General features: G+C 44.6%; 1 pseudogene; it reads right to left on the minus strand.

The window, feature by feature from the left end:
• Positions 1-17,222: 17,222 nt before the first annotated feature.
• Positions 17,223-65,878, minus strand: LOC142775309 (eukaryotic translation initiation factor 4E-1A-like; annotated as a pseudogene).
• Between the last annotated feature and the right edge of the window lie 73,289 nt (positions 65,879-139,167).

Raw genomic sequence — 139,167 nt, forward strand, 5'->3', positions numbered from 1 at the left:
GATATGGCGAAATACATTGTGTCCACAAACCCTTTTACGAAAAACTGCCCCATTTTCATCGCCATCGACGAGTTGCCGGAGCTTCGCGGATGACAGGCTCTGACAGTTTTTGCAACCATATGAGAGGAGGCGCTTCTTATAGGCGTAGGACCACCGCGATATACTAACAAGTGGTTCAGCCGCACAGCAAAATATTAATTGGTATGTTGATAGAGCCCATTTTTCAGAGGCCGGGAATTACCACTCGAAAGGCGTGCGCTTCCATCAGTGACATTCTGGTAATACATTCTTGCATTGATTACGAGTATACATCTGCGTATATTACGACAAGCTTTAGGATTGTTATACCAACAAAGTCCTGTGTTCAAGTATTTCAACTCCATTGGACTTGTATTTGTGTGCACCTCTCTGACAGTTAAATTGTACTCCATGTGTTCTGATGTTTCCGCCTTTACATACTACTGAATCTTATTTTGGAGCAATGTGGGAAAACTGAGAAAGTTTCTCACAACATTCGAGATTAGTAATATATAAACTGCGATGAAGTGCATACTTTCTCCGAAGAAGTAATAATAGACTCCGAAAAACACCATGCGAATCAAAAATATAAGCAACCTAAAGAACGCATATTAAGAAAAGATGCACCCCAAATGGCCATATCTTGGTAGCCCTCATAACAAATTTTCTCTTTCATGAAAAGTTGTTAGTTCATTGGGGGGTGCCTCTATGCCCCGTAGCACGGAATTGGAGCCGCTCTCATCAGTTTATCCTTCACCCAGTTCTAATATTGTATTTTTTTCTTTCTACAGACGTTGATTATTCGATTTGTTGAGCTGGTTGGAAAGAAATAGTCGTCATCCACTATACTCTCAGCAGTCACAAAAGATATGTAGAATGGTTTCTTCGTTGTCACAGTGGTCTCAGGCTGCGATATCAGCCATATCAATGCAGAAAGCGTAAGACAACTGACAATACTTTTGGAGCATAGATATATGTATATGCGCTCTTCACCAAGAAAGAGAAGAAAGAATGGAGCAAATGAAACCTATACAAAAATGTAGAAAAAATCATACAAGTCCACAAAATTTTGAAACGTAACAAAAGGGCATGACCGCAGGTTTACTTGCTCTTTCGAGCAACAACAAAAAACTTATTTGTTATGATAAAATATGTTCTATCGATGACGGTTTGTTGTTTCCTGTGACAGCACCAGTCTCTGGAACTTTCTGAAAGCTTTGATTGACATACGTCTTATCACACAGACTTATCCGATGCAGCACACAGAGTTTTACGATGGTCAAGGAAGAAGGCACGCTGGTCGTTTTCTGTTCACGCAGCGCTTTAAACATGACAACTTATGGAAACATATTCCAGTTTCACCGCGAGGGTGATGTAATGGTGGTATAGAGTGACAAATTAAGTGAGGCTAAATTTTTACGCCCACTGTTGCGTAACTCTACAAAATGCTGCTGCAACAGAACACAGCCGCTTGCGGTGGAAAAGGTGAATCCGCACAGTCGGTTCTCGTTGAGATTAAAGAACGTAGAAGGGTGTACAAGCCGTCCGCTGATGTCTGTCAATATAGCATTCACCACCGTGTCCTTAGAGTTAACGTTCACAGTCGCTGCTCGAACGCTCCTTCCCCCCCCCCCCCCCCCCCCAACCTTCACTTCCGCGTATTTTCGTGGGCCTTCACAGCGAACAGGGCGTTTACGCTTTGCTTCAGCAGCATTTGACGGCATGCTTCACCTCCGGGTTAATCCTATTGCATGCACCCTCCGATCGACAGAGATGGGCCGATATGTTTGACGAGCCGTGTTCGTCTCCGCCGTTCACGCAGTTTTACCCGCGTGTAGATCATGCGGTATACACAGGGAAATGATGCTGATGGGGACTTTTTATGGAACATGACGGTGACGGCGACGTTGACGGCAACGTCGATGGCGAGAACCTATCGATAGTATCTATATATTTGATATCGCAATAACACGCGGTTGAGATAAAACACGAAATGACAAGTTTACTGAAATGATTTTTTTGCCTTTCTGAAGAAGCCCTAACGATTGACATACGTTCCGTTGCATAGACAGGAGGCACTTTCAGTTATTTTATTTGGCATATCTCACGTAACATCGGGATTAGTGTAATGCGAAGCATGTCAAAGGAGTGTGACCTTCTTGTACTTGTTTTATTAGGCCAAACATTACAAAATCGTGCTAATTACATGTACAAATGTCGTAGTTCAGACATATTTTGGACAGTCGCGTATGCTTTATATAACCAGATGTTCACAGTTGTGCAACGATGCCAACAGCAACAAGGTCATTACCAACACAGAAGAGGTAAGCGGTTATGTAGCGCTTCTGCTTGCGAGAATGGTAACTCTGGTTAGTAATGCGTAGACCAACTTCAGCTGATGTCGATCAACTGTGTAACTGACGCTAAGCCGCCGTAAATCCTGTGTCATAGGAGAGCATATGGGATGTTTATAAATTTGACTGGCCATTCAACGCAATCTCAATTGCCATTTCGGCCGATATAGGGTATTTCCAAAGCAGTTTCAATACCTAACGCAGCGCTGCGGTACTGTAGTTGATCGCGTTGAAGAATTCTTCGTTTCAATTCTTCCTGAGACCATAATATTAAACTTTTGCATTCATTTGGTCAACGCTGGTGGTTTCAAGCTTACTTGGCGCTCTCGCACTTAAAAACAAATGTATGTTCCGGCCGCTCCAGGGTCAACAAACTGTCGATCACCTATGTTGTATACCCGCACACCCCCACACGGGGTATGTGGGTATGTGCTACATACCACACATGTGTGGAGGAAGAGGTTTGATGACGTACGTACGCATTGAGATTTGCAAGGTAATCATGTCATGACCCGTCCAACTTAAACCCTAAAAACTGTACCCCTAAATACTAATATTGGTTTACCCCAAGACAAGGAGGTGATATACGTAGCACATGGTGCGGTATATGATATACGGCTACACACTTGTTTTTACTCCTGGCTGTCCGACGTGTGAGTCCGGGTTGAAGGCCTCGTCAGGAGACGTACGAGTCTTCTTTTGCCTTGCCTCGTGGACATATTTCATGTCATGTAACTATGTCCGAAAGAAACAGAAACTGGAACTGAAACATACTACATATATCACCTCCTCACCTTGTAGACAAAAATTAATATGGGACGGCAATATATACACACGTGGGCGGCTAGATACAGACTCATAGATAGATAGATAGATAGATAGATAGATAGATAGATAGATAGATAGATAGATAGATAGATAGATAGATAGATAGATAGATAGATACTACGCAAAGAAACACTTCGCATTTAAAAAGCAACGGCAAAACGTGTAATTTTGTCATATAATATGTCTTGCTTCTCTAAGTTCGAGTTCCTTACATCGGGGAACCGTAGGGACCTGAGAAGAGCGTAACGAAATTGATTGATTGATTGATTGATTGATTGATATGTGGGGCTCAACGTCCCAAAACCACCATATGAATATGAGAGACGCCGTAGTGGAGGGCTCCGGAAATTTCACCTAGCTGGGGTTCTTTAACGTGCACCCAAATCTAAGCACACGGGCCTACAACATTCCCACTTCCGTCGTAAATGCAGTCGTAAATACAGCCGCCACAGCCGGGATTTGTTCCCACGAAGTGCGAGTCCGCAGCCGAGTACCTTAGTCACAAGACCACCACGGTAGTGCATAAGGAAATTGATAAATTGGGAATCAAGGTTACACCACAATACGCGTACCAAAAAACGAAAGAGCTCTGACCACCTAACTTGATCGAGCGTTCTTTTCTTTAGGATGCTTAAAAGAATGAAGGAAGAATTACAAATGTACATAATAAGACTGATATGCGTGCAGTATTTAAAAAATGCACTAAATAGCAATGAAAACGAAGAAAAACAAATGGCTCCACAAGATCACAGCGAGAAATCGAAACCGAAAAAACACGTGGTTGTTTTGTTTCGGTGGGGACATCTGTTAGAATATTGTAGATATAATTTATGCGACAATAAAAAATGCTCCGACGCGTGGCATTGTATGATGCTGCGCTGATGCCGTGCCTCGCATCTGCGTGATTAACGCACTCGGCCGCGAGCCCCGCCGTGGTGGTCTAGTGTCTAAGGTACTCGGCTGCTGACCCGCAGGTCGTGCGTTCGAATACCGGCTGCGGCGGGTGCATTTTCGATGGAGGCGGAAATTCTGTAGGCCCGTGTGCTCAGATATGGGTGCACGTTAAAGAACTCCAGGTGGTCAAAATTTCCGGAGCCCTCCACTACGGCGTCTCTCATAATCATATGGTGGTTTTGGGACGTTAAAGCCCACAAATCAATCAGCACACGGCCACGAATGACATAGAGCCATCCACAAAACGCAAGAGATTTTCGATATACCAGAAGCATTTGAAGGACCACGTTGCAACAAAACGTGATAAAGAACAATGTTAAGCCAACTTCGGCACGTCGAGAATGACTTCAATCGAAAGCTGAGTGTCAGGACTACATACGGTGTACTGACCAACAATATACTCTGGTTAGTTTTTCTGCACTGAACGTTTTCGTCTTTAAAAATTGGGCCACTGTTTTGCCGTTTCCATAGACACCCATTGTACGATCTTTAGCTGCTCTGGGAACAAAATTGAAGCTTACCCCAGCGTGATTGCTGCAGCCTTCTCGTCCGTTTAGGTTCCCCGACGGGCTCTGTCGTCTGCGTATTTGAATATTGATCCTCTGCAATAATTTATTCGAGAAAAATTCACTCTTTCCATTAAAAACGCGCTTGCTTTGAGCCGGGACCGCTAGGGGCGCTGGTAGTTATGTGTCCAAGAAAGCTGGTTATGTTAGCTTCTGTGTAGGTACATTCACTATTTTGATGTCTGTTGCTTGCCCTGTTACAGTGGTCTAGTGGCTAAAGTACTCAGCTTCTGACCCACAGGTCGTGGGATCGAATCCCGGCTATGGCGGCTGCATTTTCAATGGAGGCAAAAATGCTGTAGGCCAGTGTGCTTAGATTTTGGAGCACGTTAAACGAACCCCAGGTGGTCAAAATTTCCATATTACTCCACTACGGCGTCTCTCACATGCATATGGTAGTTTTGGGATGTTAAACTCTACATTTCAATCTATCAATCGATGTCTATTGCTCCCATATATCGCGCAGCAGTGTTTGCGGCTAGCTCGCCTTTCAAGTGTGGTGGTGGGTAACATCATCTAAATTTTCTGTTTCAATTTCTGGAGATGGTAATATTGAATCTGTTATTAGTTTTAGCGTTATGTCGACAGAAGAGTACACAAGCGAAGGTAACCCTCCCGCATCTGTGATAATTCTGTGGAATCAAGGGAGCTGTTGTGACCATACCGATTCCTTCTTGCCAGCACATGTTCGAATGTCATCGTTTTAAGCGTGACCCCTATCTTTCATTGCAGGCATCTGAGGACTTTGTCAAACTATGAGCGTCTGAGCTCAGAGAAATAAAACAATAAAACATCAGCATGCATGTTCTCAGCTCAAAAAAAAGAAAAAAGAGGGAAAGTACGCGGTGCGGCTCTGTTTTCGTGACGTTAGTTATTGTCGACGCATGGTGCACAGAATAGACGAGTAGTATATAGTAATTATTTTTTTTGCTGAAAAATATATATTAGAGCTGTACAATTTGGGGGGATGCAAATCAATAGTAAATACAGGAATCCAGGTCGCATCAGATGCAATCCAATCAACATCCTAAAGAGTAAAGTCAGTAAATAAAGGTCGATCTAATCCAGTCCAAACCACGCCCTAAAGGCCTTGGCTGTAACCATTATAGTGAACTAGAAAATACTCTAGTGGCTGATCCGGCCGGGCTCAGGTGTCCTCCTTTTACACAGATGCCACGAGATGGCGCCGCTTCTACATTTAATAGCAGTTTTGGTGGCGTTGTTGGAGTACTGTGAGCTCCTTCAAACTTTCAGCTGCGGTTAATTTTAACTCGCGTGTTTTCATTCTGCCAAACATCCAACTTGCTAATTCTTGGGTTCGCAGGTATCATTTAGGCCATATATACATATTTTTTTTCGTATTTACTGCGCCTGCGGAGAACATTCTTAGCATTGGCAGTACATTTATTTACTTGTTCTGTAAGATTGCCCAGGGTTTTTACCACTCGTGGGTCTGCTTCCAGCGCGCGCAGTTTTCTAAGCTGACGTACCAGTAATGGAATTTACTTTAAGTTATCACGGAAAGCCTTAGAAAGTCTGAGAATACGGTAGACACTCTGGGTGAGCATGGCAATTGCCGTAATAAAATAATTGAAGACGTTTACTCGATTACTCGTAAGGCGGAAACATTACGATTTATTGATTAACCCTGCACCTTTTTTTGCTTTCAACATCTCTATCAATCTATATCAACCCAGATATCGGAAAATCCAACGCCGGCGTAGAAAGCGCTTTCAATGTGTGAAAACTTGCGATGAGAAAAATAAACAAAATTTACGACTCAAGCGCGAATCAAAACAAATAGTTCCACACGGCATTCTATCACTCAGCCACGACAGTGCTTTGAATTTGTTGCGACAAAACCCTATACCCCAGAACAATATTTCCGTAACAACGAAATATCGCATATTTCTTCGAATACGAGTGATGTTCCGTGCGGAAGTTTTTCCCCTTTTTCGGGGAATATTCACTGGTCGTTTTGAGCCAAAGGGAAGAGTACAGTCTCTGTGATATTCAGAAATAGGTAAATTCCCCTATGTCGACCAATAATTAGTAGTCACAATGCGCCTTCAACTGCTGTAATCGTTTCTGACGCATGCACCACGCTAGCATGGCCTCTGAGATTTCTTTCTAATATTTACGTGGAGCGATTTCTAGTTCACTAGTAGTGTTAGACTTGAAGCCCACAAAGTTCAGTGTATACAGTATATGAATTAATAAAGTCATGCTTTTGATGTGTGGCAGTGGAGGTGCTAGTAATGATTTCAAAAGTTGCGTACGTGAAACACATGTAATTATAATAAGTGTGTGCATGCATGGGGGCAAGGAATCAGTACTGTTGTGCAGGGGTTTTCGCGAGGAATTTTGTCAATTTTTTCAGGCAAAAATCCTCAAAATAGGCAATTTTCATATCTCTGAATGGGAATTCATTGGTGTAGCTCGGAATATCACTGTCGAATACGCTGTTGACTGCTACTTATACTTGCAATAATACACCCCTGCGAAAATTTCTTTGCAATGAAAGTGGAGTCTGTGTTGTAATGTCAGTAACAATAACGTTCATGAGCTACCCTTTACACGCCAGTGTAGCAGACATGCTTAGCCTTGGCCCCAGGCCATATAAACAAAATTGCTCAATTTAGGCAAATACATCTATTCACCTCACAATGCTAGGTTCAAAGCATGAAATGCTGCATAGGTTGTCGCTTGCATTGCCCCTTGAATTAAATCTGCCCTTTTCTTTGTTCGGTTCTCTAGATATTCTTATCATTTTTCGACATCACGTTTATCTGGTTTTATTGTGGGTAAACATACGGCTGGCCCCATTAGTAGCCAGCCAGGGTATGGGACCAACAAAGATGTTTGTTCTGCGAGTATCTTGACAAAAAAGTTTAAAGATTGATATGGAACTGGCTTACACAAGCTTGTGTCAATCAGACGTCATTAGGAAGGGTATTTGTCCTGCAGTGGGCATCTATAAGGCTGATCATATATTACCTCCTGAACTACTCGCATAACTGAAAAACTTTGAACAACTCGCATTCCAAAACATGATAGATAGCCGGCAGCCAGCCCCGTCATCTTACATTTCCGACACTTTCAGTTTGTGATGCACAACATAAAGACGTGAAGTGAGTGAGCACCCGAACACTCGCGACAGGTTTCAGAGAGTTAGCATTGTTAAATGATTGATTGATATGTGGTGTTTAACGTCCCAAAACCCCCATATGATTATGAGAGACACCGTAGTGGAGGGCTCCGGACATTTCTACCCCCTGGGGTTCTTTAACTTGCAGGATTGTGAAATGGCTTGTTCTGCTGAAAAAAAAAGTAAAGTGACATTCTAACAGAGCCACACTTGTGCCTGAAAAAGTGTAAGGGCAATGCGTTTGCTGGCTTCTGACCGAGCTGAAAACAAAGCTATCGCTTTATCATTTTGAAGATAAATGCTAGTTATGAAACATTTTTCGAATGCGTAGTAGCATACTCAACTTCACATTTTTGTAGCGTACACTCGCTTCTGATCTTCTCTTTTTTCTACCGAATGACACTTATATGATTACAAAAGAAACATACAAATGCAAAACAGTAGAAGCTGCACATACTGCTGCAGAATTGCAATGCGCAAGTAAAAATAAATGTGCTGCAAACTTACACAACACAAACCTCAAGGCATGCACTTTTTGCTGCCTACTGGGCCTGCATTTTATAAGCAGACAGGTTGCACTTTTGCACATCGGGCAACTGAACTGTGTGTACAACCTTTATATTTTATCATCACCATCATCATCATCAGCCTGACTACGTCCCCTGAGGGGACAAAGGCGTCTTCCATGTTCTGCCAGTCAACTCTGTCCTCCCCACTCAAGTTTGTGTAGCCCTAACACGCTTGCCTTCTCTGGGAATCCAGTCAATTACCCTTAATGACCAGCGGTTATTCTGCCTATGTGCTACTTGCCAAGCCCATGTCAATTTGTTCTTCTTGATTCCAAGTATGATATCCTTAACCTTAGTTTGTTCCCTGATCCACTCCGGTTATACCTGATCCACTTCGGTTACACCTATCATTATTCTTTCCATCGCTCACTGCTTCGTCCTCAATTTAAGCTGAACCCTGGTTGTAAGCCTCCAGGTTTCTGATCCATAAGTAAGTACTGGCAAGCTGGAGCTGTAATTCACGTTCCTCTTGAGTGATAGTGGCAATCTACCAGTCCTGATTTGAGTGCTTGTCAAGTGTGCTCCACCCCATTTTTAATCTTCTAGTTACTTCAGACTTGTGGTTCAGCTTAGCGGTTACTACCTCTACCAAGTAGACATAATAATTTACCACTTCATGTGCACTATTACCTATCTCAAAGCGCTGTTCTCTTTCGAGTTTTTTGTCCATTACTTTTGATTTCCGAGGAGTAACTTTTAAGACCTACCCTTTTGCTCTCTTCATCTTATTCAGTCATCTTGAGTTGCAATTTTTATATTTTTTTAACACAAATGACAAGTCAAGAAATTGACTTCGAAGTGTTATTATAAAAACACATAACACACATACATTCTGTTTACTTTAAAAAATGAAAAAGAAACTCTTTGAACAGTCATGCTACTTGTTTTTGTCTGTAGATCGTGCAAGTTCGGCTTCATGTTGTTGTTTTAGCCCGGCACATCCACAAGTTCCCAGGAAAACATCTCGGTCCTCACCCCATTTTTTTTTCTTTTTATTTTAAGCATGGTATCTAGCTCTTTTTTTCTTTTTATTTTAAGCATGGTATCTAGCTCTTGGCGTACCACCCTGCTTTGACTGGGTGTCGGAATGGGCCTGCAACAAGGAAGAGTAAAACAATTAGCCCACCGCATACGGCGCAAAATTTTCCAAGATTTTTAGTATGTTTTTATGTACCAATCTGACACTCTCATTATAAGGCATGCCAAAGTTAAGGGCTTCTGAAATTTGGATCGCCTGGTTCTTTTATGTACACTGACATCGTACTGCTCAGAAGCCTCTAGCACTTCGCCTTCATTGAAATGCGGCCGCAGCGGCCAGAATTAAACCCGCCATCCTCGGGTCGGCAGTCTAGCACCATGACCACTCCACCATTGTAGTAGACTGCAGCCCTTTATGTTTAGCCTATTGTTGAATATTTACTATACAGATAATCGCAATGTCATTCCAAGTGACACCTAGCAGCACATCAAAAATCGATGCCACAGTTGTAAATCATCTCGAGTGCTTACCTCGAAAGATGTGTCCTCAATTTATTTGGAAACGAATATGTACTAGGTTGTCTAAAAGAGCCCCGCAAGCAATAGTTTTAGCAGAATGCCCACTCCAACTAGGTGGAGTGGGCATTCTGCTAAAAGGTGGTGCACTATCACCAGCACAAGTCTACTGAGGAGTGTTTGCATGTTTGCATAGTGCACAATAAATTATAACTAAACATTACAATGCTTACTTTGACCAGAGTACAAACATCAGTAGCATGATTTCAAAAAGTTGAGCTAGTTTTTAAAACTTCACCTCTAAAGATGTAGGCACGTTCAACACACTCTTCAGCATCCGTTCTTTTTGTGCCATTGTTTGCATGACTATCCTTTGTTTATCAGATGAATACAAGCAACACATCACAAGCCTTCATTCAACACTGCTCCTGTGCAGCCTGGTAACCACTGTGGTAATGCCACAGTGTTTAAGAGGCCCTGTTACGTTTTTTTTTTCTTTTTAAGCCTTTTGTAGAACTGAGTGCCGGTGAGAATGTCAAAAATAAACATCGTTAAAGTTCAAAAGCTTGAGCAAAAATAAAAAAATAGATGTTTTCTTTCAAACTTCTTACCTCCTTTCACAGATTGTTTGCAATCGCACTGCACCTCTTTCAAATTTACGGTAAGTCTTGCCTTGTGAAGTCTTAACACCATACCTTTCATGTGCTTGTTTTTTTACAAGATTTTTACTATGATTACAACAAACCACATGCACCAGTTAGCAGACGCTCTAGTGGTTTGTCGTGTACTAGTTCAAAACCTAAGCAACGTGGGTGGAAGACCAGGCGCGAGCTGTTGTAGACGCATATCTCTTAAGTGTGGCTTCATCATACTAGCTGCAGTTAACTGTTTTTTGCATATACATGCTTACACAATCTCTCTCGCATTTCAATTGGGCTTTCCTGCCTGTCTTGTGACGCCATGCACATACCCTGATAACACCAGTATTGGGCAAGCTGGACACGAATCTAAAAAACTGTATGTTGATCAAAATAGGTTTTTAACAGCACTTACAATAACGAGCCCCCATTTTCAGGGAACTAGATGTGTCAATTGTAACCAGCCAATACTTTTTACGTAACGCAAATTAAACACAATATTTTCCGTGCCATCACATTTTTGAGGACTTAGGATTCTTCATAACAATATTATGACAGCCAACACACCATTTGTTTAAGCACAAATATATTTTATGCAGAGCTGGAACAGAGCACATGGTTTTGAAATCAGTTCAGGGAGAGAGCGAAATTGCCTTTAGTAGCAGGTTTGAAGCATGCACAATATTTTAAATCAGCCTTGGAGCCACTAGAAATGCCTTTCCGAGCACGTTTGCAGCAGCCGGAACGTTTATATATTACGCAGCCCCATACCACAGCACTTTAAGAGCACCATTTGTACAATGCCACATTTCCAAACACCAAGCTGAATTGTGCAATAGTCTGATCATTGGCATAGCAGTTATGTGGATACAATTGACGGGTTTTGGCCTTTACCGTCATTTGCCAGAAAAAGTTGAAATTGAGAACATACCTTACCCGGATGTAAAAGCGCGAGAGCAGGGCCGACGAATGCGGTTGGAGCAAAGATTGAATAAAACTGAAATTTATTTCCGCAGAAGAAGAGGAAGTACATCTGTCCATGGGAACCGCCTAAACGCATAAAAGACTGACAAGGCACCTGCCCCCTGTAAACCTAAAACCCAATAAAATGACAATGCTCAGTGTAAAATTAACAGTAAAGAAGAAATAACAACGATCAAACAAGGTGGCCCCTTTCAATTGCTCAGAGGGCGCATACAATAACATCACCCCATTAAGAGGCCTCTTGTCGAAGCGGAGAGGAAATGCCCCGAAAGTCATGAACAAACATGGAAAGACGTTTGAGGGGGGGAGGGACATTTCTAAAGTAGCAACTGTAAACATTGCTTCTAGGGCGTGGTCGTGATCAGGGACACGTGCATTGGCTCGGCAGCTATCAGCGGGCAGCTCTAATTATCTGTGACGTGCTGTGCTCTCATCGTGAAGAGACTATGAAAAAAAAGGTTAAACCTTCCTGTGGTGGCTGTATTCTCTTACACCAGTGTTTCGTAGAGTTACGCCACATCAGATCTAAAAGAGTTCACTCTCAGCCTCATTCCGTACAAAATTACAATTTGTTGCTATCGCATTCGTTGCTGACCTCTTGTGGTGCAACTGACTTTTTTAGCCATGTACAATAAATCGTCAAGTTGATAAGTGTCGTACAAAAGAGCATGCTAGAGAAATGAACGAGAATATGCGCGTGCACTTGATGAGAAATCCTGTGCACTTGTCGTATATACTATGCTGTTACGGAAACCTGATGCCACCGTTGTCGCTTCTTTTAAACACCAATACCACTATCTTTCTTACCATTTTTGGAACGCTGCCATGAAGTTATACATATACAGTCGAACAGGGATATATCGAACCCCCATATATAGAATTTTCAGTTACATCGAACTCTTAAGTTATCCCCTTGAAATTATTTTGTAAAAGTATAGAAATTCGCACGTTTATATCAAAGGTATTTTTACCCGAATTCAGATATATCAAACGCCGCGCGAGCTGGAAGGCGCGCTTCGGCCCTCACCACGCCCCGCGATTTGCGCTGCAGTGCAGCTCTCCGCACCATGTGGAACGTGCGCTTAGGCACTCGCAGCGCCCGGCGACCTCCACGCGGCACCACGCTTGCGCAAAAAACCGAAACGCTTGAAAAAAATAATAAGGGCGAGAGGTGGCGGACTGCACAGTCTTTACCCTGCGGAACAAACTTTTTTTCTTATTTTTTATTTCTTCCTCTTTGATGCTTTCACCACGTACCGGTCGGCTTCAAGAGCAGGAACGAAAGAACCGACGCCCTTCTTTTTTGCCTTTTAATTTCTTGTTGCTGTTTTGCGAGTTTTGATCAGCCAACCACAGCTCACGTCTTTTGATGTGGCCCTTGCAGGTGGCCATCGTCTCGCGAGCACTTTGTTGCTTCCGTTGTTGCTTTGCCTACGTACCACCGCATGTGCAGCATTTCTCATTTGCGAGTGGGGTGTGCAAAGCCACTGCAGACTTTTTGAATTGTCGACTTCTCCTGTAGCTATGGCCAGCATCAAGAAGTGCAACCCCGTGACTTTGGGATGAAGTTGAAGGCGATTCGGCGTGTTGAGGTGGGCGAGAAATATTCGACCGTCGCAGACGACTTTGGTATACCACAGAGCACTCTGAGTACCTTGTTGAAGAACAGAGCAGATATCAAGGCAATGGCGGTGGAACAGCGAACGTCGAGATGCCTAGTTTTTAGAAGTGCGTGCGAAGAATATTGCGGTGAATGGCTCCGATGCTCATTGCCAAGGCCAAATGATTTGCCGCGGCACTCAATGAAACAACTTTGCCGACAACACTGGGTGGCCTCTCTAATTTAAGGAGCGCTGCAACATAGTTGACAAAACCAGTTCTGGGGAAAGCGAAGCTGTCAGCAGCCAGGACATCCAATAGTAGATGACGAAGAAGGGCCAGAAATCTCCGCTAAGTTTTCTCCCGCGGAAAAATTCAACGCCTGGCGAGACGTGAAGACGGACACAGCCGTCAGCTACTTCCACAAGGCAGTCTTGGAGACGGCGGAACTTGCATAAACCGGTGAAGACGATGACGTCGAGTGCATAAAGGACGCGTTTCGCAAGTTGTCGTCCCGCTTCTTGGCAGGAGTTCCACACGAAGTGTCTGCGGACGATTTCGAAGAAGTGGACTGCAGTGTCCAGGTCGTTGCGAGCCACACTCTCGAGGACATAGAAAGTGCTGTCGCAGAGACCCAGGATGGCCAGGCTGACAGCGCACGTGACGAGGAGGATCGTCCAGACGAGGTTCTGGCTCCACGAGGGTACTCCGCCACTGAAGTGGCGGCAGCAATCGGCGCCATTCGCCGTTTTATCAGTTACAATAAGGGAACCAGGCTTTTGCACCTGGACAGCTTCGATATGAATAAGACTAGTGTCTTCAACATTTCAAAAACAAAGAAGCAGACCAAAATAGGCAACTTCTTTCATGCAAATAAATTATTCTGTTGTGGCGCGTGTGCGGAATTCATTGTCATTCTTGAAGGCACCTATCGTAGGTGTTTATCAACTACAGGTGAGTTCTCGAGGCCTGTATTTTTTATATCGACTTTTTTATCTATCGTGTTAATTCGTTATTCCATTCGAGTTCAATATATCTGTGTTCGACTGTATACAAAACAGTTTCAGCACAAGAGCAATACAAATATAGTGCTATCAACAATATTTTATGTTATATGGCTGGAAGCTAACTCTCTTAAATTGCATATCACGTAATAATACAAATTGCACAGCCTCTTGGCATTGAGAGCGCTGTACGTAGAGGGGTTTATCGATGTGTTGCATGCAGCGATTTCACACGCACCAGCTATTGCGACCTTACAATCAAAGTTCGTAGCATTTGTTCCAGTGATCACAGTCTTGAATTTACCGTAAATATAAATGTTACGATGAAACTGAAGATGCAATGTTCCAGGAAGCATTTTGGCACGGGGTGCCTAGCGACTGAATTCGAGGTCTCTAATCCTGTAAGGTGCTGATATGAGAGTTTGGCGAGACAGGTGATTTGCCTCCACTCTTTATTTATATGTGAAGTTACCGTAAAAGTGGGAAGTAGAAGAATTGCAGAATAATTGACATTTGTATAAGTTGAATTGCTTTGGCATATTTCATAAGGGTAATGGTTGGGAAGTAGCCACTGTATGATTTTCTTTTCTCTGAAGAGTAAAGCTGAGGTGCAGCCACTATGTCGCAATTTGCTGACAGGTGAAATAATATTTTGCGTCTGTGTATAGATTGAAACAGATATGCACCACATGACACCTGAAAAATAAGTGGTCTACTTGTGTATTTCAGAATACTTGTCAACTTTCCTGACCATATTCTGCTTTGATGTGCCTTGATTCGAAATTCATCGCATCCTTGTCATGTGTAGTACTCACCTCGTGCAACAAAGGCTATGCCAAGCACAATCGGTTCCATTTTCCCCCTTAATGTTTGATGACAAATATTTCGAAATATCCACAATTTTCCCGACTTCTACTGGGTATGCCATGAATGCCGTAGTGATGGGTTATAAGAATTGGCACACATTACAACTTTCCCTTACAAAACCAATGTCCTAAAATCAATAATTTATAAGTTATTCAACAATATTGTTAATTTGTCTTGCAATGTTATAAGTGCAACAAAACGTTTACACCTCGATAGAGTATACCAGCAAAAATTACTGAGGCATTACTGTTCGTTTTTTTTTTAAATTTCCATTGCCTAATAAAAGAACATCCTTTAGAACTAGACCGTCTTGATTAACAAGAATCAAATAGGTTTTAGCGTCAACATATGAGTGACCATATACAAGGTCTCTTAGAAAATTATGTGACCTTTGGTGAAAGAAAAACACTGCCAAAAATGGAGCGTTCAAACCCTAATGCCACTCAAAGTAGTCCCCTTGGGAATCAACATACTTCTCTCAGTAGTGCTGCCATTGTTGGAAGCATTCTGAGAAGGCGTCTTTCGGAATGGAGTTTAGCTCAGATGTGATTGCCCCGTAATGACCTCCTTTGTCTGAAGTCGCTCCCCTTTCAATGTCCTCTTGAGTTCGTGCAACAACCAAGTCGCAGGGAGCGATATCAGGAGAATAAGGAGCCCATTTAAACACAGGAGTCTGCCTTTTTCCCAAAAAAGTCTAAACCAAGTGTGAGAATTGTGCAGGACTATTGTCGTGATGGTTTGTCCAACAGCAACACGTAGGCGATGAAAGACATCCACGCAGTACTTTTCTATGATTGACCCGGTGTGCGTACTCGTGGTGTATCACATCGCGGGAGTCAAAGAAAGCACTCAGCATTACTTTGACGTTGCTGTGCACTTGGTGGGCCTTCTTTGGTCTTGTTGATGTGAAATGCTTCCATTGTGATAACTGGCAATTAGTTTCCAGTTCATACGCACACACCCAAGACTCGTCCCTTGTGATTATGGTGTTAACGAAGCTTGGGTCACTGCTTGTGAAATCCAGCATGTCCTGTGAGACTTCAACACGAAGTTGCTTTTGCTCAACCGTGAGCAGTTGCGGCATCGATTTCGCATTAACTCTCTTCATGACCGAATCTACAGTCATAATGGAATGTGTAGAGAAAGTACTGATGCCCACCTCTTCTGCCATTTCCTGGATAGTCACACGATAGTCCTGCATCACCACCGTATTCCCATCGGCAGTGACCTGCAGGGCATTTCGGCATGTTGATGGCCGACCGGAGCGTGACTCGCTCTCCACCGATGTGTGGCACTCTTTAAAATGGTTGTACCACTGCTTAATCTGTGTGCGGCTCATAACGTCATCCCCAAAGCAGTCTTGATGTTACCAGTGGTTTTTGATTGGCTGTCAGCCAGTTTCTGGCAAAACTCGATGCGATAATGCCGCTGCAGTTGCTCCGTCATTTTCCTTGCAATGAAAAGCTAATGAGAGCCTTGCGCACTACCTCTCTCAAACGATGCGTCCTAGCAATTGAAACTATTGGCAGGCGGGAAGAAAATAAACGAATGCGCACGACGTTTGGCTGATGCAAGCGTGCTTGTTTCAAATACATGGGGTGCTCGCAAAAAAAATAATGTCGGATACCTTTCTAACAGACCTCGTATCAAATTTTGCAATCACAAGCCTTTTAGTGGATCCTGCTAATTTTATTTAGGAATTGCACTTAAAATAGTAAAGGAGGCAGTCCGAACCCACTTCTTTTTCAGCAAAAAGCATCCACCATCGGATTTTTACATAACTAGTGGCAGGCTGACGAAGTCCATCAGCGGACTTTCAGAATATGACTAAGTATTTTTCATTATCCTCTCAAGCAACTCAACACGTCCTTCATTATGAATGATCACAATTAGCTATGCAGAAGAAACATCGGTTGCATTGCATTACACAAAATCTGCAAGAAATTAAACGTTAAACAACTTTTTAGCAAAAAAAGCTGCTATGTTTGGGTTTTTAAAGGCTCCCAAGGATTTGCTTTAGGCTTGAAAAAGTAGCATGACCACGCACTAGTCAAAAGTGACCTCAGTGACCTTAAACATCCTACCTACAAATGATCAACGCTGTATGCTGACCCATGGCGTAACCAGTGCAGAAACAAGCAGCAGGTTTTCTTATAAATGATGCCAGAATATGCCAAATAGTATTGTGATCAGGACATACCTGGCATGGAATGATGTATCATGGGAACAAATATAACCTCTCCTTCAATGTCTTCCTGAAGAGGATCGAAAAGCACACAGAAAATTAAACACTCGTTACAATGCGCCATAACCTAAATCTAGAGTGCAGCTGAACTCATTAGGTTCAGACACAGGGTTATCACCATTACAACACTGATAGCACTGAGAAACTTGAACACTCCCCTGTAATGTTTGCGCCTCGTAGCGCACGTGGTTTGCGCATAGTACGCATTTAGGGTTCACAACTATAAAGCGGTAGGTGGCGTTGTGCTCGCGAGCGTTTATTACCACCACCATCATTATGGTTTGTGCGGTGGTGCCGGTGGTTATGTCTGGCGGCCAGCCTGGGTGGCGGCATATAAGAGGTGCGCGGTCCTTTCAGGTGTGTAGCAGTTAGCGCAAACAGTTGTCTCTTGCGGCGTGTCCGTGGTGGAACGCCACCGCGGGTCGTTTGTCGTGGGCCCTAGTGGGGAGTCGGGAGTTGGTTGCACCACCTTCACACTACTTTGTGTTCGGTATGTTATTGATTGAATGGTAATATTGTGTAAGGTTGCTTAAGGTTGTTGATCACAATTCATGTGTATTAGTTTGGCTGACGATATCGTTGATGTAAAGCATTTAAATACATCTGTTATTTCGGTTCAGTCCGACCGTGTCTACTGTGTCCGTTCACTGCTGGAGCGTGGCACTCTCCCCTTCGAGACCCCACAACATCCCAAAATTCGCCGTGGTGCGTCGTGTCAACATCTGGTTCCTAGATTTTTGTCGTCGTAAGTTGAGCTCCAGCTTAGCAGCGATCACAATCCACTGCACATGGTCACCAATGGACATCAGGTTACTTATTTATGCTCTTATTCAAGGGCACTGCCAAGGACTTCATTCGCTGCCATGACCATCGTACCGTTGTATGTTGCAGTCTTCTTATCTCTTTTGGTCTCGGCAGATCATGATCTCGTGTGAGAGCTGCCGGTAAGGCACACAACGACCGTAGTGGGTGTTCTGTAAGCGCTAAGATGTAACGTACGCATCCACTACAAGTGAAAATGCATGCATCTTTCTTAGGTTTAATGCATGTGCATTCTTTCTCCCTCTTGTGCGTTGTCTACACTAGGTCGTTGCGGGTGCTAAACAAAACTTTTTTATACGGTATCACAAGTAAACCATCACTGTAATTACTCTCAGTTCATATACAGTAGCCGACGGATTCTTTAGACTCCAAAAATGTGGAATTGTTGGATATTTTAGACTTCATAAAAGAACTGTAAAGGTTCTCAGCTCAAATGCATTTTGGCGAAAGATTACTTGGACGAACCGATCTCTGAAAGTGTAATTGTTTGTGCTGAATCACTTAATTTGACCCTTGCCTCTCAATTTTGGAAGTTGGCGTGTTGAAGTTTGCGTTGGTGTGGTCGAGTTAGGTTCTTAGTGGCTGCCATAGTTGTGTGGCTTTCAGGATTAGAAGACACACAAGCTTCCAGTATCATAGGTCGTGTCCAATCTTTCTTGTCTGGGCAAAAGTGTCAATGGGACGCACTTTTCTGACAAGAGAGTCCCTTGGAACCTTTGTTATTTATGCTGTACAGTATAATATCAATTAAATGTCCCCTGGATTCACGATGACCCACCATTTATGACGAATTGGTTTGGCCCCGACAAAATCCCTACAAAAATGATGTATTGGAAACCCTGTTATACGACGCAGTTTTACGCCGACCCCGCACCTTACGAAGAGTTTCAGATTCTATCTGCGAAAAAAAGCACAATTGCTAGAATCAAACGTCAACTAAATATTGGCGAGTGCAAAATATGAACTTGCATTCTATAGATTGATGATTTGAAAAGTTGAGAGGAGACAGGATGTCTTATCAAAATTGAAATTTCTTTTGGGAGTTCATGCGCTTCTGTATAGGACTCAATCATTCACGTATGCATCCGAGGTCGTTACCTAGTCAAACTCTATCCACACAGAATATATCAGCTGGCTGAAAAGCTTATATTTCTTATGTTTGGTGCATGGAAACGGTCCCTAGTCGACATACAGCTGGTCTACGGCCTTTGTCGCATTTGCAGTCATAGCCTTGCACTCGCACTAGGGCGCGACACAGCTGTTTTCACCGTGCAAGATTACTTTCACTTGACGTTGACGTTCATACTAACAGCTGGACATTAATAGTTGCAGTTCAGAAGCCAACAATTTGTAACGCACACAGCTTAGTCATAAACGAAGGCACTCTATGCAAACTCGTGGTCCTTGCGATTATGTGATAGCAATAACACTTTGCCCGACTCTTACAAGGGGAGGCTGTTGCCAATATGGTTTTTGTTTCACACGCAGGCAATTTTAGGACCTTGTTTATTGGTAAAAACATGCGGGTTGTATTCGATTTTTCTAATAAATCGATAATAACAATTCACTCGCACCTCCTCAAACTAGTATGTAATGCTACGATTAGCTACCACTGGCAAGAATAATTTATTGTACTTTCGTGCAGAGGCACAAAGTCCTGCTGTGAGCTTATTCAGGCAGTCTGTACCAATTTTTTGGGCAAGGCTTAGTGTCACTGTCTATCATCTTAGTTTTTACCATTATGTAATGCCCACCTGTATTATACACAGCATTATTGCGTGGCCCCTGAAAGTCCTACAAGCCGTGTTCCACTGTATCTACAAGGATTAAAAGCCAAATTAGACGAGAGTGGTCTCAGCTGCAGCCTCACATTTTCCAAGCAAGGAAAACATGTTAACAGTCATTACCAAAATTGATGTATGTAGATATACAGTAATAATGACCGACAAAAAAGATCTGCAGGGATTTATATACATCAGCGGTAATGAGGGAGAAAGGGTAAATTTGAAGTTCAATTAGAAAAGATGAGCACGGCTGATGGCCACAGCAGATAGCCACGGAAAGATGCCTACGGCAACATTGCGCCCATTTCGCAGGCTCGCCAAGTGAGGAAGAAAGACGGTTGCTTGGGCGTCACAGTAATTGAACCGACGCGCAGGCATATAGCTCCTAACTCTAGCCGGCCGCGCACGCTCCGTATGGAACACGCGTCCTCGTTATGTGTGCATTGAGCTTCCTGTCTGGAAAAACATCGTCAATATCCCGTTTGCTACCTCGTCCACGAATTTGAAAGCTTTTCAACTCTTTGACGTGAGCTTTTGGCTTTGCTTCCATTACGCTGACTTGCACAAGCTCGACTCATTGTGGCGTTGCACGTGCAAATTTCTGTTTATACGTGGTTTCACGCAGCAGGTCACATTGGCGCAACATGGCTCTATTGGCGCAGCACTTCCATCCCTGATTGTACCCCATACGCTGCTTTTGGATCAGTGCTTGAGTGCAATCTTTTCAATAATAAATCTTCATTTTGTATTGTACAAACTTCTAACGACCACATGCCGAATGGTAGGCTAGGCCTTATCACTGTTTGTGCTTTTCGTAGGCGATCACGAGCAATCATATTGCGGCTTTGAACGAAATTGACGTAGCTCTTTTTTGTGGCTCTACTTAAGGCAAAGTGGGCTTGGGTGGCACTTGCAACACTCGAATGGTAGTTTGCGATTCGATTACAACGTCATGGATATGAAGTAGGAGCCATTGAATTTGAACGATCGTTCAGCGCAATAATAATTGATGTATCCTGCAACGTAATTGGTGGATTTCCGTGATATCACTTTCTTTTTGTAGTTTTTTTTCAAGTTCATTTTGTTGGCAACACGGGTTTTCAAATGTTAAAATTTTGAAATTTGAATGCGTTGCCTTCCTCAATTTTACGACACGTGAGACTGCATGCTCTACTGGTTTTGCTCTAGTGCATCCTATGAAGAAGGTTGTTTCGGTCAGGACGTATGCGTTATGAACGCTCTGTTGATGGTAATAAAATTTTCGGAAATTTTACTGTGCCTAAGAAAACTTGGAGCCGGACTTTCGGAGAACACATGCAGCCATCATGGGAGCAAAAAAGGTATTTAGACAACAGCAGGAGACCAATTAAAAGAATACCGGTTAAAAAGAAGGTGAATGAAACATGAAGGGGCATGTGGAAGATGGGAGATCTCACAAAATTATCGCTGGACATCTACGAAACATTCAAGCACAAGAAATTGCAAGAGAAAAGATCGATGATAATTCTTGGGTTAGTTCTCTGCTGTTTGAAACCAGGACGAGAGTATTGTGGACCAAGACATACTGATCCAAAGATGAAAGCGTACGCTCGTTATGTAGTGCGTGTGGGGAGGAGCTGGAAATGGCTGAACAATTTATAAAGTTCTGTAAAGGGCTTCTTTCTATAGTCCAAGACAACGGAGCAGAATTCATAAAACTATGAGGCTTAGGGACAATACGGCAAAATAGACTAAGTGGGTAGAAATAACCAGAAATATTTGGTTGGTACAATCAAGGCACGAATGAAATTTAATCCTTCAATACACAGTGATAGTACTTAACTTTACTATGTACTATCATGGCTAGGTGGCATGAGCCGCTGCCGGATCTCAAGGGTGCAACCTTATTCATCCAGTCAGCCTTATCGGGATCATCAATAAGTCAATAGGTTATTAGGGGGGGGGGTTCTGTCATTTCGCACGTGGTCATGTTGGTGGTGTGTCAAGTGTATTTGAGCGGTCCTGCATGTCACATGTTCTCTGTCGTTGTCGCTTTCAGTAGCAATAGGTGGTTATGGTGCATTCTTTGATACTGACCTGAATCAATATGCAGCTTTGGTCATGGCCGTGGCAGCAGCGTTTTGGTGGATGCGAAATGCTGGAGGCTAGAGTACTCGCAATGTCAGTGCATGTTAAAAGAAACCGAGAGCCAATCATTAAATCCCAACAGACATACTTGATGTGTCATGACCATTTTTGCGACCAGCATCATAATTTGTGGGATTGGTGCCATGGAGCCACCAATTGTGCTGCCCAATGCACCCACGATGTTATCGTAGCCCATGTTCAACCAAATCTGCTCGTCCCCAAGCACAGCATGACAAAAGGCATTATTGGGGATATTTTTGGCTGCTATATTCTAAATTAGCATTGTTATCAATCACGTCCTGACCTTTTTTTTTTGGACTGCCATACCCCTGTCACACGGCACCTGTATAGTCATTCACTGCGAATGACATTAGGTGTTAATGTCATTTTCGTGGCTACTACATGGGCACAGTGAATGAATTTCACACCTAATGACATTTGCCCGTTGAAGGTTTTCACTGAACTTGTGGAAGCGTGCGTGACATGTGTACTCTCGTCAACAGGCTCGTGAAGGAGGTTACAAAATCGACACCTTAAAGCAAGTGTAAAGGATTTTCAGATGTTTAATAAAGGTGGTTATTAAATTTTTGTAACTTTTGAACGTAGAAGGCGATAATAGAAGCAATTTGTGCACCTATATTCTCTTTCCCAAACTTTGAGTTAATGCTAAAGAACCTCCTGTAGGCAGCATTTAAAAACGCTCGCTGTTTGGTGCAGCGTTGCCGTTGTCGCTATAACCAAAATGCACACGCAAGTGTTGGACACCAGTTTAGGAAGAGTGTTTTCAAACCAATTATTCTTTCTTGGATAATTGGTGACCACTATTCTCTGTTGATCGCCGGCCAAATTGAAGCCAAACGTAAACAAATTGGAGTGTAGCTGCAGCTACACATTCCTCGTCATCGGTGATATTTTTTTCAATGACATGCTTGAGGCGTTCAGTCGTTTCTGATGCTTCTATCGCAGCAGCAGGAGAGAAATAATATTCGATTGCACTGATCATCATTCATCGCGATCGCGAAATTATGAATGCTGTCATAGTTCCAAATGTTGCCATGGTTCCAAATATTGCCGTCTGCAAGTTGTGAGTGGCTTTAAGGTAGTTTTGCTTTGATTGTGTTTCAGTATTTTCATTTTTACTGATGCTGTTTCATAGCATCGCAATACATGTTGAACCAGCTGGACAATGCTATGTAAATAAATGCGCCAACTTCGCGGTGTCATTTCAGCCTGCCCGTAAACATCGAAATCAATGGCAAATGTCATTTTACATGACTGTTTAGACGGGGAACGCAAGATTTCACAACAACCGTGAGGAATATCATTCGCTGCGAATGACATTACACGTGCCGTGTGACAGGGGTACAATATTTGGAATATATTGTGGTCTCAGCCAGGTCTGACATATCAGTCAGCAACTGTAGACGTTTTCACTACAGTCATGGTTGGGAACCCCAGTATTTTGGCAGTTTGATCAAGCAATATTTCTTTATTAGACGTTTTATAATATTGGTTTTAATGTATGTGGCACTCATAACCTTGCATTAGCAACAATAATCAAGATCTGGCCACTGGATCAAAAACATTGTAATAAAAAGCACAGAAAATGGAACCAAATTGTCCATGTTTTGAGGGGAAATTTTGAGTGGACAATAGAAACAGAATTGAAATCTGAAAAAACTCTCATTACTGTTTTCTATAGACCTCCCCACGGCAGCATCAATAACTTTTCCACTTCCTAGATGAATATTTGAGGTTTGTAAATGAAAACAAATATACCTTAGTACTTGGAGCGGATTTGATTATTGACATGCTCATATCATCTAACAAACGAACCGAATTTTTTATTTTTAACCTGCTTCTTTCATACAGTCTCTCAAAGGTTATAGCTACACCAACTCACGTTACAGCCACTACAGCTAATTGATTTATTTAAAACAAACACTGTTGATATACTACATTATGTTACTATTAGTGTTACAATTAGTGATTATTTGCCAATCTCAATGATTAATTATGTACAAAATAAAAAATCACTCAGAAGAAAGGCATATATACTTTCAAGACATCAATACACGGTCTCTTTCTTGCTTTCTCGAAGAAATAGGCTTGTTAAAGTGGAATGACATACTCTCTTGTTCTTCACCTGAAAAGGCTTGTGGTCACTTCATTTATACCTTGTGCTCAGTATATCATAAACATTTCCCTTATAAACTAGTAAAAAAACCAAAACAAGCTCACAAATCATGTGTTTATTTTAAGCTACTCCATTTGATAAAGAAAAAGAATGCTTTGTATCATTCGTTCGTTTCAACTCGTGACCTTGACGTGTTGAAATGGTTTAAAACATTCCGTAATCACTTGACTAAGTTGCTTAAACAGGCAAACATGACTATTATTATTTCATGTTTGATGGCATTGTGGATGCAAAGCAGACGTGGAATAAGCTGAATTCTGTCCTGTCACAATCGCTGCCCACCTCTACTGCTAATGAGCTTAAAGTAGGAAACGAGAGCTTTAAAAATGAAGCCCAAGAAAATAAATTTAACAAATATTTTCTATCATTGGCTAAAAGCACTCATGATCAAGATGCAATTACATATATACGCAACCTCACCACACAATTATTGTATTTATTTGAAACTGATGATAATGAAGTTCTAAACATGTCCAAAACTTTCAGGCGAAGCAAAAGCGTGGATGTGAATGGGCTAAAGTCCGAACCAATCGTCCATGTTATCGACCTGATCCCACCTTGCCTCACTCGTATTAACAACTTGGCATTAACATCTGGCAATTTTCCACAATGGATAAAAGTTGCGAGGGTAACTGTGGTACAAAAAGGTGGTGAAAGAGATAATTTAGACAATTACCGAGCAATATCATTTTTTTTTGTACTCTAAAGGTTTAAAAAAAATATTCTACTCATGATGACCTTTTTTTTTGACAAGCATTCCATAATAACATCATCAAACACGGGTTCAGATCAGGCTGTTCAACCTAAACTGCTCTTCTTAAGCAAAAAGAAATAATTTTGAGCAGTATTGAGGCTAAGAAACTAACTCTGGGAGTGTTTGTAGATTTCTAAAAAGCTTTTGATAGAATAAGTCATGTAACCTATTAGATAAATTAAATTGTTACAGCATACGTAGAATTACCCTGGATTTATTTAGAAGTTAGATAACCGATAGAAAGCAATGTGTATCAATAAACTGACACTGCTCTTTTTTAAAACCAATTGAGCAGGGTGTGCTTCAGGGCAGCATACTAGGCCCAGCTTTAATTGTTATATATATAAGTGACATTGTGAATGTTGGTGATTCAGCTAGCTACATTATCTACGTGTATTACACCAGTTTCTTTTGTTTCAGGAACTAAGCATGATAAACCTATACATCCGGATAATGAAGTATTAAGAAAAATAAATAATTGGTCGGTGAAAAACTCACTTCCGCTCAATTGCTCAAAGACAAAAGCAGTACCCTTTAGAGCAAAATCTACGTCTTGCGATCACACAAAGTGTCTTGCGCTAAATGAATCTAAAGTAGTACTCTCTGCGTTGGCTGAAATCATGTGTGTCATCTTTCTCGAACAGGCTACTTGGGACCACCATACTGATCACTTAAAATCTAAGCTCTGCAAGGCCTTGGGTATGCTGCGCAGATGCCAGAAACTTTTACCAATACAACAGAAACTCATGATATATAATGCATTCTTTGCTTCAAATCTGCGCTATTGTCACCTAGTTTGGTCAAACAGCACTAACTAATCCTCAGAAAATTTAGTCACACTACAGAAGCAAGCCCTCTGGGCTGTTGCTGATGTACCTTATAATGAGCCCACGCGTGACCTATTTTTGAAGTTCAAAATTATCCGAGTTGACCACTTTTATGAGTATCAGCTTATAAGTTCTTTTAAACATGAAACGATTAAAGGCAGTACTCATAAGAGGAACATGGCTAACTTGTCAATAAATCAATCATATCGCATAAATCGACACACCGAACATTGGGCAGTTCCGCGACCACGCACAAACTACGGTTTCCAAACACTTTCATACCGCCTTCCTTCAATACTAAACAAATATAAATTATGTGATGACAACATACGTCATATTTTCTAAAAGAGAATGCTTCAACTAATTTTATAAACACCAATGTTTGTTGTTTATGAATGTGTTTGTTGAGAATGTTTGTTCCATACTTTTTTGCTTCTTCCCTTATCGCTTTGCTTTATGTATTTCTATTTTACTACTGTGACAAGTAAGAGGGCTTGTTAATGTTTGCTGCTGCTGTTATTGTTCTGGGAGGTGGGACTAGTCAAGCTGCCAACATGCAGCTTTTATCCCACGATCCTTGTTGTTTAAACATGTTTGGTATATGTGGCAGTAAAGTTCACTCCACTTAACATGAAGCTAATTTTTGAACGTAATAACCCAAATAAGTACTCATCAGAATGTAATACTATAGCATCTACAGGTTCTCTTTGATATCTTAAGGTAGAAAAAAAGTTGAGAAAAAAGTTCGAGAAAGTTGGTTTTGTGGTAAAATTTTGATCCACAAGACCAGTGTCTCCCCTACCCCTTCTGAGGGTCAAAGTTCGAGAGATAAGCTTTCAATGTCAACTGTCTCTCACGTAGCAACTTTTCAACATGCAAGGCAGTCAGTGTAGGCCCCAGATGGAAATATAAGATAAAGAAAGCGAACTTTTTTTAGAAACAATCAGAGAGTGAAATGAACTTCCAGAAGATATAGTAAACCTCGGGGACAATGGTGCTTTTTTAAATTGTTGTTATAATATGACTAGTGTATTTCTGTTTGTTGTGTGCCATATTGTATGAAATTTTTGTTTTGTTTATGCACCGCGATTATTGAATGTTGTTATAATTATGTTTTTTTATTATGCAGTTGCTTACTATCACAGAAAATCATTAACTGTACTGATTTTGTATATACACCCACTGCAGTAATGCAACTGTGGCGTTTAAGGAACTAAGGAAATAAACAAAAAACCAACAAACCCGTTCCTAATGTTGTTGCTAGCTCGGTGCACATCAGCAGTCCAGACAGCAAGCTTGTCGAACTTGGGACGGACCTGCACCACTGCGCCATTTACATCGCCGCTGATGTCCTCCTCAAAGCCATCTCCTATCAGGCACAGCAACTGTTAAAATATATATAGCACAAACATTGCAAAATATTGGTAAATGGAAAGTGACAACTTGACCAGTTTGACAAATGTAATAAAAACTAGAAGGTTTCATGAACAATGCTACAAAACTAACAAAACCTATTGCGTCATGATATGGCTGCAGGCTTCAGGAATAAAAAGTAAGTAGTAGAGGTGTGCAAATCCACAATTTTTCAATAAGAATCAAATCTCTACCTTGTGGCCTCTATATTCATAAAAATAATAGTGAAAAAGTGTGCACTGATTTGCTATATTAAACTTTCAAGTCTCAAACTGTATCAGACTACCGTAGAATATTTAAGGGCTCGTTTTTCTTTGTGCACATTAAATAAAAGGAACTTAGACAACAATGCCAACTGAAGTATAGAGAATGTTAATTCTAATAATTATGTTGTAAATGTTAAGAAAATAAAGTGGGCGGAAACTTAACTGGTCGTCGGGCATCGAACCTGAAGCATTCAAATTACGCACCTCCCAACAAGCTCGTCGAATTGTGCAGCCACGATGATCACCTTTTTACAGCGCTGCGTACAACGCTGATGCGCCACTTCAAAACATAATTCCCCCAACTCTCTTCTGTGCAAATCCTATCCTCCTTTTATGCGGAGTGACATGAACTTGGCCATGGGCAGCCTTACGTACCACCGACTTTGTGAATTGGTCCTCTTCACTATGTAATGGCGCCTTGGCCCTGCAGGGATGCGGTTTTGGCTAAACATTTGCTTCGTTTCTTCAGCATACTCCTAGAGGGAGCCCCGTGCCGCTCTGATACAAGCGACACACAGAAAATGCCTTGCAAAGTACCGATGACATAAGGTTGCATACTGATGACGTAAGTGCAGATGACGTGCTCATAGCCAATAAGGCATAGTCACGAAAGTGGATTATGCCTATTCATTGTGACAGCCGAGAATGGTGGTAAAGTTAGGTAAGAAATTGAAACCATCCAAAACAGTGTAGTGAACCCGTGGTGAGCCCTAAGATGGCAAAGCGTGTGAAAAATCAACCTTCGAACATCCGTTGTCGTCACCATGGTCTACGATTTTCTACCAGCGCCTAATCTCGCCTTTTTACGAGAACGAACACACGATTAACCACATTAAAAAAAAGGTGAATGTCGGGTGCAACTTTATGCACGGGCAGTGGAACAACGCAATATCACTAGGAAAAGTGCTCTACACAAACAACACAAACTGTCGAACGCAGCACCACATTTTTTTGGGGCATTATCCATTGTCACTTTAACGAGGTATAGTTCAGGGACTTCTGCAGCAACTGAAGAGTGGCACTGCAAATGCGAAAGTAGTTTTCATTTTCTTTTTCTCTTTTTTTGTTTTGTTTTTGGCTTGAAGAGAAGAAGAAGAAGGACACATTTGCGAATGCGTCCACAGCGTTGTCTTTCATGCCTGGCAACGACTTCATTTCTGATCTTCATGCGTACCGTGCGCGCCGCCACCGCTTCGCGCTTCTCAGAGGGGTAACCACAGAAGATCCATAGATTCACGCCACGACTACCCCCGAGAAACGGTTGAATTAAGGTGCAAGCTATAGAAAAGTGCAGCTTCAGATAGGGCTAATGATGCACAGGTTATGTTGGTGCATGATAAGATTCAAATAAATGGTGGTATATACGGCTGGGATGTCAAACGAGAACGATACCTCTATCGAAGTCGTGCAGATAAACAGATATAGAGAAATGCTCTTAGAGCTTCCGATGCAGAAAGGAGCAGTACAAGAAACGAGAGCACGTCATCTAACGCGCTAGGAACGGTCTTTTATTCGCCACAGACATAGCTCCTGCTTCTTCTATTTAATGCCTGAAGTATCGGTAACAAAGTAACTGAACTTAAATACACTTTGCTATCGCGCAGTCTTTATGTGGTTGCCATAACTGAAACGAGGCTACACAGTTGTGTCCCTGATAACTGCATTGTGCCACAAGGCTACCAAACCTTTAGAGGTTGTGGGGACTGATTAGGGGGCGGGGTTGCTGTCATAGTACAAAACTCTGTTGCGGCCTCACAAGTTCAAACCAATGTACCAGAAATGGTGTGGTATAGGATAAGCTTTTTCAACACAGTATACCTTCTTGGTGTCTTGTACAGACCACCCCCAATAGCATCAGAGTATCTTGATAAACTGAATAACTTTCTTTAAGCCCATATAGACGGGAACACCAGGATAATTCTTACTGGAGACTTTATTCTGCGACACATTAACTAGGATGCTTTTTTGCCTCGTCACGTTGAGATTGATTTGGGTGAGAAGAAGTTGGAAAATATGTTTGTTCATAGCCTAATACAAATAGTGCGCGAATATACAAGGATAACATCTTCGTCTCGGTCAGTGTTAGATCTGGTGTTCCTTTCAAACAAACTACGTATTTATACTATATGTGTTGGTGAGAGAGTTTCTGATCATAGATTAGTCTCTCTTACTATTCCACTGAGTGTTTCATGAACTATAACCTAAAAGACCGTGCAAGTGAAGCATTACACGAACGCAGATGACACTTCCATTTTTGACATATCAGGGTATTCATTTCGTCAAACAGACGAATTGTGGCAACGCTTTAGAGTTATCAAATATTGCATCAACAAATTCATTCCCAGTAGAACAAAGAAGTCTAAAAAGCGCAATCCGTTGATAACATGAGATAATATTGATAAGAAGCGAAAGTTGAAAAGGCTGCGGAGAAGAATAAACCATGGCTCCGAGGAAATAGCAAGTGTACGAAAATAATTGAAGACAGACTTGTTAGAATCTAAGCGTGCTTTTCTTGGTCAAAACTTGTGTTATTTATTTAAACATTTACTTCTCAGGTTCAGATTTTTTATGTTCAATAGGTACAATTAAATTCACCAGCTGAAACGTGAAAATGAAATCGCGATGCAGATTGTTGATTTTTAAGATAGTTTTAACCTTTTATTTCAGTCAGTTTTTACAAGACGCCGATGTGACACTGAAACTAACGATGTAACATGCGGATCATCAGAGCCGATGGGCGATATAGCTATCAGTCGAAAAGGAGTATTGAAGAATCTATTGTCTCTTGATTCTAAAAGAGCATCCGGGCCTGATGAAATACCCACGCCTTTTTTGCAGTATTGAAGAATCTATTGTCTCTTGTTTTTAAAAAAGCATCCGGGCCTGATATAACCCCATCTCTTTTTTGCAGCGTTATGCGGAGTGGATATCTCACTATTAGATGTTCTATTCTGAAAGTCTCTTTGTACTAGATCAGTGCCATTTGACTGGCGCACAGCTGTATTGGTCCCTGTGTTTAATATTGGTGATCAGCTGTCTGCAAATAATTACCGTCCCGTGTCGTTCACATCTCTCTGCTGCATATTATTAGAACATATCATTGTCACACATTCCTGGAAAGTAAAAATTACTTTTATCTTTCTTGGCATGGCGTTAGGAGTAAAGTCTCAATTATAACACTGTTAAATAAAACTATCCATGCCTTTGCGACAGCTTTAGATATGAATGAACAAATTGATGTCATCTGCATAGATTTCGCTAAGGCCTTCGATAAGGTACCTCACGACAGATTACCGTATACGCTTTGCTGTGCGGGACTGGGTCAACTTATATTTGGATCAAAGCGTACCTAAACGACAGGAAGCACTTCGTGAAAATTTTGGGTGATGTTAATGAATTTGTGCATTTACTTGATTTACATTTATGTGATTTATTGTAAAGATTATAGCGATTGTTATCTGCTGCCTTGCGAATCAGGGTGTGTGTTTCTCGTTTGGAATGCAGAGCTTTCACGGAATTGTATTTATGTATATTTGGTTTATTGTGAAATGTGTAGTTATGAGGATAATTTGTTTGTACAGTGTCGCTCCTTTCCTTTATTGAACCCTATCAGAGAGTTTACAGTATTTTTAAATAAATAATTAGTTAGCTAAAAGGCTATATTCAGGGCACAAATTCTTGGTTCTAAGCGACGAAAATTTGTGTTTCTGTAGAGTAATGGTGGGTAACATAAAAATTTTGTTATGTCGAGGGAATTCTTTGGAAAAGGCAGTTTAAAAGATGTTATCGTCAGAGCTGGTAACAGTGATTTGTTCTTCAGATGAACTGTACATTTAACTGCTATTTCCGTAGCACTGCTGATCTCCAAAATTTCCCCCATTTAGTTGAAGAAATCTAAAAATTGAAAGCGGCAAGCAATAAAGCACACACGAGGCAGGAATGCATGTTTTTATCAGTTGTTTCCCAGGCATTCACAAATCTGGACCTGACCAAATATTCCCGATTTATGGTGGAGAGCAAGCAATTAAAGGATAATCAGCTTAGTAATTGGCGTGACTCCCATTCTTGGTGGACAACTCTATCTGACCTCCTTCAGTGCTCTTGAAACTACTAACACGAGCAGAGTGCAGATATAATTATTCTTTATAGGGGAATATTTTCAAACATGATGCTGTTTTAATGCCACTCAATGGGTATATTTGTCGATACATTGAAGGAGAATATTTGAAATACAGTCGACGCTCATTTTAACAAGCCTGCATACAAAAATACTTTTCAGAAAAAAACCTGACAGATTTCAACACAAAATAAATGCTTTATTTTGGTTAGGTACTGTACGACATCAGCATTCCTTTTAATGAACATTGTGTTCTTGTGGTGCCATGCCCTCAACTCGGACTGTATGGTTGCCTATGTGGATCGTAACGCCAGGCATTGTACTTGTTATGTATCAATTTTCATGTTGATAGTTTTTTGCTTTTGATGTAAGCAGAAGTCGAACTGAACCATGGTCCTACTAATAAAAACTTCGTCATGTCCTTTAAAACTATAGCCAGTGCGTTTTTCAGTCTTCAACAAGGTTAAAATGCTGTACTGGAGGAGCTAACTCTTATTTGTACAGATAACTCAAACGTATACTTAGCAAACTCGCCGCTCGAGTTGATGCACTGAAAAGGGTGGCTCAAACAGACGTCGTATACATAGACATCTTTAAAGCCTTCGATTGTGTCGCTCATCAACATCTAATAAACAAACTCTGCTGTTGAAACTTGGATCCTTCAACATTGTCCTGGATCCGATTAGGGCCGTAACTAGATGGCGATAGAGGGGATTCGACAGCCCCTGAAATTTTTATTGCTTTAACTTCTTTGAGTGATACTCAAGTTTTTACGTGCCTCCACATCAACCACCAGTTGCCAAAGTTAGCCATTCTACACAAAAACACTTCTCGGAAATTATTTTCTCGTACAGCCCTGGATCCGACGCTTAGTAGCACATTCATCCCAGCTCACTGGCATTGCCGGTCTTCTCACCACTTCAGCGCTTGTTAAACTCCGCGCCCCTCAGGGTTCAGTGCTCAGCCCATTACTCTTCCTTATATATGTTAACGATTTACCATCAAGAATTTCATCATCCAATTGAATATTTGCAGACGGTTGCATCTTTTATAGCCCAATAAACCACTCCTGACGATCACAAAACTGTATAAAATGACCTACTTAAACTGGTGTTCAATATGGTTGATGCAGACTAACGATTCCAAATGCTAAGTCATGCGCGTATGTTGGAAGCAGTCGAGCTCTGAATAAATCTACAATTTAAACTCAATGAACTTGACATATGTCAACAATTACTGATACCTTGTCATGCCGATTTCTAACAACCTCGCATGCTGGAATCATGTGACAAACTTGGTTGCCGACACTTAAAAAAGGGTTGGTTACATCCAAGGAACTTTATGCCTATCACCTCCTATCGTCTGTAAAAAGGGATACGTAACCTTCATTCGTACAAAGCTCAAATATACGTCCTACATTTGGAGTCCTCTCCAAACCAATCTGATTATTTTTTTGGAATCCATTCAGAATAGGGCTGCCCAGTTCATCACGTCCAACTCTTCCATAGGCATCTCTTCCATTGGGAAATATATATAATTCCAGAATCTAGCTGACAGACGCAAGTTTTTTAGACAGTTTATTTCATAAGTTATAGTATTATTATTTTCACTATTTGCATGGCTCATACCTTCTCTTGTCCACTACTCTCGTCACCTATTTAATTCACAAAGCTTCCAGTGTCCTTCCGGTAGGGCGGTTGCGTTCAACAAGTCATTTCTCGCTATCGCCATGAAAGAATGGAATCATTTACCGGAAGCCTTGATCTAGAGCGTGGCTCGTGCGCAATGAAACAGCTACTAAGTGCTCCTTTAACTCAAAATCTCGTTAAAATGCTACAACTCTCACTGTGTTTAATGATCTTGTATGCGTAAATTTTGGGAACACGTATTTTCAAATTTGTATATGTGCATTTTTTACATGTGTCCTGAAATACTGGAAAAACATTTGTAAGTTATTTGTACTACTTAGTTATTTTCTTTTTTATACAGTTAAATATTGCTATAATAGGCATGCTCCGGACAGCAATTCTAGTCTTTTTAAATGAGATATCTGTTATAAGCAAGGGACCCTGTATGCATTTTCCTATTTCCTGTATTTTAGTGTAAGCATAATGGTGTCTCTCATACCTATTTGTCTCCCATATCAGTATCTCTTACAGAGGGTTTTGACTGCATTTAGTAAAATTTTCTTCCCCCCTATTTATGCCCCTATAGGGTCCTTAAGGTTCAAATCATTGATGAAGGTGATTTTGGGGTCTTTTGGCGTGATCTACCACATGAAGTTGATATTTTACAGAATTTAGCAAGAATAATTGTTGGCTAATAGAAGTGAGTAATTAGTGTTTAGCCTTGAAAAAAAATAGAGGTTGTATTTGCATACAATTATTACTAATCTACAACTAATAGAATGTTTTTCACGTGCATAATTTTTTTAAATTTTGGGCAGATTCATCTGGGACGCCCAGTGAGTATAAACTACAAAGAAATAGTACAAAACAAATTAGGTGAAAGTGAACCCAGTACTTTCTAAAAAAAAGTGAGATGCATACATCCCACTTACGAGAATCAAGCGTGTTCTTCCCTATAGGGCCTCGTTTCCAGGCTAGCATTTGTCAGCAAGTGTGTCCCAGGGGCTAGAAACGGCTGTAACCGGCAAAATGTTTGCCCTGTGTTTTGCCATGGAGACCAAATCGAACTTCATTGCTTCTGCAAATGCAAATAGCGTCGAAACCAGCGAGCGAGCCAGGTCAACGTCATCTAGCCCGGCGGTGCCGGCACGTCTTACGCAACACGTGGCAAGCTCCCTCCACCCCCGGGTCTGTTTGCAGCTCGATGATGCAGTCGACGTCATCTATCTCGGTGGCGCTTGCGCGTCTTACGCAACGCTTAGCAATACCACTCGCCCATAGGTGCAATGTAGTGGCGGTTCCTGATTGGAAGCTGCTGATGCAAGGGTCACCAAGGCCTATAAAATAACTAAGCGGTGCGGCGCCAAGGAGCAGACCTAAACGTCAGAGTGCCCGAGAACAGACGATACCGTCAGAGCAACCAAAGACATCCTGGCTCTTCGTCGCCCATCAGTGTGAGCTCCACAACCTGTCAGCCCCAGTGCCGAATATGCAGCGCCTCTCTTTATGCTGTACACATATGTTGCCTTAACTCACCACCACATTGTCAGCTCCGTTTATTGCCTCTGCAGAGAAACAGCGGAGAAACCCCGGCTCAGGACCCTGGCGGCCCGAGTCACAACACCGGGCTTCGATGCGAGGCCTATCAGCTGGCATGAGTCCGGCATCGGCACCTTGCCGGCCGGCATGCTCTGAAATTCTACGCTGGCACACACTACGCAAGCACACATTTCTGCACACATTGCTGCAGGCTAACTAATTTTTAGGAGACCGGCTTTTAAAGCCTGCACCGCACCGTCGCAGCTCCCCACCACATCTACATCTCGGCCCTTTTTCCTCAAACAGGCGAACACGCGAAACCATTGTTTTGCGCTGTCATCTTTACCACCCTAGAATTTTCGAGGTTCCACTAGACCCAGTGGTTTGTTCGTCACCTGTGCTGGCTCGTTCTCCACACTCTGCCCTCAGTCATTCCTGCCATAGAGCACACCAGACGCTCTTCCTAACTTCTCCCCACAATACTGCTTTTAGAAAGCCAGCAGCGAGATGAGGCACATAGTTGTTTGCGTCGCACTTTGATGGAGCTTTGCACATCAGTTCTATTTGTACCGGGAGCAACTGCTAGTTTTTCACAATATTGTGTTCCCTTCTGTTATGGGAATGGTGGAGTACTGGTATTCTCCACAATTGATTGATTGATTGATTGATTGATTGATTGAAATGTGAGGTTTAACCTTCCAACACGACAATACGAATATGAGAGATGCAGTAGTGGAGGGCTCCAGAAGTTTCGACAACCTGGAGTTCTTTAATGTGCACCCAAGTCTGAGCACATGGGCCTACAGCATTGTCATTTCAAAACACGAAAAAATAAAACCAGAACAAGAAACAAATATATACTATGTATTTCCGTAACCATCTTTGTTGCGTACCTTACTTCCTCGCATTATTTGTGCACCCTTAAGATTTAGCCAGCCTTACTAAAAATAATTTACTTGCATGTTTTGCGCTCCCCAACCTGCTCAAGCCAGCTCGCCGATGCACGCGTGAGGAGACTGCGACATCTGACGGGCGTGCCTCACCGAGCAGGTGAGTGTTGTCGTACATAAAACTAGCAGTGAGTGCGAAGTTCCTTCTTCCAAGGACTTCCTCTGCACTACGGTTCCTAGAATACCACATCCCGAACAAGTAAACCTGTTGACGGGTCGTCGAAAGTGCTCGGACGTTGGCCACCCTCTATTTCTCCATCGCTTCCACCGTGACTGTGTACGCTTGCATCGCCACGGTATGGACAATTTCCGGTCTTTAAAAAGACAATAAAAATGTTTTAAGTACTTATCGCCCAATTTCAATTCTACTGATACCATTCTCAAAATGCATTGAGAAGATTATTCGTGCTAAAAGATTGCCATACCTAGAGAAAAATAATTTAGTACCTGATCATCAACATGGCTTCAGGAAGCACATTTCCACCGATACTGCTCTTTTAGCTCAAAAGTAAACAATCTTACAAGCTTTTATTAATAAAAAGTTAATGATAGAAATCAACATCGGTTTCTCTAAAAAAATTTCATCTTGTGAATCATAAAATATTACTGGCTCAGCTACAGGCTTGTGCTATCCATGGTGTAACTTTGGGGCTCTTCGAATCATATAAGTATGTTTGAAGGGCCCCAAGGTGATACCACGGATACCACAAGCCTCTAGCTGAGCCCGTAATATTGTATGAATCACAAGATGAAATGTTTTTGAGAAATCGATGTAGATTCTCATCATTATCGCATCGAACACATTATGTACAGCTAGGAGAAGAAATGTCCAATTTTTAAGGCTGTAGAAGTCGGAGTTCCACAGGGGAATATTTTGGGCCACTCCTGTTTATAATTTACGTAAGTAGAATGCGAAACAGTTCGAAACAGGCAAAACTTATCTCGTATGCAGATGGCATAGCAGTATTTATCCGCTACATCTGAAACTCAACTTGAGCGTCGAAGGAACATAACGCTCAGAGAATTTAAAAGGTGGGCTTAAGTGATCTGTTTTCGAATGAATGCCAGCAAGACAAAATTTGTGGTTTACATGCAAAAAGGCAAACGATTGCAAAGCCCAAAAAAATGAAGATAGATGCGGATGATTTATAAATTGTTAACCGTCTCTCCATTTAAGGTGTAACGTTTTTTGAAGACCTAAGCTGGAACGTCACGCCTTTTGAAAAAATGAACCAGAACGGAGCAACAAGAACGCGTGACACTGGGAGGAAAAAAGAGAAAGCCGAGGACACAGAGCTCGCAAGGAACCGCAAAACAGATAGTTCGCCATGACCGCAGAATAAAGTTGCGTTTTCTCTTATGGGTTGGGAGCCAGTCGTTTCATAACAATTTGCTGCCGCGAAACCCGAGACTGCCCCTTTAGAAACGCCTCCACGTCACGGGGAACTCGGACCAGTTGTGGAGCAAGCGAGGTGCACTCAGGGCTGGCTTCACGCAAGCCCTTACCCAGCTCACGGATTTTCTCCCCCAAACGCATCCTGACCTCTCGGACGTTCACGTACACCTTGACTATTTCAAGGACAAGGGTCTTACATTATCGAGACTGGACGACGCAATTCTTCCGCTGACAGGTAAAGATGATGTTGACCGCGAAGTCGAAACAGCGCAGAATTATAGCGACAAGAACAACTACTCCATCGCGCACACGAAGTACTGTTGGCAAGGTCGTCATCAGCAAGCTACCACGACGCATGCTGCAAGTTCTGGAGCAGGATCGAGCAACGCAGACCTCCCGAGATCCGTCGATGCTCCGGACCATGCGAGAGAGCCACGTCACAGATTGGCTGTACTGTCCAGACTACAGACACATACCTCCGACAGCAACCTGCATGACTGGCAGGCTTTTTGGGATCATTACGACGCCACGATTCACCAGAACTTCGACCTGCCATCTATCGAAAAATTCGAATATTTGCTTACGTACTTAATTCATAATGCTAAACGGTCAACCGAAGGAATCCAGTTAGCCGAGCATAATTACGGCATTGCTATCAAAACGCTCAAGGATTGGTTGTTACGGCGAGTTCTCCTCATCAAAGAGCACGTAGATCATCTTTTGGCGTCGACTCCTGTGAAGAGCTCGTAAATAGTTGCGAAAATTCGCACACTTCACGACAATGTGCTTTTCCGAGTGAATGCTTTAGAAGGCCTCGGCGTGTCCCCGGAATAATACATCGTGGTACTGAATCAGGTCATGGTGCGCTGCTTGGCAGACGATCTGGCTATCATGTACCAACAAAGAATGAAAGAGGATGACAGCGCCAATAGTGAGACGGAGACTTCGGAACACAGACTGCGCCATGCGAAGGACCTGTTGACACTTCTTCGCATCCAAGTAGAAGTGCGGGAAGAAGGTCGCATGCAAGCGCGTCGCCGCTCTTACGAAAGTGGAGACAGCATGGCAACAAAAAGCCCAGACAGCACAAAATTCATTCCATTGGCTTCAGCTAGTACTGGTTCCACTGCATTGATCAATCAAGTCCGCCCACTTTGCAACAGCCAAGAGCACATCATTATGTCCTGCACTGCGAATCTGTCAGCGAACGGAAAGCGAGTAAGGCTACGGCATAACAACTGCTGTTTTCGCTGTGGTACTCGCAACCACATCTCAAAAACATGCAAAAAGGCCATCACTCACGTGTGGCTCCTACCGTCACCACCACCTGACCATTCTGGGCGACCTGTCCAGACCCGTCGTCCAGGACCCAGGGCCTGCTGCGAATCGGTTGCATTGGGAAGACCCCCTTAGCGAAGGGTTCGAACTATTACAACCGCCCAAAGCACACACGTCGGATGCTCGGCTGTACTATTGCAGACGGGGTGCACATTGGCAAGGTAAGCCAACCCACGCCACCTTGTTTGGGTTATGTTAGACAGCGGTAGCCACAACAGCTATATTCACGCAGACGCGGCCAGATTGTTTCAGTGTTCTGTCATTGGAAAGGAAGAACTTTCAATAATGACATTTGGAAGCTCCAAGCCTCAGAAGCGACTCTGGGCCGACCATGTCTCCGTAAGATTGCGCAGTTGATTTAGCGATGCTGAAGTGGAGTTTAGAGCCTTGACGATTCCGTAACGAGTCCACCACTAGAGCACCATAGCTTGCAGATGCTCCTCGAAAAAGAGTACTTTGTGGCTGACGCATGTCAATCGAATACGTAGCAAGAAGGTGACATCACTGTGCTGGTAGGATCTGACGCCTATTGGAAGATTACCACCGGCAGGATTCATTGCATCATCGAGACGCTAACAGTGATTGGAACACCCTTTGAATGTATGGTACAAGAACCTTTATTGTCCGACATGCAGTACCCGTCTAGCACACTGTTCATATCGAGCCGCAATTCTTCTCCACCAGACGTAGACGTTTCGTCGATGTGACGTCTTGATGCCATCGGAATCGATGGAAGCTATTCACAACCGTTGCAGATCCACGCAGACCTCTCCGCCTTTGACCGCTACATAACGAAGCAATGCAAACGTTATCAGGTGCCCCTGGTTATCAGGTGCCCATTTATTGATGAGGATGGCCCACTTCGCGTCTGTGGGTGACTGAGAGCGCTGCACGCTGAACAGGACATTCGTCACCCCATTTTACTCTCAAGTGACCATATGCTCACCAGCTTGCTTGCTTCGGCAGCACATATGCGTACCAATCACGGTAGTGCAGAAGCACTCCTCACTGAGCTTCGAGAGCGTTTATGGTTATTGAGAGGGCGTCAAAGCGTGAAGAGGATCATTTTTTAAAGTAGAATGTTCCGAGAGAAATTTGGGCACCCATAGCCCAAATTCCTCGCGGAAGAATTACGGGAACCAGCCCCTTCACGGTCATTGGGGTTGATTACTGCGGGCCACTGTACGCGAAGTCAGCAAATGGTCTGAGAAGAACTTACATATTTTTGTGTTCGTGCGCCGTCTTACGCGCCATACCTTGAGCTAACATCAGACATGACCACCGCCACAACTTTGCTCACCGTTTCGTTGCACGCCGCGGTGTACCCTCGTTTGTATACTCTGACAACCCCCAGACGCTCCCGAGTTGTGCTAGATGGTTTCCTTCTGCGTTAACTGCTCTTAGCGTGTACGCCGTGGAGATCAGAATAGAATGAAAGTTTATCGCAGAACGCGCTCCCTGGTAGGGAGGATGGTGGGAGCGCTTCATTCGTACGCCAAAAACTGCACTCAAGAAGTTGCTCCGACGCAGTATTCTGAACGTGAAGGCCTCACAACGGTTCTGTGTGTGGGTGAAGCTGCGATCAAACGCCGACCCCTCACCTTTCTTGGAAGTGAGCCTAACGAGCTACTGCCCTTAACTCCATCGCATTTCTGGCTGGGTAAACGAAGCACATCAATGACACAATAGTGCCCATCAGAGCCTCACGTATCCGTTGATCTGCAACGAAAATCTCGTCATCGCCAGTGTCTAAGAGTGGAACTTTGGAAAAATGGAAACGAGCGTATTTGCTATTGCTGCAGTCGGCACACCATCGCTCGACATGCCCAACAGAAAAAGCTCCGAGTTGGTGATGTAGTGCTCTTGCAAGAAGACACGGCACCAGCGAGGTCATGAATAATGGGCAGAGTGGGAAATGGGCAGAGAGGGAGATAAAATTACACGCGCTTGCTCCATCGGTTTCGCCAATGGTTCTTTTGCGAATCGCCTTGTGCAAAAGATTTGCTTGCTCGAAGCCTCCATTTCACCTTGGCCCGCCCCGGATGATGTTGAAAAAATGAACCGGAACGGAGCAACTAGAACGCGCGACACTGGGAGGGAAGAAGAGAAAGCCGAAGACACAGAGCTCGCGAGAACGGCAAAAGAAATAGTTCGCCATGACCACAGAATAAAGTCGCCTTTTCTCTTACGGTTTGGGAGCCAGTTGTTTCAATACAACGTCAAACACCTAAGTAAAAAGCTTTCTTCTGCTGTAGGAACCATAGCTCGCTTAAAATATCTTCTTATAGTTAACAATAATGTTTTGCTTTACAATGTCCTATTGTTTTCAATTATACAATATTGCAACCTTGTTTGACGCACGACTACAAAGAAAAGTCCAACGAAATTGCACTTGCTCCAAAAAAGAGCTGTGCACTCCATTTCCAATGTTCCACACTCATTTAACTACGAATGATCTGTTCATAAAGTTTAAAATTCTACCTGTATTTTTATACAATTATCGCTTAACTTTAACCTAAGAGTAATACCTAAAGTCCAATTGTTCCATTAAACTTTCGCTGACTGAGTTCAATGTAAACCGCAGTAATTTTCATACTAGGCATAATGAAAAATGGCATGTTCCTACACGTTGGAAACAAATATTATAAAAAAAATCAATAAAGCACTCTGTGGAACTCTAAATAAGAAATAAGACTATTTTGTCCGTCGCGCAGCAGAGATTACTAACGTTGCACATGACATCTATCTTTCTTTCTTTATCCTCGTGTTGAAATTGCGTTGCATACTTATAAAAGAGCGTATACACGTGCTTGTGTAGACCTGTTTATATATACACTTGCGTATCGAGTATAAAAATGTAAATCCACGAAATCCGCATTTTCGTTTATAGGCACATACTTTTTGTGTCAATTTATAAATATGTAATGATGCTTTGAAACGTTTTGTTTTGTTATTGCAACCGTATTTTTATCGCTTAATACTTTGTTTTTAGTGTGTTGCGCCCATTGTTTCACGGCAATGTGCTTCCGTCACTTACAAAAGGGGGCAGGACCTCTGTCAAGCTGCAGTATCTTTCAGTACTGTCTGCTCTCTTTCGAGTGTGAAAATAAAACTGATTTATTTATTTATTTATTCATTTTATAATTTATTTATTTATTTATGTATTCATTTATTTATCGATCATTGCATTTTCAGGCTAGAAAATTTACAATTCGCGCAAAGCGTTGATGGCGACGTTGATGGCTAAAGCAACGAATTTTTTACTCAAGTTCCATCGTCTCACCGATAGGTATCCGCTGCAGCCAGTGAACCAATCGGTACACAGTGTCGTTACTTTATCTGGTCGGTGGCATCTCACAAGCGTAGGGCGGGTGCCTAGAATGTTTAAAGTATATTATCTCCACTATAGATGGGGTCTGCGCACTTTGACTGATGGAGAAAACTGCAGGTGGCCAACGTGGCCTGCATTTCTCACCAAAATTAGCACTCCTGAAAACATTTTGAGGCTGGCTGGGCATTTTGGCGCAGTGTGGCGCAATTTCAGCAAACTTTACGGTTTTGGCACAGCTCGGTGCAACAAATAAAAATTGTATCAAATTTGTGCAATTGGCGCAGCTGTTGCCCCCATGTGCTTGGAAAGCTTGCTCGCGATAGCCAGGCTAGGCAAGAGAAGATGGCAGACAATTTTTTTTGAGAACTGTCAGTTTTGAAGCAATAAAAGTACCGTTTTGTGCATTTTGCTTCATCGGAAGTTCCAATATTGCAAATGTTTTTCTAGTTCCAGTGAGCTTCGCATTAATGGTAGTTCACCATACACCAGTTTTCTGCGGTTGAAGAAGACCTCTTGAACTATGTGCGAAAAGTTAGCTTCTGCAATATTACTGCGTTGTGGGACATGGTTCCTCCAAGCATTGTCGAGAGGAGCTTCAAAAAAAAAAGAGAGCATTCAAACGTGCTCGATTGCACTGACAATGACGAGATTTGGGAGAACGGTGACACAGCGGCTGCGACGATTCTCCATCGGACATCTCAATCAGGTATTCTGACTAGATCACGTGTGACAAGATTTTGCTGGTTTAACTCTGGGTTAATACTGTGAAACAAACAACTGCAAACAATTGGTGCTCCAAATTATTTTCAATTTTTCATTTATCTACTGACTGTTTTGGGACAAAAGTCCCTGACAGATTTTTAGGACTCCAAATATTCGGGCGTGTTGGCTATTTCGCATTTCACAAAGGCACTGTCAAGGTTCCGATGCAGTAATGCATTTTCGCAACATAATTTTTGAAAGAAATATTGTTCCAAAGATTGACTTTCCAGACTAAACCATTTCTTCTGAGCTATGCCTCTCAATTTTGGAAACCGCCATGCCGGACCTTATGTTGGCTTCGTTGAGTTCGGCTTGCAGTAGCTAGTTGTGCGGCCTACAGAATTGGAAGCACGTACTAGCTTCCGATTGCAGAGGCCATCCCTGATCTTCTTTGCGCGCACTATCTTTCGAATTTGGAGTCCATGTCTTATCTTCCTTCTCCAGGAAAGTTGAAGAGTTTCTTTTTCAGCCAACCTTATCACCAATTATACAACGGTAGGTTTTTATTTTCTCTGAGCTTTCTTTTTTTTACGGCCGTCAATGCGCACGCCGTGTTAGTCGTGTTAGTGTGCCAAGTGTTTTTGAGCCACCGTGCGTGTCATGTGTTTGCTGCTGTTCGCAGTAGCCCAATAGCACTCCGAGGGGGGAGGGAGGGGCACAGTGCTTGGCTACTGATCTGGGGACCTATTTTCGCGGTGTCTGATTCAGCGAAGTGCGGTAAAATAAGCAAAAACAAACAAAAGAACAGTGAGTTGTGACGTCATGGCCCGCTTGACCACATCGGTACACTGAATCCTCCAGCACACTCCCAGCGTAAAATGAAACCAAGCGGACAAAATGTAAAGTGACAGGACTCTTGAACAGGCTTGATTAAGTCTTAACGTGCTTGTAAACATGTTGAGATCTCTGAAGAGCAACTCAGGGTCTGCTGTCAGACCTTTCAGGGGCGTCCGGCGGCCGGCCTTGTTATACGTAATTCAAAGGCTACCTCTAATAGAGTTTATGCACGGACTCAGAGATGCGCGTCCTAAAGTAGATGTCTGGGGGCAGCATTTGTTGTGGCGAAACGCATTCCATCAATTTCACTTGTGTCAAGAGTTGTGAAAACTTCGTAGCGTTGAAATGGCATTGCCCAAAGAAAAGATGGAAAAGAGGCAGCACGCTGCTCGCCACCTCTAGTCATTCAGGGAAGGTCAAATTGAATATGTCCACGAGTTGGAGGACACTGTGAGAATCACTGTCTTGGAACACGCCGGTTCGATCGCGGCCACGAGAGTGCTAATTTGATGGTCGCTGGAGGCTAACATATTATATAGTGTCTGTGCAGGTAAAAGAATCCCTGACCGTGTTGTTAATTGACAACAATCATGCGAGACGTTGCATGTATGTTTTTGCGACCGGCATCAAGTTTTTTTTTGCTTGGTTTCATGGAGCCACTAACTTTGCCGCACACAACGGTCAGGGGCAGCGATTGCTAACGAGCTTTCTAACAATGTTACCATAGCCCAAAAATAACCAAAATTTCTCGTCCCAATGAAAAGCTAGAAGCATTGCATAATTTATGTTTTTTATTCAGGTTTGACCTTTTTTCAGACTGTTAGATTTTTTAGACTATTTCTCAGTCTTCGCCCACTCCGGAAAATGGGTCGTAGACTGAATATACCTTTGCACAATAAATGATTTTGTGAATTCTGCCTAATTTGCGCAACTCCTTTTCAGCGCTTCAAGATCACGAAAAAGTGTGCACAATTTATGCTAGTAAATACAGTATTTCTAAAGCAGTGCCCTAAAGTCAACATGCACATTGGAATTTACACTGAAAACAAAGTAACTTCTTTAGATGTTTCATACTGCACTATACAATTTATCGAATACCAGTTTTTACAGAGTTTGATATATGTAGGCTAGGCTGCATTATATTCATACCCTATGAAAAAGAAGTGGGTATACTTGCAATGTCAAACCTCTTTCTACTTTTTGTGAAGAGATAACTTATGATTTCCAGCCAGTAGTTGTCAAAGTCTGCCGTCCTCTGGTGTTTGTTCAAGCTGAAAAGCCAATGGCCTCCGTTTTTGTTCCGCCTGTCTTCCCACATGTGCTTGATACCAAACTGTAATAGAAATATCAGTCCGTAAAAAGAGACAAGCCAGACACCCATATAAGGTACAATTCAACCTGTCTCAGCAATCATTCACATATGCATTGGCAGTATGCAGGGTGCAACAGCCAAAATAGAACTTGGAGAAATTTTCGGAGGAACAAAATATTACTTTTGGAGCACTAAAATTCAAATTTGGAGCAGGTTGCAGGAAAAATAACAAATGTTTAATCATGAAAGAGCCAATTTGAGCAGTACGAAAACGATGGCTTACATTGAGAAGGAATAACTACATGTACAAAACATTCAACCATCTAAATCATGCAATATGAACATGGGCGCTGCTACTTCAATGAAAGTAGTATTCTGAAAGCAAACAATGAAGTCCGCATCAGCATTCCCCGTGTTTGTCGAGTCCTTTGACTCATGTGATTCTCATGTGGCTCTGTCAAGCTAGGGACCTTGACCTTCGGGAGATTCGTAAAACCAAGGAGTAGGGGTGGCGACAAAGGGAAAAAAACCGCCTTACAGGTGTGTATGCTTTTTTAGGGCTTGGTTTGCTTCGATGCCTCAAATAATTGCCAGTAACTTTTTTAGACGTCAGTGGCCATGCGAGCACTCAATTATGCGGTGCATAATCGCATGAGTAAGTGAACAAAATTTGCTGTGTCCCGTGACTGGCGCCAATGGCCTGTTGCAAGTCATAATGCACTTTTCTGCGAGGCAGTGGTGTGCAGCGGCAAAGGAAGCTTCGCAGCGTTCTGCGCGATTTTCAACAAGGTCCGCCAATTTTCGAACCGCTACACCGCCCCCCCCCCCCTGAAGCGCACCCTTACATCTCTTTTTTTTCTTTGTTTAGGACACAACTTCTTGGCTCGCTTACAAGGCACGTTCAACCAGATAAAGTAACAATGCGCATGCGCGTTTGCCCGGCGATGGCGCCGGATTGCGAGACGACCCAACTTCAAGCCTGAGAAATTTCTTACTACCGTTGCTATGCGAACCAACAGGTAGCTGGCAATGACGGAATTCGCAGCACATCGTCCTTGTTCGCGCGCGAAAACACGGCATACGTTCCTAGCACGCCATAAGTGCGTTTGCTGACTAGCAAATTCATATTTCCCGCGAAGCGTTCATGGCTACAGCTCCGCTTTTTTATTCCGCATGAAGTTCCGCCGTCCCACCGATAAGTAACAGCCGTGGTCACCAGTATCACTTCATCCTACCATTTATCCGGTCGATCGAATCTCACAAGTGTTCTCACCTAACGAGTGCATAAATTACACCGTGGCTTAATTGATTATTATGTGCGGTTTAACGTTCCAAACTACCATATGATTATGAGACGTCATGTAGTGGAGGACTCCGGTAATTTCAACCACATGGGGTTCTTTAAGTTGCACCCAACTGTGAGCACATGGGCCTACAGCATTTTCACTTCCACCGGGAAATCAGCCGCTGAAGCCGGAATTCGATCCTGCGACCTGCTGCTCAGCAGCCGAGCACATTAGCAACTAGACCACCGCGGCGGGGCCTTTCACCGTGGCTTAGGGTTCGGATTGGCATGATTGGTTTGATTGACGACGTAAAATACAGGGGGCCAATGTGGCCTGCGTTTCTCACAGAGATTTAGACCCCTGAGATAAATTTTGAGGCTGATCGGACATTTTTGCTCAGCGCAGTGTAATTTCGGGAAATATCTTAGGTTTGGTATAGTTCTCTGCAACAGTAGAGAATTGTTTCAAATTAGCACAATTGGCGCAGTGGTTGCACTCCTGGGCATGCCATAGAACGATTTTCAATACAAACACCTCCACTTAGCCTTCTGAGATCATGATGCACACCTCGAGCAATACTTCAGCATCGCAGGTAACAAAAATTTCCCAGGAGTTTTGCTTGGGCATTGTGGTGCCTCGAAATACATTGCATATATATTTATTATTGCTACCTTAATCATACCTTTGATCTCGATATCGAGGAATCTGTTTCTGAGTGACATATAATGACAGTGCGAGGTAATGGCAAGACAGCAATTCACAACGTTAAAGCAGCAGATCCATTATATGCTCATGGTGCACGCAAATAATGAGTAAATTGACATCCAGATACCCCGACAGTGACTTCCAATTTAGGCTGTCTGTGGGACGCATATTAGTAAACACTGTGGATTAATGTTGACTCATTCGGATAAGGTCCATTGCGATGGGGCTAGCCTGCTGATGCTCAGGGACGATCACCTTAAAATCAAATTATTTTTTTATAAAGGTTTGCTTGCTCCAGTGTTTGGGGTGGGTTAAAGGGACAGTAAAAAAACAATGATTTCTTTCAGATTTACATACTCAAACTTAATATGTTTTGCTATCGTAAGTTCCCTATAAGGGGAAAAATTCAAGCTTGAAGTTTCATACCGGGTCATTAACCCTCTCTTGCCGCCCTTAGGGGGCCAAATTCGCTCCAGGCGGCCTTCTGGGCGTTAAGGGGTTTGCAGCCAGCCCTTGCACATTCCACCCCCCAGTGATGTGTGGACCTCGCACCTAACCAGACTAGCTCTAAGATTGTGCACAAAGGTCAGAACCTAACCACGTTCAGCGGAGGAGACCTTTTGAGACCTTAAACAAACAAACCCCTAACGGCTGCGAAGTCTCAAGCTGACACAAAACATTTTAACTGTGAAAGCTTAAAACTGAGGCAGTGTCTTCAAACTCAAAGCTTGTTTGCTCGTCACTCACTTCAGGTGCAGTTGTAAGAAGGCACGCGTTTCTAACAGTGACTTGCACGCCCATGCACGCGTGACACCACCGCCATAGGAGAAACTAACCGGGTGCACCCCCGTCCGATTTAACAAGACAAGCAAAACCAAAGCTGCTAGAAACTGGCTGAAAAGGCCACCTTCAGACGTTATTCACATGTAAAACCTTCAGCAATGGGCAATTACTGCCTACACTCAGGTTTCTAAGCTGACACTAGAATTCATATATGGCAAGCAAGGGTCCGTGTAACTACAAGAATTGTAAACTGATTCAACCCCATGAGTGACCGGCTTTTCCCTCATGTGGGTCAGCCAAGTACGCTTTCTCAACACATGCACGTAGGTTTGCACGAAGGTCAGGAAAATATCACTAGGTTGCCCAAGCATTCAATTTCAAACTAATTTTGAACGTTCAATGGCTAGACTAACCACTGGCTGGTGTTGGGTTCACAAGAAACAAATCCAACAAACAAAAATCAATTATTCAAACCAGTGATGATAGGTGATGAATATACTTAGGCCTAGTAATGAACAATAAAGATTGTTTTCATTGTCATCTTAATGGTCATGGCCCCATATGCTATGTGGCTACCTCCTACTTACCTTCAAAAGACCACCAATATGGCAAACAAATTTTTTACAGAATATACCAAGAATGTACAGAATATCCCACAATACAAGAAAACTATGCTGCAACAGAAGAAACTGGTGTGTTTACCTTGAAGAGAGAGTAATCGCATCAAAGACGAAAATTACTAGCCACCTCCAAGTGGTTAAAGAGGGCCCAGAATTCTTTAACAGTATCAAAGGAGGCGACATCAATTTGGTTCTCCTCCCAGCTGCGCTTCTTGTCGTTCTTATAGTACCACATGCTCCATCATTGTTAAAGCGGTTGCTTTATCAAATGAAGTGGAGGATGTGGACGAGGGGCCTTTTTGACAGGTCCAGCCATGCAAGAATTGCTCTGCACAAAATTGGGTTCAACACAGGGTGTGCTTACATTCCCGAAATACACACCATTCTAGGCACTTTTCAATGGACACTACAGTGAAACATTGAGCTTGGAGCGATTCGCTCGCAGAACTGCTGTAACGATTTTTGCTATCATGGTTCATCATTAGGATAAAAAAAAAAGCTCTGATGTCACAAGATTAACATACTGCACGTAAACCCCACTGCTATATTGCATTAATGATGAGACTGCGTCAACCCCAGTATTTTGTTTTAGTCTTTTCATGATCATGAAATGTCTTCTCAAAGCAACAGTGATTGGTTTGGTAAAATGGAAAGCTAATTTGCAAAAGTACAACTGAGATTACTTTTTCTTCAGTGCCAGCTAAACCCTTTATTGTCACGTGTCATATATTTGGCAGATACCGAAAAAAGCTGACCAAGCAAGCCACAAAACGTGTTCTGCCTTCGATGCCGGTTGTCACGTACTCGCAAAATACGTACCTTTAAGCACGAGACATCTACGCCATCTCACGCAAGGTATTCTGGGCTAAAACCAAATGTTCTCAAGCTCATGAAGGAGAGCAGAAACACATGACAGTGCTCTCACTTCTTCGTTTTTTTCCTTCTTGAGTGACCGAAGGTGTGTTTTATAAAAATTTGTTGGTTTGAAGACATACAAGAAGTTGCACACATGTCACGTTCTGAAAAACGTTTATTTCACAATTATCGCTTTTGTGGTATGTCGTCAATTCGCGACATTCGGCATTTGAGGCAGTGTGTGGTGAATGCCGGTATGACATGTTCGTATTTTGATTATTATTAGAGCACCGACGTCCACTCTATTCATCGAAAAAGGGCTCCACACGTGCTTGGTACTCGAACCTAATAGTAACAATCGCTGTCTGTATATCGATGCTGATCCTCATGCACAAGCATGAGTTTGCCTTCAGCAAGCAGTGAGGATGAAAATAAAGATGCGGTATATGAGCCGAGTGCCTCTCTAGCACATGCAATGGGATGAAATAAAACTGTCAAGAACAGCAAGGAATTCCATCCTGAAAATTCACTCTTTCTTAATGACACAACCTTAACTCTCAGAGAATATTTCAATTTTTTTTTGTAAAAATGTCATTGGTTGAGCAGAACTTATTTGTTGAGCAGAGCAATCTCTTTGCAAAGCAAAAAAAAAATTATCCCAACAAGAAACTTGCTCTGCCTCATGATGAGCTAGATAAATATTTGGCGCTGTCACATTTATGGCACATTTTCAACTCCCAAAAAGTCTGTTACTTTAGACAGCGAAGTCTAGAGTTCCCACCTGGTAGCCGACACGATGTCACGTGATCACTGTGAAAAAAATCTAGTCAAATTCGCATTTAAAGAAGTGACAATCGACGATCAAAAACCTGGTTTCAAGGTTTGGCTTTCCACACGTTTGTGCATTGAGCCACCTACTGGCTTAAGTGCCTGTTGTTTCAGGTCTGCAACATACCTAGATGTATGCATTGAAGTGAAATTTTGGAGAATTATTTTGCATAAAGAAGTCAAAATTGATATTTATTGCTTAAACAGGGAAAAAATTTGTGGTTTTATGATTCAAGCATGAAACGGTTAATGTAAAAAATAAACATTACATATCCATATTACTTTGAAGCTTGGAAGGTTCTAAAACTACTCGGTGGGTTATCAGGGTTAGCAAAGTGCAGGAATCCAAATAAATTCCCACTGCTTGGACACAGACTTGTTCCAAAGCCTTTTTTAACAGGGTACTGACACAAATATTCACGGCCGAGATAGCCTGCGGGGTCGATTCCAGTGAACATTCGTATATCCTCTGCAAAATATCAACTGCGAATATAGCTTTGAAGGTATTTTAAATGATTTTGAAGTTTGTGTGAGCACTTGACTCCTTGGTACCATTGACACCCTGGAAGGGGATCCTTTGGCAACTTCTTAGGTCTCTCACACCACCACACTGCAGTCAATAAAACAAGTTATAATGACGTCATTGCCGCCATTTTTCGTGGACGTATTTGTTCCCGCTACAGTGATGTTCCCGCAGTCTCTACTTCTCTGCGGTTAGTCACGAGTGTTTGGTCGTGGTGGACGCTTTGTAGCTTCTGTGTACGGTGACATTGAATTCCCGTTTCCTACTCGGAGATAATTCTTGATGAAGAGCGTGCGGAAATGTGTCAGAGTTCTGTGCCCTCACGTGGTCGAGAGCTGTACACACTATGTGGCAATAGTTGCACCCGTTGGCTTCTAATTTTTGGAGCTCTCTCAAACCGAAACATGCTAATAATAGGGGCCTGTAATTATTTATCTGCCGCATGCTGCTGCAAAAGATGTGTCGTGTTACTAACAGGCCCCAAACAACTCATTGCAGCAGAAAAACGCTAGGTCAAAGTTTTAGCGCCAGTATGCCTTTAACCGCACTGCAGGCTTGATGTTCCATTCGAGCTGCAATTCATTTTTATCATGGAATAACACAGCGCTAGGCTCGGACACAGCCTGCAGTAAACGGGGTGCAAAGGTTTACTTGTTAACGAATATGACGAAAAATCTGCGCGACATTCCCTAACTCTGAGACATGACCTTTTAATTGCACAGAGGCGCACACAACAAGAGAACGCACCCCGACTTCTGCGGCGCGCGTTGTATGTTCATTCCGTCAATACGTTTTATCGCGAAATGCACCTCGGACGACACCAAACTCAGACGGAGAAGCCACAACTGCAGGGGCTAATTCCTCCGCTTAATTTGTCAGCAGTGTGGCAACAACCATGACAAAGTCTGACAACTGGGAAAGAGACACCAAACAGAACCTGTGGTTCATGCTTGTGTGCATGTGCCTTTGAGGGAGAAATGCCGCTGACTTATAAGCGACTATAGCTACTGTGGCGCTGACTGCTTTCATAGGAGGATTATCAGTCATGAGTCATGGCACAACGTCGCACAAGCTTTCTAGAGATCGCAAGCTGCGTAGAGTTTGGATACGTGCTGCTCAGCCATAATGCGAAACCTGGACACCTTTACAAAATGACCTCATTGGCTAGCTTAGAACACAGTTTGTTGCTTCACTTTGTTGCATTCGGCAAAAAAAAAAAGAAAAGCCAATGCATGGTATGCAGGCAAACCAGTCTCGTTTTCAATTATTTCATGCACTCCATTGTGACGAAGTTAACTGATTTTGATTATTTGAACCTGTAAATGGCTTGCAGTAGCATGGACGTATAAGCAGCTGTCGTAAGCACAGAGCTATATAACTGCCAATAAATTGCACACATGCGGTGCCTCTCGAACAAAAAAAAAAAAAAAACTGCACAGCGATCGCCACGCAGACTCCGTAGCTAGACTCAAAATTACGATCTACGATAGCATATTTCAGATGTAATTGCAGCTTTTCTGCCTCCACAAAGGTAATTAAACAATGCATTTCACATTCTACTATTAGCATTAGTTTATCTAGTGCTGACTCTACACGTTGGATCACGTTGGTGGCCTGGACTGCCTGACCACCCTTATATGGCCTCCTGCTACTCTTCATCGCTTGGCACAGAATTGGTCACTGGTAGAGCGACCACGACACAAATGCATACTGTGTTGCGATGTCACTTTGCTCCCTTCAAAGTAGTGTGGCCGGCCAGCTGTCAAATAAGAGAGTCATTCCATCACGGCTTCGAAATCGCATGGGCCAAGTGGCTTGGTACACGCACGCAAAAACGTAGAAAATAAGACCAGCCACTGAAAATTTCAATAAGTGACGACTTCTACTCGATCAAGTTGTACTCCGAGAATGAATGTCTAGCATTTTTGCGAAGTTTTCGGATTTTGTTCAGTATTAACGAGATGAAGAGCAAAGTGGGCAGCTCCTCGAATAGTAGGGAAATATAAACCTGCACATACGCAGACACTATTACGCTGCGCTTTAGCAACACGTAGCTCGACCTGCAAATGCGCGCAGACGGTATGTGTCTCGTCCCGCTGGTCTCTGCCATGCTTCCCCAAGGCACGCTGTCTGCTTTCGTAGCAGCTTCATTTGTTTGCGAATTGAAGCAGTCGGCAGCGTAGAAACATTGTTGCTGCATGTGGATGATGTACTACTGTGATTGCCGTCGCACGCTAACACAAAGTGAGAAGTACAGAACATAACTGCGTCAAAGGTGACTCGCGATGCTAGCAAGGTCAGAGTTTTTGACTGTCGTAGACACTTTAACCACGGCCTCTGGATGTCATCCATTATTAGAGTCCTTGCCGAAACGTTCTCGCTCGGCGCTACTAAATGTCATACCACATTACTTTGTCTGACAGCTCAAAGAAAGCGTCAACCCCCCGTCCTGCCTAAGTCCTCCAACAGAAAACATAGTGCCAGCAACGCAGGCGGCGCCAAGCGGCTTTCCTGCGAACCTGGCACACGGTGAAGTCTGCAACGCAGTTAGATCTCGCCGTATTCATAAGCGCTAATTCGTTTTCATTCAAAGATATATGCTTCTTTTCAGCGCTGGACAGTGTAGTCTGCAGCGAAACTAGAGGACCTGACGAGCTTTGTTGCCTGAGACGCGCACTACAGCACCGTCTCGACCCCCATTTTGACCCACCGTCACGACGCCTCTAGTCACTGTAATGAATAAAGCGCGTTTGTGGTGCACTGAGTGCTTAGCGCCGCGGGCCTAGAGGTCACACCTTCGATTCCCGGCGGCCAATTTTTTTCTTAGTTTTTTGTCATTTGTTAATCTCAATCGTATCACCTAATTTTCGAGACAAAAATTCGTTACTGAAGTCCTGGTAGACTCAAAACGAAACACTTTCGTTTAAAAAAACTTGCGGGTGGTGACATCACCCTGAAATTCTCACTTCACTGTGACGCCAGGACACGATTTTCAGTGAGTCTACATAGTGGCCGTCACTTCAGCGGAGCACGTTGAATTAGTTGAAAACATGGTGAGTGCGACATCATGGCACTCTTAGCCAAATTGACGTAAAAAACCCACCAACATATTCCTAAGGTAAAAAGAAAGAAAGTGGACGAATTGTACTGTAACCTGACTTTTACCAGTAACAGAAAAAAGCCTGAACTTGCATATGAACATGTTCAGATGTTTCAGAATTATACAGAGATTGTTTCGCTTTAATGTCCCTACAATGTCTAAAAGGTCGATGCTGCAAGAAAAGTTTTTGAAGTTTTAATATCAGATTGTACATCGATGAAGCAACCCAATGCACACAAATATATCTTGGTATACTAGGCCTGTAGCATTGACTGGTACAAAACCTATGGCTTACAATTGCAACAACACCAATGCGGTTAAGTGAAATAGTTATTCAAATCAATCTCTTTACAATTAACCTGAATAAACTGTTAGAAGAATGAAGTCTACACTAAGCCTGAATGCATCTGACAAAACCCGGACGGTATCCCGCTAAACACTGGGGCAGTTTTTTAACTGAGCATGAGCAAGCTTTTAAAATGAAAAATCATGCATAGCACGACGTAATCCTGCATAAGACGGCAACGCCCGTGGGCAGAGCCGGCTTCAGCTAGAAACAAGCAAACTACGCATAATTTCACAGAGGTGACTGTCGTGGGGCGAGACTTGCACACGTCAAGAAGCACCATGTGACGGCAAAGCGCATCCACAAGGCGCTCTCGGTGCTGCTCGTAATGCGACACGTTCCCGGGTCTTGCCCGCCCCCCCCCCCCCCCCCCCCCCGTGCATGGGCACTCACTGGGTCGTATACTACGGTTAGTTGCACACAAAAAAAGTGGGCGCCTCAACGATCTACAGTAGTGTCGGAAGCGTATGTTTCTTAACTAAAAGCTCATAACACCCAAATGGGGCAACGCAATCAACGAGGAAACACTAGTTCACAGTGCTTAAGCCTATACACGAAATCCGGTGCAGCTACGCAACGAATCTGGGAGCTCTAGCCGACAACCTTCAATGTAAAACAAAAGGTAAATGGCTGAAAATATAAACCTGTATGCTCCGGTAACGTCTGCGAGAGTCACAAGCAGGAAACGTGGTAAAAATAGGATTGAAATACCTTCGAAACCTCGTCGTTCGCCGCCATAGTGGTTGGAAATTATCCGATGGTTCCGCCTGTTCCGAATGTGCCACGACCGAATGAGCACGAGAGTGGCACGCGCTGCGTGCGGTGACGATCGGTGGCCTACTATTACCTACTAATGCTACTATCAGAGTTTCTCACAATATTTGTGAGACCACTATGTGCCACGTGGTGGCGACACCAAGGAGTATTTCGTAACTACTGTGGAGTCCCGGGTACACGGCCGACGCAGTGACTGGAATAGTGACGAAACGGACATAAGCGGCTGTCCGCGATAAATGTGTGCCGCGAATTAACTTGTACTTAGCAAAAACTGGCCGGTTTAGTGCGAAGCTCCTCAAGCTGTCGGTCGTGCGTCTGCGATGTAAGTAGTAGTAGTAGTAGTAGCAGAAGTAGCAGCAGTAGTAGCAGTAGTAGTAGTAGTAGTAGTAGTAATAGTAGTAGTCGTACTAGTGGGTAGCCATCTCTTGTTTAGTCTTTGAATGTCCGCTGTATGGTGGTACTCCTATATGATTAATATATGATGAAAATATGTGAGATGGTGGTACATGAATTGTTCACTAGATGGACGGATGGAGAGGCGCACTAACGGATGGATGGACGCATGGACCGACAAACGGAAGCAAGAATGAAAGGGCAGGCGGAAGCGCTGACGGACTGACGGACGCTTCGCCCCACTCATCATCATTCACTCTGTTGATATGCTGTGATTTTTTTAGTTTGATAGGAAATATAGAGACAGTCTCGGCTGGTTTTTGCCGTTGCCACCTCTGTTATTCAGGTATATCTATATATGTATGTACACTGCTACGTACGAGTGGCATAGCGATCCACACGATGAAGAGGAGGACGACAGTGGACATTCTGGAGCGAGTATCATAGGGATGTTTACTATGCCATAAAGGAATTCATCAGTCAGACTAAAAGAATATTGAGTTAAATCGTTCATCCTTTTAAACACTTAAGTACTAATATTTGGTAAATAAATTTGCTGTATACCCTATCCCTAATTTACACGAAAAAAATTGCGAGAAAACACTTAAAAAATTCACCTAACACTCGGCCAATCCTCTGCATTGGGTAAGAGCCATGATAAGTGCAGAAGAAGAAGAAGAAGAAGAAGAAGAAGAAGAAGAAGAAGAAGAAGAAGAAGAAGAAGAAGAAGAAAAAGAAGTAGTAGTGTGCGTAGTGCACTTTGTGTGTTTTGCATTAGTCTAGCATTGCCGGTTTTATTGTATATTCAAGCAGCTATTTGTAACTTCTGCTTTGCGAATCGTGGGCCGTGCTTCTGCTTGCGCGTGCTTGTGTGTGTGTCATGACAATCTGAAAGCTTACTGCATTATTGCTCCCCTGTGTACCGCGGACCATGTTACTTGTTGCGTGTAAACTTTGTATTGAAACTCTGCACTGTAGCACTCCTGCCCTGGCTGCCAAAGGGTGGCTTGCAGTATTAAATAAATAAATAAATAAATAAATGAAGAAGAAGAAGAAGAAGAAGAAGAAGAAGAAGAAGAAGAAGAAGAAGAAGAAGAAGAAGAAGAAGAAGAAGAAGAACGTTGTTACATGACACGCAGCTCATGATTATCCTGTTTGCATCAGTCACGTACCTTCGTGAGCTATTTATGTCATGTAATACCAAACTTGGTATATGCGAACTTAGTGAAACGGCTTCGAGCGCATCATGATTGTGGCATGTAGTGATGCTCTTGCAAGACACGTATGTCATGATTTTCATGTTAGGGTCGGTCGTTTGTGTTTGCCATGAAGTCATGTCATACCATACAGGTTTCGCAACATTTCATGTGAGCTAAACTACCACAAGCGCAGCAAGACTATGAAATCTAAATCATAACATTCATAACATACCTATCATGAATTGCATGTTATGACATGCATGATAGGCAAGAAGAGGTAAAAGTCGTAAGCAGCTTGATAATAGATAGATACGCACAAAGTCGCCGATGTTCGCTAAGAAATGCTTCACATTTAAAAATCAGTACGCGTACAGAACAAACACCCTGACATATTGTATAAAAAATCCGTACAGCACTTCACGGTCCTGAAGTGATTTCCCAGTAGTTCTTTTATTGGCGCGCAGCGCGTGCCCAATAAAAGACGGGGTTCCCGCCTTGTTGTTTGGTTGTTATCTTCACGAGACGGATGCGTGCATTGGCTGGCAAAAACGTATCTTAAACTTATTTGGAAGAAGCGGCTCGTACGCGGGCAAAAATGCCGAATATGAAACTTAATCCCGTGAACAGTGTCAATTTTTATGGACGGGAACAAGGCTACGCGGGGCCTGCGCACTCCGGCGGCTGCTGGCAGCGCGTTCAAGTGGGAGCGATAGCAACCACAGTCTCTTTTTGCGTCATCTCTCAGCGAGCAAAACAAGCATTCGTTGCTGATATAGAAGGGCAAGCTTGCAACCCCTCCCCCTTCAAGTTGATTACCAGCACTAACGTAATCGCCTTGAAGGGGGAGGGGGTCATAATTTCGCCGCTGGTTCCATATCAGCAACGAATGGTTGCTTTGCTCACCCCGAGATGACGCAAAAAAGACTGCGGTTGCTATCGCTCTCGCTTGAACGCGCAGCCAGCAGCGACCGGAGTGCGAAAGCCGCGTCCTCCCGTGTTCCCTTTCATAAAAATTGACCCTGTACATTTTCGCGCCTTTTATGTACGGAAAAATTTAATGCGATAGCAATTTTATGAATACTCTCGGCTTCATTTGCCGCCGGCGTTGGCGTCAACGTTGGCGTCGCTGTCATGCATCCTATATGTATACGCATCTATATATATGAAAACGCAAGAAAGAAAAAAAGATTCCAGAATAAAGCAGCGCGAGTATCCAAACGTGGCACCTCTGCGTCATGAAAGCGAGGCGTTATCTACTGACCCACCCCAAAAACGTTCGTTCTTCACCGCTCAAACAGCAAGCTATTTATATCTACCACTTGATTGATTTGTGGGGTTTAACGTCCCAAAACCACCATATGATTATGAGAGACGCCGCAGTGAAGGGCTCTGGAAATTTCGACCACCTGGGGTTCTCTAACGTGCACCCAAATCTGAGTACATGGGCCTACAGAATTTCCGCCTCCATCGGAAATGCAGCCGCCGCATTCGGGATTTGATCCCACGACCTGCGGGTCAGCAGCCGAGTACCTTATCCACTAGACCACCGTGGCGGGGCATATCTACCACTTACCGCTGCTGTCTTTTCGCCTTTACCAGAAAGATGGCCCAATGAGCGCACGTGACCACATCACGCAGCGGCGCCCGCTCTAATCTCCTACGCGTACTTTGCCCGGCTTAGAGAAAGGGAGTAACGCTCCCTGGCGCGCCCTTATCTCGCGGTGGTGAGGAGGGTAGGATCGTACGCCTTGGCTGGCCTCGGGCTTTACGTGGAGCGATTCTGCTGTAGTTACCGGGCGTACAAAGTCACTGCAACCATTGCAGTCTCCCTTCGAGAAAAGCGCGCGCTTTTCAGACTCAGCGAAGTAGCAAATGAGACGCTTATTCGCGTGCATTCATTTTTGTAAATACGTTTTTTTGCGTACTTTGTGCGCGAGAACGCGGGGCACGTTTCTATCTGCTTTCCATTCTGCGCGTGACCTTTCAAATTGTTGCTATCGCATTCATTCCTTCGCCCTTTCGGCATAGCTGTGACGTTTTTATATTCCGAGGAATCCAGCAATCAAATTCAATGAAGAAACTAAACAAGAGTATGCGTGCTTTTTATTAGTATACGCATCAAGACTTCTCGGCAAGGTTCGCCACACCATTGCCTATAAGGTGTACTTACACGTCTGTCCACCTAAAAATTATGCTTATGCTTCATTTAAAGCAGCGATTCTTTTTCATCTGAAGTAAATGAACGCTTGATATATATCTGTTTGTCTCAGTTACCAGGTACCTACTCGGCTGTAAGAAAGTGGCCGTCGAAGATGGCGGCTCCGGACTCTCTTTCTCACTGTGGTCTGGGGCCAGACTCGTTGAAAGAGAACTATTTTTTTGCTTCGTGGCCTTCCGCTGTCGGATCGAGCTTCTGGTTACATTGCGAGCGATACCGGATGCCTACCGAGTGCTGCGCTTCCTGGCGGTAGTCTTCCGTCGTCGCACGGTTGCCATCGTGTGAGCTGCGGAGAGCGTGTTCGAGATAACTCCCGATGACACTTTCCGCTGTGCTTAGTCACTGCAAAAAGAGTGACACAGAGCGAGAAAAAGTTTAATTTCCAATTAACTATAGTTCAACAAAACTCACAAAATAACTGATCAGGCTATTCGGTAGAGTAAAATACAAAGTGCGAAAAAATTACCTGGGATTTTGAATGAACCAGTTAAGGTAGGCCCCGCTTACATAAATGTTGTAAGTAAAGCGAACTTAAAAGTTCGAATACGATGTGCATGTCAAATGCTGCGAAAGGCAGGGCAGAAATCAACATGATGTTTCTATATTTATTTATGATCATTTTAGATAAGTGATAACGAGGTGATCGCTGGAAGCGTTATATTTGTGAATTGCTCGGTTGCATTTTCTACTCACCGTGAGTAGCCACAAAAACTGAAGTTTGTAGAACAGGACGTAATAATGTTGCGACGAAATGGAACAGTAATAAGTTATGAGCAGATTTGAAAATATTTGATAATATAGAGTTTGCATAGACACATAAACACCCTCAATAAAACAACAAGTACAAAGAGACATATGTATTGTCAAGACTTATTACCATGTGAAACACAACTTAAAAATCGTAATTTTGAAATGTGCCATCCGGTAACAAATTTGCTGAACAAGTTGATCTGGGCTTCTTTTAAGCAACAATTGAGGTTTCTTAAGGCTCCTTACTAATCACTCTTCTTGCTTCGTCGGCTCTTCTAACCAAGTGGCCTGTGCCTCGCTGACAGGGCGAACGGCTCATATCATTTCCCCATGCGAGTTGCCAGGCAGCAGAACATGGCATAGACTACAAAAATAAAAAGTGGGTTATTCTGTTTCAGCAATAGATGTTTTCCTGCAGCCTCCTCCCTCGTCCCGATTTGGAGTTTTTAGGATATGATTACTTTACATATGCAGCAGAATTGCTGTACATAACATACCACGCACGGAGGCCCCTTCACTTACTCTATTTCGATTTATATGTGGGGTTTAACGTCCCGAAACCACCATATCATTATGAGAGACGCCGTAGTGGAGGTCTCCAGAAATTTCGACCACCTGGGGTTCTGTTCTGTTCTGTTCTGTTTTAACTGTTTTGCTGTGGAGAGGTTGAGGTGCCTATTGCCTCGGCTACTCCATATCACAAAGTTCTGCAGCGAAAAATAAAATAATTATACAGAACGGTACCCAAAAATTAACAATACGGAAAAGAAAAAAATATAATAGCACACTGAAACCAGTTCAAATATCACGCCAATACACAGTTTTCTTAGTGCAGTTCACACAGTCATAAACTATATAAACGCACACACTTTTTTACTGTCAGTATATACATGACAACATTTTATATATACCCATCTCTGGCTGTCGGTCATAGGCGCTTGTCCAGTCCGGTCTCCACTAAAAAGCCTGTCAGGAAGATTACCGCCTTTTTCAGGCGATGCATCTCAGGCCATGGTCCAAGTAGTTTCTTTATTGTGAGGGGCCGTCGGTCCAAACTTGTTAATTTGTTCTATAATTTTTCTCTTTCATTCGAGTATTTAACGCACTCCAAAAGAATATGGCGAACATTTTCTTCTGCATGACCACAATGGCATTCCGATGAGTTGGATTGATGTATTTTGTGCAGGAAGCTGTTTGTGTATGCTATACTTACAATCGAAGTCGGTGGATTAATGTCTCTAGGTGTCGTTGGAGGTCTGTAGCTATGGAAAATTTTTTGTGTGGATCAAAGTTCATAAAGTACCGTTTCCTTTGATTTAGGGCTCTCAAACCACTTCTTCATCGAACAATGGTTAGCTCCCTGCGTTATAAAATGTTGAATATCCGCCCCAGACATAGAGATCGCGCAATCCCGAGCTTCTTTCAATGCTTCCTTCGCGAGGCTATCAGCCTCTTCATTTCCCTTTATTCCAATGTGGCTGGGTATCCATTGAAATACGATGTTGTGACCCTACGATGAGGCATATTCCACAGTTTCTGAAATACATTGTGCTATTTCACCATTTTTGTAAGGTGATCTCACATTTCTCATTAGCTGAAGAGCAGGTTTGCTATCAGTGCATATCACCCATTTTCGTGACTCAGGATTCTCGCAGATAAGCTTAACTGCTTCAAAGATAGCCACCAATTGTGCTTTCGTCGATGAAGATTTGTGCAATTATTTGTACATCTTCTTTTTCGGAATTTGGGGTATAAAGAGTGCACAGGCTGATGCTTCTTCAGTGCATGATCCGTCTGTATATATCTTCGTTTTTTGATTATGCATTACATGAAGCTGATGAAGTATTAACTGTGCCGCTACTAGAGGTGCCATGTCTGCTTTTTTCTCAATGCAGTCTATTTCACGGATAACGTTGAGAAGTGGCAGCGTACAAGGTGTTTTCGAAGGTTTCCATTGTTTAAATTCTGGTACTACTGCTTGAAATGATGATATAGTACCCTGTAGTCTCATTGCCGTTCTTGTGTTAGTGCACCAAATAAAAATGACTTTCATGTTGCGTGAAAATTCTAAATACATTTCGAGACCACCTGGGGTTCTTTAACGTGCACCCAAATCTGAGGACACGAGCTTACAACAATTCCGCCTCCATCGGAAATGTAGCCGCCGCAGCCAGGATTTGCTCCCGCGACCTGCGGCACAGCAACCGAGTACCTTAGCGACTACACCACCACGGCGGGGCCACTTACTCTATTTTATTAATACGCAGAACCTCGCTACAGATGCAGGCAAACGCTGAAAACAGACAAAAACGTGCGTATAAACATGTGAGGAGGCGGCGCCGGCATCACACGCCGTTGATTTTGTATAATCAAATTTCTTCACCTTCCTTACTACGTGTGTCTAATTTAAGCAATTTCGCGCATACACACTGGAAAGGTTCTACTAATTCTGCACCTCAAGATATATCTTCTATGTTAAACAACAACGCTCTTTCTACCCCCTTTTTTATTGCTTACGTAAATACGCTGTAACTATATTCTGCTCCTCGTGTATTGGGTTGAACAACAGCCATTATATTTATTCAGTACGCTGAAATGTTCTCCACGCTGCCTTTTTTTTCCACTTCTGCGTGAGTGAACATACACTTCACCTATTATCGCTGTAAAAGTTATCAGGGGTTACATGAAACCGCCACTAAAGGCGACGTATTGGGCCTTCAGAAGAGCAGATCACAATCTGCAATCTGCGTACGATCACCCTTGATAACTTATTGTAGCATTCACGCCACGTGGATTAGTACAAAAACACGCATAATATTGTCAACTATAGTGAATTACAGTTTCTTTTTGCTGTCCGCGACAACCCGGCATACGCAGGCTGCCAATGAACCTCGTGCGCAGATCCATAAATAAGGCCCCCTGCAATTGCCTCTTCCTGCGCAGAGCCAACAAAACCTCCGCAACGATGCATCCGGGGTTCTTTAACCCACAGAAGAAGGAAATGGCTTCGAAGATGCCCACATTTTCTCTGACGCAAATTTACCGTACACGGAACGCGCTCCATGATATAATAGCGCACCGCGAGCCCTTGCGGTGCGGTCGCTGCCACTGCGCATGCATCGTAACGCGAGTCGGCGTTCGCGTTCGCGGACCGCACGCAGAAAATCCGAAATTGCGTGCGGCAATCGCGGCCCCATGTGGCCTGCAAGCGCTGGTTTTGATACTTCGGTGTTACTGCGACCATGCTTTGTGGTTTACAGCAGGGCAAACGCTATTCTAAATCTCATATGGCGCCCGCTACGCACGCAAAGCCCGCAGCGCTTACAAACGGTATTCTAAAACTCCGAGTGCAGGCGCCGTCTACACTGCCGCGCCGACGCGACGGCGAGCCCCAGCCCCCACCTGCTGCGCTAGTGCAGTGAGAAGATGCATGGGGCAGTGGATGCAACGAAGCGACCACGTCATATTGCATAGCCGCGTCTTTGGAGGATGTTCCGGCGGGCGATCATAGAAGTGGCGGTGTAGTTGCCGTAGTACTGAAGCTGTGAAGAGCGTCTCCATTTGGCGCGCGCGCGTCGTAGCCTAAAAAAGCGTGTAACTGCACGTTTCACCTGATTGTAACGAATTGGTGAGCTTTAAATGGCGTTTATACGCCTGCCGCGCGTAATGGTGCACAAGTGAATGTGCAGGTGTGTCAAAATTGCGCCGAGTCACTCCCTGTTTGAGGAGCGTGCTGATCCTCAAAGACTGCTACAATATGATTTCGCATAGTAAGTGCTCCCTGATTGATGTGCGTAGTTCAAGCAGCACATCGAGCCATGATACAATAATCGACTACGAACGCACAACAAAGAGTGAAGAAGTACCAAAGCAGCGACGAAAACCTTCAATGCTTATGTCGGCATCCCTTTGATATGTAGAGGATTGATGTTTATGTGAGCTCCAAGGCAATTCATTATTTTATGAGTAACATGACCACACGTAACGCTAACTCAATGTTTATAATAGGGGTGCCTGAATGCTATAGTATCAGTTTCGCACTGTTTCTAAGATGCCGAAAGGCTGTCTCATTTTAACAGCTTGCTTCACAGCTATTGTGTACCGGTTGATACCATCTCTGAAGGTTTCTAATACCAGACAGCTGAGCCGAAGGCACGCATTGAGCTCTCTGGAACAAAATCGAAGCCTTAGGCTTCATGTCAAGCATATTAAATTACGTAGATGTAAATATAACACATCTTATTTTGTCTTTTTGGTGCACTGAATGATGGCAGAACGGTGATTCATGTGACATCATTAGCGTACATTCTATTGATTTCTGCTCATACTAGAACAATATCAGTGTACAATTGCCCCCGACCCAGCTTTGCAATGCAGTCGCTCACAATGTTTTCCTTGACATCATGAGCGATCAGCTTTTTTCACTCCATTTTGTGCCTTTGATTGATTTTGAGAATTTAACGTCCCAAAACCAGGATATGATTTTGAGAGACGCCGTAGTGGAGGGCTCCGGAAATTTCGACCACCTGGGGTTCTTTAACGTGCACCCAAATCTGAGCACATGGGCCTACAACATTTACACCTCCATCGGAAATGCCGCCGCCAAAGCCGGGATTCAATTCCGCGACCTGCGTGTCAGTAGCCGAGTACCTTAGATACTAGACCACCGCGGCGGGGCCCATTTTGTGCATTTTTACCAGCCCAAGCACCGATGACATGTTGTACCCGACAAGCACAAATTCCTGATAAGCTCAACGTTTAATGGTGACATTGCACGCGTGCTTTGCGAAGAAATTGGTGGCGAAGAAACATCACGAGTAAGAAAGGTAGTGAATGTGAGAACAAAACAAATGGAAGCATGGTGGATCATTTAATTCTTCCAAAAGAGGACCTCTATATATACAACGGAGACGATGTAGATATACCCTGCAAAAAGGCGCCCATGCTTCGATCGTGTTTGGATTTTTCTTTCATTATTTGCTATATAGACACTTTGGACAGGTTATACAAGTTGCCATCGTTTTCCTTATGAAGTGCATGTAGCACAGCGCTAGTGGCGGCAATCCGGCAGGATGAATAGACGACTAGTGCCGATGGCTCGTGGCGAGAGCCGTTTAGAGCGTTCGGGTGCTTTTTGCCGGCTGGACACTACTGTCACCATCCTATCCTTCCTCATACGGCGGCGGCGGCTGAATTTTCAATGCAGGAGAAAAGGCTGTATTCCGGTATGCTCAGATTTTGATGCACGTTAAAGAACCCCAGGAGGTCGAAATTTCTGAAGCCCTCCACTACGGCGTCTCTCATAATTAGATGTTGATTGGGAGACGTTAAAACTCAGAAAAGAATGAATCCTCAGCTGTAGGCCTTCCTTCTCTCATCAAACTTGCGACGATGGCATGTCTGCGTCCCTCGCCGTCACGTAGCTACATCCAATCTGATATCATCGCTCCACGCACCGTACGTTTTACCCGCGAGTAAAAGCTCGCGAGTGTAGGCGAGGAACACGACTGAAGCACAGATTAAAGAAGCAGGCCATCTCCGTAGCGTGGACGGCACATGCGATAACATTCTCCCGCATGCCAGATTTGACATCGCTTCCCCCTCAAGAGGAAAGCAAACGTCCCACCCATATTTCTCTGTGCAAAAGAGCATAAAGAAACGCCGGGAGATTGGAAGGGGAGTGCTGCGTGGCTGGCGCAGCATGTATCAATATCTAGTGCGCCGTGGCGTGCGTTCGCGTGCGTCAGCCAAAGCGGGCGCAGGTATCCCTTCAAGGGTGGATGGAAAATTTGTTCCAGTGCTTCATCCTTATTCGGGTAACGTAAGGGGTGGACTGGGAGCACATTCCATCCTTTTTAGGTGACAAGGGTGTGGTCACGACCCCCACCCGCCCCATGCATGCCTATGGCCGTGAGTGCTTTCACGGCTTTCAACAGCAAACGACTCATATTCTTTACGCGCGTTGTGAACTTGGCTTAGTGTTGGGTCACCACTGATGCGAGAAAGAGCATAAAAGACACCTGTCTTGGGAGCTACCACAAGGTACTCTGCGCCACCCGCAGTATCCTCGCACCAGGTCATGGCTGCGCCCCTGCCCTTGGCCTGCGACTCTACAATGCAGTCGCATCGGCACGCGTCCTCAACACGGCATCCATGGCTTCGCTGTGTGCTTGCCAGCTGGCTGCCCTGGACGCGGACCATCGGAACGCCGTGTGGGAGTATTACGGACTTCCCCACACCTTCCAGGTGGGCCACTGAGGTGCGGTAAACTCCCATCTTTTTACGGGTGACCCAGCGGACACTAAATCATGTTCTGCGGCTGAAAACCACAACGCAGGGGCAGCTACTTCTGAAGAGGCTGTACGCTCTACCTCACTCATTCATGGGTCAGCGGGCGAGTGAACCCCGCCGTGGTGGTCTACTGGCTAAGGTACTCGGCTGCTGACCCGCAGGGCGCGGGTTCAAATCCCGGCTGCGGCGGCTGCATTTCCGATGGAGGCGGAAATGTTGTAGGCCCATGTGCTGAGATTTGAGTGCACGTTAAAGAACCCCAGGTAGTCTAAATTTCCGGAGCCCTTCACTACGGCGTCTCTCATAATCATATAGTGGTTTTGGGACGTTAAACCCCACATATCAATCAGCGGGCGAGTGAGCTTTTGACTGTAGTGCCTGCTCGCAGTACTCCAGCTGGCCGGCTATCCACCTAGCAGCAATCGGGCTGCAACCTTCCGCTGCACTGCGTACCTGCACACTTCGGAACATCCAGCAAAGAGGCGGCCCACTGTGCCACGAAGGATGCCCACGACCCCAGCGTCGGCGTCACCAACTTCGTGTACTCCACGGACGCCGGCGGTCTCCGCACCACCCGCTACGTGCGTTAGCGTCATACCGAGCATTGCGTAGCATCCGGCAAGCCGCCGCGGCGGCTCCCTCTCGAGGGATTACCAAAACGAGACCACGGTTTTCTTCTCCGTCTTCGCCCTGCAGACAACTACACAGCCGAGTGAAAATATCTGCTCTCCGGGCGTGGCAGTCGATACTACATGGACTGGGGCGACCTGGAGACCCTGCACCACATCTTGCTTCATTGCCCGGCTGGTGACGCGAACAGACAAGTGATGCTCACAGCGTATGGAGCTCTCGACCTGCCTCGGACAACAGCTGAACACCACCTGTTCCGAAACAGCTGCCGTGCGCATATCAAGCGTGCCTTTTCTCCACTGCTGGACTTCGTAGATGGAAGTGCACTGCGTGAGCAAATTTAAAGAATGCGCACCGCGTCATTGTAACTTGATAGCGTTAGACAGCTCGTGTCACAGAAAGGCCGCCATCGGTGTTGGCCCTGTTAGTTGTGAGTGAAAAATCACTCCGTGATTTTCCGTGAGTGAAAAAGCAAGTTATCGAGATAACCGCGGTTAATACGATACAGTAAATGCGATACAGACAAGTCCCATTGGCAACTTTAGCAGTTAAAGAACTGCAACTGAGGAATTTCCGGATAGTGCGAACAAACACACTATATATTTCACTTCCTTTGAGCCTCGTCAGAATACAATTATGAAAGTGCATCGTAAATATTGATTATAAGCTTTGCGGTATTGATTATAAAAAGTATGCGCAGCTCAACGCAGCGCACGTGTAGTAAAACTCTCAGCTTACGGATCAACTGGATTGTAACTACGCTTACCGATTTGCAATGTCATTCGGGTGCTCAAGTTTGGTGACTGAAGCATTCTCAGTGATCACTAATCGATGGACGCATCTGACGATGGTATGTTCCGAGTATTCGCTTTTTTTTCTGTAATCGAGGATTCCGGTGCTGTTGCTGCGTGTCTTAAATCTCAATGCAGACTCCTTTTCAGGGAGTTCGGTGAGCATCGTTTGTTCTACTGGCCCTTCAGCGATGCCTGTGGTCTGTTTGAAAGCGCATTGCCGACGCACATTCGCGCAGCAGACGCAGAACACAAGTTGTAGCGGGCGAACTGAGCGTATGCATGCATGGGTGCCTTTCGTCCATTTTACCACGTGCAAGAAAAAAAGGGTAAAGAAAGAGAGTGTGACACATAGCTTCTCAAAAAAAAGCACAAAATGTGAACTTCAATATGCCTTTCGCAAGTTCTTAGAGCCATTTTTCCTCATTATAACACGGCGTCTTACTGCTACCTTCTTCGCAACCATAGGTTTCGCATGGCAATCGTGCTTGCTTGGGGTTCCTGCATGCGTGCGGTACTGCGAAGTGGCTGGCTGCCTCGCAATTTTCTGCTACGGTGACGCCGCCATACGGGAACCGGTGAAAGCTATGATGGGGTCATAGAATGAAAACTTGCCTGGCGACAACGTGTGCTTCAGTAATGGGTAAATAATACAAGAGAAATCACGTGTGCTGTGGGCTGCAGTGGTCCAACCGCACCGTGAAAGGCGTCATAAGCGTGCTTGGTTTTCTTTTCGGCTTACGACAGAAAGAAGGATGGGCTGTGGAACTGCACATCTTGAAACTTGTCACGATAACAATGTGGCCACTTTTGGGACGCGACACAACTGATTGAATTTTGTTTACAAAAACCACGATACGATGTATGGTGAGATGGTGTAGTAAGGATCTCGTGATTCATTTCCACCGCTTGTGGTGCTTTAAAGTGATCCTAAATTTTAGCATCTGTTTTTTTTACACTTAGTCCTATCGAAATTTTGCCACCGTGGCTGGCAATCTAGCCCATGTCACCAAACTCAGCAGCACTGCACTTAGCGTGCTGTGCTATACCATGGTGCGTAATCCTGACGCAACAGGCGAGTGCCTTCTTATTTTTTCTTTTGATGGGGACTAGGAAGGGAAAACAATAACACGCTAAATACAACTATGCTTTTGTGAGTGAAGAACACGTAACAGCTCGCCGCAACTGGCACTGCGAGCAGCCTGTGTCCGCTGCGTGGCATGTTGGGCAGACACCGCCACGGTCCGCGATCGAGCGCAAGCCTGCCTAGGGTGCTCAAATTTCATCAACGTGATTGACATTTCTAGCATTCTGTCTGCGACGAGATATGCAAGCAGTTTTCTCCATAACATTGATATGAAGATCGCAGCAAATAATCCGGTTGGGCAAGAGTGCCTGCAGTGCCGCATGTTTACCTGTGAAATGTGCAAGCATCGTGGTCCCCAAGCTCGCTCGTAGCTTGTAAACCGGCGCTGCTTTGAATAAGTGACATACTGTAGCACACGTTTGTTGGGTTAAGTATTAGTTTGTGTAATTAAACAATTCTAACCCATCTTCGCTGGCATGAAACTGGCACCCTCGGTTAAGTTGATGACAGTGGTAAAGAAACGACCTGTAGCACAAGCGGCCTTACGTCACCTGTCTCCTGTGTTGTCCACTATGGTCTATGGCTTCCAATACTCACCGTAGACGCCTAAATAGACAGCAAAATGGACGGCGGCCATCTTAAGTCCCATTCCAATTCTCACGTATACCCGGCAAAGTAGAACGCTCAGAGAAGACCGCATCGTAGACAAATACGATGCAGGCTACTTTGCTGTATAAACAAGATGGCGGCTCAGCGAATCGCTCAGATATATCAAATCTCATCAGAATGGCCGTCTGCACACAAGCAGACAATTTTCCAGACGCTCAATGTGGGTCAAGTTTATTTGTTTATGATTTTAACACGAAATAAGCTAGAAATTACAACTGTTACGTTTGTTTCTTTTAGCTCTTTCTTCTCGACGCAAAGTGGCGCATTGTCGCGTAAAAGCTGTCTAAACGTGTTCCAATTCTCGGACATCATGGGCTCGGTGCGGTCTTCTAAGCAGTCTTCGTAGACTGTCTATGTGCTGTCTAAGAATTGGAACACAGCCTATATATCACCGCGCGATCGCTGGACTTAGTGGATGACAAAAATCTGCCGAGTTTGACGCACGCGAGGTGCCCGATCTGCCAATACAGTGTGACAGAACGTCACCGAACCGGCTGCTACGCAAGCGGGTCGAACGTTGAATCCGGTGAAAGATCACACCGCGTGTCTCACACTTATTGCACTCTAGCATGAGCTGCTTTATTCATGGCAATTTGAATACCACGGAATATTATCCTAGCCGAAAGCGGCGGCAACCACGCGGTGGGAACAACTGTGACGAAGGCTCCGCGCAGGCAGAAGATCACCGCATTGACCGCCATTTTCGTTTTTTGTGTCGCCCCCTATAGTCTCTGAAAGTTTCGAATAAAGATTGCTCAAAAATTCAGGAACCACAGCGTACGTAATATCGCCATGTGCTTCTGCTGCAGAGCTTCCGCGGTGGCTTTGACGAACGAGCCGCGTCAAGGTCGCCTTCCTTCTCGCCACTACAGTGCTCATTGTACGTTCGCTGTCTAGAAGAAAATGCATGACCACCCTTCTGGAGACGCGATTTTCCTGCAGAAAACGCAAGCCCCGAAGAAAACCGAAAACACGTGTTTTGAAGCGCCTTCTTATCTTTAGGACTTTGAGTGGGCATTGTCCTGACTTAGAAGTGAGGCAGGTTGGGCTAGTTGGTATGGCATGACGATAGTTATAGCGCTCGCGTCTTTCGTGTCCTTCTTGTCTTTGTGTCGTCGTTTTGTTCTCGCGCTATAACTATCGTCATTGTCGTGACCTTTCGGAATGCATGCGGTCCCTCTTTAGAGTTAGAAGAGGGTAGGCACGAGCGCCCCCCCCCCCCCCCCCCCGTCTTCGACTGCAGGCAACGCATTCGTAGTGTGAGAAGTCAGCGAGACATTTTTGTTTCGTTTTTTTTAGTAGCTGAGTACGTAAGCAGTTCTTCGAACATGCGGTTTCACTTTGCAGTCGCGTGCACTGCATCATTTCTGGTTTAGAATTAGCTCAGCCTTTATCCCTCCTGTTTCGAAGTGCGAGTGTGTGTGGCCGCAGCGAAAGCGGACGGGCCACAAGCGTTCTTATTATCACCTGACTCAGCCTTCCACGAGTTGCACGTGGCCTTGGTTCGCTTCAAACGCGCGATGGTTTCACTGGCGCCTCGGAAAACGGAGAGTGATATGTTTCTATCATGGTGTTGATAAGGGGAATACTGCTGCTGCATTTCTAAGATTTCATCGTTGTGTTTTCGGAAGGTAATTGACTCTGAATGAACATTCTTGGGTAACCGTTTTGGCGAGATTGCTAAATATGTCGTTTTTTTCCACTTTTTTTTAGTTGTGTGCTGCACTGGATTGCGGCTCTTCACATTACTGTCTTTACTACTGATGTATCGCGGATTTTAAGGTGGTCTGAAGGGAACTGAGGATATCAGTTAGGGTAGTTGTGTTTGCAGTTTTATTTTCAGGTTGCGAGAACATCCAAAAGCGACAATGAGTTTCCGCTTCAAGAAAGAACTGAATACTTGTTCAATAAATTGAGATGAGAGAATAAATGCGATATGAGATCTCATGAAACGACAGTCCTTCAGATGAGTCTGGTTCTCGAGAAGATACTGCTACGGTTAGAATAGGTTAAAATCAAGTTCTTTGGTGCGTTTTATTGTTATATTTGTCACAGCGATATGCAAACGGGCTCAGAGTTTCAAATAGTGAAATAATAATGAGAAAGTTTATATCTTTAACAAACTTAATGCATTGTAATGAGGCAAGAAAAAGAAGAGTAGCACAATGTATTTGGAAAGGCAAGGGTGCCTGAAATACTTTTTTTTGTTTCAGAGGATGGGCAACTAACTTGATTTCATCCGGCCAATTTGAGTTTTACACCGTTTGCACGTCAACAATGACGCTAATTGAAAGTACATTAAATCTAAAGAGCATTGCAGCGGCAACACGCGTTTGCCGTCGAATTTGTGCCTTGGTTCTTTGTGTTTTGAAAAGTTCATTTATGATGCAAAAAAGAATGTTTTTCGGCAAGTAGTGTGCTTATTGTTGAGTATTTAAATGATTTGATTGATATGATTGATATGTGGGGTTTAACGTCCCAAAACCACCATATGATTCTGAGAGACGCCGTAGTGGAGGGCTCCGGAAATTTCGACCACCTGGGGTTCTTTAACGTGCACCCAAATCTGAGTACACGGGCCTACAACATTTCCGCCTCCATCCGAAATGCAGCCGCCGCAGCCGGGATTAGTATTTAAAGGAAAACAAGCTACATGACGGACACAATTCAAGTTCACTATAATGTAAAGGATTTGGAAAAAAGTAATGAAACTGCCACCGGCATCGAAACTAGAAATGGGCACCGCGTGTTTCACTACTATAGCGACTTAGGTCATCGAATAAACTTACGCGTTATTTCTATGACTAGCTTAATGACTTTTAATTTGAAGAAAGTTGCACATTTAAAGCAACAAGGGCGTAATGTTATTACTTTGCAGCTTCGTCTCATGACACACTTAGGGCCATTAAATCAAGCATTGTGAGGCCGATAACTTGGTGGTATCAAGGAACTTGAGATCTTCATCTTTAATTGCATTAGAAGCGTTCAACTGAACCTTTAGGTATTTGTATGTTTGCAAGTCAGTGCAGTAGATTTGGCCGTGTGAACCGGATAATGTTATAAACGGTGAACAACACTGCGAACTCTTGTTCTGAACATACATGTATGATATGGAAGGAAGACAACCACTCGTTTGTAGCCCGATTTGATTCATTGATTTGTTTAATTTAACGTCCCAAAACCACCATATGATTACGAGAGATGCTGAAGTGGAGGGCTCCGGAAATTTCGACCACCTGGGGTTCTTTAACGTGCACTCAAATATGAGCACACGGGCTTACAACATTTCCGCCTCCATCGGAAATGCAGCCGCCGCCCGTTTGTAGCTCGAAGTGACAAGGAAAATCATATAGATTTCTCAGAAATAAATCCTCAGTTCCCGAAAAATTTGTCCTGGTACGTCGTTCGAACCAGGACCAACACCTATCTGGGGTGGTCGCTCGGCCAATTGAGCTAACTAAAGAGCTAGCATTTGACAGCACGAAGGTGTATTTATCAACAACTCGAAGCGCATAGACACAAGTATTACAAATGTATCTTGCAAATGTTACTCATATGCAACATACCTGTATGTAGCATTGCATACACAGATGTTCGAGCTGCTAGATGTAACACATTTTGAAGTGACATGCACTCTGCGCCAAGGCAAGTCACACAGGGCATCGTCATTGTACACAGCCCCTCTTGGACATTTACCAAGAATAAAAAAAGTACCGTTAGACTGACGACTCAATAAAGCACGTTTTTTTGTTTGAAAAGCTGCTTCTTTGGAATTGAACGCAGCTCGAGCAACAGAGCATGCGGTTTCTGCTCTTTCAGTATAGGAGTAGATATGTGAATGTGACATTATTAATAGAATACATCAGACTATTTTGCCCACAAGTAACTTCTTGGATTGGAACGACGACAACTTGAAAGCAAGGCTGCACGTACGGGGGTAGGGGGTCGACCGGGTGGGAAGAATGAAAACCCCTGATTCCCGCCCGATTCGGTGCACCACAGACGTAAGTGGCTCGGCGATAAGGACATTGGGGCATATAATAGGGGGGTCAGGTCGGCTTCTGGGGGGTTACAACTCCCTAACCCCCCTCCCCTCGTTGGTGCGCCAACAGCACAGACGGACCGATGCGTGGACGAACACAGGGATGAATGAATGGACGGAAGCACAGACGCGCGGGTGGACGCATGGACGGACAGACGCACGGACGGATGGATGGACGCACAAACTAACGCAGTGACAGATGAACAGACGGACGCCCGTAAGCATGGACTGACTGATGGACGCTTCGCCCCACTCATCATCCTTCACTCCGTGTATATGCTGGGACACCGTTTTAATTGCGTGCAATGCGATGCAACTGGCTACTACGACAACGACGACACGTGACATACAACCCATGGCGTGAAGGACTTTGCCCCAAAAAGAAATAGTTGGAGGCGCCGGTAGCAACAAGCGAACAACATAGGCGCACATCTTCGTGCAATTGCAGCTTGTGTACAAGAAGCGATTGAGAACAACGCATTTTGTGCGATCCGAAATTAACAAGTTAAATTCGCATGTTCACAGCTTACAAGTGAACGTGTATTGCACCCGGTGCACTGGTGATCGCTGTTAAGCCCGATCTTAATCAAATTTCTCTACAGTGATTGGCACTGTTCTGCAGCTGGTGTAAGAGAGTCAATCACATCAGGCTTTATCGCGATTGAAAGTGCCCGTGCGACAGCACTTTAAGCTATAACTCTCAAAATGCTGAAATGGCATAAATTACGCTGCATAAACACGAACGGTCCGTGGGTTGTCACTTCTAGCGCTTGATCTTTCGAAGCCAAGGGAGTAGACTTTTCTTTCGAAAATCTAAATATCCTATAGCTGCTTCGCGAGTGGTTTGTGCACTGTGGCACGCAACTATATACCAGACATTTCGCCCGAGAAAACACCATGCTCGTGTCTCACTCAACCAGCCACAACAAGACAGGGGGAGCCGAATGGCAGGCACTCACTTCTTCATAGAGTGTCTCCACCCTCAAGGGGGCGTGCGCGTCGAGGAACCCTATCTTCGCTTAGCTTCCAGCGCTTTCGTCGGGACGAGAGAAGAGATAATGCAATTGCAGCATGCGACAAAACCTTTGTAACTTCAATCGCACTTAACGGATTCTTAAAATTTTTGTGGCATTGAATTCGTGACACAATAAGCTGCTCTAGTGAATTCATTTCATGGTTACTTGAAAAAATGTTTCGGGGCCCCTTTAACGCATTTTTTGGAAAGGTGTCACGACAAAAATGAGCCCATTCAGCGATTTGTAGGCGCATTCAGGAGGCCTCAAACTGCGTCGAAAAAGGCCGGCATAGTGCAGCCGTCACCACTGAAAACAATAATGAACTTTCAAACAGCTCTACAAAGGGAAAACTGTGTCTATCTAGCGGGCAATATATCATGCCTTTCTAGAGGCTTTGATAGAGCTAACAGCAAACGCTAGATAATGTGCTGCTTTCTGTGAGGCATTGTGAGACTCTTTATGGGCTCCGAGATGGCAAGCGTGCGGCGTGTGTCTTGGAGGCCATGCGACTCCTGCTTTACATCAAAAATCTGTATGTACCATTCGAGCGCGCGCGCTGGTACAATCTACTGTGTGCGCGTGTGTGTATGTAACAAAACATATTAATATATATGCACTTAGCAGTTGAATGGTGCACTAGGGGCCGGATTTCGCTATCGCGTTCAACTCTTAAAGGAGAAGCTTAAGGGTCCCCCACTTTTGGTAGGTGATCTGTGCGTCCCCTTCTTTTTCGTCTCTTCTCTCGATTTCTCCTTCCCCTTTCCTCTCTCCACTCTAGTTTTTTCTAGTCTATTACCTCCCTTCATTGCCCTTTTCCAATAAACCACTGCTAAGGTGTCGCACTTAGCTGCAGACAGTTGCAGGGTGCACTTTTCTTTTACTTTCCAATCCTTAGAACCACTCCAACCCCCCCCCCCCCCCCGTGTTCCCATACACTATAGCATTTTGTAGTGGTGCGATATTGGATCAAAGAGAGTTAGCAGCTTCCTTCGTGTAAAATTACGACATGTTGTTATTGTATTCATACTAACTCGCAATTTCGGTGGAACATATCTGCTTTTTTTCGGAATTCAAGGAACAAATTTCTTTACCCTACCAGTTCAACTCACCACAGAACTCACCAACTGAAAGCGAGTGAGTACCCGTGGGTATGAGCAGGTGTGAGCACGAACCTGAATGAGTGATTAGGAGTGTGAAATGGCGTGAGTGTGGACGTGATAGACTACGTATGCGTTTGAATCGATGAGGTCTGCGAGTGTGTGAAGGTCTGAGTGTGAAATTGAACTAGTAGGTATGTGAAAGGACGTGAGTATGAACGCGTGTTACTATTGATGAGTCTGAGTAGCTGTGACGATGCGTGAGAAAACACTTTAGAGTGTTAGTAGGTGTGGACATAAACTGGAACGAGTACACATGGGCATGAGTAGGTGAGGGTGAGCCTGAGTGAGTACATATGAGAGTTAGTGGGCGTAAGTATGCACGCGAGCAGCAATAGGCGAGAGGTGTGAGTACGTGAGTGAGTGCCTACAATAATTCGGGGAATTAACGCCCCAAAACCACCATAGATTGAGAGACGCTGTAGTGGATGACTCCGGAATTTCAAAGCACCCGGGGTTTTTTAAGGTGCACCTAAATCTAAGCTCATGAGCCTCGAGCAATTTCGCCTCCGTCGAAAATGTGGCCGCCACGGCCGGAGTGCCTGAGTGCTTATGAGTGTGAGTAGGCTTGAGTATGAAAGTGAGTGAGTGTTTATGAGTGTAAGTAGGCGAGAGTATGGAGGTGAACTAGTGGTAATGAGTTTGAGTATACGTTAGTGAGCACTCATTAAGGATAGTAGGCGTGAGTATGTGTGTTCGGTTATACCAATGAGTATGAGTACATGTCTGATCCTTAATCACCAGCGTTTGTCTTGCCTTTGCGCTACGTGCCCTTCCCAACGGCATTCCTTCTTGATTGCGACTACGATTTCCTGAACACCCATTTCTTTTCTGATACACCCTGCTCTCTTGTTGTCCCTTAGGGTTAGACCTATCATTTTCCTTTCTATTGCTCACTGCGCTGCCTTCAACTCAAGTTGAACCCTCTTTGTAATCCTCCAGGTTTCTGCTTCGTAGGTAAGCGCAGGTAAGATGCAGCGGTTATATATCTTCCTTTAGAGGAATAGTAGCATTTTCTCGTCATAATTTTAGAATGCTCTACCCCAGTCTTATTCTTCCAGATACTTGCTCGTGGTTCAGCTCCAGAGTTACTACCTGTCCTAATTAGACGTACTCTTTTACAACTACAAATGCACATATACCTATTCGAGGCGCTGTTCTCTTACGAAGTTGGTGTACGTTACTTTCGTTTTCTGTAGGTTAATTTTGCACATTTCAAGAGAACGCAAGCGGGTGAAGGGGACACAGAAAATTAGATAGGAACATGAGTTTAGGAAGTTTGCTGGTATAAAGTGGCAGCAGCAAGCCCAAAACTGAGTTGACTAGCGGAGCAAAGGACAAGTCTTTGTTCTTCAGTGGCTATAGTCAGGCTGCTGCTGCTGCTGCTGCTGCTGGTAATGATGATGATGATGATGATAGTGGTGGTGGTGATGATGATGATGATGACGATGATAATGATGTGAGTGTGAAGGTGAGTGAGTGCGTATGAGTGCGGGAAAGCGTGGGTATGCACGTGAGTGAGATCTTGTGTATGTCAGTAGGCGTCAGTGTAATCATGAGTCAGTGCATACGACTGATTGAGTAAGGGTGAGTATGAACGTGAGGGAGTGGTGATGTCTGTGACTACGTGTGAGTGCTTGGGTACTCACTCATGGGTACTCCCTCATGACTATAAACATGAGTGAGTACCCATGAGTGTGAGTAGTCGTGAGTATGAACATGAGTGATGGCCTATGAGTGTGAGTTGGCGTGAGCATGAATTGAGTGAGTACCTACGAGTGGGAGTACTCGTGAGTACAAACGTGGGTGAGTACTCATGAGTCGGAGTGGGCGTGAGTGGGAACGTGATTGAGGACCTGTGAGTGTGAGTAGGCGTGAGTATGAACGTGAGTGAGTACACATGAGTGTGAGTAGTCGTGAGTATGAATGTGTGTGAGTGCCTATGAGTTCAAGTAGACATGAGTATGAATGAGAGTGAGTGCATAGGCTGAAAAATTGTGGTTAGTGAGTATGGGTGAGTAGTCCCTGAAAGTGCCGACCTGCGGCGAAGTGTGTTAAAACCAGCAGACGAAGTTTCAACACAACATTTATAGTCCACCGTAGATTTCGCCGTGGATCGGAAAGTTGCGGTTAGCAATGACGGGACGCCCGCACCGCAACCTTCAAACATGTTTTCGCACCCTGGGAGGGTTCGTCAGAGCTGACGTTGCCGGTTGCGCGTAATTCCCTTCATAAGATGAAGATATCGAGTGAGCATGCATGTTAATTTGTTCGCTATTGATGAATCGCCCACCTGAGGATCGTCCTTCGGCTTAAACTGCTCACGACATTTCATTAAAGTTTTTGACTGACTGTCGTTTTTCTGGTGTATATCTCGAACTGTGCGAAGTGAAGATATGTGCAATGTATTATTATCTTATTTACAAGTGTTGTGAAGGCACGCAATGCAATTTGACGCGATGCTACAGTAACAGGCGACGAACATAAAAACAACAGGTACGTGGGGGATTACCAACGCATTTTATTAACGTGTGTAGCATGTGAAGTATACCAAGCTAATTTATAATCGAAGATATTGGCTCACATAAATGACTATTCTATTTTTAATTCATTTCAAGAGAGCTTTACCTATTGCTTTTTGTACAACACAAACATTGAATTCACTAATGGTACCAGCACTGCTACTGACAAGCGACCTTATTATGCACAGTTCTTTCTAGATTTCAGGTAGGCTTTCGACACGGTGTATAACTCTGTGTTGGATAAGTTTTGTTTATTCAAAACAGCAGCATGAAAACTCTGAAGTTTCGCCATCACCGTTTCGATCGTCTTTCCGGATGCTTGCTAAGCGCACAAACCAATACCGCGAACTCAAACCAGTCGTCGCATAACGACAAGCAGAACATGTAAGCATGTATTGTAGGCAAAGCAACAGCCCCCGTAGAAGCGTAATAAAACCTCAGTGAGAGATTGCGACGACCTGAACATTTAACAGTGACTTGTCTGTGGCGTTAGAGCAGGCATCGTATTGAGCAAACATCGAACCAAATCATAGTACAAGACGAGCAACTTCTCAAAGTAGATTCGAAAATGTGGGCGTGACGTTCTCACTTGCGATTCTATGCAGTCATATGTCTTTTGTCGCAACTGGTTGAGTTTAAGGGGTGGTATCATAAAAAGCTTTCAGCCGTCACTACACTTGTTTTGCCATAAAAAGACGCAACAACCACTCACGGCAATGAACAGAGACGTCACTCTTGCGTGAAATGTATTTCACAGCAACGCGCACAGGGAAGGACAAGCTCGTATTCGTCAAAACAGATGTGCTGTGCCACAAGGAGTCCACGCCTCCAGAGCAAAGTTGGTTGTCGCGAGCGATTGTGAACAAACGACCACTGCGAGTGGTCCCCCGTGATGGCCTCTGGCCAATACCGACACGTCGCAGGCCTCGGAGAGGTCGGAGGAAGACAAAAAGAGAGCAGGCGTGCGAATAACCACGTTCGTCGCTACTATGACAAACGAAGACGGAGACCCGGACACGTTCGTCTGGCTCCATCCAAGGTCAACGTACCAACTGAACGAGCCAGCGCAGGCGGCTCATGCTCACCACCCCTTCTTGCTCAATTATTTGCAACAGCTACTTCGCGAAGTTTTAGAGGCTTTAGGCCGACCTAGGCACACAGCACCGCGCGCGCAACTCCGCGGGCACGACAGGCAGGGGTCAGGCGCCACGGCGGAGTTCGACAACTGAAGTATCTGGCAACGTTGGCTGACACTATAGTAGCAGCAGAGGGAACGCATCGGGAGCCACAGCAGCAACAACGGTCACTGAACAATTTCACCACGATGGTGTTAAAAAACTGGTTTCGCAGAAATGCCGGTGTCGGCATCGTTGGTTCTGAGCAAAAAATCATCATCTTATGTGTGACCAAAAAAACAAACAAGAGTGATGTAAATAAAAAGTAGAAATGATGAAACATCCTATAGCAGCATGGGGGCTGAACCAAGGTTGTTTGGTTTTAAGTGGGGACCGAACCTGGGTCGTTTGCGTAGCAAGCGGATGTTCCACCACAAGGCCAAGCCTCGGTTTCTGGAAAAAGTGAAGAGAACTTCCTCTGCTTGGAAATGCAGTGTAAATAGCTTTCATGCTTCACAAACACGCGCTTTGTATACATGTTCCACAATGCAGCATGAAATATTGCAATACTAATGTATGGTGCAAGCGTCCATTGCCAATGAACGCCGGAACATGTGTTTATCATAAAGACTCCGCGGTTGAAAGCCAGTTTCTCAATACAAAAGGCTCTGTTGCGACTCCGGGTCCTGCGGTTATCAGTTCTGGTAGCGGGCCCTCGTCGTAGGAACCATCGTCGAACAAGTCAGATGAGGCGCTCGTACAAACGACTACAATTTATTTACATGGCTGAGGAGCTTAGAAATGAGCTCAGGGAACTCAAGCTCGAGGACACCAGCTGAAGGTCTCGCTCTGGACGAAGCTCGCTGAAGGAAGGCTGAAATCATACACGTCGCCCACTTTTAAAAGCAGCGAAGTCAACCCTGGTCGCACTGTCGACTCTTTCAACCAATACGATGCTCGATGACTGGTCGCGCGACTTATTAAGGCGGAACCACCTTTTCGCACGAAGGGGGTGAGAAGGAAATTCCACAAAAATGGCTCACAAACGTGTTTCACACCACCAAAACTCTTGGATGCCCAGATTCTCGATTTCGAGCGCATCTGAGGTATTCGGCTTTTCCTTGAAAAGCCTGGCCCAGCCCGACAACGTGGTGCTTCTGCTGCCAGCCAAACTGCCGACGCTGAGCAGCAGGCGATTCGTAGAATTGGGACACTGAGGTGGCAAGTGAAGGCATCCCCTCGTCTGTATGCCACGGCGAGCCGGTACATTCCGCCCGATGTGCGAACAAAAACAGGGCCAAAGCCTTGACTGGTGGTGAAGCCTGCCTTCCTTTGCACTGTGAATCAATGCCCCTGCGTTGACCTTAGTTCAAGATGGAGGGACCATGGCATTTTTCTTCTGGGACTGTGGCTGTGCACGCTTCTCCTTCCGCAACTTACTTCCCAAGACACGAGCATGAAGTCATTCATAACAGCACACATGCTACTGCGCCGATTTCATTAAGGCCACGTAGTGCCTGCTTAGCAAATTTGAAAAGGTTTCATGCACTTGGCGTTTAAGGTACGCACTAGGAACAAGGATGTTGCTATCACGTTCAACTCCTCAAGGCGAAGCTTTAGGGTTCCCTAATTTTACATTTAGCAATGGCCTTCAAAATTGCAGGCCTGATTGGTTCAACTGGACCCCGCTGCATGGCTTGGCCTGTTCAGTTTAACCCATATAGCTATTATCCCGACTATTAACTATGAGGTTTAATGAAGTGAAAACTGAATTTTCGAACCATTCACGCAATTCCCTAGAGTACCGTTCGGTGGTTCTTTTTTCCATGAACAAACAGAAACAAACAAGCAGCATTTTAATGTATCTCTTGATGAAAAGAAGGTTCTTTATTTAATGCAGTTAGATTGATTACTAGTGAGTAAAAGTAGGTGGCTCGTCTCACGTCATTGGGATCATTTCGAGAATGTTCTACGGCGGCGCATGTATTTTTGTGCATTTACCTTATTTCTCGGTAAGTAGGGCACTGCTGTTGATAGTAATGTCATTTTAGACGTTCTCATGCATTAACCTTTCACTGTGACGTAAATTATTATTTGACTTTAGTGTTCCGTTTAAAACATAAACAGAGATTCAAATTTAAAAAGCGGATCCCTAACGATGAACAAGACAGCTAGATGTAGTGGGAGCTGCTGTCGGTAGGGCAATAAAAAGTGCTTTATTCTTAGAGCATCTAGATATTTGCACTGCACGATGATGTGGAAAACCGTAAGGGGTTCTCCACATCTCACATACAATGGTAGATCGCCACCGGACAAAAGGTGTGAGTGTGTAGCTTGTGTCTGTCCTATTCATAATCTGGTAATTGTGACCTTTGTGTGCCGTGACCTCGATACTGGCCACCGATTTCTAGATGTAGTTTAATAAAATGCAGTTTATCCTGTGTTTGCCTACTCCATTTTTGCTGCTAATAATCTATGAGTGTTCTTTTAAGATATGATTTCCGGTTAAGAGCAAGGATTGGTACTGATGTACTGGCAATAGCTTCGTTGGTGGATGCAGATGGCTGGTCCGCCAAAATGTTCCCTTGTATATAATGGTGCTCTGGCACCCAGCACACAGCGACATGCTGTTTCGATGAGTATACGGTACATAAAAGGAGGTAATGAAAGGCAAGGACGGAGTTTTTGTGCGTTGTAAGAGTTTTCGTATCTTTTACCACACTTAGCGAATACGTGAATACTACCGCTTTATGTAGTTTTATCTGTTTAATACGTTTAACAACCGCCAGTATCGCATAAGCTTCTCCTGTGAAAATGCTTGTATCGGAATGGAGAATACCAGCATCCAAAACAATGGGCCTACCGCTGAATATGACACAAAAGTGTTGGACTTTGAGCCATTGGTAAAAACTTAGGACATGTGTACCTATGTTGCAGTTCCAGGAAGTATGTTTGGATATGTGCAATGGGTGCGTATTTCGAAACCGCCAAGAAAGGAACGTTGCACTGTATAATCTGCCACTGCCATGGTGGCAGGCATGTTGCAGTAGCCACCAAACGTTGTTCGAGAATTGGCACACCTGATTCCTCAGAGGGGCCTCTCACACGAAGTGAATACGGTTGTCTCAATGAAGGCCAGAGTTAGTATGAGGCAACCATTAGGGCCGTGTTTTGTGTAGCGCAATTAATGCGGCTGATGCAGAGTGGAGGTTCGGGCTAAGACTCGAGGAGACGCCTGAGGTGGCAATAAAGCTTCTCTTCACCGGACTACGGCTCTTCCTTCGCGCATCCACCAAGCACTCGAGTCATCGAGGGGACCCATTCCGAACCTCAAACATCTTCCCTTTTTAGCTAGTGTAGAAGCTAGTCGAGAAAGAGCTGGAAATTAACTGTCGCAGTCGACGTGGAGTACAGAGCCCGGAGCAAAGAAGGCGCTGAAGTCTGGGAAGCTGACAAGACGCTCACCATTTTTGGGACCGGCCGGTGTGCTTTGAGAAGTAGCGCCAAGCCGCCCGCTGCTTTGAGACTTATTGGCGCGCTGCGAGAAGCAGCATTGGAATTGAGCCCGAGCCTGCTGGTCAAGGTTGCAGCCAGGAGTTGGGCAGCGCAAGGGCGCTGCACGTCGGTAAATGAGAGCCCCGCAGCAGAGGCAGTCGGCGCCGCTGACTTCAGACAATGACAGGGGTGGTCTTGTCGAGCACCCGGAGCATCAAAAGATTCGTCGCTATCAGCGTCGGGGACGAGACGGCCGCCGTTCCAACCAACGTGGTCATCGGGCGCCGCACCACTGCAAGGTTAGGCCTGCTTTGTGCTCTCTCAGGGCCCCAATTTCTTTTTCTTGCTGAATGCACTTGCGTTAAGGCACACTCTAGGGAATGGCGGATTCAGAGAGAGAGATGTGATGGAAGGGGATAGTGTGAATGAATCGGATGGCACACCCTAGTTGCAGCTTGAGATTGAAGTGTTAAACCTCAAGTTTGAGCTAGAGAAAATGAAGTCATCGCGTGCCTTGTCAGAAAAGCCGAAAAACCGGAAACAGCATTCCAGTATCACACGGTACGCGAAAGATCTGAAAGCTGTTCTAGCACCCATGTCCACTTATGAGCCGATGATTCTAGCCTGGTACAAGAATGTGGATACTCTTTTTGTGGCATTGAGAATACCCGAGGAAAGACAGGGCACGATTTTCATACCATTCTTAAATGACAAGATGCGTACGCTTGTTGCCAATCAAGCAGAAGCTGGGGTAATGCCATACTCAGATTTAAATTTAGAGTGCTGAAGGAGCTACTCATGACTCCAAGTGAGTGCCGGCAAATGTTTGTGGAAATAAAATGGGAGGCAGGTGAGTCTTGGAGCCAAGTGACAGCGCACCTAGAGACCATGTTTACTTACTACATTAGAACTAGAGAGGTAGGGTCATTTGAGAGTCTTCAGGAAGTGCTGATAGCTGATAGGCTCAAACAGTTAATTCCAAGTGATATCCGCTCACTGGTCACTCAGCAGGAAGTGAAGGGCTGGTAGAAGACCAAGGATATTGCAGAGTTAGCCGCCAATTTGGAAGAAAGCCTCAACAGTGGCAGGCAGGGCAGTTGTTGCGGTACGGCACCAACGAATTCGAATTATAGGCCGCAAGCCAAACCATTTGCTAGTGCGAATTTCGGCCCTAATTTTGGAGCGTGTTTTGGCTGTGGAAAACAGTGCCGCTTTTGGAGAGTTTGTGAGCTCTCACGTGACACAGCTGCTAATAAAAAAGAACTTTCATGCACAGTTCCCCAGAATGAGCGGTCATTTGAGAGCCGAGCTACATTGTCGCGACACCCTGCTGTCATGAAAAACTCACTGATGAAAGATTCGCGTCTTGTTATTTTCGTGGAGGACAAACCCTGTTTCGCGTGAATAAGTTTTGCGTGAGAGCAGTTGCACAATAAGGCGAACTCACACTTTTGGGCATGGTGTTACCGCACGTTTATTGTATGTACCTCTAGGTCATCCAACCTCGTCGGGAAGTGCTGCTCAGCCTGTTGAATTGCGATGCGCAGTGACTGATCAGCTAACTACCAGTGTATCGGTGTTGCTCACTCCCGCCGATTATGAGTGTTTTCGTCAACGCCGACAAAAACTACTGAATGATCTAAAGGAGTGTGACGTGAGGGTGAACTGCGTAAGACCGGAAGTTAGACGGCTGCAGTATTTACTAATGAGGGAACCAGAGCAGTTGCTTCGAGGTGTTAGCATTAGCGCTAACACTGTGCAGCGCGCAGTACAGGAATCACTGAGTAGTGCGCGCCAAGTGACTAGCACACTGGGCGATGCGAACACTTTGGTAGTTATCAAAGGAAAGGGAAACGGGACGCCCGAGCAAGAAAGCAGAAAAGAGATGAGCCACTGGCTCATGTGCGTCGTCAGGTGACAAAGGTGTCGCACGTCAAGGTAACTGGTAGGGAGCAGTTAGACCGGAAGCAGTCACACCGGTCAGCGGAATCAAAGTCGTGCCGAGCTGAAGTGTTAGCGCACGAGAGTCCTTGGGGGGGTAACTCTCCAGGAAAGTAAATTGGGTAGCGTGTTAGAGCATACTTTGCCATAAAGCGGCTAACGTTGGGCTTCGATGTTGAACCGAGTGGGTTGTACGTCTAACGTATTCCACGTTCCAAAGCCTCCACGTGGCATCACGTGGCATCCACGTGGCATCACGGCACTCCACGTGGCATCACGTGGAGTGCCGTGATGCCACGGACCATCGCGTGCGCTACTGAAGTGTGAAATGCCGTCGTAGGTTCTTTGGAGAATTGAACTATCGCATTAGTTGAAGGTAATTCTGGTTTGGGATGTTTTTTTAAGGTTTGAAATAGTTACCTCAAGTGACGAGATGATAATTTAGTAACAAGTTTTGCGTTTTTTAGTATTTAGGTATGGCGCGTTACCGACGGGTGGTGCCAGTGGAAAGGCTTTTAGTAGAAAGTCGGTTATTAATCGGTAACGGCAGTTTGAGAGTGTCAAACACGCTGCCGTGAAACGTAGAGGTACAGGTAGCGTTTGAGTGAGTTAGAGGCCTTCGCGTTTATTTCTGAGTTGAAGGCAACCAACCCCAGTGAAGCTTTTTTGTTTCGATACGAACGCATCGGAAACGGCAATGAGAGGTTACTTCTCATTGTGAGGTTGCCTCTCGCTTTTTTTCTTTCTCTTTTGCTCCTTCTCTGTCTTTTGTTTTCTGGTGTTGCGCTGTAAATACGTTCATGATGCCTCTCCCAACCGATTGGTGAATGTGAACTATCATTCGCATTATTCACTAAGAGGTTGAACCAGTCGCAGCAGGAGGCGTCCACAGTTGAATGGGAGGCGAAAGTGAAAAAGAAATCGCTCGTATTGAAGGTGCACTGAACGAGGCTGCTTGTGCTCTTTCACGTCTCGGATGATCACTGGGTTGCGTGATTGTAACTCTTTGTGGCAATGGGATGTTTTGGCTGCTTCATATGATTGCGTTTTGTTCTTGTTGGTATATCACCACTGAAGTAGAGTCTGTAAATCGAATGACTGTGCAAGAGTCTGCGTCGCACATTTAAGTGTTATGCGGGATGTTAAGTGGGTCGAAGAGACTGATAAATCCGGCGTGACTTAAAAATGTCGTTTTTGTTGTACTAGACATTTTTTGTTGTTGCTGTGGTTGTTGAGATACAGGTTTGCCTCCAAGTGGTTGAACTGCTTTCAGGAGTATATGTGTTGTTAGTCATAGTTTTGTAGATAAAATTAGGTAGCGTTTGTGAAGTAAGTTCATTATATTTTTTTTCTTGGTGCGATCCGTTGAGACTAGGTATACCTATTGCGCTGGGTCCGTCGCTCTTTTTGAGCGTGTCATGTGGGGCCTGAAGGGCGCATGGAGCGGATTTCGCTTGTAGGGACAATGACTGTGTGGTGTGGTGAATTTAAAAGACAATAGTCATGGAAATATGCCCTGTGCGTGTGCCCTGTTTCAAGCTGATGTGAACTTGCTTGCGCTGTGAATTTCATGCAGAGTGCGTCTTCGTTGTTTTGCATTGTGAGAGCGTTTTCTTTCGGAGGACCATTTGAGCAATATGTATATGCGTCGCTGTGTCTATTTTGCAGTAGGACGTGACATTTCTCCTGTTGACATTGAAGTAAATATCAGTTCACGCATGTGCGCGCACTGAGAGTGAGCTTATTCTTTAGTGCTTTCTTTCGTTTTCTTTTTGGTATCGCGTTACTGGGCATCGAGTATCCAGTAACACTCTTGAGGGGGGAGGAGTTAGTATGGGGCAATCCTTAGGGGCTAGTGATGTATAGCGCAATTAATGCGGCTGATGAAGAGCGGAGGTTCGGGATCGGACTCAGGCAGACGCGTGAGGCTGCAATAAAGCGTCTCTTCACCGGACAACGACTCTTCCTTCACGTTGCCACCATGCACTCGAGTCATCGAGGGGACCCATTCCGAACCTCCAACATCTTCCCTCCTTAGCTTGTGTAGAAGCTAGTCGAGGAGCAGAAGGAAATTACCTGCTGGTTTTCAAACAGAGCAGAACTCGACATGTCATTATTTCGGAATGTAAATGGTGTTTCTTATCTGCCGTCAACTTCTGGAAGTACACAAAAGACACTTAGCATATCTGTAGGCGGAGCGGCACTTCATTCCATTCTACGTACAGGCTTTCCACGGGTCTAGTGCGAAAAGCACCGGTAGAAAGGCGAATGCCCAAATGGTGCACAAGGTCCAGCATCTTCGCAGATTGATAAACAACGTGTCGCAGATTGATAAACAATGGTCCCATAGTCTAAGCGAGTGCGAATGAGGCTTTTGTAAAGGTTGAACAGGCACTTGTCGCTACCCCACGTAGTTTGAGATAACACTTTTAAAATATTCATTGTTTTTAGACACTTACTTTCGATATGCTTAGATAATGTGGGGTATGAAGGAGACTTTTTAGTCTAATAGTATACTCAGAAAGTAATCCTAAGTCTTCACAGGCCGACACTGACCATGCAGGGCGATGCAAGAGCCTGGGTGAAGGCCCCTTTTTCTAGAGAACAAGAGGCAAGTGCTCTTTCGTACGTTAAGTTTAAACCCATTTTCGCCTGCCCGTTGAGAGACCTTGTTCAAACGTTATTGAACCTGGCATTCACACATAGAAAGGTTACACGACTTGAAACTGACGTGCACGTCGTTTGCATATGTGCAGTAAAAGTTATTGCGTGGGGTAGAGAGATGCAAGGAGTTTATTTTGGCTATAAACAGCGTGCAACTAAATACACCTCCCTGCAGCACTCCTGTTTCTTGGACAACTGTACGGGACAAAGCATTACCTACTTGAACACGAAATCTCCGATTGGAAATGAAGCTTCTGATTATTGCCAACGTTCTACCCCTAACACCTAAAAGTTACAAGTCTCGGAGTATGCCAAAGCGCCACGTAGTGTCATAGGCCTTCTCCGTATCGAGCAACACTGAAAGAAAGAATTGTTTATGAATGAAAGCCTCACGAATTGGTGCCTCAATACAAACAATGTGTTCAGTAGTGGATTTAGTATCTTCAAACCCGCACTGGTATGGGTCAAGTAGGCTATTTGTTTAGAGGAAGTGCATAAGCAATCTGTTTATCATTTTACAAAAACCTTGCAAAGGCAACTCGTGAACACTATGATCCTGTAGTTTGATGCTGAAGATGGGTCCTTACCCTGTCTAAAAATCGGAATAATGATTGCTTCTTTCCAGGCGGAAGAAATCTCACCAGAAAACCAAACAGCATTATACAAGGAAATAATGATTGTTTGGGTTTCAGGGACAGGTGTTTCAGCATTTTGTATATTGTACGGTCGGAGACTGGGACGGTTCTGTTACAGCAGTTTAGTGGTGTTTGTAACTCAGCCAAGATAAAAAATTCAATGTATGCCTCATTGTTTTTGGATTTGCGTTCTATTTTCCGATTTTTTCTCTATTCTCGCTTTGTATCGTTGTAACGCTGCACTTTATTGGGATGAGATGGCGACCTGTTCAAAGAGTGCGCCGAGGAAGTGCGCTTGGTCTTCCCAACCGTCGCATTGTGTATCTACTAGAGAAAGTGGATATGCTTTTCGTCCAACTATCCTACTAACCATGCCCCAGACTTTTGACTCATGTCTATATGAGTTTATTCCGGATAAAAGCTTCTGCCAGCCCTCCCTTCTGGCCTGACGACGCTTTCTCCTGCCTTGAGACATGATCTGTTTAAAATTGACAAGATTTTCAGGAGATGGCGAGTCTCGAAGCAGTCTCCATGCTTTGCTTTGTTGTTTGCGTCCTTTGAGACACTCGATGCTCCACCAGGCGAAGCGTCGTTTTTTGAGTAGCCCAGAAGTTTGCGGGACGCACTTAGCTTCAGCTTCAATAAGAAAAACAGTCAGGTATTGTACAGATGCATTTATGCTACAACCGCAGATTTCAGACCAACTTCAGCTAGCAATCTTGTAAACTGGTCCCAATCATCTTTTTATTGAGCCATTCAGGAACCTGTGGAGGGTATAAATTTGGTTCAAGGTGAACTCAGAACTACATGATTGTCACAAAAGAGAGCTCCGAAAAAGTGCTCGCCGCCGAATTCTGGCGATGGTGACGATTCCAATTGCCGGAAAGACGCCTCAAGGTCAACACTTAAGAAAAAAAGTATCCAAAGACTTCCCGGGTGCGCCATCTCTCTTCTCGGAAGCGTAGTTTCACCGACCAACCTCCTCACATCGTCCGCCGAGCAAGCCCTGGAAAGATCTGAAAGGAAAGAGGTGTGGTGATGTAGAGTTGCACCACGAGTCGCGGATGGTCCTCAAAACGTCTCGCTCTTTCCCCAGCCTTGGCTGTGCATCGCGCCGACGAAACGGCTTGAATATTCTGGAATCTAGCGCGAAAAGCATTTAAGCGAGCAGCCGAGAAGGGAGATCAGGATAAGGAAGTTTGCGCCAGTGTGCGTAGGGTCTTTCCTTCGTGTCGGCGAAGGCTTGTGCCCTCAGTTACAAAGCAGGTAATGAAGATTATTTTCACCTGAGGGGTGAAAGCTTGTGTTACAAGCAGAAGAGTGTGTCTACCGCCAGCGAGCGAAGACCCGTCACAGCAGTGGTGCGTGGGAAGCCGACATGTTACCGGCGAAGAAGTTTGGTGCTTGGAGAGCGGCCAGTTGAAGACGCGAGGTTTCCTAGAACAGAAACTTCGGCGGCAGCGGATCCACAACAGCGCTGGACGTTGAGTGAATCTTTCCTAGGAAAGAAACATTCACACTTTGTTCCAAGGACTTTGTACTGAATGAGTTTTCGAACTCTTTAGTCTTTAAGTGCCTTGGTTGTTCGATGCATGTGTTTGCATTGTAGCGCGTATTGTTGTTTGTGTCCGTTGTTTCGAGTGTAGCTGAATGTATTGGGTAGTCCATTATTTGATTGGTGAAATATTATACTGAACTATTGCCGAGTGTGCATGATTGTGTATTGTTTGATCTGCCATACTTGAGAATATAATTTTGTTTCGTTTATCAACTCTCGGATCGGACTCGTTCTTCGGACCACAGACGGCGTTCGCTAGCGCGCCAAATAGGACCACTTCTAAATTGTCCGCGCTTTCGTGGTGCAGTTCGGGGGACCGATACTCTGGCCCTTGGAATTAGCCTGGCAATCACCTCCCTGATTAACGGGACCTGTGACAATAATGATGGTCACTTTCGAAAGGAATATTGACGACTTACCACTTAAGTAGAGGGAGGAGTGATGCAGATGTTATACCGACGTCTATTGGCGAGGAGGTACTGTTATCGAGGCTATAATATGCTGCTTCTTTTTTATTGAGCAGACCTACGCTAGGACAGAAAAGGTACTAATCAATCAGACAACCTCGCGCATCGCAGCGGCAGTCTCCCCATAATCTGTTATGCGGGATGAAGTCTCTAAGCAGACGATATACAATTGTGGACGTTCATCAATCAGAGACTGAAATTCTTGTTTACTGAGTTGGTGGTGAAGAGGTATGTAGATAAAGCAAATTGTGACCAGTTTGTTCAAGATAACGGCATGGATGGCTACTGCCTCAAGAGACGTCTGATGCAGTATAAATGTGTGCTGGCTGTTCCTTGATTAACTATGACGGCAACACCACCGGATGACGCGACAACATCACTCCAGTCCTTTTGAAAAATAAAGTATTGGCGTATAAATCGTGTGTTTTGGTTTCAGTTGTAGTTCCTGTATACACAGAACACTTCTGGTGTATATTTGGGTAAAAGTTCCTGGATATTGTCGAAGTTTCTCAGCAGTCTTCTGACGTTCCATTGTAGTAACTCTGTCATTTTAAAGATGTGTGGTGCTGTGTGAACAAAAAGTGTTACCTCATGTTACAGGGAATTTTGGAGGCCCTGTAATTTGACGTTTTTTTAGACACGCTCCAGATAGCTGCGCCTATCCTTCGGCGTCTGAGGCGCCGAAAGAGTGGGACTTTTATACGTCCCCTCTTGCGAGGTGGTGGATGGTGCCCGATAAGCAGGCACGTTCACAGAAGTTTCGGGCCTAACTGCGCTTGCGCTGGTGTGGGTCTGCAGACTCTGAAGTCTGCTGAACCTGTTTGGCAGGGGGTGGAGCATCACGGGCTGCTCGAGCCTTGGGCGCGGATGGCGTGACCGTGGTCACACTCCGAGTGACACTGTGGGCACGGAAAGATGTGGCACGGCGCCCTGGCGCTTCACACCTGCAAAGAAATGAGAGTTCTGGTTATGAAAGGAAAAGCACATGCGCGCATCTTCAAAATATGAATTGAATTTTACTTAGAGCTCAATTTGTTTTTCTTCGTTCTGGGATGGGCCCGATTGTGTGTAGACGGGATGGTCTCTTTCGCAGTTTGCACAAAGAACTGTTGAAGTGCAAGTGTCCGATGAGTTTTCATTGGATGCACATTTCGCACATATAACGCGTACGCGTCCTCTGCAGATCTGAGAGCCATGTTCAAAGCGTTGACATTTGAAACAGCGACGAGTTTTAACACATAAAGTCTGACACGGACGTTCAGTAACCAGTTTTGATTGATTCAGGTAGACTGCTAGTTCCAAAGCCACTGAATATGATGTGCTTTGTAGAAATCTGTTTACCATCATGCTTCTTTGTAATTCTTTAAACTTTGACTACATTTTTTCCTGCCAACCATTCAGCAGTTAACTTTAAAATAATTCCTGGAGGTCATAGTTAGAGATGGTTCTGCGTGCTGTATAGGTTGTATTCACGTGACGTTAGCTTGGCGGGAGCGGTAGCAAAAAGTGCGCCAGCTGTGCTGGCAACCGCGTAGCCACCATTTTGAAGGCCACCATAGCAGCGGCCGGCGGCATACTGACAGTTGAGTCCGGTGGTTCCAACAGGTGCACAGAAGTTACCGCGGACACGTTGCTCTTGTTTTATTATATTTGGATTTAGAAAGTATGAGATTTACCATTTGGGAAGCTTCTGCAGCATTGGGCATTGCGTGCTAGGCTCGCATGAGCGTGTACGCCGAGAAGTTGGACGCCGATGCTAAACAGCGATACACGAACAAAGTGGCTCACTACAGTGTGCATTTACCCACCCATTCTGATGAGCGAGGAGGCCGCATTTGACACCGGACTTGTTTCGAAGCTGGAACTATAAGACATAAAGGACTGTTTGGTGCATACACGACAAGTTTTGTAACGCACGAACGACTCAAAGCCAAGAAATCGTTGGATGCTTTACTAGTTGGTTTGTCCACGAATATTCGCTGAAAAGTGATGGTGGCTGCGTCGCTGTGGGTGCAAAGGTAAGATAATCTTAAGGTATATTCTATCTGTAAGCGCTAAAGTCGTGTTTACCCATAACTTTGATACTAGTTGAAGCAGCGGGCTTAAGAGCGCTTACAAACATGCTCGTGAAAACACCATTGCATGGGGCAGATTAGATTGTGGTAAAGTGCACACGATGCTGAAATTTCGACGTGGTTGGCTCCCCCACAGCTTTGATCAATCAAGTGAAATGTATCAGGAGCATTAAATTATTCACTATGCCAAGGTTACAAGCCACGTACGCTTTAATATTTTAGTGTACTGAGCCAGGTCACTTCAGCGAGAAAAAGAAAAGCGTGTGCCTCGCATTTAAGGTCGCAGTGTACCGCGCATGTAATATTATGAATAATCCAAAGTTGAGTACTCCGCTGTGTTGTGCTTTCGCAAACATCTCTGCCAGAGCATTGAAACTGGCTTCATTTAGTGTTTTTTATTTTCGTATTTTGTTCGCATCTCAATTACCCAAAACTCTCTGAATCCAAACTCAAATGAGTTTCCCTTCGCACGTGAACTGCTCTCAAGCACTCATGCCACAGACTTGTTAAAATCAGCTTGGCGAACACGGCTGAATCACTCGCGAAGACGCTTCGCCGCAACCTGCAACGCTTCGCCGGGTTGTGGGTTGCGCGAAAGGTTGCGGCGCTTCGCCGCAACCTGCTTCGCCACAACCTGCAAGCGCTACGGTCCTTAAAATTACTTATGTATGCCTTTTCTAGGAAAAGGCGCACATGCAGAACATATACGTGTTGTTATGGTGTCCCAGACATGCGCAATAATTGCTTTTGAATTGATAATTGCACAAGTATGAACGCCAAATCTTGAGCAGCATTGGTGGGCGCTGCGGATGGTGCCGGCCGTTCCAAGTACCCGGTGCCGTTAAGAATAGACAAACAGACAAATGTACAGACAGACAGACAGACAGACAGACAGACAGACAGACAGACAGACAGACAGACAGACAGACAGACAGACAGACAGACAGACAGACAGACAGACAGACAGAGAGACCAAACTTTTTGCGTCAAAAGTACCCAAGAAAGACTATCGTCTTTAAAAGGCGACTACCGATTTCCCCTGGCTGGGTCAGCTCAGGGGTGCCGTTCACGTCAAGCCGGGGCGAAAGGGGCGTGTTGCCTCTGCTGGGGAGCCTGAAAGGCTCAATCACCCGGCGTTGGCTCAACCTCCAGGATACCCTTTTCCCCAGACACGGCTAAGCCACGCACGGCGACGTGTGGGAGGGAGCCAAAACCCCCTCGTTGGTTCGGGCCCGTGGTACCGCCACACACCAAACGCCTGCTTGCGCAGACATGCCTGCGGGAAGACCGTGATTACAAACTCGAGTGCGTCTGAGTACACATAGCAGGTGCATAAAACATAACAATAATTCTAGAAAATAACACTTTGCGGCGCCTGATCTAGCTCCTGCATTACTTTGATCTGTACATTAAACAACCACTGAGCATAAAGAAGTAATATATCCAGTCATCATCATTTAACTATACCACGCTGCCTAATATCGAAATATCTGCTTGTATCAATCGACCGACAAGTATGCGAAGCAAATATTTCAAATCAAATCAAATTTTACTTCAAGGAAGGAAGAAAATAGGAAGAAAAGAATAGCAGGGAGGTTAACCAGCCTATAGAAAGCCGGTTTGCTACCCTGCGCATGGGAGGGGGAAGGGGAGATGAAAGAGAGAGAACAGAGTGGGAAGAGAGATAAACAAAGCACATTCGGCAGCACACGCGCGCACACTCAGTCATTGTCCAGTCTTGTCGTTAGCGGTGTGTGACATTGCTGTTACAGCCGCTTGTTCAAGTCCGTGTCGCGTAGGAATTTCAATAGAGCTTTTGTCACCTTCTGTTGCAATGTCTTCTCTCGGGCACTACACAGAATAGTGTCCACAGACATTTGGCTGTTGTCGATGTGCGCAAGAACGGATGCCAGTGACTGTCTCTGGATGTCATACAACGGACAGTCGCACAGTATGTCGCGTAGCGTCTATTCGTAATGACAGGCATCACAGAGAGCGTTGTCCGCCATTCCTATGACAAAGGAATAAGATTTTGTAAATGCCACTCCCAGCCATAAGCGATGAAGAAGGGTGGCTTTTCTTCGGTCGAGCCCAGTGGGCATGCGGAGAGCCATCAAAGAGGACAGGTGGTGTTGACGATTCGTCTAGTTGCTTGGTGGAAACCATAGTGAAAACGGGACTCAACGCGCAAGTCGTCGAAGATTACTGGCTGCATCGGTCCACGAAAGTGGTATGGCGTCTTCTCGCGTTCCTTCAAGAGCTGCCCGCGCGGCAGTACCGGCCTGTTCGTTCCCTATGACGCCACAGTGACTTGGCAGCCACTGAAACGTCACATAATACCCTTTCTCGTGTGAAGTGTGGAGAAGGTATTGAATTTCAAAACAAGCTGTTCGTACAGCCCGCGATGCAATGCTGAGAGCACAGATTGTAGGGCAGCCCTTGAGTCACTGAAAATTGACTATTGTTGCGGTGGTTTTCGATTGACCAACATAGTGCAGTGCGCAAAGCTGCGAGTTCCGCTGCTGTAGATGCCGTGGAGTGGTGAGCCCTAAAGTTGATGGTAACACTTCTTGCTGGGCCAACTTCTGCACCTGACGAACACTGGCGGTTCGTGGAGCCATCGGTATATATATGTGCATTGTCTGAATATTTCTCGTTCAAAAGAAGAAGGGACAGTTGTTTCAGCACGGGCGATGAAAGCTCGGATTTTCTTCAGATCCCTGGTACTCTAAAATTCACTGTGAGTCGAATAAGACACCAAGGGAGTATCCATGGTTTAGATGCAGGAGTGAAGCCCGAGGGAAGTTTATTGTTGTACTTCACAATCATTTTAGTGAACGAAGCTGGGCGCCTCTCTGAAGGCAACAGTGCAAGGTGATGACACGGAGCACGTGCGAAGTATCTGATGTGCATACTCAGGACTTCTACAACAATGTGAGTTTGTATCGGATAGTCGCCAGCAATTGCAATTGTTGCCTTTGTTGACGTACAATCGGGCAGACCAAGGCACACTCTCAGTAATTGGGCTTGTACTGCCTGTAGAACAAGAACATTGGTTTTGCAAGTATTGCTAAGAACGGACAAGCTATATCCCAGGAAACCGAGAAATGTGGCTCTGTAGAGCTCCATCATTACGTCTACTGGCATCCCCCACGTCTTTCCCGCCAGAAAATTCAACAATTGGGAAAAAGCGGTCAGGCGATTCTTCATATAGGCCTCATGCGGACTCCAACAGAGGTCCCTATCAATAACGATGCCCAGAAACCGGTGGGTTCTGGCGTGAGAAATCGGTCGCCCGCCGATTGAGATGACATAAGGGGTCTTTGCTTTGCGATTGAAGGCCATAAGCGCGCATTTCTCTGGTGATATGCTGAGACCTTGTATTAACAAGCAGTTGGCAATCATAGTTGCTGCTCTTTAAAGCTGGGAACGTATCTGAGGACGTGTGACTGCCGAAGTCCAGACACAGATCTTGTCTGCATATATTGAGATTTTAATGGTACTTGGCAAGTATTGAGCAAGGCCAATTAGTGCAAGATTAAATAGCGTCGGGCTAAGAACTCCGCCTTGAGGAACACCCTTAGAAGTATAGCGTCGCGTAATTGGGCCATCTTGTATTAACACAAAAATGATCTTGCAGCCAGGTAACTCGAAATCCACCAACAGACTCGACCACGAAGGCCAACCACCGCAAGAGCACCCGAAATGGCTTCATGTAGTGCATTATCATATGCGCCTTTACATCTAGAAACAAAACTGTAGATATTCGCTTACGGGATCTTTCGTTCTGAACGTATGAAACTAGATCAACGACATTGTCAATAGAAGAGCGGTCACATCGAAAACCAGCCATAAAATTCGGATAAATCTTGTAGTATCCAAGATACCACTCCAGGCGGCACAGTATCATCCGTTAAATTATCTTCCTCACGCAGCTGGTCAGTGCTATTGGGAGGTATGAGGCAAGTTCGAGTGTGGATTTGCCCTGCTTCGAGATGGGTAACAAGCGACTTACTTTCTAGTCGTCAGGAACATTGCCATCCTACGACGAGGTGTTATAAAAGCTCAACAGTTTTCTCCTTGCACCTTCCCCAAGGTTGCACAAGGCTCGGTACGAAATACCATCTGGGCCCGGAGAAGTTGAATGCCTGCAGAGAGCTAGTGCCGCCTCGAACTCCTTTATTGTAAAAGGTGGGTCCATATGGTAGTCACGGGAACGGGGGGCACGTCACCTTTCACTGCAGAATCTGGACTAGTGGCTTGGTTGGCGATCTGTGCACAGAATTCTTCTGCGACATCGATGTCTTGCCTCCCTTGAAACAGCGCGAGTGCTTTGAATAGAAAACGCTGTTCCGTAGAGTGACGCTGACCTTTCACCGTTTTTCAAATGTGTGAGAGTGGCTTGTGAGGGTCTAGTGACTGGCTAAACGTTGTCCATCGTTCCGACGCTAATCTATCCATGCGACACCGAATCTTCTTTTGCATCTTCCTGGCTGCCGTAAGATCATGAATTGATTTTGTAAGCCGAGACTGACGCTCCACCTGGCGTCGACGTGTTCGTTGTCGCTCCAACTCTATGTCGAAGTCGTTTCGTGTGGAAGATATGGTCACCGTGTGAGTGGCGTTTTGCATTTTGCTTTTAATTGTTTGCTCTAACCCAAATCGTAGGCCATCGCTGGAAGAATCTTCCATGTCAGATTTGAAGTTGGTCTATTGGATTGCTTGAATGGTCGTCCGTGGACCACAACCAGACAAGCCTTTGATGTTACCGTAGATAGGAATGTGATCACTTCCTCGTGTCCTAACATCTGGAAACCACTTGACGTATTTTGAGAGGGAGTTGTAGACAAAAGCAAGGTCGAGACAGATGTCGTATGTCACCCCTCGAAGAAACGTGGGGCTACCGTCATTGAGGAGAGTAAGGCCATAGTTGTAGGCGATGTTTGCTAACATGCGTCCTCTTGCATTTGTCCGCGTACTTCCCCATGAGCAATGGTGCACATTGAAATCACTTATGATGACCCATGGTGCAGGACACACTCTCAAAATATCCGCTAATTACCCGGAATCGAGATTATTCAACGGCTATATATAAGCGCCTATGAGAGGAAACATGAGCTTGTTCTTTTTCACAGTGATGCAGACATACTGATTGTCATTGTAAGGCGCAATTAGTTGCACAACATACGTCAGTTCACGACGAACAACGACGATGACTTTGCTGCCCACACCATTTGTTGAAGACATGACAGCTTCGTATCCCAATAGTCTAATTGGTTTGAGACAAATTGGGTTCATAAATGACGATGAGAAAAACACGTTCTTAAATACAAACTGAAGAATATCTGAAAGGCGTGGTTTTAGTCCTCTGGCGTTTCATTGGATGGCAGATGTAGCGTTGACTTCTTTGCGAAATGATGAGGTGTGAGTAGCCATCCACCTAGTTGAGAGATTCAAGCACTGGGCTTAGGGCGTCCAATACTCCAGTGCGCTTCGAGCAGATGCTGTCTTCATGTCGACTAATATCGCCCGGATGGCTTCTATGAGGGAACGCAGCACCAAGATCACTTGACGACCTGTTTTAGGCAAATATTCCATGGCTGCAGACGGCTCTGGTGTGGTCGCAACCTGCAGAGGTTCCTTGGCAGAAGAGCGGGTCGGGAGCGTGGGCCATTCCTCCGAAGAAGGAGGCTTATCCGCTTCTTTCGCAGAAGGGGTGGGTTCTTTTGAGGCCCTACTGGGTGGAACCACTAAACAGTGGCAACTAGCATTTCGAGAATGTGTCTTCTTTGAAGACTTTTGATGATGCCGACGTCGACGCTGACTACTTCGGCTGCCTTCCTGTGTGTCGAGTTGTCTCGGGCCGTTTGTCTGAGAACCGCGCGCTCCTTTTGGATTCGAGGACAGTCTTTCGACCAGGCAGCGTGAGGATCGCTGCAGTTGGCGCACTTCAAAGTAGTCGCCCAACAGGCGTCTTCGGCATGAGGTTCAGTGCAACAGCGACACAGTCGTGAGTCGGGTCATACGCCCTTGACGTGTTCTAGCCTGAAGCACTGATGACATTGAAGTGGCTTTTAGATGAATGGCCAAACCGGATGTCAGAAATGTCCAACTTTAACGTGGGACAGTATGCAGTCTCCCTTGAAAAACACTTTTACGTTGTGCGTACTTCGAAGTCGCTGCACTTGCGTAATGGCAGCTCCCTCATTCGCAGGCTTGATGAGGGAAGGCAGGTCAACATTAGAAATGTCAATGTCGATGTCATAAACTACACCGGCAATAGGTTTTCATCCATCGGGATAAAAGGGCGCATTTTATTGCCGCCTAGCTCAGTCATTCGCTGCAGCTGTCCTAGCGCACTCACATCGTGCAAGTCAATGGCGAGAATATTCTTCCTCGGGTTTATTTTTACGTCCCTAATTTGATCTGGCACCGCACATTTTAGAACAATGGAAAGGGCATGCCTGTTCATAAGACGTAAGTTGCTTGAGGGATCTTCCGGCATGAAGATGACAACGCGTGGCCAGCGCGCAGGCCTTGACTGTACAGTCGCTGTTTTTGCAGGAGCTGATGCTGATGCTGATGTATTGGTAGTCCTTCTCCTCGCCCTCTAACTCCTGACAGATATAAAGCCGTCATCGGATTTGTCGTCTTCCGACATGGAATAAAAATCAGTGTCTTCGGTGTCACTGGGGGAGCCAGCTCGCATGCTTGTGATTGACGGGTGTGAGGACCTCTGACCAGGCGGGCCTCTGGCATTTTCCGTGACCATCACCGCAAGACGGAGAGGCGAGGCACCTTGAAAAACCAATGATTTCTCTAAAAATGTACAGAGCGCAGAAATAACCGTTCTTCTAATAAGACACTTCTTCCTTCAATTTTTTTACTTCAACATTTCCAACCATGAATAGAAAGCCAGCTAGGCTTGACGAGGTTCATGGCCCCAATTTTCCGGGCAAAAACGTTCCAACCAATCGACCACTTCTTTCTATTATGTTGCTTTGGCGCGCAGCACTCAGAGACATAATTAACTGGGCACTAATATTTGTGGCGAGTATTCAGTTATTTATACCGCAGCTGCTTCGTTGAAACATCAAATTTTGAAACCGCGAAGTGAAAAACTTATTATGTATTGTTTTGCATAGTTGTGTGCCGCTTTTGTTTTTTATCCGACAATAGAGTGGAATACTCGACAGCAACTTTTATTGACAGCACTGTGGAAGCTACAGAACCAAAGCACATGCCTGCTACCGAACCCAAAAAATAGCGCTAAAGTTTACTGATTATTTGCCCCATTACTCAAATAAATGCCGTGTTATTTATCATGAGGCTCATGCAGTTACCAGAAGTCCTGGCTAAAATACACAGTTACTGTTCACATCGCAACACTCCTTTTCTTTAAATTTCTTTAACAACTACGCCCTTTCAGCATGCCCGTTTACCAAAGGAACACGGCGTCCATGACGCAGTGGGTCCGTGTGTGGCCGCAAACGCTCTGACTTCTCCAACAAAAACATTCTCGTACTGAACCGTCCAAGCTTTCCTCTCATTTACAATTTTCGTGCATGTAATTTTAAACGCGTTAACAATGTGCGCGAGTGACATCGCAATCAGCCGTTAACTGCCGTTACTCTTGTGGAAGAGCATGACTGTACCGAGGTCCCGCCTTCGTAGCGTTTGCTATTATGCCGAGACAAGTTGTCGCTGCATAAAGCTGTCACCAAAAAATGGCGACAACTAATTCATTAATTTCATTGAGATGACAGTTTGATGGACAATCTTGGCAGGTTTTTGTCATCGCCACCATGTATATTGCGTGTAAAGTCGAAATAGATCGATAGCATCGTCCCGCTCATCTTATGCTCTATATGCCGGAGGTCGCAAATACGTAGCTGACGGCTCGCTGTCGACCCACGGAACTTTCGCTAGAGGCCCGACCCACTCATGACTCTCGTTCTTCTGTATTTATATCGGCCCCCCCCCCCGCCCTCCCCCAAAGGATATATTTGCTCTCCGGCTGAAAATAACTAATGAACACCTGTCGTCTGTCGTGGGGATCGTTTACACATAAAATATTGGTGCGGGCGTTTCTTCTCTCGATGCAGCTAAGTTTTGTCGGGCCCAGTGATTTTGGAATTTCAGCCGTTTTGTACTTCAGAAGAAATAAAGACATGTGACTTTGACAAATAAATCTCGGGTAATTATCTCCCGTATTCTTACGGTTAAGCCTATACTCAGGTAAGCCACGCAAAGAATACTTTATGTTTGTCCTGAGGCATCACAACGCTGCTTTTTTATTTTTAAATATTATTGGCCTTCTAACGAAACAATTTTGCCACCATCACCCAACGCGGTTACAACATAGGGAACATAACCGTAAAAGAATAACGGTATACAGTGTTATATCTGAGGCTTTACGTTGCAAAACCACGATAAGATTATGAGAAATGACGTAGTCAACGGCTCCGGAAAGTTAGTCCATACAGCATTCTTTGATTGATTGATATGTGGGGTTTAACGTCCCAAAACCACCATATGATTATGAGAGACGCCGTAGTGGAGGGCTCCGGAAATTTTGACCACCTGGGGTTCTTTAACGTGCACCCAAATCTGAGCACACGGGCCTACAACATTTCCGCCTCCATCGGAAATGCAGCCGCCGCAGCCGGGATTTGAACCCATACAGCATTCTTTAACGTGCACTCACATCGTAGAGTACACGGGGTCCTTTTATTTCCCCTCCATTGAAATGCGACCGCCATGGCCGAGATCAAACTCACAGCTTTCCGGTCAGCAGCTGAGCACAGCAGCCTCTGTTACACCGGGACCTGCAAAAAGTGTAGAAAAATTCAATTGACAGAAAAGTGATGAAATCCCCAAAAAAAGAAATTCTCGTGGCAACGAAAAAAAATAATGAAACCCTTGACGAATGTCCAATGGGTTCAATGCATTTGCCCTCTCTCGACAACGAAGAGATTTTAAAAAGCACTCCCAATATAATGAAAAAAATTCATGTAGTGAACCATAACTTTTTTTCCAAACCATGTATGAGTTGGGATTGCAGGAACATGAAAATCACACCACCACTCATTCAACAAGAGAAGCAAGCACGTTTCAGCCAACAAACATCTGTGCGACCATTCATCATTCGGCCGGAGGATGATGAAAGCAATAAGGGTCTTTTTTTTGCGTAGAACTGCCTTTTGCTAACGCCAATGTTGGTAAATGCGTCTGCACATTACTGTTGAACTCCTGGTCGTGCGCGAAAAGTTCAGCGTAAAAAGTTTTATGAAAAGTGTGAGCAAGGAATATGAGAGTGATGATGACAGTGAGATATGCTACAAAACGCTAGAAACTTGAGCAAGTTCACAAACGTCTTGATACTTTTCATGTCATTCGTACATTCCGCGGACGTCCATGACGACGAAGCTATGCGAAGCTTATTGAACTGCGACTTCACTTAAATGTGTTTGAATGCGAGTTTGCTCTGTAAACAAAGCCTAAAAACGCATCTCTAAAAACACGGCGCCCGTCTTAGATTGTTGTTTTTGTATTCATGTGTATAGTAGCGCTTTGATTTAAACGCGAATTCAGTTTTTAGTCGGGCTTTGTCAAGCTTCCGGCGTTGTCCGTGGCGCCACTCTCACTTTTCGCTTTTACTCCCTCTCCCATAGAAACAGCTACGGGCGCGTGTGCTTAAAGGACACTGAAAAAGTTTTTAATTCGCGAATTTATAGTGAATTCGGTATCTGCGATCACTTTCAACATATACTGAGGTTTTTTTCGTGAGGTTCGCTTAAACAACGGCGCTATAGGAAGCCAAAGCAACGCATAGTGGCGCGGCGGATGGATGGATGGATGGATGGATAAATGTGGCTGTACCCTTTAGATCGGCGGCGCCTAACGCCACCTAGCCATAGTATTTAGTGAACTAACCACTAGAGTTTTCTTTTTTTTAATATTAAAGTTGAGGACTGGTACTTTGCAGTAAAGGGTTTAATTTTCACTCGTGCCTTGACTTTAGCCACCAATCAGACAACTTTTTTTCAGTTAATTCTACCCACTTAAAGTCCATTTTGCCCTCCCTGTGCCTGAACCCTTTGAAAAACTCTGTGCCATCATCTTGAACCATAGGGTAAAACCCTTTACAGAACATTATCAAGTGTTCGGCAGTTTCCTCCTCCTCTCCACATGCACTGCATACGGTGTCTACCCCTTCGTATTTGGCCCGATATGTCTCGGTTCACCATACTCCCGTCCTGGCCTCAAACAGTAAAAAACTACCCCGGGTATTGCCATAGATCCTTTCCTTGGCGATTTCATGCTTAAAAGTTCGATAGATCTCTAGGGCGGACTTGTTATACATGCCAATTCTCCCCATGTCAGTCTCTGTTTCCTTCACTTTTTTCTTAACCAATAGTTCTTTTTGGTTTGGCCACCTGCTTTTTTCTAAGTATTTACCAGTCAATTTCATGGTTTGGTTCCTCCATTTTGTATCAACATTCTTCATCTACAAGTAGCTGAAAACCTTCCTAGCCCAACGCTCCACCCCCATTTCTCTGAATCACTTCTCAAATTTATCTTGCTGTAGCTTCCCTGCCCTCAAATGATGTCCAACGCATGTCACCTTGTACTCCCTGATTTGGTGTATTCTCCTGAGCTCCTAAAGCAAGCCTACCTATTCCACGTTGCTCAATTTCTAATCTTGCTTGAACTTCTGATCTCATGCACAAGACCTTATTGCCAAGCGTCAGATCAGGAACCATGACCCCTTTCCATATTCCTCTTACAACATCATACCTATTGTAATTCCACAGTGCCCTATTTTTCATGACTGCTGCATTCCTGTTACCTTTAGTCGTCACGTACATTTCATGTTCCCTTAGGCATTCGGTCCAATTGCTCATCCATAGGCCCAGATATTTGTATTTATCTGTTATCTCTAGCGTAACCTCCTTTATTCTAAGTTCACTACCTTCATTATCATTGAAAATCATGATGGCTAATTTTTTCTTAATGAATATAAAATGAAATCTATCTCTCTCATTACCGCAGATGTCCATCAATCTCTGCAAATCTTCTTTGTTGTCAGCCATTAGCACTATATCATCTGCGTACATTATAGCTGGTAGTGCCTGCTATGATCAATAAGTTTTCCTTGTTTGACGAAAGAGAGGTTGAAGCCAAGTCCACTTCCCTCTAATTTGGCCTATAATCCTTGTTGGTACATCATGAATAACAAGGGTGACAGAGGACACCCCTGCCTAAGCCCTCGTACCACCTCTGTGGGCTTGGATACCTGTTTTTCCTACTTTATAACTACCATGTTACTTTTACTAATTTTGTTTAGAAAATTTGTGACTCCATCTTCCACACCAAGTGTGTACAGTATTCCCCACAAGTCCTCTTTAACTACACTATCGTACGCTCCCTTGATATCTAAAAATGCTAGCCACAAGGGCTTGAGTTACTTTTCTGCTATTTCGATGCACTGCGTCCGTGAGAACAGATTGTCTTCCAACTTCCTGTGTCTCCGAAACCCATTCTGCAGTTCCCCCAGCACCCCTCATTCTCTATCCATGCCTCAGTTCTTTCTTTATAATCTGCATCACCAGCCTGTAAACCACTGATGTCACTGTTATAGGACGGTAGTTGTTTATGTCAGCTTTGTCCCCTTTTCTTTTATAGATTATGCTCATCCTGCTAAGTTTCCATCCATCGGGGTTTTCACCATCGATTATTGTTCTGCTCAATGCCTCTCTAAAAGTCTGTTTAGACTTCGGACCCAATGCCTTTATCAGCATAATCGGAATGCCATCTGGGCCTGTTGATGTACTACTTGGAACCCTATTCTCTGCCCTTTCCCACTCTCGTTGTGAAAATGGAGCCATTGCTACACTTGATCCATGTGTATTGTGTTGCATGAGGCACTTCTTTGTTGAAATTTTTCTGTCACCCTTATTCTTAAATATTCAATAGCTTCGTCCCCTTCTAGCCTAGCACCTTGAACTGTAGTTATAAACCTCCGTTCTAGGCTTGTTTCAATTCTTAGGGAGTTCAGATGGTTCCAACCTTTCGGCAGCTGCCTTTCTGTCCTTTTTTTTGTACTTCTGCCAGCCACTGAACACCCTTTCTTGTAATCTTTGCATTGATCAGGAGGGATGCGTCCCTTCGAGACTTTAGCAAGATGTCCCATTTTCTTTCAACATTATCTGTCGGTTAACCCCGCTGCTTAGCATGTATGTGTTCTCTAGAGGCTTCCTGACGTTTTTCTATGGCTCTCTTAACTTCCTCATCCCACCAACTTTTGGGCTTGTGTCTTCTTTTCCGGGGTGACTTGTCACATGCCTTAGCAAGCTCTATCTCAAACAGTGTAATTAGATTTGTGTGTGTCCACACTGTTTTATTATCCTCAGTGATTACTTTCTCAATTTGTTTAGTGGCTATTTCAATTTGCTTTTCTGAATAAAAGTTTTCCTGTAGTTGCTCATCTTGTCTCCTTCCCACTTTCACTGCTCTTCCAAAACTTAGCTTGATACGTTTGTGATCACTACCCAGGCTTCTGGAGCCACCTTCATCTATGTGCATTTCCCTGAGCTTATCGTACATCCTATGTGACATCAGTGCGTAATCTATCGTCGACTGCAGCCTTCCTACCTCCCATGTTATTTGCCCTTCACACTTCTCAGTACTGTTGCAAATGATCAAATCATGCCTTTCACACATATCTATGATCATTTTGCCTGTTGTGTCAGTATACCCATCTAAATCTTCTATGTGCACATTCATATCTCTTAGAATAGTTATCTCGCACTCTCCTGCTAATTCCTCAACGCCCTTTGATATACACTCGACCATTGCCTGGTTTTGCTCGTTGGCCTTTGCTTCCGTCCACAAGTACACCAAACCAAGGAATGTCATTTGCCCTGCCACTTTCCCTTTTAGCCATAAATGCTCCTTGCACTCCTGCTTGACCCTTTGCCAGTATGTATTTTATGAATGTATGCCCCATTAGTACCTCCTTTTCTGCTGCCTTCTGTTCTATTACAATATTCCCATACGTAGTCCGGATTTCAAGGTGGTTGCTCCATGTCCCGAAGATGTGTCTCCACAACCCCATATACCATCAGTTCCTCCTACTTCAACTGCTCTTCTATCTCTTCCCACTTTAACTTATTCCTGCCACCCTGCATGTTAATATTGTCGCGGGTTGTAAATTACAGGGGGTTTATTTAAAAACACGGACAGTGGAACTTATAGGGACGCTCTCAGAGAAGGCCGCTAGGATTGTCGTCTTCTTCACTTGCCTGCGCTGCGCCTCTCGAGCAAAACCGCCTTCTTCGTTGTCGTTGCTATCTCGCCGCTAAATGCAGCTATGCACGCGGCATTACCCTCCCGCCAGAGTGAGCGTCGTCCCGATGCTCAACAGGTAGAGATGCAGCCAGCGGGTGTTTACATCACTGAGAGTGGTAAAGTTTCATGCGGACCACGTGCACTGTCTCAGGCAGATGCTGGCGACGTTTCGAACAGGAGGAGGCGTCGGGCACGACTTCGTAAGTCACGTCGCTAAGACTGCGCAAAACCTTGTAGGGTCCGAAGTATCGGCGTAGGAGTTTCTCTGAGAGGCCTCTTCGTCGTACAGGAAACCCAACCCAGACTCTATCTCCTGGTTGATATATGACGAATCGATGGCGAAGGTTGTACCGTTGGGCGTCAAGTTGCTGCTGGTTCAATATTCTGACGCGGGCAAGCTGCCTTGCTTCCTCGGCGCGCTCAGTGAAGTCTGCGGCGTCTGTCTATGAATCATTGCAATCGTAAGACAGCATGGCGTCAAGCATTGTCGTAACTTCTCTGCCATGAATTAGCGCAAACGGCGTCATTTTTGTTGTTTCCTGGCGCGCCGTATTATACGCGAATGTGATGTACGGCAATATTCGGTCCCAACTCTTGTGTTCCACGTCGACGTACATGCAAAGCATGTCAGCGATTGTCCTGTTAAGTGGTTCTGTGAGCCCATTTGTTTGTGGGTGGTAAGCAGTCGTCTTCCTATGCGCTGTGCCACTGAGCGTAAGCACAGTGCGCAAAAGCTCGGCTGTAAACGCGGTGCCTTTGTCTGTTATGACGACAGCTGGAGCACCATGTCTCAGGACAATGTTCTCAATGAAGAACTGGGCCGCTTCAGCGTCAGTGCCACTCGCGATTGCCTTGGTCTCCGCGTATCGGGTGAGGTACTCCGTCGCTACTATAACCCATTTGTTGCCGCTGTCCGATGTTGGAAATGGGCCCAGCAGATCCATTCCGATTTGAAAAAACGGCGTTTCTGGCACGGGCACAGGATGTAATAGCCCAGCGGGTTTGACAGGTGGTACCTTGCGCCGCTGACAATCAATGCATGTTCGTACGTAATTTTTAACCTCTGCTGCGATTCTTGGCCAGTAATATTTTTCTTTGATGCGTGTCAGTGTTCTTGTGAAACCGAGGTGGCCCGCAGTGGCTTCGTCATGGCAGGCTTGTAATATTTCGCTGCGGAGAGCTCCACGAACTACCAGCAGATAGCTTCTACCTGTTGATGAAAAGTTCTTTTTGTACAGAATTCCGTCCCGTAAACAGAATGACAATAAGTTCTTCGAAAACACTCTTGGTGCATTGGCGGCCCGTCCATTCAAGAATTCTATAAGCGAGTTGAGCTCCCGATCATCTTGTTGTTGCCGAGAAATGATAGCTGCATCGACAACTCCTAAAAAACCTGGGAAATCATCATCCTCTACAGCCGGTGATTCAATCGGAGACCTTGACAAAGAGTCGGCGTCTAAGTGTTGCCTTCCGGACTTATAAACTACGGCCATGTCGTACTCTTGGAGCCTTAAGCTCCATCGTGCTGAACGTCCAGATAGGTCTTTCATGTTGGTCAACCAACAAAGAGAATGATGGTCGCTTACGACTTGGAAGGCGCGGCCATATAAGTACGGGCGGAACTTCGCAACTGCCCAGACGACGGCCAGACACTCCTTCTCCGTTGTTGAGTAGTTAGACTCGGCGCGTGTCAACGTTCTGCTAGCGTAGGCAACCACTCTCTCCATACCATCTTGGCATTGGACAAGAACAGCACCTAGGCCCACATTGCTGGCGTCTGTATGGATGGCTGTTGGTGCATTCTCGTCGAAGTGAGCGAGGACAGGTGGAGTTTGTAGACGCTGTCGCAGCTCGTTGAACGAAGCTTCTTGCTCTTCACCCCATACAAATGCAATGTCTTCCCTTGTAAGGCGGGTGAGTGGAGAGGCGATGTGTGCAAAGCCAGATATAAATCGCCGGTAGTAGGCGCAGAGACCCAGAAAACGCCTGACCGCTTTCTTATCAACAGGCCTTGCGAACTTTGCGACGGCTGCCGTTTTATCTGGGTCAGGCTTCACACCTTCGCGACTGATCACGTGTACCAGGAACTGGAGTTCTTCGAAGCCGAAGTGGCATTTTTCCGGTTTGAGCGTGAGTCCAGCGGACCGTATGGCTTGAAGAACTGACAGTAGCCGCTTTAGATGCTCTTCAAACGTGGCCGAAAAAACGATCACGTCGTCGAGGTACACAAGGCATGTTTTCCATTTCAGGCCGGACAGAATGGTATCCATTAGTCTCTGAAACGTGGCTGGGGCGGAGCATAGACCGAAAGGGAAGACCTTGAATTCATAAAGCCCGTCTGGCGTCACGAATGCGGTCTTTTCTCGGTCGCGCTCATCTACTTCTATTTGCCAGTATCCACTTTTAAGGTCCATTGACGAGAAGTAGCGCGCATGCCGTAGCCTGTCCAAAGAGTCATCAATCCGTGGTAATGGATAAACGTCTCTTTTTGTAACATGGTTCAGCTTACGATAATCGATGCAGAAACGCTAGCTGCCATCTTTCTTTTTCACGAGAACCACTGGCGATGCCCAAGGACTCTTCGATGGTTGGATTACATCATCCTCTAGCATCTTCTTGACTTGCTGCTGGGTTACCTCACGTTCTTTCTGAGCAACGCGATATGGGTTCTGTCGGATCGGCCTTACTGTGTCTTCCGTAATGATGTGATGCTTAGTCAGAGGTGTTCGACCCACTCGTGATGTCGATGAGAAGCAGTCCTTGAACTGGTCGAGCAGCTCCATAAGACGGCATCTTTCAGTCGGTGTTAGACTCGGACCGATATCAACTGGTGGTGTATGTGGAGGTGATTGAGCTGTGGCTTCCCCTTGCATTAGAAGACAGTCGTGAGAGTAGTCGAGCTCTTCGAGGTACGCCACAGCCGTGCCTTTACCGATGTGCCGGCGCTCATTCGTGAAGTTGGTCAGAAGCACTTCTGCGTGCCCATCCACTAAGCTGACGATGCCGCGAGCGATGGCGATGCCTTGGCGAAAAAGAAGGGCAGTGATGCGTTCGGCTATGGCGTCTTCATTACAGTCCACGTCACAACACGCAGAAACAAGACTACAAGACAGTGGTGGCACGCAGACGTCGTCGTCAACCACACGTAACACCCTGGGTTCTTGGTCTGGATCTTGGGTCACAGACTTGTCAGCGGCGAATGTGATCACACCATCTCGTATGCTAACCACAGCACCGTACTCTCATAAGAAGTCCATTCCCAGTATCATAGGTTTGCAGCACTCCGGTAGGATCAGAAATGTGGCTACAATAGCTGCATTCTCAATTGTGAGTCTTGCTGTACATTTTCCGGTGGGAGTCATTATCTGGCCTCCAGCATTTCGGATATATGGGCCCGTCCATTCCATCCTGACTTTCTTAAGTTCGTCTACCAATCGTTCACTCATTATGGAGAAGTCTGCACCCGTATTGACTAAGGCTGTCACTTCAACGCCGTCGATCATCACAGCGAGGTCGGCAGTCACAGTTTTCTCGGCGGAGTCTTTATCGTCATCTCTCACGCGTTTCGGCAGCAGTGGGAGATTGTCGGCACTTCGACGGCTTGCAACCTTCCCCCCAGAGGTCGCTGCTTTCAGTTTCCCCGCCGTGGGCTGGGAGACCGACCTCTGACGACGTCGGCAAAACTACGGCGGCTTGGTGAACCAAAGCGAGCCGGGGATGGTGAGCGCGTCCGGAAGGTAGAAGAGCCTTCCCGCCTGCCAGCCTGGTCGTCGTCGATGTGAGCATGGCTTTCGTCAAACTGTCGGCGCGTAGCTGCAGGTGCACTACCGCGGTATTCAGCTCGGCGATGTGGGCAAAAACGGTAAATGTGCCCTGGCTCTCCACAGTTGTAGCAGAGTGGTCGGCGATCCGCAGTGCACCATATGTCGGTCTTCCGCATATAGGGTCGCCTGACAGAATCCTGCTGAGCCCAGGCTGCCACAGGATACGGCTCGATGTACTGCGGTGCTGGCATGAGTGTGGGTCGACGAACAGCGTCTGCATAGCTGTATCTGTTCGGCTGGTAGGATACTTCTGGAGCCAATGGACGACGCACAGCGTCTGCATAGATGCACGAGTTCGGACCGTGCGGTGGAGCGGAATACTGCTGAGGAGAGGCAAACGCTTGTCGAAGTTCATGGCGAACGACTTCAGCGACGGAGGCTACCGTGGACTCCTGCTGCGGGGGTGCCTGTGACTGCAATGTGTATTTTGCGTTCTCCTTCGCGATCTCCTCATGCACGATCTGTCTAATCAGGTGGCGTAGAGAAAACTCGTCGTTTGCGGTAAGTGCGGCGGCGCCTGCAGCTGCGCCGGTGGCCGGGCGATCAGACTGTCGCTACCGTTGCCGCAGCGCACGCTCTATTGCAGTGGCCTCCCTGGTGAACTCGTCCACTGTTGTCGGTGGATTGCGCACAAGACCAACAAATAGCTGCTCTTTGACGCCCCTCATGAGATGGCTTAGCTTTCGAGCCTCGGGCATGTTGGGGTCCGCGCGGTGGCACAGACGCACCATATCCTCAGCAAACATGGCGACGCTTTCATGCAGCTGTTGGGTGCGTCCTTCAAGAAGGCGTTGTGCGTTTTCGCGTCGGTCCGCGTTAGCGAAGGTGTCAAGAAACCGACGACAAAACTCCTCCCATGTCGTCAATGTTGCCTCCCGGTTTCTAAACCACGTTTTCACGCCGTCTTCAAGGGCGAAGTATACGTGGAAGAGCTTCCCCTCGAGGCTCCAGTAGTTCGATTTAGCTACCCGTTCAAACTGCTCAAGCCAGTCTTGCGCATCTTCGTTCGGCCGGCCGTGAAATGGTTCAGGAATGCGCATATTTTGAACCGTCACCTGTGCAGGACTCCTTGCCATTTCTTGAGTAGGGGTGGCTGTCGAAAGTGTTGCTCCCTTTAAAAGGCCAAATTCCGGTTGAAGACCTTGAAGGCGACGGCTTGAGCAGTGCACCGGCGTCTCCACGCGTGGCTGTCTCGTAGGGCTGGACTCGGGGCTTCTCACAGGGGTGCTGACCATGAGGTGGTAGTACCCAGCACCTCCACCAGTGTCGCGGGTTGTAAATTACAGGGGGTTTATTTAAAAACACGGACAGTGGAACATATAGGGACGCTCTCAGAAAAGGCCGCTAGGATTGTCGTCTTCTTCACTTGCCTGCGCTGCGCTTCTCGAGCAAAACCGCCTTCTTCGTTGTCGTTGCTATCTCGCCGCTAAATGCAGCTATGCACGCGGCAATATAACTTATGTCCGGCTTAGCTCGGCCCTTGTGCTTACGTCGATTTTTTCTCCCACGGACTCCGCGTGGCTCAAATATTTGTGCCCCTTTAGAACCATCTTCGGCTACACTGTTGGCCTCAAAGCTCTGGGCCCCCATAAAAAAGCTGTGGCTTGACGACCCATTCTATTACCGACCCTCCTGCCCGTCGCACCAGTGTAGTGAATGCCATCCTGTGCAAAGGGGTGAGGCCCGGGCTCGTACACATCTTGGTTCACCTCCATTAGGCTGTATCCGAGTTGCCGGCTCATACCCTTGATCATACCCTTGGCCTCCACTACCCTCCTTTCAGTCTCACGAGACTGCCCCAAGACCTCTGGGACTGTGCATATAGTCACATGCACACTCCCATAGGCTTGTCGCAGATTACGCATCCCATCCTTTAAGTGTCTTTGAAATGTTCTGATCCCTGCCCTTCAACACATCATTGAGCCCAGCATGAAGAATGACGAGATTTTCGCCCTCCATGTTGTCCTCTACAACCTCCTGAGCTTTGGCCAGTGCATCCACCATGCCCTTCCCTGACTGGGCCTCCACCCTCACTCTCCCATCTTCCTTCACTGTCTTGAAGACACCATTCCTAACCCTGGCCACGTTAGAGTCCCCCACCACCAGGACCCTTCTACGCTCCAATCGCTGGCTTCCTGTATGTGATGGCGCCCCTGTTTGCTGCACCTGTTTCTCTCTTTGCCGTCTGTCCTGTGTTCTTGTCCTGCTCAAAGACTGCCGTGCCACCGAGCTGTATGTCCTCAGGGCCTCCGTGCTGTGGCCAGACACTGCGGCCCCCTGACCTCCCTTCTCACCTGTCCCTTCCCGCCTGTCACCTTCCCGCCTGTCTCCTTTTCCGCTACCCACGCCTTCCGTGTCACACCGCTCAGGACCGGGGCAAAGCGCCATCAGCTCCTTTACCCGCTGCTCGAGCTCGGTCCGCCCTTCCCGTTCTTTCCGAAGGTCGCCCTTCATTTGCTCTAATAGGCTGGCGGTCGCCTCCTCTCACTCACGCAACGCTCCGAGCTGTTTTTGGAGTTCTATCCTCTGCTCTGTTCCACCCTAAGCTCTCCCTGAAGCCCCTCGATGCTAGCCTTGATGCGCTGCACAGCCGCCTTCAGTGCGTCACACACCCTGAACACGAAGCTCACCTTCTGAGCGTCGGCCAAACTCGAGAATTCTGTCTCATCTAAGTAGCACCAGCGCTTGCATTCTTTGCACTGCACCAGCTCAGCCTCGCTCGTGGTTTTACTAGCCTCCTTAGCCATCGCCCGCCCGACCATCAGACCGAGCGCCCGACAGCCCTACGTTTAACTCTAATTCCGCTATCCAGCCGCCTCCGTTAATTCTCCTACCTCAACAACTGTTTGAAGCGGTCGCAAACACCACACACATACGTGTTCAATTTCGCTAGTAGCCTCTTACTAGGTCTCCTTCGTGTTCGGCTCTTGCTGTTTAACAACTAACCGGGGCCCCGAACTTGTTCAAGACAGCCGCCTACCCCGTTCACGTGGTCAAGGTTACTACAACGTTGCGCGTGTTGTACACCTACCATACTCGCAACGCTAATTATTGATTAGGAGAAAAAATATAAATGGTGTTCACAAACACAAAGAAATGAAGAGAAAGTTATCTCTCGTTGCGCGCTGCTCCTGCACCAATGAACCTTGCACAACCTAGCACGACCTTAAATCTGTCGAACAGGCGGAGCGCGCAAAAACACGTCCGCACAGCTCGGAAGTAGGGCGAGAAAGCCGGACAGGCAACTCCGGACAGGCAGCGCCATCTTTGGTATAAAAGTAGAAATCAGGAATGTAGATGGCGCGTTTTCCCTTCGCTCCATTGCGCTGCCACTCGCTTACGTGTTCGTGCAGAGAGCGCGGTGCGTTTGAGTCACCTCACAATTTACCACCTGCAGTGCGGCTTCACAAAGACCTCTGAGCTGGACAAGCACTTCCGAGAAGCGAATCGAACAAAAGGAATAAAGCTCATTAGTCAAGTTTATGATGTGGAGCAGAGGACGGAAGAGGAGGATGCCCGAATCACTGCGAAAGGGATTTCTCGGGTCCTCCGTGATAATACCGTGTACGACGCATGCCTCGAGGTAAGTCTCATTCTGCCGAAATGAAGCCGCGTAATCTATCGATGTGCTGTGTTGACGTTTACAGAAACCGTATAATTGTTGTTTTGATGTGGTATCTAGCAGTAGCAGCCGTTTACTGTCATGTGCAAACGTTTGCGGTGTGCCGAAAAAAAATAAATAAAAACTAAAGTTATACGTTAATGGCATTAAAATATTCGAGAATTTTTAGAGCCATGTTCTCCGTGCAGTGCATGGCCCGCTGACGTTGCTGTGAAGCAGCAAGCTATGTTTAACCACAGCGAGTCAAATTGAAGTGCTCGCTTTTTTTCCCCAGCTCTCGTGACATGTTTGCTCTATCTTTCGCGAACGCGGCTGTGTTCGCCGGCTGTGACTATATGAGAAACTGATACAGCTTTACACGTGGAGATCGTTCCCTGGTGTTTTCTGCATTGTTGTGGCAGCCCACAAAACAATATCTTGGACCTCGCCGACACTTCCATGGGGCTGCCTCTTCCATCGCGGAAAGGCAACTTCGCCCAGTGAGCGTCTCATTTTAGCGTGCCAAGCTGACGGCATAGCGCCTAAGTTCCCCGCAGCAACTTCAGAACGCATTGGGCGCGTATCACACGCGCTCCCGTTTCGGCGAAACACACTCACTTGCCTGCGACCTCTCCCGCGTCTGTCCTCAAGTGTTCCGGCGCTCGCCGCCAGGGCCAGGCGTGGTGTTGTTATCGCTCCGAAAACTTGAGCTTTGGTTGCCTACATGGAGGAAGGAAAATTGCTGTCTATCAGCGAGCAAACTTTGACCGAACTACAGTGTACTAGAAGGGGAAATGGGCTGTGCGTGGCGTGTTCCAATGAAGGCGAGGGGGCCCATGCAGCGATGAAGCAGGTTGAGTAAAGCCTGGGGGCGCTAGGGGACGCTGCGACCCAGAGGAGCGCGTGTGTCAACACATGTTGCACTGTCAGTTTGGCTGTTAACGCGTGACCAGTTCCTCGTTGCTGGTATTTCTCGCATGGAATAACTCTGCTCCTCGACAGATTGTGCTGTACGTGACTGAAGAAACAGCGATGGTGTTTGCGCTAGTCTGCTGGAATGAGAAAAATATGGCTGGGAGACGGCGGTACAAGGGAAACAGCTTTTGCTTTGGGCCAAATTGTAACAGCGGCTACCGTTCGTGTAAAGAGGCGCACTCCTTATTTCGGATGCCGTTGCAGCTGAGCGCCGGGAAAAATGGTCGCGGTACATCAAGAGAGGTGATCAAGTCTTCAACAAGAGCAGCGCTGTTTTGAGTGACAGTTCGAAGCAAAGTTCATACAGCGAACTTCCAAGACGACTATATCGGCGCAAAGGTGTTTGAGACCCCCAGAGTTACCACTCTTATAAGAAGATGCCATTCCTACCACTTTCCCTGATGGTCCTAAGTACCTTTCAAAATAGCTGCCGAAAAAACAGAGGAATCGCAACCTTGACGATATCAGATTCTCCCCAAACCGAAGCGAAGACGTGAGAGCAACACGTTGTCAGAAGTCGAGTCGAACGACGTTAACGAATCAAGGCAGTTCACTCGATGATGTTCCTGAACAGAAATGCCAAAGAATGTCGAATAGTGTAGGCCGAGATGGTGCCACTGATAAAGCTCGTGACCAAGAATTTCGAGGGCTGTCACTTTCAAAGCTCACGATTCCAAATAAGTGGTCAGAAATTTTACTGCCATGTGTCGGGGACTGGTTTCTTTAGGCCAAGTTGGAAGCAGACGCTGTTAAACATAGCGAGGTTGCATTGAAAAAACTCATTCAAATCAAGAAGCAAGCTGCTGAAAGTGCTGCAAACGCCGAAGTTCTCCTAAGAGGAAGGAAGTGGCGCCATTAACTCGTAGAATGAGAAGAGGCAGAGTTGCTGATAAAGACTGTGAGCTAATTGTCTTTGTGTTCCGGCCTGAAAATGGAGCTTTTAGCTATATATAGTAAATACCCATCGATCGTTTATAGGGTTGTTCTCTTTAAAGAACTCCCCGCTTGTAGTAAATGACCTCAGTGCTTGTGTCCACTGCAAATATTAGAGAAAGCTGATACTCAACCAGCTTTCCAGAAGACGATGTAAGAAGATGTTTACGAAACGAAGTCCTTGCAATATATGACATAACCTTCAGAGAACGAAAGCCAAGCTTAGCAGCACAAAAATTAGCTTGAGCTGAATGAAAGCAAAATATGAGCACTTTTCTGAAGAAGCAGCAGCTGAAAGAATTAGAGGCCTTAGATTAACGCTTCCTGATCATTTAGTATGCGAAGCAATATAAAAGTTGTAAAACACACAGGACCGAACAGAGACACTTGTAGGCAAAAAGTAGATATCTAAGCTCTAGAAGTTAATATGTTGAAATTCACCGAACACTCTTTGAAAGTACATCACTACTAAATAAAATTTAGTAACTTCGAGGAGAAACATGTTCGGTTGGTGTAAACGACCTCACCGAATCGTAGCCGGGTGTTTATGTGTACGCTCATTTTAGCGAGAGAACGGCTAGTGCCTATGCGGAAGGGCTGAATTTCACCATTAACAACGGGCATTTTTAGCATAAAAAGTCGTGACGACAACTCGGAACAATACACAAATCGGGCACACAGCCCGCTCACAGACCCATCACGGTAGCGAGCATAGCGCTTCTTTAGTCAGCAGCGCTCTCTTGTCACGCGTGGAGCGGTCATCGCTAGAAGGACCCTTTTTCCGGCGCCGAACGAGACACACTTGCCATTATAGTACACTGTAACCGAACGAACAAACCGCCCACCCCCCCACACGTGCGCGCGCAGGGGCGGAGCATGCGAGAGATAGACACGTGGGGAGGTGACGTCACCTTCAAGGTCGAGGCGCTGTTTGGCGGGCAACTTGAGCCCGGCCGCCTGTGTCGCCCAGTCAGCTCGGCTTGTTTACTTCGTGGTTGTGCCTTATTTCTGCTGCGATCTGTTGCCTGGCGAAGCATCAGTTCTGCCAGTTCGTAGAGATTTCTTACCATTGCACCATTCTCTTCTTCTGAATATATATTTTCGCCATCAGACATTCACTATTTGTGTTTCTGCAAGGTAGAAGTGGACTCGCGATGCCGAGTTACTGCACGGCTTACGGCTGGCACAGCACTTACGGTCGCTTTTCACAAGTTCTCTCGCGATCTGATGATGGCTGCAAAATGGGCCGCTTCAGTTGAAAGAAAACACTTCTATTAGCACGCTGTGGCGGTCGTGAATTGGCCGAATTTCGAGGCAGCAGCAGCACTCCTCTTTCCCTATTTCCACGCTGCGCGTGCATGAGCACGTATGGCGAAAACACGCGTACAAAGATATCAGTACGCGTAACCGAAATCAGCTATTGTACAGGACAATTGCATGCTTCTAGTCTAGCTAATATACCGTTTGCAATTTAACACATCATCGCTGTAGTACTTCACAGAATTTCGAAAAAGAGACGGTATTATGAAAAAACAGAGCTGCAATATATGAGCCAAACTATTATTGGGCCATTTTCAGCGTAGTTCAGAGCACATATCACCACTGCTGCAAGAGCGGCACTGGTCTGGCTCTTTTTTTTTCGAGGTAGCATGCTGGCTCATCGCGTGCGCCTTGCCCGCAGTGACGTACGATACTGACTGCATTAACAACGCTGCACTATGACCTGTGAAATTCACAAGCCGCTGATGTTTCTGCACGCTGCCCGTGCCTAGCGCTGACCGTGCCAATACGCGACTAAAAGCTAATGCCGATGCTGCTGTTTCTTATCGAATTTGATATTCACTGATAAGTGTATCATTTGTAACACTTTACTACAGTGAAAATGAGCACTGGCATGCATCTTATACGTTTGAGTCAATGTTTCAGACACGGGTAAAAGTGCTTGGTTGGGACTCAATTTTTTCTCTAGCTTCAGTCGTCACCCTTTAGGTGGTGACCGTCTCGAATATGTACGGATGTACAGCGAACTCGTTCCTGCTTTTATAGTTTGCCATACTGAGAGCAACTACCAGATTTCAACAGATGAACAGGGCATTGACTGCCGGTGAACGCAGTCGGCTGTCCTCACCTTCTTGACAGTGACGTTACGGAGCTTCGACCAATCACAATCACATTGGCGGCGACACTTGCGATGGCGGCCGCAGCGCCTGTTGCTCGTTTTCAGCAAAATAAAGTTATTTGCGTTAGTTTATGCAAGTTTTTGACTTGATTTTCGAATTCATCGCACGAAATAACGTATGATGACACCATTATCTCGTTTTTCTCAAAAAGTGTTTCAGTGTCCCCAGCCTCAGAAAATCTCAAGTTTCACTCATCGCCAATGGGGGGGGGGGGGCGGAAAAATCGGCAGCTAAAGAAGAAACGTAACGGCTCTGTTCAAATTTGCCCTCGGGGACGCCAAAAAAGCTCTTTTTTTGCAAAAAGTGCTCTTTCTATATAATTGATGGGTAAATTTTGAATTCGGCATTGTGCTTGGTACTTCTGAGTCGAAAATTTGTTTAGCGATCGCGGTGCCATGCGAGTTCTACCATGAATTCTCTTATCTGTGACGGTGACGAAGCGGAAAGCATGCACTGCTCCGGTTCGATGGGGGCAGCTGATGCGCATATGCACAGTTAGTTTTCATCCGATGGTGGCCGTGGTATTCGGCGAACCGTTTTTGTTCTAGCATTCTTTTTAACCGCGTCTGTAAGTCACTGCACTTGCTGTAGGTATAGTCGCTGTACAAATGTATGGTGCCGCAGGAACTGTCATACCGGCGAAGGCATCGATTTCTCGAAGTTCAACGGTGATGACAGGTAGATTGTCTTTGCCAAAGCGCCCACATTTGGTATTTTTTGTGAGCGATTTCTCTCTCAGACCTTGTTACCGCTGTCAGTGTTCTGTATTTGTGCACTACGTTCATTTTCACTGAGCCTGGTCCCGCCACGGTGGTCTAGTGGCTAAGGTACTCGGCTGCTGACCGGCAGGTCGCGGGTTCGTATCCCGGCTGTGGCGGCCACATTTCCGAAGGAAACGGAAATGTTGTAGGCCCGTGTGCTCAGATTTGAGTGCACGTTAAAGAACCCCAGGTGGTCGAAATTTTCCGAGCCCTCCACTACGGCGTCTCTCATAACCATATGGTAGTTTTTGGACGTTAAACCCCACATATCAATCAATCACTGACCCTGCACGTGTTGAAATGCTTGTGCTTCTCTCGACTTTCGCTCCACCGTAATTTCGTTGCAAAAAACCCAACTTCCTTGTGTCCTCAGTTTAACCACACTATGTCGTAATATAATAAAAGTGTGGCTGTTAAGCCGTGCTTGGCCAAAGCAGGAGCTTCTAAAGCAACTCATGCTTATTTTTACGGCAGTTTAGTAATGATAGTTCCTACTAACGAGATACAATTTTCTGTTCGTTTTGCCTCTGAAAACGAACGCGTGCCGCTTGCCAACTCATCATAATGCTTCACGATAGCTTTTTTTTTCTTTTTGAATTAAAACATGATTAGTGGTTTGCTGTCAATAAACATTGTTCCCTGTACTCACTCGTGAATTGTTTTTACTAATGCCAGCTGCCAAATAATGCCTTTGGGCTTCATGTAACCTTTGTACGCACAGGTACTGTGTTCCAAAAGGCGCTTTGGTGTGCTTCTGGGCGTATCGATGCGCTTCAATCAAGCGGGCGAAAAATAAAGAAACACCCGTAGCCCTGCACGAGTCATTTTTGGTCTCTTTCGTCCACTTCTGATTAAAAAGGATAGCCGTAGAATAAAAAAATCAGCTGAGGCAACCGTGCAGGCGTAGATACCCCCGGTGCAGAATAAAAGTGGTGGTCATTGGTTGTTTTTTTCCTACCTAGTCCTACCTAGAAAAAACAACAAATTTCGTTTTCCGCTGGCTGGATTGTGGTCCTGCCCTTTGTAACGGGTATGATATGTGGGGTTTAACGTCCCAAATTCACCACCATATGATTATGAGAGACGCCAGAGTGGAGGGCTCCGGAAATTTTGACTACCTGGGGTTCTTTAATGTGCACCCAAATCTGAGCACACGGGCCTGCAACATTTCCACCTCCATTGAAAATGCAACCGCCACAGCCGCGACTCGAACCCGCAACCTGCGGGTCAGCAGCCGAGTACCTTAGCCACTAGACCACCGCGGCGAGGCTTTGTAACGGGTATACAGCTCTCAGCTTCCTGTTTTCTCAGTGCCATCTTTTAGTTGTCCCCGGCAGTTACATGCGCCACCGCTGCTTATCTTGCGTACTGTTGTCAAGGCTACAGTTTCCTTCTCTAAATTGGTTTTTTATTCTACGCTGTCTCTTTAAGGTTTATTCACGTCTAAGGCGGGGCGGCCAAAGTGGCGAGGTGGCAACGCGAAAAGTGGGAAAAACCTGCTCTCTAGACAGCGAAAGCGGGATAAAAACCAGGCGGCGGGGGAGATCACTCTCGGAGCAATTTTTTGCCGTCTGCCGAGGCTCGCCACTTTGCCGCAGCCAATCAGAATAGCACGCGGCGGAGGCGCTCTGTTGGCGCTGTTGTACGTTTAGGAGAAGCATCGCCACGTCACAGCGACACGTGCGCAAAAGCAAGAGATGCCGCTGCTGGATGAAAGAGCACACGGTGCGCGTTTTCATACAGCGGCCTTGCGAGAGATGCCCGCCTCTTCTGTCGCGCGGCCAACCGAAAGAGGTATGTAGTCTGAAGAGCTTCACGAACTGGCCACCTCGCTGCTGTGAAAAGCCCGCTTGGCTGCTTTGTCGCGCCGCCACCGGTGTGAATGAGTTTTTACTCTCCCCCTAGCAACCGGAGCATATGTTGCGAGAGAATGTAGGAGAGGGTAGGTGCAGTGCTTCGCCGCTCCTTCTCTTGCCGTTTTCCCTCTCTTCTCCCGGCACCCCACTCTCCCGTCTACTCGCGCCTCACTCTCGACTGTTCCCTGGCTGGGCACTTCTCGAAGAACACCCGGAAATGTGTGCTCGAGACGCTACGGCGAAACGCCACCGCCCAGCCTAGAACACGGTTTGTTTTTTTCACCTAATAACAATTTTAACCATTCACGCTGGCTACTAAAGCTGCAAACGCATACTGCGTTTCTGGTGACCGAAAAACGTCACATTTGGCAAACGGCGCGAACGGCTGAAGGGTGAAAGGACAAAAAACTATGAACCATCTCCGCGAAGAGAACCCTGGTGGGATGCGAAGCATCAGTGGTGCGCACGGCGTTGACCCGGTTGAAACGGGCGTCCACAGGGTGCTGGAAGAACGGTTTGAAGCGAAACGTGGTGTAGTGTTTACTGGAGAGTAAACGTTTGTTTGAAGCGCAAAGACATGGGAGGAGGGCCGGCTTGAACAGAGGCGTAGCCAGAAAGTTTTTTTCGAGGGGGGGGTTCACACTGACCGATGGGGGAGGGGGCATAAGCATCAGCTTTCTTCTGTGGCGTCACAATCGGCGGTATAGTTCAAACAGATGGTGTACTTGTATATCGTCATGAGCTTCCCTCTCTCCTCATTTGGTAAGGTTGTGCAGAGAGTATGTAAAAGTAGTGTAAGAATGATGGATTGATATGTGGGGATTAACATCCCGAAACCACTTTGTGATTAAGAGAGATGCCATAGCGGAGCGCTCCAGAAATTTAGACAAGCTTGGCTTCTTGAACGTGCACCCGAATCTGAGATCAATTGCTTACAGCATTTTCGCCTCCACCGAAAAATAAAGCCGCCAGAGCCAGGATACTAGCGAGATCTGCTGGTCAGTAGCCGAGTACATTTGCCATTTGAGCACGGCGGTGGGGCAGTACTGTAAGAAGTACTGTAAAGTACAGTAAGCGACAAGTACAATGATCATTTGGAGCAACGGCCCCTCGTCACATCATTGAATGGACTAGTCTTCGAAAATTCTATAAGGCTATGACCCACCCGATCGGAGAAGACATCGTTAACCTCACTTAAGCGTAGATGGCGTAATCCTTGTCGGAGCAAAGTGCGTTTCACAGGTCAAGAACGGGTCGGCTTACAACGAGGAATGAGAGGTATACGCAGCATATTTTCGTTCATTCATAATTACATTTTGGTCTGGTTACTCTGCTAAGCGAATTTCTTACTGTCGATGTCTGTGACTGCATGTCTATTGGAATTACTTTTATGATAATCTTTATATGTCAAGCAGCCCTGGCGCAGTGGTTGCTTTTAGTCAATGAATTTTTACTTTAGTGCTTGCATGCAAGCATGCTTGCGATACGCAATAAGTAAATGTTTGTAAGATATGTTGCACGTTTTCAAGGCAATTTTGCAGAAATTATTTTTCAGGAAGACTTTCAGTTGCACTGTGATTTTATATAGCAATAAATTACTGCCATTGTAGAGGTTTTATTGTGCAATCTGCAAGGAACGGCTAATTGATGAGAAATTTTTACTTGGTAATAATTGTAAGTGCACGTGTGACCGGACTATACCCACTCACATAAAACTATCTTGTTCGCTGCTTATATTGCGCCTAAACACCTAAATGCGTGGGAAAAGTGCGCAAAGTTCTAGCTTTTTTTTTCGTAGCTTTCGTCACTCGATTTACTGAAACGACAGCGTTGCGGCAAGGTGTCATCCATTGTTTGATTGCGGACAGCGAACATTTCCTTTTACGTCAACAGATTGAGAACTGTACATACTATTTCACCGCCCAGCATATGTGCATTCATGTTTCCAGCACTTACACCGGCGTGAACAGGAGCAACCTCGATCCACACATCTTCAGTGATCTGTTCACCAGTGATGAAGATATGAACTCCGGAGTTGTTCAGAGCATAGTGCACCATAATCCATTGCTCAGAACGCGTGAACCCCGCCGAGAACTGCCAGCGCATGCAACACGAGTTTACTCGCGATCTACTGTGCACTGTCCATTCCTGTTGGTTGTCTGTTTCGGGCATTCTGATGCAAGTCGCTGGAATTTCGCTACTGTAATCATCTCGTTCACGTTCATTCACATTTGTGGCATTTCATAATAACGCGACAGAAACTACCAGCCTTCCGTATGGGCACAATCACAAACGTCAGACGTCTCGAGTGCAGAGTAATATACTGGGCGAGCGTAACCTTACCGGCACTTGAAGGGAAGCGGAGGAAATGTATACCCGCGAATCTTTCCACCAGGTGAGAAATGAGCGCTATAGTGTTTAAGACGGAACTTTACTAGCCGACATGCATGTATCGTCGCTAAAGTTCTCGTTTCTAGCAGTCAGGGTCACTGCCCCAACTTTGCTGAGCACGTTACTTCCCGTATAGCGATTCGAAGTCAGCCCCTTTAAATACGCTGCTTAAACATATTGCTAGGTAGTTCGTGTCCTGGGTAGATTAGCGCCCTTCTATGAGATTAGATGGTCGCGCCAGAACGCCGTACGGTATAATGCTTGATGAATATTTCTCAAAAAGCGACGCTGCTCCCAGTGCACACTTGACAACTGGCGAAAATGAGAATGCCAGTTGTCACAGGTAGACAGCTTCATCGAAGTAACGTCCGTTACAAAAATCTTATATATGAACTCATATAAAAATTTCCATATATGGCTACATCAGGAAGTGGGCATATCTGGCTTTATATGGAATCCCCATATATGGGCCCTATATAACCTAATATGCCCAATTCCTGATATAGCCATATATGGGCCTTATATACCCATATACGGGTGTTGCTGTATATGGCCATATATGGATATATATAGAAGCATCCATATAAGGTCTTATATGGATGCTTTCATATAAGGCCTTATATGGATACCTTTATATAAAGCTATTCAGATGATTAATCTATATTAGTTCAGCTTGTGTCGCCGGTGAAAAATATAGCTGCTCAAATCATTCTTCAGCTAGAAATATAGCTGTTTGTTGAAAGGTCTGCATGCAGTCACCATCATCTCCAAAATAAAGGCAGTACATACCCCTGAAATCCTTGTTTAATTAAGTTATCCTCATTATATCTGGAGTTATTCTCAATAACTAATTGCTAAAAATGTAACTTGGCATCATATTTAAAGTTTGTGGTAGGCACATGTCACTATTAGTCCACTTTTCCTGAAGAGATACATTCTTTGTGCTTAAATTTATTGCTTGCTTATCGACACTTTTTTATTTATCTATTTATTTCATTACCAACAGCACCAATTGGCATTACTGTGGGGGAGCGTTTACGAAAAGTAGAATACAAAAAATACATAGTCAGCCAAACAAATAATCAAAGTCACTTGAATCACAATCTGCAAGAGAAATTCATATATCAATCGAAAAATGTGACACCCCAAAAATGCAACGCACTAATTCTAACATAGAATAAAACAAATATTTGAGAGTGTAAAAGCCATGCTACAAGGCAGTGGGTTCCATCTTGTACTTGTTTTGGTAAAAAATTATTTTAAAACACGTCAGTCTTGTATGCGATTTTTCTTATCTTGAACCTATGGTCAACACGGTCTGAGACATAGTACGGTGCAAGTAAATATTCCGCTCTATCGATTATGACTTGACAAAAATAAATAGCATGAAAGAACCCAATTTTAGTTTCGTAAAGATATTTTTCACGGCGTGTTTGTTTAAAACTTTTCTCGCGTGTCAATGGAGCGTCCATAGTCAGTCAAAACGAAATAATGACTTGCTATTGACCGTATGAACTGCGTGTGCATTGAATAGCTTAAATGAGTTGATAATCAACTTTTAAGGAGTTTGGTCGAAAGTGATTGGTATGCAAGCTTGTTATGTACAAGTATTGTGACTAATGGCCTATACAATGACTGCTAAAACTAGTGTCTATAGGTCTCTGTGCGCGTGGGAACGGAGGCATTTAACAATATTTCTTGCCAACGGGACACTAAAAATGTAGTTTGTAAACGTAATCCGCTTTCCATTTTGCCAATAATGCACCATTAACATAACAGTGGTAAAGAGCTCATTCTGCAGAAATTCTGGCGTAGGCATCGGTGGCTCTCCGTGAAAAATCGTCTTGTCAATGATCGAAAATTGAGAGAATGCAAATAAAACAAATATTATAAATTTTCGCGTTTGAGTGATGATCGAATTCATGCTGGCAATTTGCGTGGCATGCAAGTGCTCTACCAAACAACTATGCATCTGCTTGGAAATAAAGCATGAATAACTTCCTCTTGTTGTAAATGCAAGGAAAATAACTGTCATGCTTAACAAATACATGTATCCTGCATACAGGTTTCACAACACAACTTTTATTATCGCAGCTATATTGCATGATACAAGCGTGCATTGTCATCGGGCATCACAACACGTTATTACCAACGTGACTTCACGGTCTAAAGACAGCCAACCATTACAAAAGGCACACTGGTTACTGCACGTATTCCCACACGACTGCGTAGTGGGTGAATAAAGTTCTAAAACATTTTACACACATTATATTGAGAAGCACGTTCTGCTGAGCGAGTTGGTACTTCATCTTCACTTAGTTACGCGAAAAAATTTGAAGTGCGAAAGGAAGACACCTGGACACAGCGCTCACTAACAACTGAAACTTTATTGGAGAAAACAGACATATGTATGCGGTTACGACAACACGTGAGGTGGAAAAAAATGATTAGATGAGCAGACATCTGATCATTTTCTTTCACAGTGTGGACATCGTGGGGTAGACGGCACTGTGCTGCCGTGTGGGAAGTATTATTTATAATTCATTTATATAATTGTAGATCACAAAGCTTCTCCAAAGGAATTAACAACCATTCTCTAACCAATCATCATATTGTAGAGAGTGTGGCTGCGCGCCCTTGTTTGGAACACGGTAGTTAAAGGTAGGTTCAGTGACACGGTATCGCGCGGGAAATCGGAGAGGCGTATTTCATAAACAAAGCTGGGGATTCATGTGTCACGTAATTCTCACTTATGTTGCTTGCTACTGAGGTAGCTTTCCTGGAAGCGCATCATTTATACAATCTGTCTGCTCATCTAATCCTTTTCTTTCACCGCACGTGTTCTCGTAACCGCATATATACGTATGTCTGTTTTCTCCAACAATGTTTCAGTTGTCAGTGTGTGCTGCGTCTAGGTGTCTTCCTTTTGTATTTCAATTTTTTCGCGCAACTCAGTAATTACATAATATTTCTTGTTCTTTAAACTATGTTACCCCTTTTTTACACAAAATGCAGTCATGTGCGAAACCTTCATTGAGACACTTTCAGCCTTCTCAATTACACAGTACTATTTCACAATTAAAATTGTTCTAGTAGCATCATGCAATAAAGAGTACACACTAAGTGATTGAATTACGCCCAAGAAACAGGATCAATACTGCTATCACGTTCAACTATGAAAAACGGAGCTTAACGGTGCCCCAGTTTTTTCACACAGTAGCAAGCCCTAATGCATCATACAAGTTTATTTGTCGGCTTGCGTAAAACTATCTACAGTGCTCACGGATTAAAACGTGACATCACATTATTTTGTGTAACTATGTATGCGGGTATGCTCAGTTCCTCAAGATGACCACGCGTTGTTGCGACATCAGTAACGATAATGTCGCCTGTGATGTACGCATTCCAGTCAAATTCACACCAAAATCACCCTGATTGTAGATGGTGGAAACGAAATTACGGGCTATTCTTAAGTTTTTTCATTTAGATCCGTGACATAGCACCCTGTTTTGAAGAATCAAACTAGCAACAAAATTTTAACTTCGTGTCCTTATCAAAACACATGTAAATATAAAAACAAGTGGAACGTAGACGAAGTAAGATAAATTCAAACGCAAGACAAGTTCTAACGTGGGCTCATAAATATCATGACACACTTGGAGTTGGAGATATGAAACTCTTTTTTATTTGTAATTGCGAAAGTTGTAATTTATCCTCGGTTTTTCCTCAAGGGTTAAAATGAGAAAAATACAACACAAGTATATTTACATCAATATCTTTAAGAAAAGTACATTGGCACGAAACCAACATTTTTCTGGTGTAGATTTTTTGAATAAATAGAGCACAGTCTGGATCAAGTGAAAAAAAAGAAAGTGTTGTCGTATCGCTTAAACAAAACAGCCTAATGACGTAACCACGATTAGCATGAAGTTATTTACTCAGCAAGCATGCTATGTGCTATGTTTTCGAGTTATCATAATATTTATGAACAACGTGCGAAGGTAATGAACATAACGAACTTACCTTAACATTTAACTGAGACTTGTCTTTCAAGGAGCCTGTTAATCCTGATAACCTATTCACACCTTAAAGCCACCACATCCATTCGTACTGCTTTAGGAAGAAGTTTTGAAGGAACGCTTGCCCGCAAGCATGGGTATTCATTTTTTTCTCGCACGAAAAGTTGACGATCGCCAATCCAGCAGCGTACAGACGCACACGCACACAAAAACACTTCCACGTCCGTCCAAAATTTTGCCACGTACAGTGAAGTAGATTTCTGAGAGCTGCGCGATTATCTTGTGTAAATTGGAGCAGCAGTTGAACACGAAATAAGAGCAAAAGGAATGAAAATTAACAAACTCGATCTGCATGGCACCCATGACTCCGGCGAGCAAAAAAGCAACAATGGCGCGGATGCATACAGTGCATGCAGGCTTGACAATGAACATCACATTGAACATTGCATTACTCCTTGAGATCAATGGTTTACGCACTTTTCGCTAGAACTAAACTTTCCTGAGCTTATTGGCGAACGACGTTTCATTTTTTAACAATTATACGGAATGTTATTACCATACGACTGAATGTTTGTGCAAACTATTTTCTTCGTCGTTACTTGAAATGGGCCGTGGCACTCTCTTTCCTGCTGTGTCGACAGACTGGTGTAGGCCATGGCAGGACTGCAGGGCGCCTACGTGAGCTTTTTCGAACAATTTTCTCTAAATTTTCCACCCCTCCGACAGGCGCCCTTTTTTGTATTTTTTTACTGTGCGCACCCCTTGCAACTTTGCAGTCAGACGAGTTTTTTCGGACAATGGACTTCAACTTCCTCCCGCGGGCCCAGAAAGCTGCACGTGCAAGACCTTTGAGACAGGCATTCCGTGGAGCTGAAATCGCTGCTTCGTGTACGCTGGCTACGAAGACGCGTTTCAGCCAAATTTTCATCTTGTTTCGCAAGGATTTATAATGATAATAATAATATTCAACCAACCAATAATCAATCAATTATTGTTAACGTATCCAAGAACAACCACAGGGTTTTTCGTGCTGACGCGCGCGAAAATAAAACAAATATAAACAATACATTACAGACTGTCCACAGAAAAGCAAATCAATAAGAAGAGCAAAAACGAGCAGTCGAAAAAAATCAACGCACAATGGGAACAACAAATAAAAGAGTAGATATTCATGGAATGGGACTGCAAAATAATCTGGAATATACACAACCGTTCCAAAGGCTTCCTGAAAGACGGAAAAGGGAAGAATCTGTGCATATGCAAATCTACATTAGGACAGGGCAGCCCTCACTGACAAAAAAAAATGACTGTAGACTATGAAAAACATAACGAATCAAGAAAGTTGACGTTAGAGAGACTCGGTATTCTGTAAAGGATAGAGTGTTGAAAGAAGCTGGTAGGTACATGCAACGGTCAATTCTCTCTCGATAACTTACGCAAAGTTTGAAAATTATTACAGCAGAGAAGGGCAGAATGTCTCACCCTGAACTAGCTTGTAAAGAAATAACAGCTGAGCGCGATTTTGCCGGCCGTTAACTGATGGCAAGTATAATATTCCAGCAGTGTTGAAAGGATTCTAGTGAAACGATGGGGAAAATGCTTATGAAATTTTTCTGGACTCACTCAGTGGCGCTACTGCTGGATTTAGCAAGGCCATTCCAAATCAGATATGCATATGTACTCATGTTGAGCACGACATATCGTGGTGTACAATTTGTAGAAAGCTGTAGGAGGACCAGATTCTCGAGAGATGTTGAGCCAACAGGAAGAGAATGAAGGCCTCGCATGGCAGCACATTTAATGCAAGTAGAAAAAATTGAGCATGCTATCAAAAAGAACACCAAGATAACTGATCTCATAAAACTTACATAACGACACAGTATTGACAGCATATGGAATTGAAACGTTGGACGTTTTGCGAGATACAACAACAACAACAGCAATAATAATAATAATAATAATAATAATAATAATAATAATAATAATAATAATAATAATAATAATAATAATAATAATAATAATAATAATAATAATAATAATAATAATAATAATAATAATAATAATAATAATAGTATAATAATATAATAATAATAATAATAATAATGATATTAATAATACACTGATATCTTTCGGACATGGCCGAAAATATCTGGCCAAATTGATTGAAATGCTAGTGTCCGGGTGCCCATGAATCTCTATACGCGAGTGTTCGATTGCGCAGTTTGGTGGGTATGTACCGGCCGGCATACATATGTTATAAGTGCACTACCGGGTTGGTGTTGAAAGGATATGTTCGCAAGCAGCTTGAATCGTTACGCGCCTGCACAGCAAGGGGCTGTTTACATAATGTAGAGTTTGGCTTAGGTATCACGCCAGCCCGCAAAAAATGTGTCATACTACTTGTAGTCGCAAGGCAATGTTTAGGCTAATCCTGATGATGGCACGTGCGCATTAGTGACCTTGACCAAGTAATGACACACCCACACAAAATAGAAGTTTTGTGAATTCGGCAGCCTACGTTGAATGTTGCTATAAAGCTTCAGCATTTCATTACATGGTCCATTAAATATGTATCACGTGTGAGTCAGTTGCACCTTTCTTAACGTACATGTCTATGACGTGAGATTTAATTGACGCTTGCAAACATTACACTAAATTAATTGTTCACTAATGCAATCATAAAATTTTCAATAAATTTACTATGTGCACAGCCAGGAACATTATACGTAGCCAAAGGAAACGCAAGATGTATTTTTGCAATAAATTAGTACAACTTCCATCTTGAATGTAATCATAATAGTGCTTGCAAGTTGCATTCACGTAAGTTCTTTTTTGTTTTTGAAAATACTCCCTTAAACATTGCACTGCGCATGCAATTATAGTAAATGGCTGCTGAATGCAATCACAGATGAGGGCTCAACAGGATTAATTGAAATCTTGTTATATGAAGGAAGCATATAGCAATCAAAACTTTCAAATAATCAGAAATTTTTCACACCAATCTGGAAGCTAAAAGTGCATTGAAGTTACTATTTCTTGGTGCCACTCTAAACAATACATTAATGTGAGCAATATAAGTTGCTTGAGTTGTGTCTACACAATACTATATAGGATTGCTCTATAATAATAGCGAGGTTCGGAAGCTTCAATACGTTTTGTGACTTGACATGATTCCTTCCTCGTAAAACATGTCTGCTCTTGTATACATTATTTATGTCGTATTAATTGCAACTTATTGTTTCAAACCTAAATGTCATGAAAAATGTCCGAGTTAAATTACACGAATGCATTCATATATGCATTTAACTGATTTGCAACTATCACGTACACAAAGCTGACCTGAAATTTTGTTTTTTTTGCATGGCAGAAACAACATATATAATTAATACTCCTATTGTTATAAAAATAAGCAGGTCAGCTTTGTGTACAAATTGTTATATATTACAGTCCGCAAAGAAGTGTGATCACGGTGCTAAATATTGACGCGTGTGTACTGGTGGACCAAAACGACGATAAGGGGATTTGGCGGACACCAGGTAGTGGAGCTCTGGCTGATTAGAGATAAAGAAGGCGATCTTGCTGTTTGGCTGCTGAGAGTCCCTGTGTCAACGTTTATCTGCCTTTGGTTCACGCTGTACCGTGACAATATATACGTGGTTCATCCCAAATAAAAGAGCACTTCCACTTATAAGGATCCACTTGATATGTTATATATGGTGTGGCCGTGCCTTACTAAGGCCGTATTTGACTCCTCATATGGGCCAACCCTGTCATATATGGCTGTAATAACCCCATACATGAACCGACTCAGCCAGATATACATCCATATATGCTTATATATGGCCACATATGCTGCCATATATGCTTATATGTGGCCACATATGCTGCCATATATGCTTATATTTGGCCAGATATAACATATATATTGGCCATGTATGGCGTTTCCGTAAGGGGTGCCAAGACTAGCGTTGAAGAGCACTTTAAGCTTTCAGTATTTCTGGCTTTCTCTCGAATATTTGTTATACCAGTTCAATGAGCACATTAAAAAGAATCAGCACACCTTGACGATGCTTTCTTCTCTTCTGCCAAAGAATATTCTCAAATCTGCTACTCTTTCCGATGCCGAGAAGTTTTCTGAGATGTACTCGAACATTACTTCCACTTTGGCATTGCAAGGAAATTTAGCTGTATTGGCTGCGAAATAGAAGCGCGAGAAGCGAGAAACACTGAGCTTGTCTACGATGAAAGTGGTTGCTGATTGCCCAGAAGTATTCTTCCAAAACGCGCACCGTCTTCTAAAGATTTTCACAACTCTGCCGGTGAGCAAAGCTCAGGCAGAACGCTCTTTCTCATCGCTGAGACGCCTAAATAGTTACCTGAAAGCTACAACAATGAATGAAAGATTGTTTGGCATTACTCTCTGAACATCCACCGTGAAATAGAAGTCCACCAGGACGACATTCTTTCTGTTCTGTACCGGGAACGTATACGGCTTCAGCAGAATGTGTGTGTATATCACACATAGGCGCCTCCTAAAAATCAAGAAAGAAAGTTAACTAAAGTTATTCTTGGATTGAGATTTTCTGAACAGTAGAAACATAGTTGTGCATGATGAATTGATGGGGTATAACATCCCGAAAACCACGATATTATTACGAGAAATGCGACAGTGGGGCGCTCCAGAAATTTCGCCTCTTTGGTTCTTTAACATGCACCTAAATGAATGTGCACGGGCCTCAAGCATTTGTGCCTACGCCGAAAATACGACAAGGATTCGATCCCGACAAGGTTATTGCTCTATTGCTACCTCTATAGGTCAGCAATAGAGCAATAACCACTACAGACCACCATGGCGGGTAGTAATAAAAGACTGTTTGGTAAAATTAGTATGCGCTCACTTTTCCTCTAGCTGTAAGAAAGCAAGTACAACTGTAGGAGACATATTGCTGAAAATCTTTTGACACCATGGCAAAGTGATTCCGTTCTCTCCCGGTGCCCCTACTCCGTGCTTTTCATTGGCCCCTTTCTCTTGCAGACGTGGTTCGCTGATAGGAAAGGTGTGAATGGCAATGCAGCCATCCAAATTTGCAAGTGGCAATTCTCTGAAATATCCGGTAACATATGGGGCATATAATATGACATGTAATGCGCAGGATAATATTCGTGTCATATGAAAAATATAATGAACAGTATTCCGTTATGTAATGTGTCTGTTTGTCGCGTGAAACATTGATTCCAGAAAGTTTCTTTCATTTAATGTAAAAAATATGGTTACTATGTATATTGCTAGTAATTTTACGCGACAACATGCCCACTCGTGTTTCTTCATCCTGTGTAGTTCTTGTCGTGCGTCATGTCGCTAGGTGCAGAAATTGATCGGTGTGCCCTTCCAGTCATATCAATGCAAAGAAACGAACAGTCGAAGTGAATCAAAATAAAGAGTTTGTCGTGCAGTTTTTCAGCTTTATGTTCTTTATTTTTTCACTTTTTGCCACAGTGCTGAAGAATAAAGCTTGTGCTCACTACAGCTGCCCATACTGCATTTCTCATTACGAATGCTTTAGGTTTATGACCACCATTTCTTTATTTATCAGCCTAAGTTACACGATGAAAATATCGGCAGGCCGTTTTAACGCTGTCATTGGCCTGAACATTTGTCTGCGTCGTACTTTCGTCACAAGACAACACATCGCAGTGCCTTTAGCGGCTAGGGCATAGTAAATATATGTACCAATATATTGTACACTCGCATACAAGCCAATTTAGGTGTATGAAGCGAATGTTCTGTCACGCGCATGTGTGTGTGTGTGTGTGCGTGTGTGTGTGTTTTGGATGATAGCAGAACGACACAAAGGTTCAATAGAAATGTTATTCTTTAGCCTGAAGATATCTTAGCACACGTACGAAGAGTCACCCTGTAAAATTTTTTGACCTGGCCTATGAGACCTTAGATCTGTGTTTGGCTTTTTCATTAAAACGAAGCTCTGCCTATTTAAAATTATTGTAGTGATTATAGTGATGAACTCAGGCAAGATCTGTTCCAGCGGGAACAAGTGTGACGGGTACAAGTGTGGCCTGCATCTTAAAAGCAGCCGCCGCAGCCGGGATTCAATCCCGCGACCTGCGGGTCAGCAGCTGAGTACCTTAGCCACTAGACCACTGCGGTGGCGCAGCACTGTATCCTATTTTAAAGTTCTAAGAAGCGCTGCTGTAATATGCAAGTACGCTAGACAATTTACCAGCGTTTTCGTTTGGGCTTCTAGAAACCGCTTTCAACTTTTGAATTAGAAGTTACTCATGCAGTTCGTGCTTATATTGTGAAGTGATTCTCACTTTAAAAACCGTCGGCCCAAAAGAATTCTAAGGTATGCCGGGTGGTGGAAACGTGTCTATATGTCGGCTAATGAAGCATAGAGAGCACGTGCGCGTCGTGATTAAACTGGTATCAAAACGCATTGTTGGTTTCTCTAAATACTCTACACAGCAGTGATAAAACTTTTGGGTGTAATCTCGGGTGCTCACGTAGGTTCGAGAACAAGATTTACTACTCGTGTTCTGCGTGTAATCTTATCCAGAAGAATTTATAACAATCGATAAAGTGGCCAAACATTCTTGTGCAGCCTGCACCGAGTGGTGCTTACTCGTTTTCTGGTGTCCTCTTCTAGAGGAACACTGAAATATACGGGACAGAGCCACTTTTATTTTTGCTATTGTTGTTTTTGTCATAACTTTTGGTTATTTTTTTTCACCTGGAGCCGCTCCACCTTTTTATTCTCACATTCCCATTCATCTCCGAACGTACAGTTTAACGAACAAGAAGGCGGGAACCCCGTCTTGTAATGGGCACGCGCTGTGCACCAACAAAAGAACTACTGAGAAATCACTTAACGACCATGAAGTGCTGTATAGATTTTCTTTAATTTGTTGAGTCAGGGTGGTCTGTACGCATACTGAATTTTTAAATGCGAAGCATTTCTTATCGAACATCAGTGACTTTGTGCATATCTATTGATTATCAAGCCGCTTACGACTTTTACCTCTCCTGGCCGTTTCGATAATGGTATCGATACAAAAATTGGTATAGAATAACAAGACTGAAAGGCGAGCGTAAGTGACAAGTCCTAACATGCAATTCATGATAAGTATGTTATGAATGTTATGATTTATATTTCATGGCCGTGCTGCGCTTGCGGTAGTTTAGTACACATGAAATGTTGCGAAACCTGTATGGTATGACATGACTTCATGGCAAACACAAACGGCCGACCCTACCATGAAATTCATGACATACGTATCTTGTAAGAACATGACTACATGCCACACTGATGATGCACTCGCAGCCGTTTCACTAACCTCGCATATACCAAATTTGGTATTACGGGACATAAATAGATGACAAAGGTATGTGACTGATGGAAACATGATAATCATGATCTGTGTGTCATGTAACAACATGACTACATGCCACGCTCATGATGCGCTCGCAGCCGTTTCGCTAGCTTCACAGAAACGAAATTTGGTATTAAGCGACGTGAATGGATGTCGAATGTGTGTGACTGGTGCACACATGATAATTAAGAGATGCATGAAATATCACAACATGACCACATGCCATGTTCATGATGCGCTCGTGGCCATTTCACAAGCCCCGCACAATAATGGATAGTTCCTACATAATATAAGGTAATGCTCTATTGTTCCTGTTTTTTCGCAAAATGGGCACAGGGGAGATATCACTAGACCAGCTCTGTCTAATTAAACGTTGAATGGTAGGACACGACATCTGAATTTGGGTAAAATAACTTCTAACTTTCTAGATGGACTCTACTGAGGTTTTCAGGTATATCTCAGGCACGAATAGTTCGTCCACTTTGTAATTGTTTCCATCAAATCCGTATAAATAGCTAATTTTCTATATCTGATTGACACTATGCTCTAGCCACACACAATGTTTCTTCTTCTTCTTCTTCTTCTTCTTCTTCTTCTTCTTCTTCTTTTTTTTTTCTTCTTCTTCTTCTCTCAACATGGCTCTTGCCCAATGCAGGAGATCGGCTGAGTGTTAGGTGAATTTTTTAAGTGTTTTCTCGCAATTCTTCTCGTATAAGATAGGGATAGGTTATACAGCAAATTTAATTACCAAATATTAGTACTTAGTGTTTAAAAGGATGAACGATTTAACTCAATATTCTTTTAGTCTGACTGATAAATTCCTTTATGGCATAGTAAACATCCCTGTGATGCTCGCGCCAGTATGTCCACTGTCGTCCTCCTCTTCATCGTGTGGATCGCTATGCCACTCGTACGTAGCAGTATACATACATATGTAGATATACCTGAATACCGGAGGTGGCCACGGCAAAAACCAGTCGAGACTGTCTCTATAATTGCTATCAAAATAAAAAAATCACAGCATATCAACGGAGTGAAGGATGATGAGTGGGGCGAAGCGTCCGTCAGTCCGTCAGCGCTTCCGTATGCACTTTCGTTCTTGCTCCCATTTGTCCGTCCATGCGTGCGTCCATCTGGCAGTGCGTCTGTCCGTCCGTCCATCTAGTGAACAATTCATGTACCACCATCTCAATATTTTCATCATATATTCATCATATATAAGTACCACCATACAGCGGACATTTCAAGGACTAAACAAGAGGTGGCTACATACTAGTACGACCACTAGTGCTACTACTACTACTACTACTACTACTACTACTACTACATATATTGCAGACGCACGACCCACAGGTTAAGGAGCTTCGCCCCTAAAACGGCTAGTTTTTGCTGAGTAGAAGTTCGCGGCGCACATTTATCGCGGACAGCCGCTCATGTCCGTTTCCTCATTATGCCAGTCCCTGGATCGGCCGTGTCTCCAGGACTCCACAGTCGTTTCGAAATACTCCTCGGTGTCGCCACCACGTGGCACATAGTAGTCTCACAAATATAGTGAGAAACTCTGATAGTAGCATAAGTAGGCAATAGTAGGCCACCGAACGTCAACGCACGCAGCGCATGCCACTCTCGTGCTCATTCGGTCGTGGCACATTGGGAACCTGCCACGTTCCTCGCGCTGCCAGATTCATCAAGAAGAACCGGAAGATCAGAGAACCGGAAGATCAAGAGACTGCAACGCATGACATCTGACATGCAAGCGTAAGAAGAGGAAATCTTCGTTGCACCATTCCAGGAAGGACACGTAACGCTTGCCCGTGCTCAACTTGCTGGGGTGTAGAGTCCGACTCTATAGTTTATCTGTTTCTGAGTCTAACCATATCTCTAGTGCTCATGTCGACTACTTCTCCTGGCCAGGCGCGTTCCGCCTGGTCAGCGTCCCTGCCATCTAATGAATTAACGCTAGACTCCCTTTTCCGCAGTGGTATCGACAGCATTCCCGTGGCACTGGTGCCTACAAATGGAGGCTTCATCAGACTTACAAACCCTCAGGCGGTTCAAAAGGTACTTAAGACAACTTCAAACTATTTCCAGACCATCACAAATGTGCGCCCATTTGGGCGAGGAGGTATCGTGTGTAGGTCGCCGGATCAGACCTGCGTGCAGGATCTTCTCAAATGCACCTTCTTTGCTGCTATCCCGGTGAGTGCTTTTATTCCGCCTCCCCTTGCATGTACCAAAGGCCTTGTACGTGGAGTCGACTTGAAGCTGAGTCCAGCTGAGACTCTAGACAGGCTCTCTGGAGCAGGCGTAATTTCAATTTACCGGTGTAATCGCCTAGTAGTCGACAAAGAGAGGTACCAACCGAATCTGTCATCGCGACTTTTGTGGGCACAAAATGCCCGTCAGAAATAAAATTATGGCCACTGATCTTCCGAGTAGAACCCCTCGCTTCTCGTCCGATTCAGTGCAAGAACTGCTGGAGATTCAGCCACAGAGCGAGAGGATGTAAATCTAACGTTCGTTGTAGCACCTGTGGAGAGACCCATCCTTCAAGCAAGTGTACTGCAACAGCGGAAAAGTGTTGTCTCTGTGGGGGCAGTCACTGCGGCGACAACTCTGACTGTTCCGCTCGTTCCCGGGAGGTTCAAATTCTAGAAGTTATTGACCGCCGCCGCTGTTCTCGAAGGGAAGCCATTGACATAGTTAGAGACAGGGCTTTTGGATACTCTGGTATTACAGCGCGTGGCACTTCCAGTATGAACTCAAACCTTTCGCCGGCTATTGAGACTGCTGTGGAAAAGGCAGTGAGTAGGCATTGGATAAACTCATATCTAACCTTTCCGACTGTTTAGTGCAAATTCTTTCAAGTCAGATTGACAAACAGTACAGACTAATACAAAACCTGCTGTATTACACATTACCAGTGACGCCACACAGCTACGCAATGTAGTGTTGGACGAACTTTCTGCATCTGCAGGCAAGGCTAAGCAGTCAGGAACACAGGTGCACTTGGACCAACATTCACCTCAGCCGAGCACAAATACTGCTACAGATATGGAACTCAATATACGAAGTAATAAACGTACCAAATCCCCTATCTTCACTGTTCTCAAGTCCAAATCTAAACGGAATGAATCAGCTATTTCGCGTGAAGGTGCTAACAAGAGCGTGACATGCGCCTCGGCGGTGCGCTCAACACCATAGGTCAGTTGAGGGTACTACAGTGGAACTGTCGTTTTATATTCTCAGCCTCAACCGACTTACATTACTTTTGCAATAACTTTAATCTAGATATTATAATTTTCCAAGAAACTTGGCTCACACCAGATAAAAATTTTCATCTTGCAGGTTTTCGTTCTTTTCGATTAGATCGCCCATCACGTGGTGGTGATTTAATGATCCTTGTATCAAGTAAATTATGCCATAGGGTGAAAATTTCTTTCAGAATGTTAGATTTGGATTGTGAAATATTAGCATTACACTTGTGTCTCCCCGGATACCACCCTTTTTCAATTGCAAATCGTTATTTCCCCTCCGGTGTGCAAAGCACGTGTTATCTTGACAGCGTTTTGGTAGCATGCGGAAAGGAAATTGTACTCACAGGAGACTTTAATTGACATCATTTGTCTTGTGGTATACCCTAAGACAAATGATGAACAGATTCTTGTGGTAGGCGACTGTGGGAATGGCGTATTGATCACAACCTCTCCTGTCTGAATAAAGGTCATGTAACATTTGTCCGAGGTCAAACTAGCTCAGTATTGGATTTAACGTTTTGCTCCAATGCAATCAAAGTTTTGTCGTGGGCTGTTCTGGGTTCGGCGACTAACAATGACCATTTTCCTGTAGTTTGTGACATTACTTGTGCAACAATAACTTTAGATTAGCCAAAACGCACATACATCAACCATAGCAAATTTCAAGCCTGCCTCCTTTATGCCATTTCCAAGCTTGGAAATGGCAGTACTAAGGAGATTGCATCTACGATTGGTTAAATGCTGGAGGGATCTAGAAAAAATTCTGAATTTTTTGATCCACCCAATAAACGATTTTCCTCTCGTTGTTGGAACGATGAATGTACACGCGATTATAGAAGACGAAAAGCCGTTTGGAAAAAACTTCTTAATCAGAGCCCAACAAACTGGAAGGACTATCAATTTCTTGCTGGCGTATTTAAGCGTACAGTGAACTGCGCGAAAGAAGAATACGACAGTAGACTTTTTTATTATATTTGTCAATAAAAAAATAAGCGGGCTTTGTTCGCTTATCTTCGGACAAGAAGAGTACTGCCAGCACCTTTAACGTTGCAGCCATGTGTCTTGACGCCGGTAGAAATGAACACTTCTCTACAAGACATAGCGCAAGGTTTAGAACGCCGCTTCATTGCAAATTTTTTTGGCTATTCAGTCCGTTCTGGTAAACTTGCATGAATTTCCAGAAGTTTCTTTAGCTGAATTGAATCAGCCAGTATTATGCTTACCGAGGACGGCTCCCGGACCAGATGGGATCACGAACTCTATGTTTAAATGTTTACTCCAGGAATCGCCTCATCTTTTGCTAGAACTAGTGAATTATTCTTTAGGGAACGCATGGATACCTCCAAAATGGAAACTTGCCAAAATTGTATTCTTGCTAAAAAATGAAAATGATGCATACACGTTGGATAACATAAGGCTGATCGCACTGACATCAAACTTAGTGATATTGGTTGAGAGAATCATCAATATAGGAATTAATGAACTTATTACCATGAGGTTAATTCTAAGTCCCTGTCAAATTGGGTTCAGGGCTGGTTGTTTCAATTGGGATGCCCACGTTGACTTAGAAAGTAGGCTTCAATTAGCTCGGCTACATAGAAAAATATGCTGCTTTAGTTACCTTAGACATCGCTAAAGCATATGATACCGTGGAGCACTGTATTTTGATAGATCGATCAGAATACCTTGATTTTCCATCATACATAGTAGCGTGGGTTAACCATTTTCTCGCAGACAGAAATTTTTATTGTTTTAAAGATGGGTTTTCATCATCTACTCATATCCAAACGAGGGGAGTACCGCAAGGCTCAGTGCTTTCCCCGGTGCTAATTAATTTACTAATGAGCACCATTCCACGTAAACAGGATATAATAACTTATGTTTATGCAGACAATATCATATTTTTTGCAATGGCAGATAACATTCAGACCTTACATGAACGGCTGCAGACTTACCTTAATATATTGGAGAGCTGGCTCGATGGCAACAGCTTCTTACCTAATCCGAGTAAATGTGCCCTCCTTGTTTTCCCGCTGCAATACCCTGTGAAGATCTCTCTGTCTTACCATCATGAGGATATACCACATGTGTAATCTGTTATATACCTTGGAATACTTTATCACACATCGCTTAACTGGCGACCTTATATCGAATATATCGCCAAAAAAGGTGTGCGGGCCATTGGCATATTACGTAGGCTAAGCAACTACCACATCGGTATGAAAAGAGACACATTAATAATGATATATCGCATGTATGTTCGTCCTATTTTGGAATTTGATTCTGTACTTTTCTCTGGAGTTCCAGCTTACAAGATGCGGCCTCTAATTCTTCTGGAAACAGAAGCTTTGTGCTTATGCCTTGGCCTTTCTAAAACAGTTGCCAACAATGTGTTGTATCTCGAATCGAGGGTCCCTCCGCTTTCTTGTAAAATTCACCTTCTGACTGTTCAGACATTCTTAGGAATTTATGAATCACCATTACGACATTCAGAAACAGCCTTTATTTCCACCCCGGAATCATTTTTACTACTAGCTGGCTGCGATTTAATACGCCCCAAATTATATTTGTGCAAAATTTACTGGAGCCTCTAAACGTACGTATATGCGACATCATGCCGAGTCGTGATAATTCAGCCTCGGTGGAAATACAATTCGACGACATTTTTTCTAATAATGCCAAATTACTTCCCCATAATATTTTGGATGCTTTACTACAAGATCACCTGCACCGTATTACAACGAACGTTATTATTGCTACAGACGCATCGCAATACGACGAAAAGTCAGGGATTGGTATTTTCAGCCCGACATTAAATTGGAATTATTCCCTTCGACCACCCGATTTCATACCCGTTTTTGTGGCTGAGTTTCTGGCAGTAGTGCTCACCTTACGCAAGTTAGATACAGCAATTACATCAGCTGTCATAATAACAGATTCCCTATCTCTCTGTGCAGCACTTTCTGTTGGTGCTGATAATCACGTAACAAGGGCGTTCTGTGCACTAGTACCTGCGCATTTGAGAAAAGTACAATTAGTTTGGGTGCCTGGACATAAAGGTTCGTTTCTGAATGAAATAGCCGATTTCTTAGCTAAGTCGTCAATCAGCGAACCAATTCTACCGCTCTGTCCATCATCCGCTTATGCGACTGCTGCTAGATTCCACAGACGTATGCTTATGCAAGTCTTTAAAGGTTCAGCACTAACAAACTCTACAGAATATTGCCATTTATTATATCCCTGATGAAGAGACTTTTGCAGCACTCGAAAACGAGAAGTAGCTATGACAAGGCTGCGTTGCCGGGTACCAAACCCAAATTTCTATAAACACAAGTCTGCTCAGGCACCTTCGCCACTCTGCGCATTTTGTGAAGAACTGGAAACAACTAACCATTTCTTTTTGACCTGCAGGCGGTTTAATACATTACGAAAAACCCTATTAGAAATACCTTTACGCGGTATTGGTATGGACTTATCTCTAC

This window comes from Rhipicephalus microplus, chromosome X, assembly GCF_043290135.1.
Source record: "Rhipicephalus microplus isolate Deutch F79 chromosome X, USDA_Rmic, whole genome shotgun sequence".
Lineage (NCBI taxonomy): Eukaryota > Metazoa > Arthropoda > Arachnida > Ixodida > Ixodidae > Rhipicephalus > Rhipicephalus microplus.